A 102,263-nucleotide genomic window follows, 5' to 3' on the forward strand; every position below is an offset into this window, starting at 1 on the left:
GTTCTCTCAATACACTACTGCTGCAGCCACTCAAGCTGCCCATTTCAGAGTCATAATGCCTCTCAACAAGATGAGTTATGCATTCATAAATGGACACTGGCACTACCAGAAGCCCTAGTTTCATTTTCTCCCAATCCACGTGTAGTAGAAATGATAAATCATGGCCCAAATCAGTGATGGAGCACCTGGTGGGAAGGTAGGAGCAGCCCAGGGGAGCCCAGTTACATGCACCTGAGTGACCAGAAGGGGTGGATCCTGTCTCTATTTAAGGGTGTTTTGCTGGATATCCCTGCCTACCTGAGGCCTTTTGAAGGTAAGAAGTTTCTTTCTTTTATTTCCATGCCTATGGCTTTTTTGTTTGAGCAAATCCTCCCTTGCTGCAGCCTGGGAGCTTGTTGCTCAGCTGTCATTGCTGCTCTTTCCATCACATTGTATCACAGCAGTTTACAGCATTGTGATTGAAGTCCTGGGCAGCATACTGAGTATGCATGTTTTTGGGATGGGGAGTTAAATCACATGAAGGCTTCTTTCATGGAATTAGACATACCTTGGGATGCCATTTGGAACAATTATTTATTACTTGCATAAGTTAGAGTGATGCGAAGATGTCTGCCAGTGAAGTTTGACACACTCTTGTTTCTTTTGTAACAAATCCAGCCTGAGAAAGAGATTATTTCTTAGTTTTTTTTGTTTTGTCGTGTTTTTGTTTTTAAAATGCTGTATACTCCAAGAATATTAATAACTGTGATTTACTCATGAAATTCTAGAGCAGGAAGAAGTTATGCTTGAGTCTTCCTGCTATGAAGGGAGATAGAGTGCCCTAATAAGTTTAGCTAAAGAAGCTATAACCCATAGAAGAACAGACTGAGTAAGGCTGGAAAGATGTACACAAGCTGGTATGGATAATACTGAGCCAGAGAATAGACTGTTTAGATAGAGGCCCTTATGGGCACTCCGCACCAGCAAATGAATTACTGAGAGCATAACTGGCTGTTTCTAGTTTCTTTTGGCTTTTACCCTTGAGAAGTATATATGAAGCACTACATATAAGCCCCTGAAATATCCAAGTGCCCTTGTCTTGGCTGGGCAAGGGGGCCCACATATACATATGTATAGTAGTTCATTCTCCCAGCATTATGTCCTCAGGGGGGTGAGAGGGGGGATGGATGGGGGGTGCTCACCCCCTGTGGTGCTGCTGTACCCTTGCTCCTGTGCTTCTCTCCAGCTCCTCCATAGGAATAAGTATTGCATCTTCTGATACTCCAGTTATTGCTCTGGGCAAAATCTGCCTTCAGCGTTAAGGATCACAACTTAATCCAATAATTCAGTTCAGTGATGGAAACCAATAGGTAACACAATATTTGTTTTTATCATTATCATCAGTGTTTGGAAGTAATGGGCTGTAAACCCTACATGATTTGAGGTAGCGTTGCATTAACAGTTATATAAGAAAAGCAAGGATGGCTCCAATAACAACGCTTAACAATTTTCTCTATCACTTTGATGACTGTTCACCTCGAATGGAAAGTGCTTTTATGCACCACTTAAGCACAGCTCCAGGCACTCAGAAATGCTGAGATACTGCAAGACGAAAGGATTGTGAGTGCAGCCACTCTCCAGCACGTGCTGCCTGGGACCGGGCCTGGTGCAACTCATTGCCTCTAACACCTCTCCATTACACACAGATCGTGCAAAATCTGCTCTGTGGCACAAAGTGTGGAGCTGAGCCCTTGCAGCTGTCTTCCGGTTTTGCATGATTACCAAACAGATCTTACACTAAAATCCTTGTGTGAAATTGGTGGTAAAATATACGCAGGCCTAAGCTTGTTCTGTAAGCTTCTATGGGATCCCAGAGCGTGCGCTCATCTTGTGGTGGGGATGCAGAGGTTGTAAATTGAGAGGTGATGCTCAAATCCAGCAGATCAGCATAAAGCCCTCAGGGTGTTATTCTTGCTGCAATTACAAGTAAAGGCTACCAGGGGCAATAGGCTGCCGCGCATGGAATAGAAATGTTTCTCCTCAGTTGTTTGTGCAGGTACTGCAGACAGGGATAAATTGCTGTTGCTGCAAAGCTCCTGGTGACAAATTGATCCCCATCTATGTCTCCAGCTGCCTGGAGCATTTCTTTGTGGGAGACAGTGGTGGGGTTCCACTGTGGTCATTTTAAGCTGATTTAAGTCTCCTCGTGTGACCTTATCTTATACTCCTAGGCACTGCTCACACACAGCCTCACTGATGCCAGTACCAATAAGTGGATGGCTGGGACGATCTCACTGTCTGTCAGAGGCTGGAGACAGGGAACAAAAACTCCTTTCTGAGCGCTTCCCATCCAGCTCAAATACTGTGACTCACTTCACCTCATGTGGAACCGGCTGCTTAGAAAAACCAACACTGCCATCCTTTTACCACATTTACGAGATCACAGCCTTCAGATACACAAAGCATTACTCACTGAAGCTGATTCCATTAATGCTGAAGACACAGCTTGTCCTTACTCTGTACGAACTGCAGAAAAGTCTTCTTTATGAGAAGATTGTGGCTGCGGTTCAAATGCATAACATTTCCTAGTAAAAATATTTCACAATGAGGCAATAGTATTATTAAGAGTTTGCATGACATTACCATATGCTTTATTTCTTCTGCTAGATCCTCCCTAGAATAGATATTTTGTACAGCTATGAAGAATATAAAAACCAATTGTTGCTGCTATTGATTTCTGCAAAACCAGTTACTTAGGAAATAGAGAAGAAATCCCATGCTGAGTTGCACAACCCGATCACATTATCAATGCAAAATGACAACACAACACCCCAAGTCAATCCAAAGTGAAAGCTGAACAGATTTTCCTCCAACAAGTTTCTGTCTGAACCTGCTTCTATGCAAACAGAAGCTCAGTCTGGACTAAACTAAATTAGTTATATTATCTTGCAACAAGATATTATCCCAGTTCTTTGTGTTCCCAAAGATATAAACTAAACTGGAATTGTTTAGTCTGGAGAGGAAGAGTCTCAGGGAAGGTATTATCCTGAAAGGAGGTTGCAGGGAGATGGAGGTCAGCCTATTCTCCCAAGTAACAGCAATAGGATGAGAGGTAATGGATTTAAGTTGCACCAGGGTAAGTTCAGGTTAGGTATATAGAAAAAACTATTCTTAGAAAGAATGGTGAGGTATTGGCACAGGCTGCTCAGGGAGGTGTTCAAGAACTATGGAGATGTGGCACTGAGGGGTGTGGTCATGGTGGATATGGGTTGGGGTTGGACTAGATGATCTTAGTGGTCTTTTCCAACCTTAATGATTCTACAAATCTATATCAAGTTCTTAGGTATCTATTTATACTTCCCTGAGCATAAGTAACATGCTTCTCACAGCTGAATCAGATTTATCAGGTCTTCTCCTATTTAAATAGTGTATGTTGCTGGATAGTTCAGTAGATAGACAAAGTACTCCTCCAGGTGGTGTCCATTTTGTGGTACAAGTGGTTTGGCAGATCCAACACAAGCCCTTCAAACCGCAGATTGTTTTATTACTGGGTATGCACTCTCCCTCTCCAGTGACCTTGCTGTCCTAAGCGGGTTCTTATGACATCACCTTAATGCCGTGGCTTAAAAACAGCTTAATTAATTTAGTGTCTATGCATCGCTGTCTGCTGCCATTGTAACCTTCACATAAATAAAGATAAGGCACCAGCTGCCTCCCATGCAGAGCCCTCTGGGTCCCAACCACAGCCCCCAAGGACCCCCTCTGCGGAACATGAAGTCCATCCCCGAGGAGCCGGCCCTGGCAGACCACAGCGGAGCACCAGACTTCTGTGCAGGTTGCTCATTTCTTTCATTACTCCACATTGCCAGTGACATGAGGATTACCTTGTGTTTTATAACAGCTGGGATCTTACCTCCATCTACAGAGTAATTAATTTTCCTTAAGTGTGATGGTGCCTTGGTGTTAAGCAGTAAGTAGATAGGGTTACTGTAATGATGTTTTCTGCGGTCTGGGTGTGATACTATAGGATAACATCTGTTTCTGTATTGTCCTATTTTAAATATACTTGTGGCAAGAAAAAAATTTTTCTGACTTAATACTGAGATCTGAGTTCATTGTCTTGTTTCTTTTAGGTATAATGCATTCACAATGATTGTTTTAGTGTGAATGTAGAACAGAAAATGGCTTTCCTTTTGCTTCAGTGCAATCTGGAATGCAGACAGGTGGCAGTAACACAAAAACACAACTAAACCAACTGTAATGCCATTAATGGTTTAACTTAACTTTAATAAGAAGGGATTTGTTGCTTACCAGCTTGAGATTATAAATAACTACTTTCCTTCAGTAAGGAGAAAAACAAGATATGTAATCAAATGCCTGATTTTAAATTCACTTAATTTTCCCAAGTAGGAGGCTTTCAGGCCTTCTTTTTATGTTACTCATCAGCTAATAAAAGAAATCTCCATCTAGAGATCTAGCCAAGAAAATCCAGGATTGGAGCTCCAGCCAACATTAATCCATGCAGTTTAAATAGCTGTATTGTCCTTCTGCTGCGTTACACAGTTTGGCGCATACTCCAAAAACAAAAACAGATTTTAAATAGAAGAATGCATTTTATTTCTACCCAGACTTCCGCAGAAACCCCAGATTTCCTCTCCTAGCAGTGCCCAAGGCTGCTGCTTGCACATGGTGTTGGCTTTGGGGTCCACGGTGTGGTCCTGGGAAGTGCTTTTGGTTCTTCCAGCACCCTGCCAAATGCCTTCAGCAGCCATTCAGAAAGCTGCCTCAGCTTGGCAATTGGTATCACAGCAGCAAATAGTGTCATCTGAATCATGCGGGTTTGAAGCCTAGACTTTGCAGAGCAAAAACAGGTACAAGAATTTCCTCTGACAGCCCTGTTGCTGTGTCAGACATTGCGCAACTTATTAAATGGGAGCAGCTGAGACAGCCCAGTTAGGTAAGAAGCAGTTGGAGCTGGCTGCTTTGGTCAGAAGGAGCTTTGCAAATGTGTTCTTTGTTCTCATGGTACAGGGTGAAGATGGAGGATAGCTGTCATGGAACTGTGGTGCAAGACAAGTGTAGGGCTGCGGCAGACATCCAGGGGCTGATAGAAAGATAGAAGTACAGTGAGATTTCTGATACCATCTGAAAGTATCCAACTAAGAGGCTGAATACCAGTGCTTGTTGAACAGTGGATATTTTCTCCATTATTTAAATTGAGTTTGAAATGCTCCTGGTCCGTGTGTTGCCCATGGTGTCTAATAGATTCAGTGAGGAGCAAACCCATCCTCATGGGCTCCTTTTGATTCAGAACAGATGGCTATTACTTTTAATCATAGTGCTGGAATCCCGGTTGCCCAGCATGTGTAGGAAGGGAACCCCCAGTGTGCCAGACACTTGAGAGGTGGGGACATGGCCCTGAGTGGATACCACAAGCTGTGAAGGGAGCAGTCACTCTGGGTTCATCCTGCGTGTGTTTTGGTATTGGCATTGCGTCCTGTGGGTGCTGCACACTTCTCTGGCTTTTACTGCATGTTGATCTTCACTCTCTCCACTCCCCTTCCCCCCCCCACCCGGCCATGTCATCCTCAAATGTTTTTCTGTCTTCTAAAATCAGATTAACCAGCTGCTCATGCTCTTGGACACTGACTCTGGGAGATGTACTTCAGATCTTAAGGTCTATCTCAGCTTTGTATTTACCCCTTTGATAGCTCTGTGTTCAGAATGAAGGGATTTTATCAACTCAGCTTGCTGGGACATATATTCTGTTTTTGCAAGAGGGGTCCTGTTTATCTCCTCAGGCATGCGGTGCTGCACCTCTTCTGTGTAACATAGGGCTGGAATTGTTGCTGTGATGGGAAGATGCAGGGCATGTCTATGCCAATGCTTTTGACCTGTACCATCCTCCAGGGTGTCACTGGGCGCTGTAGGATGACAGCAGGTTGGTGGGTTGGAACCTCTGAAAATGGCAAACTGCACCACAGTCAGAGCTCCCACTTCTTACAATGGACAAAGTGAGGAGCTGATCTGTTCCTAATTTGATGTAAATATGAGGTAAAACGTGTATGTGAAAGTGACCCTGAAGATACGTACTTGCATTCTGAGTCTTAGTGCAGGACAAGCCTCGAGTGAGGTGAGCTAACCTCTCCCATATGCAGTGCTAAAAGTGCAACAAGTACACAACTGAATAAATACATCCATTATTGTGTTTGCAGTGCAGTAAAAAGAACTCGGCAAACCTCTGAATAGCATCAAATGTATCCAAACTAGATGATAAAGAGATTGTCCATGGCTATGTGCATTTCAGAATGCCTGTTAAGCTGGTTTTAAAGCACACAGCTAGAACTGATTGCTGATGAAATCAGCAGCCCCTTTAAGAATCGGATGATCAGTGAACAGCTGAAGTATCATGGGCAGAACAAAGCCTGGGCTTCACCACCACTGCTTTTCTTGCTGTTCCCCAAGTTCCTGCAGTTTTAGGGCAACTGGACTTGTAGAGCAGCAATTACTTTAAATTCACATGTCTTCCCTCATAAATTATTTCTGAAATGCATATTTTAAGTAGGACAATGAAGATATATGGACTAGAGAGGCTGTTGTAAGTGTTGGTGGGGATTGTCTTGGATTTGAATGTCAGGTATTTTTATGAGGCTACTCACTACAGCACCACCCATTTGCCCAAATCAGTAGTGATAAGCCTGATCTACTGTTTACAAGGAAAACTCATATTAAGGTAGCTGAAAAAAAACTTTCTATATTTAGGAGGGATCAGAATTTTCTTTTTTTGCCTGGAAATTATAGTGTTCAGTATAACAGGAAATTGCTAAGGGAAGCATATTTTTTTATCATTTCTTCTCTAATGGCTGAGTATGGTTGTGAGAAATGAGCAGTGAGAAACATTTTCGATTTATAGCCTGGAAACAGTCTTGCGTTGGAGCATTTCTCAGAATATTTCCTTAGATCCATGTGCCAAAGTAAGATACTAAAACCGACTTTCTTTTATCTTTTTATATATTATGGGCCTAACTTGACTGCTTTTTCTTAACCACATTTCCTGTTGTTTTCGTTGTCCTTCTGCAACACGGATAATGCCATGTAGGAACACTCCCTGGTACATTTATTTACTATTTTTGGCTGATGAAATCCACATCACAGTTTCTAGGCTGATGAGTACTTGTATGTAGAAGTACCACCATTGTATTTCTGCTGCTGTCTTATCCTACTTCATCTTTTGCACTCAAGTGACACTTTCAGAATTCAAGTTTCTTAAATACACTATAGTCTGACATTTGCTCCATGTCACTTTTTAGCATCCTTTGTTAGTAGTTTAATCCAACAGCATTTCATTAAGTTACTAATAGGGCTCAGCCAGTTTGGGAGTTCAAGCTGGAAAGCCCTGCGCTGCAAAGTTTGGGTCTGGGCTCCTGTGCAGGGGTGCACATCTACGTGCCCCTTAGCGAATGGGGCCACACTGTCAGCCTACATGAGCCACCTGCCTTCAACTCCTCCATCACTAAAATGAGGAGAGAAGGGTTAATTTAGCAAAGAACACCCTCTTCTAGGACTCAAGTCATTTCACTGATATTACAAAATCTTGGCCACGAAACTCTGATTCAGGCAGAACTATGGATGGGAAGACCTCTGTTACAGCTAGAATACTTTCTCTCTCAGTAACTGAAAAATCTGCTACACATTCCATTTTGAAAGCAGCCTTCTATGCAGTAAGGTTTTAATGATCTCGCTGTTGCCAAAATTTACTTTCGAAACCACAGTGGAACAATTTTATCATGCCTATTAGGTAATGCACGTGATTTTGGGGCACAAATTCCCAATTCAGTGCCCCCAGACTGGACCTTACCAATGTCACAGACGTTCATTTTCTATAAATTCCATTAACAGTGCTCTGGAAGCCAAAGTTTTGTTCAGTGCATCCTTGCTTTGTATGCGTTTGTCATATCTGGTCATTACTTTTTAACAGAAAACTTTCTGTCTTATTAATTGTTCTCTAAAACAAAATTTCAGAGCCAAATTGAAGAAAGATCATCCTCTGTTAACGAGTTTTTGCTCTTTCATGTTGAGGTACTTAATAATTATTCCTAATGAGATAGTTCACATTTAGTCTGGTCAAACTAGGGAATTTTAAAGTTTATGAGTCTTTCAAGTGCTGCTTGATCTATAAATCGTTAATCATTTCATATTTTCCAAGGACCAGGAAAATTATTAATACAGGCCCATAGTAAATACATAAAATCAGCTTCACGAAAGCCTTGCCCTTACCAAAGACACAAAACCAATGGATGACTGAAGTCTAGGCTGACTGTCATTCAGTCCTCAAACAAATGATTCCAATGAGGCACATTCCTGTTGGGATGGGATCCGGAGGGAGGGGGCCAATGGTCACATCAGAGCTGCAGTTGCTATTTCGGGCTCCCATTGCCAAGTAATAGCCAATTCTCCTCTTTTAGTGACTCCTTCAGTCAATTGTGTTCACCTGCCGTTTTTCACAGAATTGCCTAAGAAACAACCCTGAGCAAACCGGAAGATTAATGACATGGCCTAATTGGTTTTGCCATCCTTAGAGATGATGGGCCAAATTAATCTCCGTTAGAGCTCCATTAATCTTTATGGATTTATACCCGACATTAATTTGTCCCCATGATACTCATCGCTCGCTGTGTGGGCTGTGGAAAATTACTCACCTATGCATGTGGATTTTCTCTTCCAGCTGGAAAACATGGGCAATAACTCTGAGTTCAGGGAATATAAATGTTTCAAGTACGGCTAGAATTTGTTAAAATGGATGACACTTTTAAATAAAATGCACATTTTATTTCTGAATGTTAGTTTCAGTTTGTGCTTGTTCTCTTGCCTCTTGGTGAATCTTGGATAGAAACATTTTCCCCATGGGGTGCAGACATGCATAGTGTTTATTCTGAGTGATGTCTTGGCACAGTCCTGCTGGGTGGGAGTTTATGTGCTGATTATCCTGGGCCCAGGGTGTCACCCTTCGAGTTTTAAGGATTCACTCGTGCACACACGGGGGCAGGACTTGGCCTTCTGCAGTTCTACTTTGTTCAGGCCAATTTCCACAGCTGTTCCTCAGTGTGAAGCTCGCTGAAGATAGCAAGAGTTTTGCTTAAGTCAGGATTACAGGATTAATCCCTCTATCTCCGCTCATGTTTATTTTGGCAGCCACTTAGGTGGGAGATCTCCAGAGCTTCCTAGCTCAGGTTCTCTCCCTTCTGCTCAGAGAAACACATTGAAATGTGTCTCTTATAGATTAAAGCAGCAATTGCATTTGGCTCCTGTGTTTGCAGAAAAATGTCCTGGTAATGTCACCAATTAGATAAAACCGGGACTTCACACAGATAATAGAAAAGAATCTGCAGATAAGGATTGCAGCAATTTATTATAGTGGAGACCCATGCTAGAGGTGAATAACAAGCAATCCATCAGGTAGACGATAAAAAGTACACTTGAATTTTACAACCCGTTCTTCCCTTATAATAACCCCAGGCAACATTACTCCGGCAGAAAAATATATATGTTGAAATCTGTACTTCACCATTAATGCATACTTAATGTGTTCAATTGGCTATATTAGCAAATATACGTATAATAAAGTTGAAGGATTGATTGTTGTGTTTTTTTTCTAGCAGGAAATTATGCAATCAGATTTAATGATATTTGCAAAAAAAAAAAAATGTACAGTGTGTTCAGCAGGAGATAATTACAGGGTTTTGACGTTACTGTGTTACAGCTTCTTTGAATGATTTACACATTGCTGTGTATGTGGAGATATTTTTCACTTATGCATTTTATTTTACAGATGGTATTAGTTATTTCTTCTTAATTCTAGATATATAAAGACTGTTTTACCTACTTACTGGAATTCCACTGGACACACTAAATATACACTGAAATCATCGTCCTAATTATTTATTTGAATTGGCAAGGGAAAATATTTTTAAAGTTTAATGAAGCCAGCAGTGATACACAGCTTCATGTCGCTGAGCAACAGTGCTGGTGGCCAATGAATTTAAGGGAATCGCCATGTTGATGCCTCAGGGCTCCGTTGTACCTCACAGCAAAGCTCAGGGATGCAGGATCAAAGAGTCCACGGTCTGCATTTCTCATAAGGAAGTGGCAGCTTGCAGGTTGGGAAGGAAAGTTTGGAGGACAGCATCCAAATTCAATAGGTCCCCAAACCCACAGAATAGGCAGTTCTCACTTTTCTCACTTCCTTCAGGATGTAAAAGGTGGAGCAATTTGGGTAGGCAGAAGGGGAAGCTTGAGAGGAATGTGGAAAAAAAAAAAAAAGAAAAAAAGGGAAGGTCAGCATGGCACTTCTCAGAGACATTAAGTGAGGTAAAAGAACATCAATTTGATTAAAAGAAAAGCTTTTACATAACTCATAATTGATCTATAGAGATAACTACTTCAGAGTATTACTGGGGCCAAAAGCACAAAGGATTCAGAGAACAGCTGACAATAAGAGAGGCCATGCAATCATTAGCTGCAGGAGGTAGAATTTATTTACACAAGGAAAAAACCATGTATAATTCTTACTCGTGCTGCTAATGAAGATATGTATGTATATATATTCAATCTTCCAGGGACTAAATAGCAATACTGGAGGTACAATTCTGCTGAGGACAAGCTATCTTATAAATGCCCACTGTGTCACTTCAATCCCACTAGCACTGGGCTAGCCAGGCTGCAGGTGTGCATTCACTGGGGTGATGCTCTGTAGGAAGCAACATGTTCTCTCCTGTGTTGTGGCTCCTGACTGTATCTGGCCCAAATTCCAGCTCTGTGGGAGCTGAGAAATAAGCATCCATATAGTATTCAGCCTCAGTGTCCTCACAGTGGGATGGAGAAGCCATTTCCAGTGGAAGGGAGGCAGAAGACCACGCTGACCTTACTGTGCCTGCCCAGCTCTGTCTCACGGCGGAAGGGAGCGAAAGCACAGTGCAGAGCCTCAGCTTCCTCTGCTGCTGCTTCCCTGATCATGCAGAGGACAGAGCTGCACAGCACAGTGACCCCTTTATGCTCCCCCCAAAACACAGCTGTACCAAACGGTCATCCTCTGTTTGTGCCTATTTTTGAAAAGCCTACTCTGTGCCTGCTGAGAGTTATGTTTTCGAATGTCCTGTACTCTCTGAGTCATATTCCCATCATTCCTATACCTCACAATATTTTCCCATTGCCATAGTGACTGCTTGTGAGGAAAGCACAGCTGAGTAACTTCAGGTTTTTCCTGAACCCAAAACTGCCTGCCAGACTGGACCTCTGCTTCAGTCTGAGTTACAGTAAGCAAGCAGTGCAAACCAAGTGGTGCATTTTGTTTGTAAGAGAGTCGTAATTCCCCTCTAACACAGAGATGAGAAGGCTACCTGTCAGGTCTAATAGTCCTCCCACCAAATGATGCTGGTTATTCCGATCCTAAATCTTCTCTGGAAGCAGGCAGAACCTCCCTAGCTGAATTTTATGAGAGTAGCCAAAATAATATTAATGCAATGGTAAATTATGTACTATTCCTTTGCTTATTTTTCCCCCTCCCTGAAGCTGAATTCTGTAAAATTAGAATGAGTCTGGAGCACCTCTGTGTTTCTGAACACCTCCCTCTGTCGGACACAGATCCAAATGTCACAGCTTTCTCAAATGTCACATTGGTGTGTCTGAGTAGAGCAGCAACCCTGTATTCCAGAAATGGGACAGTATCATTTTAAGCACTATGGCTTAGGTTCTGGAATAAAGCATCCATACATAAATATGCAATATATAAAATTGCACATTCAAATTCATATAATCTCACCGTCCTTTATTAAAAAAACCCACTTATATTAAATGTATATATGTAAAATTATGTTTCAGGTAATGTAAAAATCAAATTGCACTCCAAGAAGCTACCTCTGTTAACACTGTGAAGGTAAGTTCAGAAAAATATGTGCCCAAGGCTAATAATCATTTCAATACCTGTTTAGGAAAACAGTGCCTCCAAGAAATAAATCATATTTGAATATTACAGTTTTACGAGGGGAAGGGAGGACAGTTTGTACAGAATGCTTTTGGATGTAGTTCTCTGCATACTGGGAAAAGAGTGGCATAAGTGCTTTTCATCTCATACAAGGGAGTATTGTAAACACACCCAAACGTTCGATGCTGTTCACAGCAGTACTTTGTGATGTGAGGCCAAACACTGAGTGCGCTCCAAAACGCTTTCAGATGTGCTGGTTACAGATGCAAGAAGCATCAAACACAGAGCTCTCCTCTCTGTAGCAATGTGTCTGCCTGCTGAACAGCGACGAGGAGTTGTTAACTGAAAGCAATACTGTGGTCAGTGTGAATAGCCTTCATATTTCATTGGCTTGGCCTATGGCATTGGCATTGTAGGATTGGATCCAAAAAAGGGAATGGAGTAGAAAAATCAAATCCCAGCTGTCCCATGTATTGTTTTGGAAGCTGACAAGACTGAGGTGTCCTCAGAAATGCTTTCCCAGTCCTTTGGTATTCCACTACAGTAACTGACACGACTTTTTGCCAAGTTCTGGGTCTGCTCTGTGTCTCTGTAGGGAAAGGGGCATGAGCTCACTTTATAATGAGCACTGCTGGATTGTTACTGCTTAGCCCTGACCTGATGTGCTGTGAAAAGGAAGACTGATTCTCTATCACCAGGCCCCATTTACATGGTAGAACCATATACTGGGAGGCAAGATTTAAATTCCTTAGGGAAGAAAACAGAGCAGTGAACCCCTACTTGATGTTTAAGCAGGCAGTCAGCCTTTTAGGGCTGGAGTCCTCATTTTATTATCCCAGATTGACAGCAGCTGTGAGAGAGTCTGTAAGTACAGCAGGATTATTTGAGGTATTCCTGCTTCCATCATGTGAACCAAGCAAAATAAATGAGAGAAGAGCAACAGAACAGTGTTCGTGGAATTGGACCTGTTGTTTCCATTTCCCCGAATGCTTTAAGGGCTGAACAATAACAGAGTGAGGCTGAGAAGTTTTTGTGGGTTCACCTAGTCCATCTGACTCAATGTAGCATCAACTGCATCCTGTTAAACAGGGCAGGTATTTGTCTAACGTGTTCTTAAAGGCTTTCCATCTGTATTCTGTAACTTTCCTAGGCAGCTTGTTCTGGTGCTCCGCTGCCCTTACAAGAGAGAAGGTTGGAGGTTTTTTTTTGCTAGTGTCTAATCTGAATAAGAAACCTTCTTGCTACAATTTAAACCCTATTTAAACTTATTCTAACTGCCTTGGCTTTTTCTTTCTGATATGATTATATGCTCAGGGAATTGTATCACACCCTTTCCCACCTTCTTTCTGGGTGTGACAAACCCAAATTTACTCAGGCAGCCCCTCTGCCCCCAGGCTGTGCTTTCGAGCTCTCCCTAATGATTCTGGTTGTCTTGGGAATTCTGTCCTTGTGGCAGCCTGTGTTTACTTATAATATGGTATTCAGAACTGATCTCTGTGTTCCAGATAAGATGTTATCAATACTGAGTATGGTGAAAGAATTACATCATACTTCTGATGGATTATTTATCCATATCTGTTTGCTGTGTGCCTTTCCCACTCTGCGTAGCATGGCTAACTAAATGTTCAGTCTAGCCTTGGTAAAACTATTTCTCAATCAGTTATTACTCACCCTCCAGCAGATAATACCTGTCTAAATGCAGTCTCTTGTGGCAGACCTCAATACCTTTTATCTTGCTTTTACAGACAGTTCCTTCAAGCTGCCAAGATCTCTTTTTAAATTTTAATCTGCCTATTGACTGGGGTGCAAGCTGTGACCTGCCCATTTAAATAAGCATCTTCTCTACTCCCTTTTTCCTTCACTAAAGAAAATGTTGTATATAATAGTACTAAGGACAAAGCCATGCAGGATTGTATTTCATTCATTCCTCCACTTTGTGTCATTTCTAAGGTATAATTTACCTGTACGGTTTTGCACCTGTTAGAACAGGTGTAGCAGGGTCACCAGGGCTGTGCTTCCTCATTTGTTTATGAGAGTTCTATAAAGCATTGCTGAAGAGAAATTATATGGCAACAACAGCTTTCCCCCTATCCACAACACAATGCAGTCATAGAAAGAGCTAGGCTCATTTGACAAGTTTTGTTTTTACAACTGCAGCTGAATCTGCAGCTCCTATGAATTTGCAAATGCAAAGGCCTGTTGAACTGTAGGTTTAATGAAGACAGTTAGAAAAAGTAGTCATTAATCACTTGTACCTTGGTGTCATCTGTCAGTAGCCATCCCGCAGCCAAATAGTGAGCCAGAATTCCCCTGTTCTTCTTCACGCATGTTTGTAGCATGGCATCTTGTTATTCCTCTGTCTCTGCATTTTATTTCATGCTTTTGTCTTTGATTTTGCTTCAATGCACTTTTACCATTCATCCATAACTATCCTGAACAATCTGATCACTTTCCATGTACTTTCGTCTGGCCAGGTCAGAAAGGGTCTTGTACATAGCCATGAACTTAATTACTCCTCTTTTACTGCATTTTCTCTGTTTTTCCCTGCACCGGGATAATGTGAGTTTTCGAGATCCAAGGAAAAATATGCAGAGATGGAAAAACCCTGGGTTTCAAGCATCATATGCCATATTTTCTAGCTTCACATGGGAGGAAATCATAGTTGACTGAGAAAACAAAGGGTCTTCCTCTGACAAAAGGAAAAAGTTCAAAATGCTAAACTATATCTAGGCTTTCCTCTAGTTCTGTTGTGTGAATTGGATGCAACTCAAAGCACATGGTCCATTGAGAATACAAGCAAGAGAGAAAAGGACATTTTTCCTGCGGTCCTGATCTGCTCAGATATTTTACTCTGCTTTTAATCTCTAATTGCACAATTTTCCACAAACGTACGTCTACAACTGTTGAAGATCATTAGTCATATGTATTCTTTTTCAGCATAAAGTATTTACTTCTTATTCTAGGATGGTCTCCAAATGGCATTTATAACAGTGAGGCTGGCAAAATACCCTTTTGCAGAGTATTTACAGGTTTTCTTCAAAACAGCTTACTGAAATGAAGCTAATGCTGTGAACTTCCTTTAGAGATGTTATCCTCTTAATTGGTCAGATGAAGCTAAATGGCACCAGGATTCTATTCTGCCAAAATGATTGTTTGTAACTGCTGATGTGTTGACATAAATGATATCATGAAGGAATGGGGGAGATGTTCTAGAAATGTAAACCTGACCATTTTGGATCCAGATTTCCACTTTCGCCAAAAAACTCTTTGCTGAATGAAGTATCTGATGAACATGAGACAGCGGGTTAAATTATCTGTACTTATTTCTGTATATAGCATCATAAAGCAAAATAAGCTTTATATAGCTTTTTAAATTTTTCCAATAAAAAGTCATGAATTCAAAACTTCAGCAGAAGTTTCGTTCTCTGCAAGGCTGCAGTAGCTGAAGGCTGGGCCCCTTCTAACTGTGCTTCGGTCTGGGTGGGCACACTCACATCTGTGTGGGAATATTCATCTGAAGCAGTTCTTTTGTGAAAAAAAGCAAAATTCATTGTCACAAGATATCTCAGACAACTGCAAAACATATCTTGAGCTGTTTATGGCCCGAATACTCATTAAGCAGCTCATGATGTGCAGAAGAGCTGTGTAAGAGGATGAATGTAAGGAGCAGGCAGTGAGTGCGGCGTTCCAGAGCTGTGTTGTGACGTGCAGAGCGAGGTCCCAGCTTGGCAGCCCTGTGGTCACACAGCGTCCCTTGGCAGCCACCAGCTCTCTGCCAGCCAGTGCACACTGCGGGGGTTTTGTGTTCTTCATTCTTTCATTCATGGCTGCATCTGCTTGTGTAATTTATGGAGCACAATACATATTTTTCTTCTGAGAGTCATTCTGTTCTTTATTCCAGTATTTATTCTGTCAGAGAATGGTGGGAGAAGGAGGGGTTGTCAGGCATCAAAGAGTTGAAAAGAACTTGTCTTCCTGCTCTTTTTCCCTTGAATTATGACTGCAGTAATGACAAAATACTTTTAGCTTCTCTCCTTTCCCTTAACCGTAGCTGTGATTTTTCTCTTACTCCCCTGAACGTTTGAGAGAGAAATGTCAGGTGGTGAAGTACTTAAGAATCAAAATGCTGCATCAGGAAATGTTTTTATAATTATTAAACTCTGTAAGAAACAAATGGCAGATTGTTCCCTATGCTGCAGTGCTGGCAGTCAGGAGCAGGACCTGGGCAGCTTCTCAGGGCTTCACTTGGGCACTGTCACTACTGCCCCCCATTCTTTCTCTGTTCCTCACCCTCCAGATGCCGCCACCAAGAGCAGAATGTCATGCCTGGCTCCCCAGGGCTGATCAGTAATCCTACATCTTGCACTGCCTCACAGAGGATCTGAAGAACAGCCGCATTCTTTCCTCAAAAGCCAAACATTTCATGACTGTGAGCCTGATCCCAAAACTATGACTGCTCATGTTCCTGGGCAACTTAGTGAAAGCTTCTTTGGTCCAATCACTGGTTTCATTTTGTCTTATTTATATTTTATGTATCAAAAGAAGATGAAAATTGTAATTTCAAAGTTTCTGGATATGCTGTCTGGGAATCCTTAGGAAGAAGTTACTTTAAAAAAACACATGTAACACAAAATTGCTTTGATTGCATTGCAGGCCTTGCAGTAATTGCTAAGACCAGAAAAGAAAAGTTTCTTTCAAGCCAGGTTTTGTTCCAAAGTAATTTTAAAAAGTTTAATTCCAAACAAAACTATACTTACCCACAAAAACAAAAGTTACATCCCATGCTGGATGTTAATGTAAAGCGATGCTGGAAACAGTAGGAAAGGATTGTTCCCTATTGCTTTTTACTCAAGCCAGCCAAGTTTATACTAGCTGATGATTTAACTGCTTTCTTCCATCCCTAGGTTGTGCCGAGGGATCTTGTAATGGGAAAGCAGAAATGGGCTGAGGCAGCAAAATCACTGCAGGGGTGTGAGGTTTCAAAGTAGGTGGTCCTGGGCTCTGATAGATATTGAAGGAATCTCTGAGTGTAGTGGCTGAATTTTCCACATATCCTTCGTAGGTCATCTTCTCTAGCAGCTCTCTCCTCCGACAGCTCAGGAAAAGCTCATTAGTTCAAGGAGTTGGAACCAGGAGCCTTGCTGTTGTGCTGTGCAGAGCTAACCCACGTGGCATGAACAGGGCACTGTCTGCCTGCTCTCTTTGCCTCTTTTTGTGTACTTAATATTGCATTTGATGAAAGATACTGGAGATGCATAAGCAAAGCCTTAAGCAAGATTAATTGAGGTGGTACAGGGGCATGGGTGATGGAAGGAGCTAAGATCACAGGTAAACACTTTTACTCTCTATGGTTTTTTTTACTAGCACAAATTAGCTTTTCCAACAGATACCCAATGAAAGGCCAGCACAAAATAAAATCAGTAAGGGAAATGCAGCAGTTTTACTGGCTGTCTCTCAGAAGATACTTGTCTCTATTTGTTCTTCACAGATCCCTGGTACATTTTCAGTAACATAAATTATCAATTTTAGCTCTTATTGCAAATATAAAAAATGACATGAGTAAGATTGGTGAGTCCTTCATAGCATTAGCATGTTGAACTGATGTGGTGCTTCATCTTATACATAGATTTTTATGTGTGCTTTATTGTTTACATGGCTGACAGTAAATTTTCCTAATAAGTATCAGTTCATACAATGCCTTAACTGTGCTGGATCCTGAATCAGTGAATAGTGACACAGGAAGGTTTGAAATTATGAATATTCTGTGATAAGTCACAAGTTAAAACAATCCTTCTCTGACTAAGGAATGAGCTGAATAGTGCCGTGATACATTTCTCTGTTCCAGAGTGCTGTAGGTATATGTTTGCAGACAAAATCTTTTCTCTTAGCATGTACCCAGCCAATATGCTTTGTTCCTTTCTGCTTTCTATTTCTGCATTTTATGCCTTCTTATAAATTCTCACTATCAAGTTAAAATTCTTATTCTAAAAACACAACAGATTGAGTATTTTATTACGACTTTGTTAAAAAGAGGTAAACTGTGTATGTCTTAAACGATCTATTTCCTATGTTTTTTTTTTCTTTTTTTTAAAAATATATCTATTAACCTCTAGTCTTGTTTTTCTGTGATACAACTCAGAAGGCATTAATTTATATTGCTATGGCTTTGTATAAACCAGATTTTATATTGCAACAAAACATGATTTAAGTAAACAAGTAAGATAGGCCTCTGGATTATTTATTGTCACTGTGATCTCAGCCATGTGCAGGAGGGATGTCTATGCTGTGCTAGACACAAAAGCATTCCTTTCTGACATTTGCTAGAAGTGTTTCCAAATAACCCAATGTTGGGGCACCCTGGCGTTTCTATGGGTGCAGGAAACACCATCTGCTGGGAGGGAATTCCCCTGGGAGTGATGCAGCTGTGTGGGGACAACTCTGCTGGATCCTTTGTGTTGAACTGCTCTGGGTGCAACCTGTGTCAAAGTGACAGCACCACAAACCAGATGATGTTTTAAAGAGCTAAAGTTTCAGCCTCTACTTAGGACTGAAGCCACTTGATGCAGAGCTGCAAAGCTGGGCTGGAACAGAAAAAAGTAATTTTGAAGAGTGAACGGGTAATTACTTTATGCGCTGCTATCCATCTTGCTCCTTTTCACTTCTCTCAGAGTATTAATATCTCAAAAATGCTGTACTCATCAGCACGTATTGCACAGAAGTGGGAATGGAATTGCATCCCTATGCATCTGTAGTGCACATTGCTTCTCATTGGTTTAGTATCACAATGCTATATCTGTGGTTGTAACAAGTCTGCAGTTGACCATTGCAAACACTGAAGTGCATTGAACCTGAGTTGTTCCGGGGCCTTTTGAAAATAAGGATGTTTCTACACAGATACTATGCTTGAAAGCATTTCATAATGTGCTGCATAAGTAATACCTTCAGTGTTTGCAGGCAGGATATTCTAATAGTTAGTGCACCCAGGTGGTGGTTACTCTGGTTTTATTCTGCCTCTGACCTCTCTGTGTGACTTTGGCTGTGTTGTGTTTTCCCTCTCATTTTCTGAATGTGTAGAATAAAGGTAGTATTTAGTTTACAAAGGTGGTGCAAGCCTGAAAGCATCGCTGTGTGTTGAGCAGTTCCCCTTCTTTGGATGGGAAGAATCATAGATGTGCAAAGCATTATTCTTTTCATCTTCAAAGTGTTCTTTTCATATTTACAAATTAATTGATTTACAAACCACTATTATTTTGTCTGAGCAGTGTGACTGAGAACGCTCTTACTGGAACTGTGTAATTTTCTCTATAATTAATGTATGTCACTCTGACCAACACGATGTGTACAGACTTACTGTAACACATTTTCATTTGGATAGTAAAACATGCACACCTTTGATGGTTTCAACCCACATTTGTTATACTGTATTTTTAATGTGCTCAGACTGTGCTTGTCTGATGGTGATTCTCCCCTTACATCCCGTCTTCCCCACATGTAAGAAGTGCGCTTTGTAGTGACATTCATTCAGACCCCTGCTGTGGCTGAAGCAGTGGAGTCCTGCTATTCAGATGAACGATTATTCCAGCAGCTGAAGTGTTTTCATAAAGGGGACCGGGAGGCAAGTCTGCTGGAGAGCAGTAGGAAAGGAAATCCTTATTTGAGCCTATGATAGGACCCTGACAGCGAGCCCCACTCTAATACCTGGAGATTGTCTATTGGTGAGGAAAAAGCTCTTCTGAAGAATAAAAGCAATTTATTCACCTCACAGAATTGTCTTCAAAAAAAAAAAAAAAGCAAAAAAAAAAAAAAAAAAAAGAAACTTTTCACTTTGTGCTGCTGCTCACTGATAAAGAAAGGCAAAACAGGAAAAAAAAGAAAAAAGTCTAAATGAGGATTTAGGCAGACTGCAGGCAGCTAATTCCAGAATATAAAGAAAGAAAGGGACAGACTGTTTTGCAGGGTCTGTTGTGATAGGACAAGGGAAAATGGTTGCAAACTAAAAGAAAGGAGATTTAGATTGGATGTAAGAAGATTTTTACTATAAGGGCAGTGAGGCACTGGTACAAACTGCCAGAGAGGTGATGGATGCTCCCACCCTGGGGTGGGAGGATGTCCCTGGGGACACCCAGGGTCAGGCTGGACGGGGCTCTGAGCACCTGATGGAGCTGCAGGTGTCCCTGTTCATTGCATGGAGGTTAGACCAGGTGGCCTTTAAGCATCCCTTCCAACTCAAACAATCCTATAATTCTATAAACTTAACCCCAGAGCCCTCTCCTGTGTGCCCATTTAATCCAACAGTGCCACAGCCCTGGAGCTCATTCTCCCTCCCTCCACAGGCTCCCGCACTGTACTGCTGCTTCTGCACAGTGTCCATCAAAATTCAGGCAGAGCACCATGCCAGCAACATGGGGCCTGTACTGCTGCATTACCTTTGTCCTGGGAGATGTACAACTGGGAGAGGATGAACACTGTGATTCGAGGAGCCCCCACACTTGCACAAGCATGCAGTTTGAGGGCTTCCAGGCTAGAGCAGAGATGGACTGCTACATTAGGTAAGACTGTAGATGGTGAAACAGACACTTGTCTCAAATTGAAGCAAAATGAATTACGGAACCAACTCACACGGCAGTGAGCATGGCCTAGAATCAGATGATTTCCAGCAAGCTCGAGGGACTCATCAGAAGTTAGTCACAGTAAAATAGATGCTATAATTATATCCACTGATAAATTTTAGTGAAACCATCACATCTGCTGACAGTGCTAGATGCTTTGCATGTTGAAGTTTTCTCTGGTTACAAAATAGGCCCTGTGTGTGCAACAGCTGTTCAAACTTTTCTGATCTGTTCTGTGTATATGTGTTACAGTGACCTGAAACAAAAACCTTTCATCCTCTGTGTTGAACTGAGGCTTCAACTCTTCTAAATTCTGCAAAGAAGGGCTGGGAGTGCCTAAGCCCATCGGCAGATCTGCACAGCAGGTTTTGCTGTGAGGACCCAAACTCTAGTGTCCGTTCCTTACCAAATGCCACTGAATATACTCACTGAATGCAGTGGTGTCCTGCACAGATCAAGATGTCAGAGGATGAAAGGTAGCCTGTCAAAGCAATCACCAAAAAGGCAAAAACATCCCGACGCTGTTGTATGACAGAGCCAAATAAATGACCTGGAAAGAAAAGTCACTTTTGAAAAATTCTTCGTTACTGGTCAGTTGGAATGTGTTTGGATTCAGATTTTTTTTCTCCCAACATTCTTGCTAAGTGTAGATACTATAGGAATAAGATTTAGAACCAGTGCTATTGTTTTAGTGGACTTTAAAATGATACTGTAACTTGGGTTTTTTTTCTTAGTATTGGCATTGTGATGGAAACGGCTTGCTGTAATGTTACCTGCTACATCATATCAGAATGCTATACAACTCTATCCTGTTGAGAGTTATGAATTGTTACACTTCTCATATGAAAATGCTACAGGATATTTTACATATTTATTAGTAATGCAAAGAAATAGAAAAAAAAGAAACAGAAATATATATAACATCAAAATTATTTGATGCCAGCATGTAAATGGGGAGTGTAAGCAAGGTTTCCTTCTCTTAAAATTGAAGTATGACCTCCTGAGAATTCTGCTAAGGATATATGAAAGCTCTTTTGCTTTCATGCATCAAACAGTTATTTATATTACCCCACTCAATGCAAATGATACAAAATAAAATGTCATACAGAGTTTTTAACACTGTCAGCAGTAATTTTCACAAATGTACCACAAAACCCCTCAAAATACATCATTCCTACTATATTGCTCAGGATGCTACATTCACATTTCTGTCATTTACCTTGGACATGTACAAATGATTAAAGCTACAGCTCACTGAAGAATAGACTGTAGAAGAAGTGTTTGCATTGTTTAGCTCCACCACCAGAATGCCTGCTGAAATATTAGTGAATTCTTCAGATCCATTGTTCCATTGTTCATGCAGCCAGATAGAATTTTTCATTTTGTGCCCCGTAGTGCAGGTTAGTGTAATAAGATTGTGAGAGGTCTAAAAATCATTGTAATTAAATTGTGTTTTAAATAGTGCTTTCCTTTTCCAGCACTTGCCCTCTGAATATAACAGCATCATAACTGCATCTAGAAATCCGAGCTGAGATCATCTTTTATCATTTCACTGAGATGATTTTCAGTGTAGTGAGCAGAAAGGCTTCACTGCCGGCTTCACAACACCTTCACAGCTAATTTCAGTAGGCAATCCATTGTGAGGATCAGGTATTTTCACTTTCTTCAAGGATGCTGTGCTCAGATCAGGTTTAGGTCCTATTTTCTAAGTGAATTTTAATTTGCTCTCTCTGAAATGGAGCTGTATTGCCCCTTTTTGTTCTTTCTTTGGCAGCAAAACACACTGTAGAAGTTGCCAGGTGTTTACTTCTCTGATTTTTCTAACACTCCAACATCATTTTTTGCTACATGTATAGTACTTCTGATATCCTTTACCATGTGATTCATTCATCTGATGCTGCAATTGCTACAGAACTGTACAGAAAGTGTTTGATATTAAAATCATGCACCGCAGTTCAGATTTCAGAGATTTATTTTCCAAAATGTGCACATCTTAAGGAGGTATGGATGAAGCTAACGTTGACAGCTCCTGGAGAGCATGCTGCTTGTGTTAAAACTATCTCTACCAATTAGAAAATCAGTGCATTAGAACATGCCTCAGCCTCAGAATGAGGAACTTATGACAGTAATGATGCTTTAAAATGAACTTCTTAATTAGTACTAAAAATGAGCTTCATTTCTCTAGTACTGTACCTTATCTGGAAAAAAAATCCCATGCATATGTACGTATTTGTGTGTATATTGTTTTAGAAAAATATGATGTTTTGGAAAAGTTTGATGGATTATGCCTGAGAAGGCCATGAGAAAACCTAAGGGACCTATGTTAATTTTAAAGACTAGAAAGAATTATGGCTGACTTTAAACATTGTATTTTTGAAGTCATTTTCATTTTTATTATAATTTATTTTTAGCTACACAACTACAAATTTCCTTTCTTTTATAGCCTGCAGCTATAACACACTGTGGTCTCTGTCAGACTCAAGCACCATCATGCTGGTTTGGAGATCTCTTCAATTCTACCAATATTGGCAATGGCAATTCAGAAGGGAGCAGTTTTCACTCTGCTTTAATATGGAACTGATATCCTAGCCTAATTTTACAGCATATTTTTGTGTTAGCACTACTATGGCTCAGTGGTTGGTGCAAAGACTTGTATATACAGAACTCAGGCCTGTAGCTGGATCCGCATGATGGAACTGTCATGCAAAAAAAGCTCCTTAAAAGACTGAGACATAGAGGCACACTTTAAGTGTTCTGGCATTTCTGAAGAGGAAAGGTGCTATAGAAATGCAACGTGTTGTTTTTGTCATGTCTGCAGAGGAGCTTGAAATAAAAATGGCTTTTGTTCACTGAATGCGTCAGCATTTCTAGCACGGAAACTGAAGCCAACTTTTACACGGCCTAATAGTAATAGAACAAGGGGGAATTGCTTTAAACTAAGAGAGGGGAAATTTAGGTTAGACGTTAGGAAAATATTCTTTACTCAGAGGGCAGTGAAGCACCGCTGCCCGGAGAGCTGCGGATGCCCCGTTCCTGGAGGTTCCCAAGGCCGGGCTGGATGGGGCAGCCTGAGCTGGTTGGGCAGTCAGCCCTCGGCAGAGGGTTGGGACTGTGCGGACTTTGAGGTCCAGCGCATATCTTCACCTTGTTAGTCTAAGAGAGAGTCAGTCACAGCACTACGGTGACAGCTCTATCCTATGGCCAGAGGAGCCGCCTCCGAAACGAAGAGGCCGCAGGGCCAGTCCTGCGCAGCGGTTGCTCCAGGGGAAGCAAGGGGAGCTGTTAAGCTGGCAGAAGGGGAACGCTGAGGCGGCACCGAGCAGACAGGCTACCCCAGTCCGACCGCCAAACTCCTGCCGAACGCATGCCGACTTGTAATTCCCCGCATCCCAAACTTCACCCTCTTCCCGCCGACTTCAGCCTTCGGATCGCTTCGGGGCACCTTCCCAGGGAGCTCCCCACCCCGCTCTCTCTCGGGCACCGCTCAGCAGGGCTCACCCGGAGGTGCCCGTGCTGCGGGCTGCCGCCGAGGAGAAGCGGCCGCAAGACGCCGCTCTCCGCTCGGCTTTCTCCCCGCGGTCTCCTTCGCCGGCCGCCCTCTGACGGTGGAGCGGAGATCCCGGGCCGCGGCGGCTCCGGCCGCGCAGCACCCGGCAGCGGGGAGCGCCCCGCCCCGCCCCGCCCCGCGGCCGCCCCCTCCCGCAGCCCCGGCGCGGCCGCCGCCCCATCCGCGGCGGAGTGAATGGGTTGCCATGGCAACTGAGTGAGGCAGGCAGCAGGCCGCCGCGGCCCCCGCCGCCTCCGCTCCTCAGCGCGCGGACGAAGCGGCCGCCGGGACGGGCGAGGGGAGGCCGGCGGCGCGGCGGCAGGATGGAGGACGGCTTCTCCAGCTACAGCAGTCTTTACGACACCTCCTCGCTGCTCCAGTTCTGCAACGGTGAGAGCGGGGCGGCCGCGGGGAGCGACGAGGTGCCGGCGTCCCGGCGGGGCGGGGGCGAAGGCGGAGGCCGGCGGCGGGGAGAGGAGGGCCTGCGGGCAGGCCTGACCGCACGGCCCCGGCTGAGCCGCGGGGAGAACGGGAGGGAGGAAACTTCGCCCCTCGGCCTCCCCGTTACGCAGCTCCGGAGCCGCGGGGAACTTCTGCACCTGGCCCGTAGGAATTCGCGTACACGCGTGCGTGCGTGGATGTGCGTGCGTGTATCCGCTTCGAGCAGCCGGCAGCGAGCGGTCGCGCACCGCCGTGCGGCTCTGCGGAGTGCCTCAGCCCGGCGGACGCCCCTCGTGTACGGCCGCGCTGTGTCACACCGAGAGCAGTGAGCGCGCAGCGTCCCGCCGGCCTGGGCAGGTGGCCCTGGGATCCCTGAGCTGCAACCTTCCGAGCAGTGCTGGGGCAGCTGTCTGCTGTCACCTGGTTCTCCTTTTTTTTTTTTTTTTTTTTTTTTTTTTTTTTTTTTTTTTTAACGTTTATGTCACTTAAGAGGCTGCCTGGTGTGATGTGTGTGGTGGCCTGGAAGGCGAGCTGCTTGGCCCGCCGTGACAGCTTGTGGAAAAGACAGAAGGAAGTGAGGAATTTGTCGGTGTTATCAGAGGAAATACTTGTGAGGCTGGCCTGCGTGGCGCTGGGGATTATGGAGCTGGCTGGTGTTTGCTGTTATGGGGTGAAAATACATCGTGTGTGCTAAACACTGCTGGGAGTTGCTCCTGGAAAACTTAAGAATTGAAAATCGCATATTTGGAGATTGGTTACCACTTTTCAGCAGCAAAATAAGGAGCTTTCCTAATCTCAAATGTCAGTAAAAACTGACCTGTTAATCTCTAGTTCCTCCAGGTTTTAACAGTGCTCTGGCTTTCTGCTGTCTGAGCAGCTGGAGCCAGGTTAGTATTAAATCGCTTTATGGCAACAACTGCATCAAAAAGCTTGCATCAAACAGCTCTTCTCATATCTTCATTTTTTCCACATCTCGCAGGATTCTTTTTGTGGTGTGCTGTATGACAGGGGTAGGATTACAGAAAACACTACTTTGTGCGGACCTTGATGTTGTGGGAGTCATTTTTTAGAATGTGAAGAATTGAGCTATGCATTGTGTGGGGCTGCAGTATTCTCCGAGCTCTTCCAGAGGGAAAACCATGACTATGTACGGGTGTTGTGTGCTAATAACAGATGCCTGTTTTGCCTCAACTTAGTAAATATTTCACTGCAAGTATTTTTTAACAAGAAAATATGCATTGCATTGATTCATTTCAAACTCTGTACTCTAATCCATTTGTAAGCGAGCTGGCTTCCTACCAAAATCCTTGGGCTCTGCTTTTGCTGTATTCATGGCAGTAGCATACATGTGGGAATAGTAGGAGTAAAAGCACTTTCTGAGCAGTTTGAATAAGTGGAGTATCTTATTTCTGAGAACTCACAGTTCTGTTGATTTTGTAACCCTGAGCACATAGTATGTGAGATGAAAATACACCGTATATACTCATGTTGCATATAGGTTTGAAAACCGTAGTTAATCCGTAAGTTTTATCCTCTTGAATGAGTTGCTGAAGAGATTATTTGCCCATTTGTCATGCAGTTGTCAATGCAGAGCTCAGAAACTGTTGTTAACTTGAATTATTCTGTGTTTATAAAAGAAAGTGGTTTGATTCAAAGTCTTTCCTTCAACGAGTTAACGTTCAGTGAGACTTCATTATACGAGATGAAGCAGAACAAGAGAATGGGGTCTTTGAATAGTGCCTTGAGATGATCAGATATTTCATACTGACACACATGACCCATAAGGGGAAAAATGCAGATGAAAAATACCAGTGAAGGTTTTAAGGTTGAAAGTGGAAAAGAAAACTGCTTTGGAAGGAAGTGAAAAGCTCTTTCAAGTATAAGGGGTACTGTGAAAGGTGATATGGGCCGTGAGTAGGGCAGGAATAAAGAAGAATCAAACAGTATGAGCAGGTGATAGGCATTTGAAGAAAAATATGACTTAGGTGTTGGGCAAAGCAAAATAAAGCAATAGTCGGTAAGTACTTGATTTGGCCATTGTTGTAGGTTGAGAAGTTTTTCCTTCCGAAGAGAGGAAATAAAGATTAATTCTAGCTTTACAAGTTGTAGTGGAAATACTCAGTCACAGCCTGAAGTAGTGATTGAGCACCTGGTGGGTGGGCAGGGCCAACCCAGGGGAGCTCAGGTGCACGCAATGTACCTGAGTGACCCAAGGGTTGGAACCAGGATCCACCCCTTCCCAGCACTTATGTAAGTGTTGGCAGTGTAGGTGAGGGCACCTCTTGCTGGAGTGCCCTGCCTACCCGAGGTCTTCTGAAGGTAAGCTGTTCTTTTCCTTCATTTCTGCATCCGTGGCTGCTGTGTTCAGGCTCGTTCTCATTTGCTGCAGCCAAGGACTTTGCCACCCTGATATCATTGTCCTTTTATAGCATTACACAAGTACAGACATAATGGGAATTATTGGTTGTCTGAAGATGAAGAAACAAGAGACTGTCTATGTGAAAAGATCAGAATACAAAGCCAGCGCTCCTATAAGAATAATGCAGATAACCTGTGGGCAGCACAGGTGGCCTGGGCAGTGGGAACATCTCCACTTGGCACAAGGACAGCTGTGTTTTCTCCAGTGTTCCAGTTCTTTCCCTGCTAGGGACAGGTGGTGGCTGCCGAGGGTATGCAGAAGCTTCCCTGCAAGGGGAGGAAGGAGTGAAGTGCTGGGAGGTTGTGATGGGGTAAGGGAAACAGGGTCTTGGTTGTTGGAGGACCTGGTTAGAGAGGGAAGAGGTAATAGGAGGGCAAATTGGCAAGTTTACCCTGAGCCTTCCTTTTTCTCTAGAAATGGTTCGGAGTTCAGGAGAAGGATTTTTTTTTTTTTTTGATACTATACGGGCCTGGTCCATGTGATTGTGTAGTAATGTGTTCTTGTAGCTTACAGAGTATACAAATATTGTAAATGGAGACAGGAGAGAAGAAAGAGGCAAAGAAAACATGTTCATTTGGAGCTGCATGTCTAAAATCTAGGACAAATATTTAGCACATCTAGTTCAAAGACACCTACTTCCTTCAGCGCTTTTACAGAGCAGTGGGATAGAGTTGGCATTTGAGAACCACTATGTTAATGGATTCAGATGTCAGTTGGAGATGGCATCAAAGCAAGAAATATGAACTTGCAACATGCTTTTTAATCAAGTTATTTCATTCTTCTTCCCTTAGCTGTAGACCCAGAGGAAACAGTATGTGCCTACCTCACTGATATTTATCATACTATCTAGAAATCTCCCCCTGTGTTTTCAGAGGATGAGCTCTTCAGGGCAAAATTTTTGCCTATTCTTTATTTTTTCTTTAAACCAAAGACGCCAAAATAACTTGCTAGTGCCTATCTAAGGATGGTTCTTAACCGACATGTCACTTTCTAGGTAATGAATGCTTTGTTTATTTTGCATCACATAAATGATAACAAATAATCACCCAAGCTTCATTTGGATTAACTGTGCCAGGTTGTAGATACCCTCTCTGATGTAACTTTTCTGTAGTTTTTAGTTTGAAAGCTGTAATGTTCATTCACAGTCAACCAATATTTTACTAAAGCGTTTGTCAAACTGAAGAGTAGAGCACTGGTAAGGCAGTTCAGTGTCAAGCTTTTTAGTAGCTGTGTAAGAAGTAATAAAGAGAACCACACTGCAGATGAAATTCTGCAGAACAAGGCACATCCTGGCATTATGTACAGTGCTTATCTTGCCTCCTAATCACTCTTGCAGCTCAGAAATTCACCTGTTATGATTACAAACGTGTCAAGTGGGGTTTGGGCACTGGTGTATGGATCCTCTGACCACGATTCCCTCTCCAGTCACAGCTGTAACTATGGTCTAAGAAATGTGGCCTGCACTGCACTGGTAGCTGTGGGCATCGTATTTGGGGAGTCAAATATGAAAGGTAAAACTTGTGCTTCCTGCGTTCTGCAAGACGCCTGTGTGATCTTTGAGGAGGAAGGGAGAATTTATCCTTGGTTCATTTACAACTAACTCATAGTATTCTTCACTTGGCTAGTGGGGAAACAGTAGCTGTCAAATGGTCACTTCTGCAAACAGCTGCCTTGCTCAACAGAAACATCAAATTTAGAGTATTTGGGAGAAGCAGTAAAGAAATGTAGAACAAATTCTTTCTAAGTGGAATTGATTTATCTCTAAAGGGTTCTATAATGTTAATTATTTCTTTTAAAGCGCTTACCATCAAAATGGTTAGTACAGTTGTCAGTAGAAAAGTATGGATTTCATGGAAATTTTGAAGTGATTTTTAACTGTACCAACATCTATTTTAAAAAGTCAATCAAATAAACCCTCAACTTTTAAAAGTAGCACCTTACAAAGCTGCTGCATCATATTATTAAGGTTTTTGCTAGGTAACAGTTCTGACAACTGTCAGTTTCTTTCCTTTCTCATTCACCCCAAAGTTATGAGAAGTAGACTGTGTGACTCTGCTCGTGTATTTGGTGTTGGTTGGTTGATTTCCAAGTTACCTGAAAATTATCTGCTGCTTCTCCCAAATGAATTGAATATATGTACATTTTTTCTCTGACTCATCTGTCTACAAGCATAGGGATGCCCTAATGGTGAGGAAATGAACCCCACAAACAGGAAACCTCTATGGATAGTATTATTTTGGCGGTTTTCTTTGACATCTGACTCCTGCACTTCCTCTCCCTGACTTTCCAAAATACATCCAGTTACTCTCTTCCTACAGCTGGACCTAAATTGCACAGCAGTATGTAGATTAGGGCATCAACAATGCTAATCAGAGTCTTGCAGTTTTCAGGTCACTAGCTCAAAGCCATCAAGGCTAGAAGGGGTTGTAATTTGTTTCACTGTCGCCACTTTCAGGAATAATGCAAAGAGAAAATGGATTTGTCTCCTTGGACAAATTAATGTACTGCATGTAGAAAAGGATGTTGCAAGCGTGTTCAAAGTGGTGCTGCAAAACATGTTAATCACTTTACTCATGTTTATTTATTTTGTTTCTCAATAGCAAATAACATGTTGAGGGAGGAAGGCATACCAGGCTTTCTTGTGTTTCATCTCTAGACTTGTTCTCTGCAGGACCGTGGCACGTTTTGGACTTGTGGAGATGACCTATATGAAGCTTCTGTCAGTTTGGTAGGACAGCAGAAGATTTTATTAGCAAGAACTGCTTGGAGAACACTTTATCATTGCAATTTCTTCTGGCTCTTACCAGTTGGACCCTTAAATGTACTGCAGAATTGGGCTCTGTTAGATGTTTGCTTCATGTTTCAAACTATACAGCACGTAAGATGAGCTTCTATCAAGTTGCTTCTAGGCTTGCTTCTGTTCTGAGATTGAGGAGAAGGGTGGCATACAGAAACGTGTATCACGTGTCTAGTAATTGAATGCAAAATGAACCATTCACTATGAAATAAAATTAACTTGCTGTAATGGATACTTTCACAATATATATTGTTAGACTACTAAAGCTCAAACTCTTACTATTAAGATGCCATATAAGTAAAATGAATTTGTTGCTCTATAATTAGCTATGTATTTCCAAATAATGAATTACTAAAAGCTCTTTTTCATCATGAATAGCATTAATTGTAGTTACTAAAATTGGCAGGAGGGAGGAAGGGTGGCTTTTTAATTTTTTAAAATAAGCTTTTAAAAACAAATGAAAATATCGACCAGTCGTGAGAGAGTCTTACTGTGTTAGTCTAACCTCAATAGAGAATCTGTGTCAGTGTTAGCAGGATGGGGAGAAACTGCAAGTATCAAGTATTTTTTCATGAATAAAACAACATAGAGAATTGTAAATTAAAGCATTGGGCTCTCAGCAGCAAAACATGCTTTATCTGATCTTCAAGCTTTTTAAAAAATTTAATAGTACTTTGCACAACTGAAGTGCGTGTTTTAAGTTCTAATTAAGAATACCCAAACTCACATTCTTTTATTGAAGCTTAAACCACGTGCAAACAATTCAGATAAGGATTAAAATTATATTAGAAGTACATTATTGAAAAGAGAATACATGAGGAGGAAGAGAATGAGTACTGCAGTCAGTGACATACATTTTAATAGGCTTTATTCTGACTTTCTTTTTTCCTTTCCTTGGAAATTCAAGCTGAAATTTTTAAAGTTTGATGCTGAAGCTTGTTGGTCAAGAGAAGTAATGAAGAACCTGTCATTAGGTAATTAAAATCATGAGAGAGATGTGAGAGAATAAGTAGGAGTATTGCATGAAACAGTACGATGACTGTATTTTAGTGGAGTGTTTGCTGTTTGCAGATGCCACTAATTGGGCGGCTGTAAGGTATTGCCAAAGCTTAGAGGGAGCATGGAGGGGACTGTGCGTGATGCTGCTCTTCCATGAAACAAAATGAATGTTCATCCATTATATAATTAAAATGTGGAAGTAGCTCCCTGAGGTTTTTTAAGGGAGATGGGGTGGGATAATGATATGTTAACATGATTTCACTAAATTAATTCTTTGGAAAGTAATTAAGTAAGATTGTCCACACTCCATTACTTCCAAAGACTAAAATCTGACATGGTCCATCATTTTCTTGTCTTGCTTCGAAATGACTGCTTGTTGAATAAATATAACATACCAATTTGAAAACCAGTAAGTGAGGTTTCAAACACTGCCTTTAGATGTTGTGGGACATGAAATTACGTTTTTGGATCTTAAATCTGAAATAAATACCTCATAGTAATAGAACAATTTGCGTTTTTTAGTAGCATAGATGCTGTATTTGATCGTAAACGTGGAAACTTCCTACAGGCAGAAAAGAACAATTTTCTTTCCTGGTTTGTATATGAAACATTATTTGTAATCTACTTGTTTGTAGTCAACTGAGTGTTAGGAGCCCTTTCAGTGCATCGGCCTGAGTGAAGCCATAAAGTTTGAAGTTTGTAAGAAGCAGAGTAGGTGAGTGTGTTTCAATGTGTAAATAGGAAAAAGAATCATTGTTTCAAGCTAATAATGGCATTTTTTAAATGAAGACTGGGTGAAAGATCTGTATTTCACGAATGCTTTGCTTCTTTTCCATAGAACTGTGGTTAAAAACAACAACAACAACAACAACAAAACAAACACAAAAAGTCCAATGCAAAACAAGCAGAAATAGCTCTGGTGATTTGCAGCTCCCACACACCCAGATGGGGGCAGCTGGGCAGTGGTGCACTGATGCCTGGCATTTCCCTGGAGGTATGGGAAAGTTTCTGTACCCTGAAGGCAGCAGAATTAGGAGCAGCTCCCCCCTCCTGGGGGGCAAATTGTCCTGAAACCTGAGAAAGATGCTGACAGGCCATCAGTTTTATACTTAGTGTATGTTTTCTAGAAACAAATACCATTCTATTGTTCTTTTCCCTGTCCAGCATTTTGCAAACCTATGAGTCTCTAGGAAGAATTTTTCCAGCTCCCAAGTGACAATGCTGCTTGAAATAGCTTGTCGGGTCTGGCAGGTGGGTCTTCCCTCTGACTCTGAAGTGTGGTTTGTGTAATACGCTGCTTGGCGTGGTCCTAAAGGTCAGCTTACGCTGAGTCTGTTGGCCAGGGATGGCTTCTTGGGCGTGAGTGAGCTCTGCTAGATGGGTGGTCTGGCCAGCTTGGTTGGGTCACAGGGGGCAATGGGGTCTTTATCTAAACTGTTAAAAACCTTACAGGCATTAGCATGTCCTGAGACTCTGGCCGATCTTTATTGGATTTGATGTCTGCATTTACATGTTAAAGAATATCTGTCTTCTTGCTGTACAACTTTGAAATATAGGCCAAAATAATAGGTCAGTGACAGCCAGGACTTTGCTCAGCTAATGTGAAAAATGAGGCCATCTTTTTTAGGTTCCTAACCATGAGCAGAGAAAATTGAATTGTATTTTAAAATGGAATGTGAGGAGTCTGTGTCTGTGGATTATCTGAGGCCTGGATATTAAAGCGTATTTAAAATAGCTGAGAGCATAACAAGGTGAACAATGGCTGATGTGTTTTGAGGTGGGAAGTGAAATGCTGCTGCTGTACAGAACATAGGAGTTTGGCTGTGGAATTCAACAGAACGGTGGTTTCCAGCTCTGAAAACGCACGTGACCAAACTCCAGTGGAGTCAGAGCATGAAGATTCTTAGAAATGCTGTCCCTCACAGGAGGAAAATGAAATTACACCACGACAATTTAGAGATCTCTCTGTAATTCCACGTGTGAGACAAATTAGTTGTTTTTTCTTTTTCCCTTTTTTGCTAGATGGATTTTGTGTCATCCCTGTGGCAGCTGCTTTTCAGTTTGGAAGTTCATGATTTCCTCCGGGTTCAGATATTTTAATGAACTAATTAGGGATCCTCTGGGACAAAAGGTTTTATACATACAACTTTTAAGTTAAGCATTTATATGTTTTGTCTGGCTCAAGGCCTTGCTGCGCTAAGAATTGAAAAGAAGTCTCTTTTAAAAACTTGCTCTTTTTGTCTGCTGTGGCAGATGGGTAGGTGGGGTCAGCTACCAGTGGCATGCAGATAAATCTTTGTGTGAATGGTGTGCTGCAGGACCTGAAGCTGAAGGGCAGAAAACTTTAAAAGAGATTTTGTAAGATGCCCTAGCTCTGGTATGCTGTATTTTAGCTCTCTGTGTAAATTAGCATAAAATGTGTTGTGATAGGAAACAATCTGTAAAGCATATCCCCTGATGCCTGTCCATGGAGGTGTTCAAGGCCAGATTGGATGGGGCCCTGGGCAACCTGGTCTAGTATTTAATGAGGAGGTTGGTGGCCCTGCCTGTGGTGGGGGGGTTGGAGATCCATGATGCTTGAGGTCCCTTCCAACCCAGGCCATTCTGTGATTCTGTGACTTGGTTATCTGTCCCTCTCTGCTGCTCAGTGCCAGGACCAGCAGAGGCACAAATGGCCTCAGGATGTTCTGTCTGACCATCAGGCAGCACTTCTGTGCTGCAGGTGTCAGAGAACTGGCTGCCCAGAGGCTGCAGCGTCTCCTTCTTGGAGGATTTCAAGAGCCACCAAGGCATGATCCTGGGCACCGTGCTAGCTGCTATTCACTACTGAATATTAAAGACTCTCGACTCCTTTGAGGAAATATTAATGGATAGGGCAGAACTAAAATCGAGGCTCTAAATTTACAGCTGTTCTGCTTCATTGAATGATCTAAGAACGGTTATTTCAAACACGGTAGGTATGCATGCAGCAGACTACCTGGCTATTTTATTATTTAATAGCTCCATGTTTCCACTTCTGCTTTAAATAAACACAATCCAAATGTTAGTGTTTATTTGAGGGGTGGTTTTTTTTCTATTTGATTATTTACTGTATGCTGTGTTTTGCTTAGACTTTTTTTAGTGATTATCTGAAAGAACAGGTGTGTTATCAGCACAAGTTCTGAAAGACTTTCTTTCCTCCAAACTAATCTTTCAGCTCAGCTGTAAATCTGTTATCTGAACTGTATTTCAGTGGTCTTCTGTGACCTCGATGATTGGTCTTGGATTCTGTAAGCAGTAAACAGAGACATGGGGTTAAATATTTGGAGGTGAAGTTGAAAAATGTTTACTGTTCTGTTAAGAAAATGCTTAATAACTTTCCAAGTGCAATGAACTTCAGCATTTATGGTCTCCAAGGAGCGATACATTTATATTTTTTTATTTTTTATGGAGTTCAATGGTAAAATGTAAAGGTGAAACTTTAAAACAATGAACAGAACAGAATGGTTTGTTTTCATGTTGTCTCATGTGAGTTATTTGAGAGATGCCATTCTGTAGCTGTGATTCCTAGATAGGATGTTGTTGCCAAGACCGTAACCTCGTACACGAAGTCATACTTCTGAGTGAATAATAGGCTTGCTTCTAAAATTTGTTTAAACAGGGAGATTAAATACCAGGGCAACCTACCTTTTTTTTTTTTTTTTTTTTTTTCTCCCCTTTCTCTTTTTTTTTTTTTTTTTTTCCACCCTAGGGCAAAGCTGTATAAAAGGAGAAATGATTCTTTGAATTAAGCTGCTACACTTGGTGAATTTATCTGGTTTCTGATGTGTATGTATGCATTAAGAGAATCATTCTAACTACTAACTTTGAAGATGAATTTGGATATGTTGCTGCAACTTTTTCAAGTAAATAATTCAACATAACATAGACTAGGGGGAGTCTATGAGGGATATGAAAGGTGCCAGGCTTGACTCTTCAGGTATTATCAGGCAAGGTGTATAAGGGTTGCTCAGGAGTGAAGGTTAAGAGGCCAGAGCTGGGGAAGCTGGCCTGTGGTCGGATAATACTCAGGAGGCTGAGGTTCCTATTTTCAGCCAACAGCACCTCAGGCAGATAAGCTAACGTGAGCTGTGATCAAGTTCTTGCTTCCTCTCCTGCTCTGTGTGGTTTTACCCAGTGAACACTTGACAGACTAATTTGTCAGTTAATTTAACATGCTAACCCAACAGCAAAATCTGTGCTGTGTTTGTGTGTGGTATTTTGTTTTTGCTGGGTTAGTTTTCTGCCAGGTCAGAGAATTAAATCAGCTTTGGGAGGCAGCGGGAGATAAATTATGGGAATAATGGGTGCTGCAGACTAAATGGGGGCTCCTCGATGGGCTCATCTCATCTTGCAGAACTGAACCCGTGTTTTGTCCTTGCAGCTGCTCATCACACCATGTGTTGAATGGCATCAATAAATTAATTCCAGTTACAAAGAGAGATGGGTATCATTTCTACTGCGGCAGATAGAAGTGATACCCTGCCCCCTCCTTCCCTCTTTTAAATCTTGTGCCAGGTCTGGTGGTGGAAGGTGAAGCTGTAAAACCACATGCAAGCCAAGACAGGGGAGAGGCAGGCAGCCCCTGCAAGACTGTAATACGGACAAAGCTCGATTTGTAGTTTAATTAGAAGTTTGTATAGGTGGAAAGCTACGTGTGGATTGCAAATACAATTTTTGTTTCGTTACCCACTCAAAGCACAGTGGACTAATGCAATTTTTTTTTTTTTTTTTTTTTTTTAACAACTGGTATTTCTGCATTTCAATATGGAATGCTTAGCTTCCGTGTGTGTGTGTGTGTGGTTCTGGTCCCTGGAAGCCATAGATCTCAATATTTTGTAGTTATTATGTTGTTTGCAGAAGATGACATTTTAAAAAATCAAATAGGCTCAGGCACATAGGGATGCACTCAATATTTTTATATGCAGAAATTTTCATTCTTAATTGCATACTGTTTTTATTCTTGTATTTTCCAACTTTGTGTTCCTTAAAACTTCCTTTTGTACTTTTGCCATAAAAACAAAGAAAGAGAATGAGTGATCTCTTCTTTATGTTGCCTTTCTTGAGAACGTACTGTTTTGGGGGGCACACAGGTCAGATTATTCCATAGCTTTGCAGGAAAAAGCGTGCCATCAAGACAGTGTGAATTGATCAGTAACAAATAATCTGTGTGCTGCTGCTCTGTTCTCAGAATCAACCCTGGGTGGTTGCGACTGAAGCATTTCTCTTGATAACAGCAGGATCAGTCAAAGGGAAGAGGGAGATCTGCCAGATTTGTGCTTTGAGTCCTTTAAACCAAAATGCTCTTGCAGGATCTACCAGGCATCTTTATTGGTGCTGTGTAGGAAGGGCTGGATTAGTACTTTGAACAGTTGTGTCTCCTGTTTGTTTACTCTCATTAGGTTCCAAGAGTTTGAAGTAAACCTAAAGCAGCTTCAATGATTCTTGCAAGGCTCTGTAGGATTTTCTTGAAGCTCAGACACCGGGTGCCTGATACTGGGTCATTAACCTTGGTGGCTGTGACTTGGAAGGTTATGAGAGACTTGTGCGCATGTTGTTCCAGAAGGGCTTAAGTTCAGGTGTTTTTGTTTTTGTAGTTCTTATTTAAAAAAAAAAAAAAAAAAAAAAAAGTTTAGCCTCAGGGAGGCCCCTAAATCTAAGCCTTTTCCTGCCTCCTGAATTTGGCACTTGCTTCTCTTGGTTTCAGTCTCTGGGTGTGTGCAGTGTAAGCTTTGAAGTAGCTGCTGCCTGACTGAAGCCTCTCTGAAGGCAGGCAGTTAGGTGAGTCAGTTTGTGTGTTTGACTGTTATTTCTTTCCAGCACATAGGTATTTCACACAATACACAAGAATAAGTGATGCCTATTTTTAGTGAAAACCACAGCATTTGAGAATTGCAAAGACTGTATCTTTTCTGGTTTGATTTTAATTTTGAATAATGATTAAAATCAACTGTGGTGAAAAACTTTTTTTTCCGGAGTTTTAATAGTTAGCGTTGAGAATGGTTAATCCATTTAGGAAGTGGATGGAATGACATTCAAGGAGTAGGTATTTTGTCACAGCCCAGTTCTCTTGCACGATGCCCTGTGGGCCACTGACAAGAACTAGGAGAGGCGAGGGAAGATCCATGGGAAAAGCGACTCAAGCTTTTGGATGTCTATCGGTGTGGATCTACACGTTGTCTGCCAATCTGATACTCAGCACAGTGAACATTTGCATCACATCAAACATTTGCAAAGTCTGTGGCAGTGTGCGTATCCCAAACAGCAAACGTGGATGCATTTCACTTCTCCTAGTGGGGCTCTTCAGATGCTATCTCAGCACTGCATGTGTATGTTTCCTAAGAAATAAAATATGCATAGGTCACTTTGGCTATTCCTTATTTCCCAATCTGACTTCCTTTTAAAGAGTTGTCTTGAGGAATCATGGAATCGTAGAATGGTTTGGGTTGGAAGGGACCTTTAAGATCATCTAGTTCCAACCTGTGCTATAGGCAGGGATGCCTCCATCTAGTCCAAGTTGCTCAAAGCCCCATCCAGCCTGGAGGAGTGTATTAAGAGAAGAACGAATATATTGGGGTGAAATAAAACTATTCCAAACATTGTATATTGGAAATGCAGGACAAAGTAAATCCAGTGCCCAAGTGTGCTTTGTGGTGCTGGGACGGCTCATATGCTCTGCCTGAGTCTGGGCTGACTGGGAGTCTGTGTCAGAACTGTTTAACAGCCCTTTCTGACCTCTGAGGTGAACAGCGGAAACTGTTTCTGTAAGCCAATGAAACAAAAAAGCCTTTGTTTTCCTTCTGTGCATTAAGATTTATCATTACTGCAAAAGTAATTGTAGTTTTCTTAGTAGAAACTTCACTTGTTTTATGCAGTAGTGCTTATTTGCAGTTAGTTAGTATTTAGTTATTTAGTATTGCTTTTTATTTGCAGTTTATTGCACTACCCTTTCTTCTGCTACATATTTATTCAGTTTTGCTCAGTATAGAATCATTTGTAATACTAAAATGTTACACCTCTATAACAAACTACAAACATTCTATGCTGAAAATAGGAATTCTGTGCTTCTCTTGACAAATTGTATGGAAGAACTGTTCCTCTTTTGTCCAGTTATTGCTGGGGGAAATTGATTTGTTGGTTGCATGAGTCCCTGTTACTTATCCTTTAGTGTCTTGTGTTTGAGAGATGTATGCCATGCTGAAATGTTTATTGCTCATCTGGAGGTAACAGAAGTTGCATCTTCTCTGAAATAAAGAATGCAGATGATTCCAGTAGCCAGCCCCAAATATCTCCCCAATCTCAGTAGCATCTTGCAATTTGCATCAGTAGAATTCCTACTTCCGTGGCTGCAGGAGCAGAAACACGAGGCAGCGAAGTGAGCACAAGCCTTTGAGACTCCTCCTGGCGTAGCATTGAATGTGGTGATGTTGATGGGCTTCTGTAGGCAGAAAGCTCCGGAAACAAATGGGTGTTGATAAAATGACTGCCTTTTGCAGATAGTTTTTTTTTTTTTTTTTTTCTCCACATTTTTGACAGACTTCCATACCTTAATTAGCTGGTGAAAAGGTGTGGGCTGGAGAGGCATTGGGTATGAATGATACACAGTTTCACAGCTTGCATTTTTCTTTAAAGCAACATTGTTGCACTGAAGCTACAACTCCCTGAACTGTTGTGCGGAGCTGGGAGGAGCTGCATCCATTTGAAATAATCCAGGACTAGCTGCAGAAGCTTCTGGCACCTCCATTTCTTTCAGAGTAACTCTCTTGTTCAGGTAAATTCTTAATATGGCATATTATGCATATAATCTTAGAGAACAGTGTGCATTAGCTTCCAGTTCAGTCCAGTGCCTTATTCACATTCAAATTTCTAGAATAATCATCTTTTTATTGTGCTGTATACTCTGAACATTATCTTTCCTGCCCTTTGTGTCTTATTGAGAGGACAGGAAAGATCAGCTGAAGGAGGAGATGTTTTTGTAGTTTCTGTCAAGGACAAGGACGAAAGATGAAGGCAGGTCTTGAATGCAGTGTATGAATCTTAAATGGAGTGTATGCCGGGTGCTGTGCCTGCTGTGAGCCTAATCTCATACTTTCTACCTGCAGACCGGTTCTCAGCTCCTTCGTGAAACAACCGGGGACCCAGTCTTTGCTCTGCAGCTGCTCTGAGCTCACTGCCTGCAGGATCTGCTGCAGGATGCACTTGCCCGCGATGCGGGTCGGTGACTCCTAAACGCACCTCGTGGAGGTAATTACATCAGCGTGTGCTGACTTGAGACATGGGGTGAGCTCTTCCATAAGGAAAGTCAGTAGCAGAAGCAGCTGCCTTCCCTGCAGGGACTTGTCCAGTGGCATCTCCATCAACAGTTAGGAGCTTGCTGTGAGTGCCTGGCAGTATTTTGGTTGTTGGTGTTGAGTACCAGCTGTATCTCTACTCTCATGCACAGGATGTGTTTCTGTAGGTCTGCTCAATAGAAGGTTTCAAACAGCTCAGCCCTTTTTTCTAAAACAAGGGAAGGGGAAGAACGATCTGTGTTACCATTTCTGACCTCCTATTTTCTCTTCAAATTTCTAACACCGTTTTGATTTCTGGAAAGAATGGGCCTTTGCCATTGTGCTGCTGGCCCCTCCTGATTGCTGAGCCGCCAGCTTTCAGCAGTTCAAGCTTTGCAGCAGAGACAGGCAGCTGCCAAGGCAGTAGGTTTGTCTATTGTGCACATTGTGATCTCCCTCAGCGTTGATGATGATCAGGCTTCATCTCAGCAGTACAACCCTGATACAGGGCAGTAGGGATAGAACTGGACGGATGTTACCTTCCAGTTGTGATGGATGCAGGGAATATATTTTCTGCTCTTCTCCAGCCCTTTTGCAGCTCCCGGGCTGTGTTCACAAGAAACTGGAGGTGAAAAGGTTGGATATTAGGAAACATTTTTCCTTCAGAAGAGTGCTAGTGCATCAGAACAGGCTGCCCATGGAGGTGGTGGAATAACTGTCCCAGGGAGTGTTCAGGAAAAGGAGCAGAGGTGGCACTTAGCCATCATGGCTTGGAAGATGTAGTGGTGATGGGTTGGCATTTGGACTAAATGATCTTAGAGATATTTTTCCAACCTTAACGATTCTATGATTCTGAAAGCTGAACTGGAGGAAGAGCAGCATCCTGGGACAGGGAGCTCTGTGTGTTGTGCAGGGGCTGTTTGGTTTGGTGAGAGCCAGCAAATGCTGAGCAGGTTGTGAATGTGCTGAAGAGCAGAAGCCCCCAGAACCTTTTCCATGGAAACATGGTCCTTGCTGATATTGCAAGGAAATGCAGGTGTCTTGGGTCTTGCTTTGCTCTGTTGTAGGCAGTTATCTGTGGGGGAAAAAAAAGCGTTGTATTACCTTCTGATGTGGAGCCATAGCTAATGCTGCCTTGTTGCTGTCAGCTGCTTCTGAGGCTGAAGTAGTAAGCAGATAGAAAGCTTAACATCTACGGAAAAAACTAGAAAAAATTGGTGAACTTTTTAAGCTCTCAAAAGTTAGACAATGTTAGAACTAGAGATGTGTAATGTAGCTTAAAATACAACTCTTATTCATGTTTAATTACATCAGCACTCTTTGTAGTTTTTTTAGGAAGTGTGCATCATTTTATACGGTAGACTTTTCTGGAATCCAGTAAATCCAGTAAATGTACTTATGGTCAATTTTAAATTTGGGAAATACAAAGCCTGTAAATTTGACAACTCTTTCAAAAGCCTCTTTTCCTGTCAAGGAGAGATAGAAAGGCATTGAGGTGCTTGCAATACAATAACAACATACAAAAATTAATAACATTTTTGATTAATTCTTTTAATGAACCACTGAGAACTGGGAACTGTCACAGAATAACTGCTCAAAACGTTGTTTTGTCAAATACTTTTTTCTTTTTTTTACTTAATAGTGTGCTTGTGAAGTTGTCTTGCTTCCCCCTTTTTTTTTCTTTTAAATGGAAATAGTGTAGTGACCTGGGGGAGTGAATGCCTTAGTGATGCCTCTTGTTACAGCCCTTCGTTGCTTGATAGTAGCTGCGGATGCAGCCTGATCAACTAGGTTGGTTTTGAGAAAATGCTTAATAAAAACAGTGAGGAGTTGTGTCACTGGGGCCCATGGAAATGTACCTTTGGGTTGAGCCTTTTCTCCTGCAGATAGAGCCTGACACCTGGGATGTTTTACTAAAAGCTAATGTTAAGTGTGGTAATGCAACATCTGCGTAGGTTACCAGGAGATTGTTTACTATATTTTTGTATCTAGCATAACTTTAAGTATTTTCTGGCTGAGCCTTTTCTTTTCTGGGCTTTATTCTTATCTGTCTTCTGCCAAAATGAAGGATTTTTTTTTTTTTTTTTAAGCATTTTCTACTTGCTTTTTCTGCCTTAGGAAACTGATGTCCTGCAAGCAGAAAATGTTTTCTGTATTATCTATTCAGTGCATTTGGGAGAAGCGTTTTTTGGTGTATTTCAGCCTTTTTCCTACCTCTCATAAATCCATCAATTTCCAAGTTCAGCACATTGCTCACCTTACTGCCTCAAATTCAGTTCCGTGTTGCATTGAGGCAGCTTACTGTACCTGGGTCTCAACTTGGGTGATTCTGAAGCTGAAATAAACTTCACGTATTTGGAGACAGCTGTAATCAATACTGCTTTAAAATAAAAGTTCCTATTTGAATCATAAGTAAAGGCTGTAATATTAAGTAGTGCCCTGTCATGTTTTGAATTTGCCTCCTGAGGTCACAGACTTCAGGAAAAAGAAGAGGGAAGAATTGTGTATTTCCATGTTCATGCAAGAACCATCAAAGTGTTCAATGAGCTTAATTCAAGTGGCCATACCTGCCCTAGCTTGTGTCTGTGCAACTGAGTACAGAGGTCCAACTGCAGAGCTGAGAAAGCAAAGGAGAACTTTTGTCCTAAGAATGTTGGACTTTTTGCCTTTGCTGGTAGGTTCTAGCTTACCACGGAACTTGGAGATCAGAGGCTTTGGTAACTGCAAAGTGATGAGCTTTATAGGCCAGGATCTCTGTACTTCTCATTGGCACTGGTGTTTAAGTTTAGTGCCGTTGGAAGAATTTGCTCAGCACACCTTCAGCCCATCTAATCTCTCAAGTGGAACTCTTAGGGCACGAGCTCTGACTGCCACCAGGAAGAAAGCAGTCCCAGAGAGCCCTCGAGGCAGAGGATGACTGTGTGCCAGGCATAGGGCCTGCTCTTAGCAAAGGGCTCATGTTAGGTTCTCATGCTAACAGATCCAGCTTTGAAGAAAACAAGAATCCTCTTTGATATCTGTCGGAAGTAAATGGAAGGAAGACTGAACACCAGCTGAAGATGAAGAATATAGAAAAAATTCCAGTCTGTTGTGGGCTTCCTGGCACTTTGCCTCAGTCCAAGCAAGAGTGCCACAAGTTCATGCAAGTGCTTCTCAAAAACTTTAGGCTAACTGGCCATAGTGGGGAAAAAACTCCTACATTACTGTGAAAGGCAATACTGAAAAAGATGGGATTTTAATTAAATCTGAAAATAACTTCCTAAAACTAGAAGATTTTTTGCTTTAATATTTAAATTGTTATTTGTCTTAGTGACAGCCTATGATGAAACCTAATGTTATACTCCATTAATTTCAGAAACTAAAATATTCAATAAGCTCAGAGTTCTGAAGAGTAGTCAGACCAGTTCTTGAAGTGAAGCCATTAGCTGAAAACAAGTAAGCAGAGTTTGCAAAAATGATAAATCTGCCTTTGAATTCCATTCGGTTACCCTTTCTGCAGGTGTAGGAAGAATGTTTTATTCTTTTCATGTTATGTTGCTTGGTCTGAGTCCACAGAAAACAATTTGAAAAGATGGCAAGTCTTCAAGAAAAGTAAAAGCAGAATGTTTGACGGAGGGTTGTATTTTATGAATAAAAGCTATTGATTAGAGGCTGACATCTTCCAATTCTTAATTCTCAAAGAGCTCAGTTATGAAACATGATAAAACACAAACCATTTCAAATTGGTAACAGTGGATTTCTAACTATTGATGTTGTCTCAGTTTTGATAGGTCTGGAGGCTTGGCAGCTGGGGGAGGGATGAGCAGCACGATGAGGAAGGCTCCCCTTGGAAAAGCCTGTAGATGTGTTTTATTTGCTAATTTCTGAACTTCAACAATGCTTTAATTTTTTTTTTTTTTTTATTACAAATTTTAGCATATAATCTTATAATTTTCAATAAAATGCAGATAATAGAAGTTACAGGTAAAGCCGTCAATTGCCTGAGTAAGTTTAAGTGTCTGCTGCAGTTCTAATATGGAAGTTAGGAAAATGAAGGAATGTATGCTAATAGTAGTTGCTTAGATGCTTATGTGCTGCCACTTCGAATGCAGTGTGAAGGCTGCGTTTAATTGCAAATCAGCCAGTGGCTGATGTGTCTCAGTGGTTTCCTGCTAGTGATGATGATTGTCTCTTTAAGAAAATAAGCACACAAAATCCAAAATAAGATTGGTCTGTAGTGAGCGGTGACAGGTTGACATCAGTAACTTTTAAAAGTTTTAGAAGATGTTTTAAGTGAGCTTGCTTTCCTTCTGATCTGTCTGGATTGCAAGTATAAGTGTATCTTTCCAATTTATTTACCCAGGAATTAGTTGGAGAATCTGGTAGAGGCATTCAGTTTTCCTAAAGACAGTGAAAATGTATTGAAGTGTTGGTTGATAAAGTTTCTAAGAAAATGTATTGCATGTACTGATGCATGAAGTTTAATTGCACATGGTTGAAAACCCATTCAGCAGAAGCAAATCTTGCGTCTAGTTTGGTTTTTTTTCTTTGCCCAACAGTGCTAAAGTCTCACTAGCGTACACTGGGTGTACTAGGATGAATCTGAATTCATCCTTTGCTAGGTTTTGTAAGGTGACTTGTTTAGTAGGAGACTGTGTGGCATGTATGACAGAGGCACTGTAGGTGCTCTCACACATTTCACAGTGTGCTTTTGTTCTCCTTGGGTTGCGATAGAGGCACACCAACCATCACCCAGGATGTAAAATAGTAAAACATAGCTATGCTCTGCCTGGCTCTTCCTGAGGTGCCTTTACAGTTACCATACCCATTCCTTTCTTTGAGTTCTTGTTATGCTGTGGCTTTGGCTTGGTAACTCTAGACTGATCATGTGGGATCATTTTCCTCAAACTACTAACCTTGTTTTAGTATTACTCTATGGAAGACTGTATTTTATTTATTTTCTTTCTTTATTGTGCAGACTGCTCCACCACATCATGGAGCAATGACAATTTGTTCAAGCTTTTCCTATTGAAGTGCACGTTTAACAGGGCCAGCACAGCAAGTCTGATCTGTAAAAACGTTTCATGGATAAACCTCATCTGAGGAAAGCCCCTCTAATTTCTTGTCAGGCCAAATATTTCTTCTGCTTTTTCACTTGAGTGCTATTAACTGGTTGAGTTCCAAATAGCATCTCATCTACCATCTGCTGGGGAGAAACCAGTGAGCTGCTCGTTACAGCTTGTCACCTAGAGGCAGGTCAAAGGCACGTGCTGGTAATTTAGCTGTAGCGGTTGCTGACTTTTTAGCCACGAGGAACTTATGGAGAATTTTCTGTTAAGATAATTTTTTCTCTCATTTTGCTAATGAATGCGGTGCACCCAGCTGTGAGGTGGTTCTCAATTATGACTGCTGTTGTGGATTACCTTTCTTTCTCATTCAGCTTCTAATTTTAGGAGGTTGAATTCCTTTTCTTTAGCTTTCTAGTGATAAAGCTGTAAAAGGACGAGCTATTCCTCAATGAATGTTTGGAAATACGGTGATATGCTTTTACAGATATTGGAACTACAGTTATTAGCTGTGTCAGAGAAAACACTGTTCACAAAAATAACCATCTGTAGTCCATATAGAGTATACACATTTGAATTGCAGTTTTGACAGTGTGGCTTAGATATGGTCTGTTCTGCCATAATGATGATTTCAGTTATTTTTACTTGGATCACTTTTCTCATGGATTCCCAGAGCAATTCAGGGCACAGCATTAGGCAGGTGTGTGGGACAGTGTTGTCTTCCTCCCTTCCTACACATAAATAACTTCTGAGGACATGGAGCAACTAATCTGGTTTGTTCAGATTACTTGCTGTGAGATGTACCTGACTGTACCCAACCAGGACATCTCCTTGTGATGTTAATCACTCGTAAGTACATTCATTTGAATAGAGATAGAACTGATAAGTTGTCCTACCTGTTCAGAATATATGCACATGTATGTATAGGAAACTTTATAGATGGCATGGCATTGTGTCTATAGCTATCAGGTTTGAAGATGAGATACAATTTCATGTTCCTTTGAATCAGTTTTTCCATCTTAAAAAAAAAAAAAAAAAAAAAAAAGTTGTTTTCTCTCATCTTTTTATATGTTTAAAATGCAATTAGAGAATCTGATGTAAAGTGCATTCCTGCCCAAAGTATGTAAAGATGTAAAGTCCATTCTGCTGGCAGCAGTTCTGTTTTCCAAGGTTACATGTAGCAACATAATTTTACAACTTCAAGTGTAATTTGTCCATTTTTTTTTTTCCTTTAACCACACCAAATAACAAGATTAGACAGGATAACATTATTTCAGGCTTTAAATCCACTTGCTTCTCACAGCGGAAAGCTCTAATCTGGTCAAATCAGGGTCTAGCAGAGCAGTCTGGTATGTACCAAGCTTTGGGATAAGCTGTTGCACATATGTGTTGTCATTGTCCTTCAGAGACAAGCCTGGAGAGCTGCTGCTGTGTTTCAGGTAGGTATAATGTTTTGCATTAGAAAATTGGATAGAGGGAAGATGTGATACTGTGTGGTACTGTCAACAGTGATCCTTTAAGCAAAGGAGCTGTGATGTTGTGTTGTCAAAGGAAACTGAACTGCTGTTTTATTTTGCATTGTTCTCCTGCACAGTAAGCCCTTTGGTCTGCAAATAACTGCTGACATTATGCCACAAAAGCAGCCACCAGAATGTTAGGGACTTCCCAGATCCTGAATCTAAGCCTAGCAACTCTGTTGCTGCATTCCACTGTTCAAGTGCCGCAATGATTTGCTCATTTTATTTTACAAGTTGTTTTCATTTTAATCCTTGGATTTTGGTGTTTTTTTTTTTTTTTTCTTCTTAATTCTCCTTCTAGCTCTCTGGTGTTGTCAGTTCAGCCAGACTGTATTGATCAAATATGTTGTATGGCTGATGCTTGTGCCCCAGACTTAAAGAAGAATTGAATGAACCAAAAAGGGAGGGCAGGATTTTGAAAGAAGCAGAAGATGCTGACCTTATAGGGATCTTTCTCTGTAGTGTTAGTTTCAAGAAAAACAGGGTGCATTGAAGGGGGTGAAGTGGAGAGAGATCATTGAAAGTCAGTGTTAGTGTGACTCAAGGAGCCTGCAGAAAACAGTTCCAGTAATTTGGCTGGCATGCGAGATCTCAGTGCTGGTGGGGCAGGAAAAGGGGAGGTTGCCAAATGTATAGCCCAGTGACATGTGCAGCATCTGACACTTGTGGAGTTGGTGAGGTCTGCAAACAGAAAATTTGTCAAGAATTGCAATATCTTCAGTATCCCTTACTGCTGTACTTGATCCAAATCAGCCCGCAGTTCTCTCTGCACTGAGCAGCTGGATGTGCACTGATATCTTGGCAGCTCCTGCCTTCTCACACATGCTTGGCTGCATGTCAGGGGAGGGCTCTTCCCCGTGCTTGTTTCATAAGGCTATAGTGGAACTGAAGTTATTAGTGATTTCCAAGCAATGTAAACAGCTGGATCGATTAATTTAGAAGTAAAGACAGTGATGTGCTTGCTGGTATTTCAGAGAACTTAACTACCGGCTAAGCTCGTTTCAGACTTGCTGGCATGGGCTACATTTTTGTGCTAGAAAGGCATCCTTATGGGAGATGCTGCCTTTTCTCTGCCATCCTTTGCCACAGTTTCCATTGTTTGGGTTTTCTTTTAACTTTTGCAGAAGGCCTATGCTGGAAATCGCTGCCCCTGGAAGGCTCGGATTTTCTTTTCTAATATTCTGCAGTGAGTCTAAATTCAAGGACAACCTTGGTCAGAAGCACGAGATGCTGCTTTTAGTGAGTGCTTTTAGTGAGTTGGGCAACCACACCTATATTATGCTAGGTTCTTTGGAAATATACAGTGAGCAAAATAGGTCCTGAAAAGTTTTGCAAGTATCTCATATACAACTTGATCCTGTTAATTGGTACTCTGAAGAGACAGCATAAATTGAATAAACCCAAATCTGTTTGCCAGTCACTCAGTATCTAGTGTTTCCATTACTTAATCAGCTGTTATAGTCTGAGCTGGACAAGATAGTCTCAGAATTAGTGTCTACATGAGGCAAAGGTGAAACATGTTTGTTTAATTAAGTAGTTCTTATGGGAAAAAATGCCAATATTTCTGTTTAACAACGTGTGGAAAATAAATGAATACATACATAGCTTAGTCATCTCAAAAATCCATGGACGTTCAACAGTGAAAAAATAGATATTCAGGTTTTATTTATTGTTTTTCTGATGTTATTGGTGGTGTTATCATTGCTGTTTTTATTTTTCCTCTCCCTCCTCCCCCGCCCCCCCCCAAAAAACCACCCTAAAAAACAAAATGCTATTAATTCTGTGAGATCCTTTATTTCCTACATCACTAATTTACAATTCAGATTTAGGTTTTCCATCAGAAAACAGCCTGCATTTTAGTATGCTTGCCTCCAACTATCAGTGTAAGTATGCCATTCTGCTTTACCTTATATACAGTTAAGAAATCTTTTAAATCATTCCTACTTATGAACAGTGTGCACATCCTTTTGTTGGCTGTACTTCAGATGTTTCTTCACATTTGGCAAAGTAATAAATTGCTGAAAAACTGGAAGATACTCTGGAAGCAGATTATTCGTCTGACCCAGTATTGTCTTTTATTTTGCCACAAGAAATCTTTCCAATCTATGAGATCATGGATTAGCTGGTTGGAAAATTTAAAGAGCAGCACAAAGAACATTGCCTCTTTCTTTCTTTCTTTTTTTTTCCTGTATTCACTTTGAAACCTGCAGAATCTCAGCAAAGCATAAATGATGAATGATTGTTATTTCCAAATATTAATGCAAATGTGTATTATGGATGATAACCAAGCATCTGAATTGATATCTCCTTCTTTTGTTTAATTTTGGACGTTATGTATGGCATTAATCTGATGAGCTAGTGATCTAGACTTGCTTTACAATCTACAAAAATACTGAATAATAAAATAATGAATACTGGTAAAATGTGATTTCACTTCAGATTTCTAATTCAAGGGATATAAATTTAACTTTAAACACGTTTTTCTTCTTTCTATTCCTATTTTTCTACCATTTCTTTTAATTTTCCTCCTTTTAAAAAAAGCGCTGATGAATTCTAGCATGCTTTCATAGAATTGTTAAGGTTAGAAAACACCTGTGTTAGGCCAACCCTTGATCCTTTACCACCATATCCACTTAAATCAATGCTACCCACTTGGGTGTGATGTTTGTGTGTGGCTGAAAATGGTGATGGTGAACGTTGGCTCCATCATAATGTGTCAGCAGGAACATTTAGGGTTATGGCCTCCTTCATGCACCTCTCAAGATAGTGAACAGCTGTGGGTTTTATGAAGGATGAGGGAAGGGCGTTAAATATGCTGACACTGTTTAAAAAAACAAAAGTTGCTAAATTTACTGAATTTATGGTGACAAAAAATAGCATGTTGATACAACTGTGTTCTTACACTATTGTAAAACTACACAGTAAAACTGCAAGTTCCTACTGCGTATCTCTGTCTATCTGGATATTTTTAAAATGCTTTGTATTTCCTTGGAGCCACATGAATTGTTTTGAAGATCTTTTAATCATTGCAACAAAGTGCCTTTCTCTTGGTGGCTGTAACTGAGCTGTAAAATCAAACATGCATAACCCAGCATTAGGACAACACACATGGATGCTGAGTGGAAGGTGGCCTCCAGCTGAAGCATCCCAGGGCCGACCCACTTGCTGCCTGTTGGCACTGAACATTTCTCAGCCTCCTTCTGTTTCTGTCACAGCCTCTTTGGGGACAGCTACTTCAGAAAGTGTGTTTTACGCAGGAGAAAATGTGGAATAAGGTTCTGTGGAGCTTGTAGCTGCTTTACATTTAATACTGGCTTTGGAATGATAATCATAAAAACATGGAATGGATTAGGTTGGAAAGGACCTTACAGCTCATCTATTTCCAACCCCTGGATGTCGGCGGGCTGCTGCTCACCAGCTCAGACTGCCCAGGGCGCCATCCAACCCAGCCTTGGGCACCTCCAGAGCTGGGGAATCCTCTGGGCAGCAGAGCCAGGGCCTCACTGCCTTCTGAGGAAAGAAGGTCCTACTCAGTGTGTACCACGTGACAAATGTTTGTTACAAAATTGTCACATTCCCCTGCTCTTTGCTATGAAAATTAGTTTATATGCTGCAGAGGCAAATCACAAAGTAGGCCAACAATACAGCTTTTGCTTAGTGAGCAGAGGAGAAAACATCTGTTATGACCTCTGTGGTGGTTGTTTGGTTGGGTAATATGAATTAGTATTTCCTCTTGTTTTGGTACCACAGCACGTTGCTTATCTGCTTGCGTTTCAATTGCAACTCTATTGCTCAACATTCCCTGATCTGGAGATCTCAACTGCGGGGGCATTCCAGCTTCTCCTTGCAGAATTAGGAGCACATGCTTGTGAGCACTGTGGTGCTTTTCTTTCTTCAGGAACGTAGCTCTGTTATATCCCTTGCATCTCCTGTAGCTTACTGGTATACATATGCGGAGAGAAAGCAAGGTCAAATGTGGCCAGGCTCTCAGACATTTTGTCTTCAGCTGTGATCTTACTGAAACTTGCTAGAGGTTCTGTTCTTTCCTGCATATTTGGAAGAGATCTGGATCCTGTGAAGTAGCGGATACAAAAAAAGGCAAGTTGAAGCTGCAGCAGGAATGAGAGTTCCATTTCTGAGGAGAGGGAGGAATGGTGATGGGGAGGCACAGATAAGCTGTGTCCTGAGGAAGGAGTTGATTGGTGTTTTTTGTTAGCAAGGATGCATGGAGAAGAGTCACAGTGACAGCTGGGAGAGGGGAAAGAAGAAACAGATGTAGGTTGCAGTAATTATCAGTGGGAGTGATTTTTTTTTTTTAAGGATCTGTAAATAAAAATGCTGCTGATTTACTGTTTGAAGATTTATGGTTATGCAAAATTATTGTTTCTTTACAATTTGAAATGAATCTAACTGATACTTCAGTGAGAATGCTTCTTCTGTAACACCAGGGGCAGACCATTTCATCACCAGCAGATTTCTCCTCAAGTTCTCATCTTGAAAACTTGCTATTTTTTACTGACTGAATTCAGAAGAAGATATACCATGCCATATTGAATTTGGCAGAATGGTTGAAGTTTGATTTTTGGCTTGTATTGCCAATGAAATAAATGAAGTTTTCAATTCGGTTGCCTATTGTCCAGTATGCTAATCCATGTTATTTCCAGCTGAGTTAAAGTGTAAAGTCATTAGAGCAGCATGGGCCTTTTGTTTGTACAAGGAAAGGTTAAGTTCTACAGGCAGCTCATACTGCTGCCAGCATGTCTGCTAATCTTATTTTTGGGATTAATTACCTGCAACAGCTGCAGCGCAGAGTTCTGCATCGAGCAGGATTGTGACTATGCCAAAATTTGGAAAGCGTTTAGGCTGTCTCAGAGGGAAACTTTTCCAGTATTTTTCAGGAGTTCCCTTGTAGTTTGTCTGAACAGAGTGCTTACATTTAGACTGTGAACACAATGCTAAAAGCTCTAATAGCCTAATGCTGATATTTACCGTATGCTCTGAAGGTTCTGTAAAGAATTAACAAGCAACTTAAGCTATGTTTGTCTGTAACTATTAATGGATGGTCCGTATTGTTATAGCATTTAAGTTGTTTCCAAGACGCTTTGGTAACTACAGATAACTGCTGAGGGTGTGAGAAGTACGTGAGCCAAAAAGCAACAGTAAGGAACTGACATGTATTTGATTGGATTGGAGATGAACAGAGCTTTTCATTTTAAATACATTTTTCCCCAGTTTTTTTTGATTAACAGTTTGTATGTATAAACTTCTTTGGACACGCCTTGAAATGCATTCAGAAGTTGAAACTCTTATTTTCCTGTTTGAAGGATTTGTTTTAAAATTCAACACTAGTTATTATGCACAAACCATTGAACTTTCGTTTTATGCCTTCGTACTTTTGGAGTGGAAACATCTGATCTGGAAAGGAGGAAAATCAAGTACACAAGAAATGAAAGCATATAGTACCTTCTTCATAAAGAGCTTGGCTTCAACAACTGAGCAGAACAAATGTATGTAGTAGATACTCGTGAGGCAGAGAAAAGTGAATGATTGTAGGTGGCAATTTAAATACCATTTTTAAAAATAAAATATAACTTACTAAATACTCAAATGAAAGCTGCAATCCCATAATCACTAGACTATTATTACTGAGAATTATGAAGTAAGTTAATACTAATTCCTTTTAGTTTTCAAATCTAGCTAGTTAAATAAACCTTATGGTCCTCTTTTTAAAAAATACTTTTTCTTTTTTCCCCTAGTAGACATTAACTTGGACATATTCGGCATTGCTTTTTCTCTTCTTTTTTTCTTTTTTCCTAATTGAATACTGTAAGAAATTACAGTGTTTCTATTTGATATGAAATGTAGCGGAACAAAAGTACTCATTTAGGAAAAATATTCTTATTGCTAGTTTGGAGTGGAAAGAATGTGTGGCCCTCATCAGTGAGCTGCAAGCTTTAAGCTTATGTGGGTTTGCTTCCAAATAATGGGTGAATTGTATACAAAGTAATGACCCTTTCTGAAACGTGGAGATTAAGAGTACGGTTCTTGAATAATTCTGAATGTATTTAATGTTTCTATTTAGGCCAGAGGGAATGTTTTCATAATATGGCTTGTGTAAATTGGGTTTTATGATACAGGATTAATGTGTTTTCTCAATCAAATGGAAGGTGCTTGTAAAATTGAGTCTGTGTGTTGCTTATGTGTCTAATAGATAGGTTCTATCACATATGGGAAATAAAAATGTAGAAGGGTATAGAGAATATAAAGAGTTGTAACTCTTTACCTAAATGACTGCCAACACTTGAAAGTCCTATGAAGTAGGTTATTGAATAGTTATTGCTCCAAACTCCAGTTCAGAACACATGGATAACTGATAGTGGGATTAAGAGAAAGTAATCCGGAAACCAACCTTACTTATCTCATCGTACTTCTTTCTGATTGTTATTGGAGAATTCATATCTCTACTTTTTGGTCACGTAAAAGCTTTCTTCCTCAAGAGATCATCAGATCTGAGTAAACACCTTACCACCAGGCATTTGTCCGAGCTATTCTTTTATGGTTATGCAATGTAGGTAATATAGGTTTTTTTCTGCTCCTTTGCATAGATGACAGTGCCTCTGCTGCAAGCAGTATGGAGGTAACGGATCGCATTGCCTCTCTGGAGCAACGCGTCCAGATGCAAGAAGATGACATCCAGCTGCTAAAATCTGCCCTTGCTGATGTGGTTCGACGCTTGAATATTACAGAGGAACAACAGGCCATGCAAAACAAGAAAGGACCTACCAAAGGTTTGCATTTCAGATATACGTAAAATGGGTAGTTCAGTTCAAAGAATGTTTTATGTGTACTAGTTTATCTTTAGATTTTTGAAGGGTCAAAGTCAACAACTTGAAACTCAAAAAGTTGGAAATCTGACCTATCAAAAAGAACATGTACAAGTCTAAATTGTTAAACCTGTAAGTCTTCTAAAGTCCTCATGAACTGGTGAAGTGTTTCTGTATTGCTATAACTTCCTGACTAAAATTAATTTATAAAGTCTTTGGTGAATGTTTCGTAATAGCTAGTATTGAATGTTGCATGTTCTATTTGTAAAATTCTTAAGTTTTTTTTGATTGGGGGGAAAAAAACAATTTAAATTTAAAGAAAATATAGTTTTACTTCAGTTAAAAATTGTGTGGGCATACCCCAAATCAGAACTTTGAGTTAGCTCAATGGTGATCTGACTGGCGAGATGTTGCCCAGGTTCATAGGAAAAGTACAGCCACCTTTAGTGCCTGAATCAGTTACGGAATAACAGATCTAGATTCCAGATAAGATAGACATTGCCACTCTGCAATATACTGTGTTATGCAAATGTTGCAGAGTGCTCTCACCTGGTCCTTTTCCTACAAGAACAGGTTGATGTGTGTGCAACAGAAAAGCTTGAGTGGGTTATCCAGCACTTCAGTATAGCAAAGGATTACTAGAACCCCACTGATGTTATGTTTTGTTATCTGTGTGTGTGTAAAAGCATAGGAAAAAACTCATTTGAAGCTTAGTGGGAAATTTTAGCAAATATTTTTGGATTGTCCTGGGAATAAAAGTGATGACAATCTAGATGTGGGAAGTCTGTGTATAACAGACTTCATAGAATAATAGAATGGCTTGAGTTGGAGTGGACCTTAAAGATCACCTAGTTTCAACCCCCATCATGTGTAGAGTTGCCTCCCACCAAATCAGGCTGCTTAGGGCCACATTCAACTGGCCTTTGAATGCCTCCAAGGATGTAACATCTACAGCCTCTCTGGGCAGCCTGGCCCAGCACCTCGTGCACTTGGAGTAAAAAATTTCTTCTGAACTTCACAATCAAACTCTCCCTCTTTTAGATTCAAGCTGTTCCTTCTTGTTCTTTTACTATCAAACTATGTTGGTTCCCCTTGTGTTTGCAAGCTCCCTTCAAGTACTGGAAGGCTGCAATGGAGTCTCCTTGATGCCTTCTCTTCTCCAGGCTAAACAAGCCCGACTCCCTCAGCCTTTCTTCATAGAAGAGGTTCTCCAGCCCTAGTGTCATCTTTGTGGCCCTCCTCTGCTCCCGCATCCTTCCAGTACTGGGGACCCTAGGCCTGGACACGGCACTCCAAGTGGGGCCTCACAAGGGCAGAGTAGAGGGAGGGAAAAAAGAGAGAACACCATTTAGATTGCTTCAAGGAATTTTAACCCAATATTCTTGCTGAAAACCTCACAGAATCACCAAGTCCTGGATGTCAGCAGACCTGCAGGGCCTGCTGCCCAAGGTACATTTACAAACCCTTTGTATAAATGGATCCGCAGAGCTCTTCCCCTTTCGATAAAAGGTAGCAGCTTACCACATCATTAGGAATGCAGGTCTGGAACCTCATGGGATCCCATCCGTGTCCCACTGTCCCTGTGGCCTTTCTGTAGCAAAACAGCCAGTGCACAAACAGGTTTGCATGTGAATCTTTGGTCCACGTCAGAGCAAAGCATGCTACACAAACTCATATTCCCTTATGAATCAAAGTTTTTTGGTATCCTTTAGCAGGAGATGCTCATGGTCTCTCTACTGTTTAAATTATGAAATCTGCTTCTTTTGAGGGGTCCTGACATGTGTTAATACAAATTAAACTTTTAATTTATGTTGAAGGGTCTTGTTTAATTATGTGTTCATACCTTTTTGGAAGGGGCTGGAAATTGTTTGACCTTTGCTATATATTTGTGATGGATATTTACTTTTAGTCATTGATTTAACAGAATATGTAAAAACTACTTGGTTTTCTGAACTGAGATCTTGAGTTTGTTTAATGGAAATGGGGAAGGAGGAAATATACAGAATTCCAGAACCAGAATAGTTCATTGTAGATGATGCTGTTTGTTGGATAGAATATACAGTAAATGTCCTTAATCTTGTTCTCCCATTCTCTTCTCTTTGTGTTGTATTCTCCTCATTTTTAATTTGTTTGTCTTATTGAAAAAGAAAGTCGAATGTTTCTGATGATAATTCCTACTAGAACAAAATGTTCCACAAAATGTGGTAGTACAAGAGATGAAGTGGCTTTATGTTGCTTTCAAAATAGATCTTATCTGGCATGTGAAGGAAATAAAGTTTAATTACTATTTCTGAATTGTAACCAATCAGTTCTTGCCTGCTGACTTTGCTTAGTAAAATACAGAACCAGATTTTCATGGATTTTGTGAACAATTGAGTTCTAAATCAGGAAATGTTTTCTTACTTATGGCAGAAAGTCAAAGCCATACTTAATGTACCTTCAAAAGAAACTTCTATAAGCTGATATTTCTGCCCTTCTATGGCTTATTTTTTTTATGTTTGTGGTGTAAATACTTCTCTGGATGTGAAATTACACTATAACAAGCCTTACATGTGGTAATGTAAATATGGCTCTATAAAAGCCATCATACAAATTACTGAAATGAATCTTGATAATTGCTAACTAAATCCACTCAATTTCTTTAATTTTATTATACACCAGTTGTGCCATCATTGTATGGTCAGCCTTATTTAACATATTTTATTATATGAAGTATCCTGATTGTTTCTTCCAGCTGCTATGTCAAGTATGATGCATTTCCTATTTTTTCTGTGGTAGGCACAGCTACTTCATAAAAGACAGCCCAGAAGACCAAGTTCAGTTTCAATACTGTAATTCAGAAAAGCATTTCAGTGGCCTCTTGTGGAGCCTGTTTGGGCATGGTGAAACTGGGACTGTGGCTTCTTGTGCCATTACGTGGGCTGAGTGGCACTTGATCTACTTTCTTTTTATTGATTATTTAATGACTGATTCTATATTTACAATTTTGAAAAGTAGAAATTGATCTCAGTGTCATCAAAATCTCATCCACTGTTGTTTGAAACATACCGTATGATCTTTCTTTTGTTTCCTCTGTGGCCTTTGATTAAAGTGTGTGTGAACTGTGGGAAGGCTCTTACCCTTGAAACAGAAATTGGATCCCAGTGTTCTGTTTAAAGTCTGAAATAAAGTGCATGAGAACTCAATTTTCTGAATACATCTTAAGTGAAATTGGCTAAAAGATTTTAAGTGGAAGGCTAGCAAATAGTAATGCAGAGAAACTTGAGCTTGTTTTCAGTCTCTGTGCACCTTCTTGTTCTAGACTTGAGCTAGGCAGCTTAAAAGCAGCATATGTTACAGACACAGAGCTGCTTATCTTTTGTTTGTGAAGCTCCTTCACCAGTGTGGCTTTTTTCTTCCTTATTTTATTCAGCTACTTTGTGGAGTTCAGTATGCTTCCTGCTTTTGTTCTACTCTTATTTGTTGTTCTTTCCTTTTGTAATTATTGGTTTGTTTGTAAACTTAATGGCCCTATTAATCCATAGATCAGAGTATGATTAAAAAAGCTGCTGCTGAGGCTGGTAAACATGTCAGTGCTGCTACCACAGGTAAGACCTTGAAGCAACAGAACTTCCCAAATAAATGTTACTGACAAAGCATAGTAATCTGAGTGTGTTTGAGTTACTGACATCCACTGCTTCTAACAGTTAATGATGTGTTTGTAGTTGTTTGACTGTTGCGTTAATTACCACTGGTGTGAAATAGCTTTGTAAATAAAACCAAATAGCTCCAGAATAAATAGTGGAATAAGTGAATAATCTGTAGTTTTTCTGTGTGCTATATAAGAATTTTGTGTTGTTGCTTTCAATGGTACTTGCTCATGGGGCTCAATCTTTAAATCTCCAGCTTTAGAAATGTGGAGTCTCGGTTTGCTTTGGATTTAGAGCAAAGACCTTTGACTATCAAAGTTAGAAGGGTTGTTGCTGGCTCCTGCTAGTTTCAGTTTCATGGGGTCAAAAGAATAAACCAATGCCAGTTGGAACTCGCTTCATCTTCCCTTTAGCAAGTATTTTTATATAACAATAAAGAAAAAAAATATTTTAATCATTTGTTTAACTTTCGTTATTATTCTAACTTGTGATCTCAAAGCTTCACAAAAGTTTTGTGAGCTACAGAGATTGTGTCAGGAAACAAGTGTACAACTGCTGAACTGTAGCCATCTGATTCTGTAATGAACAACAGAATCTGTTTTGTAAGTAAGTTATTATGCATTAATGCATGTTCATTATATTAGTACATTTCAGCAATTGGCTAGGAAACAGAGTGAAATACTGTAGAAGTAAATAGGATCATAATATCTGTTTCCTTAGCTATGAGAAGCTGAGGTACAGTAGGTTTCAACTATTTTGTTGTGCCTCTTGTTGTGGGTTGACCCTGGCAGGCAGTGGAGTTCCCCACAGCTGCTTACTCCTCCCCAGTGGGATGGGAGAGAACTGGAAAAGTGAAAGCTGGAAATCTCCTGGGCTGAGATAAGGACAGTTTGGTCGGAGAAGCAAAGCTATGCATGCCAACAAAGCGAAACAAGCAATGGATTCACTACTTTCCGCTGGCAGGCAGATGTTCATCTGTTGGGAAAACAGAGCTCATCATGCATAATGATGGCTTGGGAAGACAAAAGCCAATGTTTGGGATGTTCTTCCCTTCCTTCTTCTCTCCTTCGGCTCTTATTGCTGAGCATGATGCCATATGATATGGAGTACCTCTTTGGCCTGTCTGGGTCAGCTCTCCTGGCTGTGTTCTCTTCCGCTCCTGGTGCAGCCCCAGCTCATGGCTGGGAGGGCAGTGTGAAAAGCTGAAATGTACTTGGCTTAGTGTAAGTACTGCTCTGCAGCAACTTAAATATCAGTGTGCTGTCAACACTGTTTTCGTCACAAATCCAAAACACAGAGCTATAGAAGTGGCTATAAACAAAATTAACTCTAGCACAGTGAAAAATCAATGCAGTTCTAAAGGCAGCATTAGCATGTTAAAATAGGTCATGGAAATGGGGCTGGAAGGCACCATGAGTTCATTCAAGTCTTGTTTCACCTTTTCTTAAAGCTGCCCATAATATTAGAGTGCTCTTGTTCTTTTTAACCTTGGTAGGAGTGGTACTGTTGAAACTCATCAATCCCAGCTTCTCTTATCTTCAGGGAGCCTAGAGTTTTTCTTTATTTCTTTGTTGACTTGTTTTCATGTCATCCTTCAGTCATCTAAGCCAAACAAGCCTTATTTCTTCACTGTTTCCTGATGGGAAGTATATAATAAATAAATGGTGAACGTGTAACAAACAGCTATCTATCAAAATGCAGTTAACTGCTTCAGTACATGTCAAACAAGAAGAGCTCATCTTGAAACTTGCATTCATGAGTAAATCTTATTTACTGATGCAATCTCCTCAAGTCATAGGCTTTCATTCTTTTTTCTTCAGTATATAAGAACTATATGAACAAGTCAATACGTGCTTAAATCTGTGCTACGATAAGATGCAAGCATATTGCATCTTTGTCTACGTCTAAATGCAATTGTTAGGGATTTTTTTTTTTTTTAGATTATTTATCCAGAGCTTTTTTTTTTTTCTGGAGTATTTCACAGCTGTTTTCCCTGGGCTTTGAGATGATGCCAGATTTTTCTCTTGTGTTTCTTAAGTGACTTATGGGCTTCTACTTTCTTTTGAGTATTCTGAACCTAGAGACTTCTGGCATCTTCACAAAGATGGCTTGTAATGTGAAGTGATGTCAAACTTCAGGTGATATATAGAGGTTTAGTTTTCTTCCCTGCTGTGCAGAGAACACTGACGTGCTTGTGTCTATGTTTCCAAGGTTTGCTTTGTAATGTAACTTCTCATGTAAGTACTCACTGCTTGCAGTTTTAACCGCTTTTTGTTTTTGCAACTAATTTCTAATGCACTGGAATGGAACTTTTCGGTTATTCTACTAGTAATTAGAGTTTACATATGCATAAAACTTTTTTTTTTTGAGCCAACGTGATCAGACTGCAGTTAGATAATGTCAGCTGATGAGATCCACTGTTTTGATGATTTCAATAGCTTTGTCTGATTGATGAATAAAGTCCCTCTTTTAAGAGGAGCCTACAGTCTTTAAAAGAAGTCAGATGTGTGTAGCTGGAGAGTAAGGATTTATTAACAGATTATTTGCTTCTGGAAAGCTTGCAAGAATGTTGAATCATAAAGACCAGGAGTTTCTGGAATTGTGGCTTACCTTTATTTCTAGCACTCTCAGAATGTCATCCAGGTGGGCAATAGCAGGATTGCTTATGGTGGCAGCTGCTGCCTTTGTGCCTACCTGTAAGCTCACTGAGCTAGAACAGAATTTTACAGGTGGCACAGGCTATGGAATTGCATTCTTAAGCCATGTGCAGATAGTTTGATATGATTATGAATAAGAAAATATTTAAAAATCATCTTAAAAACCCATATCCACATACATAACTTCGGTAATAATGGAGGGAAAGAAGGGTATGCTACAAGTATTTAAAGATATTTTTTTGGCTTGCTGGAGAAAAAAAGAAGAATATGTAAACAATGATTTAATCCTCTGCTTGTTTTGCAGCAAGACCGCTGGTACAAACCCTGCCTTTAAGGACTACTGTTAATAATGGAACTGTGTTACCAAAGAAACCAAGTGGCTCTTTACCTTCTCCATCAGGAACCAGGAAAGAAACTGTATCACCAGCAGCAAAAAGGTACGTATGCCTTGGAAACATTGTAATTGTTAAATTGAGGAAATATTTAGAAGCTTGAAGAAGACCCATTATGTGGTTTTTCTTACTTTCAAGGCAATAGTCTAAATACTTAGTTCAGAATGAAAAGAGATGGAGTTCATTATAGGAGATTTTAAACTCATTAGGTCTAATTAATCATAATTAAGGTTATTATTCTGAATACTGAAAGAACACACAATGCTTCATCTACCAGTTTCTGTTACTTTCTTGTTGCTGCAGTCTAACGAAGAATAAAGCTTTTCTACTCTGTTGTTTAGTCACGTGGCACGAAAAGTAATGCAAGGAGTTTCTAATAGTAAGAAGAAAACAGTCTGTAGAGAAACTGTTATCGTTACAAATCAGTGTGTTACCTTTGGTGATTTTGTAAGTTATCTTAAAAATGTTACAAGAATCTCAAGGAGAAAAATTGGATCTATCACATTTATGCAAATAAATCTAGCTTTAGGTACTGACTATTGCTGTTAGATGATTAGAATATGTCTCAATTTCAATTGTGTATTTTGTAGGTTACATATATGCTGATTATACACCTAGATTATAAGAAATGCAACTGACTTGCTTGAGCCAAGTTCAAGTTAAATGTGACAGATCTTGTGCTGCTGCTCTGTTGTGATGTTTGCCTGTTGAAATATACACATGTATTAGATGTCATGGGATTATTTTTTTTTTTTTTAACGTTTCTTTGGTTGCGTGTCATCGTCAGCTTTTTGTAGAGACAATGCTGTAAGGTCTGAGGAAGGCAAGTTGTGGAGATGAGAGGTTTGAAGTGAAAACCTTCTTTTGTGAAAGGTCTCTTCTTAAGGAGAGATGTTAACTAAGTATGCTCTGCTCTGTTACTGATTCGAGGACCACTGGTTTTCAGACAACTCCAAATTTTGTTAATGTAGAGAAGCTATTCTATGCAGAATTAAGATTAGAAAGCGCTTTTTGTTTCAGTGTCACACAACTAGAACTGGGCTCCTATGAAATGGGCCTTACTGCAGCTGCAGGCTTTGGCAAGTTTGCCATAGATAAGAGAAGGAAGGTAAATACAATATGAATGTATCCATTATCAGAAATATGTTATCAGAATTTTTGCAAGTGGATGGAAGAATGTGACTTTTAAAGAGAAAATTGATTTGTATTTTAAAAGGAGCGCTATTGTGTGTATCGTGAATTTTAAGGAAATGCACAGATTACTTTTTCTTAATTCTCCTAGATTTATTCTTGTGAATTGAATGCAGAGTTTTAAGTGGTATTCAGTTTAAAACAAACAACAACAACAAAAAAACACAAAACAAAATAAAAAAAAAAAAGTGAGCCCAAGTATTGGCAGGCTTCCCTTGTGTACATAGGGTGGGACTCACGATTCTGCGCACTTGTTATCCAGGGTTCAGCATGGGACTTCCTGCTTCAGCACAGAGTCAGATGCAGGTGAAGATCATTCTGTGGCTTGTGGGGCAATGTCATGGCTCCATGCATCCTTGCAATGTATGGGAATGATATTCTGCAGCCTTCTCATCTCACTCACTTACTGTCTGGATACCCTCAGTGCTTGTGGGAAAGTCCTTATGGAGAATCCTTGGGGAGTGAGTGCTGTATAACAGCCTTGGCTCATCTGTGAGTGAAGTCTTCCATGGGATAAGGATTTTAACATCATTTTATTGTGCTTTATCCTTTCCTTTTGTTAAAGGAACTAGGCTGAAGGTGCTTTAAGTATACAGTATGAAAATGTATATGCAGTTTTAGGAAAGAAATACATATGGGCAGTCTTGCTGTTATAGTCAGAAGCTTGTTACAGATTCCTTACGTTTTAGAAATGCGAGATTATTTCAGTCCTGAGAAAAGTCCAGGTCTGTGGAATTCCTATTCCCTTTAACACTCTAGTATGCTGTACTGATTCAATTTAGCGTGCAAAATTACTTCAAGGCATTTTTGTCTTGCCTGCATGATATATACTTTGAGGGGGAGGGAGTAGAGTCTTAAACTCCTTACCAATGAATTACTATAGAAACCTCTTAGTAAATTATTCTCTACTGTTTTTAAAAATGAACTTTAAAATAACTTAAGGGATTTTGTGTTTTCACAGGATAGCATGCACAAAATATTCAGTGTTCAAAGGTGGTATTTTAACTGCTCTAAGAAGCTGACTTGCCAATAGTCAAGTAGATAAGCTCATTAATATGAATTCATTCATCCTTTGCATTTATAATGGACCATTTTACATTTGAGAGCTGTGAGTATGAGTAAAAGTAGAATTGTAGAATGGCTTAGGTTGCAAGGGACCTAAAAGATCATCCAGTTCCAAATCCCAGTGAGAATAGGGGGGTGCAACATGGGAAGTGTAGCAGCAAGGTCAAATAGCTTTCTTTCCTCGGGAGATAGAAGTTGTCTGTGGTAAGAAGCTTTAATGAGCATTGAACAGTTCATAAATGGTGTGTAGTTTTAAATAACTTTTAAGAACTTTTTAAATTCTGGTTTCTGATAAACAGTCGTGTTTTAACAGTAAATATTAAGTGATGTTTTCAAAGCTTATTTTCAGCTTGAATTATATTGTGTATATATATTTGTATATATATGCAATATAGGTGCAGAAAGAAAAATAATATTTCAAAATTTGAAAAGTGAAAGAAAATTAGTAATATTAAAAAGAAATAGCACCTTTCTATTGGAGTCTTATTTTAAACCTGCAGTTTGCTGCTGTAAATTACAAACATCTGCTAGGACTACTATAACAGGAAAATAGCTTTTTTCTTGTGAACGCATTTTCAAAAGAGGCAAACATCAAGGTTAATGGAGTCTTTCCCAGATGTTTCACTCAACACTGCTATGAAAGGGGGATTAAAAAGAAGTAAATTCTGGTTTGAAATATTTGGTTAGGAAGTATATCATAGCCATTTAAAACAGCGTGTAGTGCCTGTCTGTATAAACATACACAAATGATCTCTGCAGGGATCAAATGTGCATCCATACGTTCTATTGCTTAGAAATAGATGTACTTATTGACATGTCTACAAATACAACCTCATTTGTATGTGTTAGTTAACTCATTTGAACCCACAGATTGGCATGGTGCTCCTCCTTGCTGGATTACCAAGGAGATGCAGTTCAGAGTTCACTACGTTTCTCTGATTTCCCTTTTAATATTTGAAATGAAAATGACTGCTTGTGCCGGAATACAACACTGGGGCTGATGAAAAAAATTGAGGCTGAAAGGGTGGAACTAGCAGACTTTTATTCAAATTCTGCCACGTTCTCTGAATGACCTTATGCAAATCATTTAACCTTTGTGCATATTGGTTTTCCATATGTAAAGTGTGTATCTCTGGATATCAGTAGGCTGTTATGGCCTAACGTGTTAATTAGAACCAGATCTGTTAAGGCGTTGAGTAACCTCAACTGACTCTGACTTCAATTTAGAATTGAGGGCACCAGCTCCCTTTTGGCATTTAGATGTCATATAGCCAAAATTCGACTGTCTAAGCTAAGGAAGGAATGAAATAACCTGAATAGAGCAAAGGCACAAGTACAACACACAGGTCAATCAGGCGATAAAAATGAGGTAATAATTAACGCAATGCAAGACTTAAAATAAAAATGGAAATGATGATGCTGGTGATATTAGAACCAAAAAGTTCTTATCCAGTACCAGCATGTGATGCACAGCTACACAGCTACCAGGTGCAAGCTGGCTGATGTGAAACTGAGTGAGTTACAGATGGGCTGGGTAATCACCTGAAACAGATAATCAGGAATTGCTTGTCTTTGTAAAGTGTCTGCAAGTCTTCCTTGTCCCCTTGTCTCAGGGACTTTTTTTTTTTTTTTTAATTTAATGTGTTTAATACTTTTAATCCGTGGAAGTCAGAAATTAAGCTATTCTGATTACTAGGTTTTTTTTTTTTTTTTTGTGTACTGATCTTTATTCTGAACTTCATACATAGAGTAATCATTTGAAAGTTTTGTTCAGCATAAGATGAGCTTTTTCTATCATGAACAGAACTTTCCCTTCCCCCAGCACTCTTCCTTTCAGAAGCAGTGTGGCTTGAAGTTCATTGCTTAACACTAAATTTGCCTCTGGAATGTGTCCAGCACACAGTAGTAATGTTTTGAGTTCCCTATTAAAGTCTAGGTTTTTGTGACTCATCTAGGATAGCTTTGTTTCCAATAGTTGAAGGGGAAAAGAAAATATAAGGGAGGAGAATGCAGTCGGTACCTTTCCCAGTAGGGATGCTGCTGCAGACTGTAGGCTAGCATATACTTTCTCTTTTAGAAAGAGCCAATCAGTCATTCTTTGTTCTTGAGCAGATTGTAAAGTACTACAATGCTGCAAAACTCTGACAACCGAGATCAAAAGGAAGAAGTTGGAACAAAGAAAACATAAAAAGCTTTGTTTGTAGGGAGAATAAAATACTTTAATAAGATGAATTCCTGTTCTTCTAAACTCTAAACACATGGCCCCTAGGAAATTGTTCGGTCTCCTGGAATTAATGTTCTACATTCTGTTCTGAGGGCAACAATGGTTTGCAACTGGCACACGCAAACTCTGTGTCAAACCTTCAATTTAGACTCCTATTTAATGCTTGACTCTCAAAAAAAACTGTTTTTAAATAAAAAGAATATAAATATAAAATTCCTATCCACTGAGCTTCAAGTGGCAAAGCCATTACACTACTTCACTATCTCTAACAATTAAAGTTATTAGTGTGCTTTGCTCAAAGGCGTAATGAAATTAAAGTCATATATTCTCAAATTCATTCTAATTGATTCAAATGAGTCAGGAGTGCTAGACAAGTCTCAAAGTATTAGTATTATTAGTTTCACTACTGTACACTTTTAAAATGTATTTTATTGTAAGAGCTTTCATGTGCTTTCCCCCCAAAAATTTGATCATATATATATTTTTATTCTGATTTGCTCACTGCAATTCAATGATGCAAGCATGTAAAACATACATGCTATGCAGTGATGTGTGTATATATGTATGAAGATTTATTTTCTTGTGTTTATTGTTGCTTTCTCAACAGTCTTCTGTCTCCTAGCTGGATCATCTGTCTGTTTCCTTAGCCTCTTTCATTTTCTTTTTCTGTGTTTTTCTCAATAGCTTTAGAAACATTTAGTGTATTTGGAGCCTTGCTAAGATTTTGTCATTCAAAGATACATTGGTGTTCTTAGGTGGTTTGAAATGATCAGACACTGGAGCCAATAATTTGCTGTTGTTTATTCTTGCACGTGACCTCATATCTTAAATGCATGCATTGATGTCTTTTAATGGAAGCTTGTTTTAAATGTGTTTTCCATGTTTTATTGTTGCATTCACTTTTTATTCTGCTTTGTTTACGCACCTCTCAATGTGGATTAAGCAGGTCTGTGAATCTTCTCAATGCATGCAAACTGAAAAAGCCTGCTCTAAGGTGAGGGATTCTTAATAGCTTTGTAGTGTTGAAGCTCAATTGCTTTTCATTCCTATTCTGATTCAACACATAGAAAGTGGCTGTTTTAGTGGCAGCATTAACACTGTAGAACTGTAATTATTATTCCGATTTTGAACACTCTCATAAGTGCATTTAAAACTTATTGCCGATAAACGCATTGCTTTACTTATCCAGTAATGATTTCTGATATGTTATCTCCATTCTCTTATGCTAACATCACTTTTACTGTATTTCATTAACTCACGTTCCCATCTTAAGCTTAAAAATGGTGCTAACAAATATTACCTTTTAATTAAAAAATTGAAGATGTTCTCCTTTCATATCACTAATGTGGAAGCCAAATTCTGGAATCCAGTCGTGTTCTTACAGTCTTGTAAGTTAAATGAATATTTCCTATCATTTTAAATTCTTCCTCAGGTGTCCGTACGTCTGCTGTAGCCATACTGATGTTAAACACTGGAGAAACCAAAATGCGTATTTGCCAAAATTGAGTTAATGCAATGGAATTAAAATATCTTGCTGTGATCATCTTTTTCTGATCATTCTCTAATATATCTCGCTGGGCTTTTGCTGTTGGTGGAAGTTTAAAATTTGTCAGAAGATAGTTTGGCTAGTTAGCTTAAACACTAATGGACCTAAAATAACTTAAAAGAGTTCTGTTCTTCTCTTGTGGTAAAAGAAGTTTCTATACTGATATAAGGCTTCATCAGTAAAAAGATATCATTGCACTTCTAAGCTTTAGGCCTGTTCATTTTTTTTATCCATCTATTCATCTTTTGAAAGTCGATAACTGTAAAAATAAAACCCCAAGCAATATTAAATTAGTTTAAAACTGCTTCCATAACTGCTACAGTTTTTCTAACGTTAGCACAATTTGGTGATTTCCTTCATTTAATTTCAGTGTTGGCCAATACTGTATCATCTTTTTCTGTTTAAAGAGATGATGTCAAAATAAGAGTTTGATATTACAAAATCACACAGTGCTGATGTTTTGTGGTAGTAAAATTTAGTGAAAGGGCACAAGCTGACAAAGGTACTTTATGTGGAGTAAAACTTTTCAGTACCATGGCTGCTTTATGTTAGCCTAGAGTAATATTATGGAATGGTGTTAATAAGACAGAGACCTGTTAAATGTTTGTAATATATTATCAAATATGTGGAAGGGATGTTTTTTTTCCCCCATGCATTTGGCATTGAGAAGACTTGGGGAGTGTATGGCTGGCTTAGGAAACAGTGATGCCATATGTGACAACAGAATTGAATTTTCACTGCCTTTTTGCTTCTCCCATGCATTATTTCAGTCTGTCCCTGTGTGCAACTTAGCATTCTGCTTGCTCTCTTACATCACTCTCTCCACAGAAACATGTTTGTTTCAGCTTAATCCTTTGAATGGTGCTTGTTCTTAATACAAAAACACAGCACTGAGTATCTGCACTACCACTGCACATTCTGGAAAGATTTTTGTCAAGCCACCTGAGATGCATCACATGATGTATCTGCTCTGCCCTGAATGCATGGAGCTTCCTCTCAGAAAAATGTCTTTGCAGTGACTTGAGCTCAGATCTGTCCATTGTATTGTACAGTTTTGTGTTTTGATCACACAGAAAAGTCTACTTTTCTTCCTTTACTTATGAAGAGTCTATGCTTCTATTTTTTACTATTTACTTCACTATGTGTGAAGTGAGGCAGTCTGAGAAGCTGACTGAGGTAATACGATAGGGATGGTTTTTAGAAGTTGATGAGGAGACCTGGAATAGTCCATGGTGATGCCTGAACTGAACCTTATGGTAAGCAGAACACCCTGGAGTTTAAAAGGTAACAGGGCTGGGGTTGGCAAAGGAACTGACTGGAATGAGACTGGGACCTGGAGGGCAGGAGCAGAAAAAGCCAAAATGTTTATATGGACAGACACAACATAGGATGTGGGGAAAGGTGCATAAATGTCCCTGCTCTTTTCTTTGGAGAGTGTAAAGCAAACAGAAGGCAGAGTTGGGAGAAAGGAGGTGCCAGCATCAAATTCTGTCCAGCTGGTGGTGTGGAAATGATTCCTGCCTCATCCCAAGCACTGCTGCCAGCCCTTCTCTGCATCCCAGGGAAAGTAGTAAAGCGAGGGACCTAGCCTAGCTCACTTGTCACCTTCTCCCCTTGCCCCTAGGAAGCATTGCTTTAGAGAAAAGTGGTTTGAACTAATGGAAAACCATAGTAGTTTGTCACCGATGTTGTATGCTCTGTTATACTGCTCCTGTTGTGCCTTGTGGTTCTGTTGGAGAGAGCTGGCTGTCTGGAAGTCATGCAGGAGCTTCCTTACAGCCATCTTTGCCAAAGGGACAGTTGAAGAGTGGTAGAAACTTAAGCCTCTGAGATACTCCTTATCAGGGGCAGGGAATGTAATCTATTTGTACGTGCAGTGTAGAAGAATGTTTTTTTGATGAATGAATGGAGAGCTAGCTTACATTTTCATAGTTTTTCTTTGGAGTGTGTTAAAACTAACTTTGAACCACAGTGTAACTGATTTTGAATGAAGATGCTGGCTAGCTTGCTAGCGCTCAAATTTTGACCTATTTTTGATGTTTTCTGTTGTCTGCTGGTGTTGTATAATGTGCTTTCTTTGAGTTCCTTTCTTTTTGAGAGAATTTTAAAGTGTAGGATGGTATTCAAAGATTTGGGAGGTGATATGGAAAGTAGGTGTTACAGATGTCTGATGTTAGTGTGGCCCCTTTTTTTTTTTTTTATAACCGGGCCAAAAAAAGTATGTTAATCTCTGTTGCAACAGGTGCTCAGCAGAACTGTTACATAAGATCTTTAACAAGTTGTTTTCTGATTAAAAAATAATGTTGCTATTTTTATGGCCAGCTTTTTATTTGATACATTTCTCAGGAATGTTTGTCATTAGGTGTGTACTTCTACAAGTTCTACTGTTAAGCTTAATCCCTTTTTCTCATTAGTACTGTGAAGAGAACCAGCTCTGCTGAGCGTGTGTCCCCAGGAGGCCGGAGGGAAAGCTATGGAGATTCCAAAGGAAGTCGCAACCGCACTGGATCCACCAGCAGCTCATCCAGTGGTAAAAAGAACAGTGAAAGGTAGTGTTTCTTGAATGGCCATCTTCGTTCTTTTTTGCTTTCTGCTCTAACAGTGAAATTTGTTTCTTCAATTCAGCAAATATTAGAATTTGTTTGTGTTTAAAAAAAAAAAAAACAAACAAACAAACACAAAACCTCTACCAGTTGGTCAAAAATACGTATTTTAGGAGACTTCAAATCTTTCTTTTGAATTTTTCTTTCTGAAAAGATCTTTTTTTGAATTATTTCTGCTCTCTAGATGAGGCTTAAAGCAGAATGCGTGTCAGAAATCTAAAAAGGCAATATTGAATGCTCACCACCTCACACATGTGGAATGATACCTAGTTGATTTATGAGTAATAACTGTCTCAGTTTAAGTCAGATGAATGCGAAATGGAGAAATAGACTTATGTGCAGGCACTATCCAAAGAAGCAGAATAAAGTGATTTGCATCTCTGTGCATTTTGATGGTGCTTCTCGTATTGTATTGACAGTAACAAAAGGAAAATGTCTTTTCCAAGAGTTTCAGAATAGGATGTCTTGAAGATATAGGTGATTTATTGTTTGTGGTGAGATCAATGTTTTGACCAATTGATTCTTTCCCGTATTTCCTAGACAGATTTTGGCCATTGGCCCATGGCCATTACACCTGATCTCTGTCCTGCTACAGTTCCTAATGTACAAAGAGGTGTTAATAGTAGTTTTGAGATTCTCAGATGTGGCAAGAGAAACAGTGTTGATGAAGATTACAGAATAATGTAATTCACCTGTTCTGTCTGTGCATGAATGCCTTTATGAGAGTCAGTGGATTGCTGAGACAATGGTAGGGCACAAAACTTCTTGTTGAACTCAACGATGCTTATGGCTCCCTTCCTACTTGGGATATTCTATGATTCTAAAACTTCTTATTTAAATCTCTTTGGCATCTTCCCTCAATGTGGAGACTGACTGAGGCTCTTGTGAACTAATAGGCAACAGCCTAAATGCAGGAGATGAAATTACTACTAGTTTTGGTTTGAAGCTATCCGTCTCTACTTGATACCTGCATAAAGTGCAATTTATCTGAGATTAGTTTTATATGAAAGCTACTAAAGAAACCAGATGAGAATATTAAATAAATTCTTGATTACTTAAAAGAAGAAAAGATACAACTTCTAGCAGCTACATAGTGGTCCCATAAACAAGTGATGTTAATAATGTATGGAATGCATTATTTAAATGAAATTTCCTAAGGATCTAATTGGGAGCCCATGTTAGATAGCATAAGGTGGAGCTAGTGTGGCTGATGTTGCTGTTAGAGCAATAATTGTGTGATTAGAGAGTTTTCCCAGGAGATAAAAGGCCTGATTTCTTATATCACATGCAGCCTGTGGATGTTCAGAGCCACAGCTCTTACCTCATTGAAGAGTGTCTTTATCCTGTGGAAGAGTCTGGGTAAAGTCTTCCTCATAATTGCTGCTGAAGGCAGGCAACTGTGCAGAACATGGAGCAAGAGTCATGGGACTAGAAGAAAAATAAGCATGATTCTGTACGCCAGGAGCTAAAGCTGTCCTCCTAAAGCTAACTATATGTGTGTAAGAATGAAGAAGAGAGCATTACTGAACTACTCGCAGCCTTTTTCATTTCTCGTGTTATTTCTGCTCTCTAGATGAGGCTTAAAGCAGAATGCGTGTCAGAAATCTAAAGAGGCAATATTGAAATTACTATTTTTCAACATACTTCTACGTGCAGTTGTAGCCCATTATGCAATGTCATATTGCTTTAGAAAGGTATTTTAAGAAGCTTTAATAATGAAGGATGAGGAAGTGAGGACTGTAGGCTGAGGTTTCCCAGTTCCCTATCACTCTGAGCAAGAGGTAAGTCTTTGTTAAAATTTAGGTAAGTAGGAAATGATTCAAGATCATGAAAAAAGAAAAGGAGCAGTCAAAGTTCTGTCTGGTTACGATTTTTTATAATTAGAAAGTACACATGGCTTGCTTTATTACTGTAATGAATCAGCCCTTTGCATTAACTTGTATAAGTCAGCATGGACAATTCAGAACTGGGAGGTCTTGTCTCTAGAAATGTAGCATTTCTGACTAATGCTGCATCTCATAAAGATCTTATTTACTATAAATATCTTCACTCATAAGAATTTAATTTAATGTTGGTGTTAAAAATGGTAACACATCATGGTACTTATTTAGATTGGCTTTGCGGGCCAGATTGGTGCAAGAATTTTGTTGCATGATTAATATTCAGGCTGGTATTATTAGAAGCTGCTGTACCAGGTGGGCCCCAAATAATTCATTTGTTGGTTGGTTTGATTATTAGATAAATATATTATTTTAACACAGCAGAATCAAATCAAAGGAAGTTGAAAAATATTCAGATGGTTTGTTGTGGCTTCAGTTTCATTTGTAGAGAGGGGGGAATCTTGCTTCGAAAAAATCCTGTGCAAGTATGCAACCAGTTTAGTTTATCTTCCAACTCATCTTTTCTGTCTCTTCCTTATCCACATGTATTTACGTATTTTTCCCTCACTTTTTCCCAGATAGTTTTCTCAAGACAAAAAGGCAAGCTGATTTAACTTGTCTTCTGCATGGTGCACTGGGAAAGAAGGTGCTTTAATAATGATAGATACGTGTTTCCTGGGTTTTACTGGATACCACAGTTCATCAGGAACCAATTGGGCAGTTCCATATTTTATGTAAACTCTTTGGGAAAGCACCATTCAAGTTTTATTTTATCCTTAAGTTCAGAGAGAGCAAAGTCATGAAGCAAATAGCTACATGTACTGTAGCTCTCTCTGCGTATACAAAGAGATGTTGTATTTAAGAATATATTCCTAAGTTTTAATGATATCTGTAGGTCTTTTTAGGATGATAAATTTATCTGACTGCAAACCAAAACTTGAGGCATATGCTCTAGGCCAATTTCCATGTTCTCCTACTAATGCTGCAGGAGGGGAGGATCTGGTAATAGTAGAAAATCTGTATTTGTAAGAATACAAAAAGAAATGTTTAAAAACAAAACAAAACAAAAAAGTGTTGATATTTGTCATTAAGGAACCATCATGAACTCTGTTTATAATTTTGTCTGCTTTGAGATTTACACTGTAAATAATTGAATTCTATCATTACTTATATAGAAATATATTTAATTTTATATTGCCTCAACAGCTTTATGTGTGGATACTTTGCATGGGCTTTTTAAAATAGAAATTTCTTCATTATTTTTGCAGCAAACCCAAGGAGCCAATGTTCAGTGCAGGTAGGAACTTTTTAGCATTTTAAAACATTTAAAAATTGTGATAATTTTATTTGTGAATATTCAGGAACTGGTGTTGGGATTCTAAGCATGACACTTATTGGGTATATCAATAATGTATATAGATGTAGTTTAAAAAGAAAAAAAAGAGCAGTTTTGCTCTACTTTTTATTGGCCTAGCAGGTTTATTTAATTTGGATTCTTTGTAAGAAGACAAAGAAGAAAAAGGCAATGTCTTCTTACCTCAAATGTGTCTTCATTTTGGAGCAATATTAAAGTTCTGTTAATTGAAGTATTACTACATTACAGTTACGATGCATTAATTTAGTCAAGCTGTACTTGATTGCTCCCTTTAAAGAATTCCATATCTATCCCAATGCCTTGTAATACAATTTGTCAGATTACAAATGAAGGTGTATTGAAGCTATGGTTTTGGAGATCTAGAATTTAAGTCATATTTTTTTTTTCCTTGTGTATTATCTTTATTACGAGATTGCAAGAGCCAGTCCTTGTCCTTGATGAAGATAAGAAACTGAATACGATGTCTAAGTAATATTTGTCCTGGAAAAACACAGGTTTAAAATAAATCCTTCACTACAATAGAATAAGTAATGGAGAAAATGGCTCATTTATCAATTTTTTTTTTTCATATTCTTGTTGTTTATAGTTGTGTAACAGTAAGCTTACATTAAGCTGAACAAGAAAATCCCTAGTTTACCGAATGGAACGATCAGCATCCAACAAAGCTCTTATGCCATTCTTCAAGAGTTAGTATGTTAACTGGTTTTGAACTTGGAAATATGTAGAATTGAGTATTTAAATACATTGTGACAATACTATCTACATTCCTTTCCTGAAAACATTGTTTCAGAAAAAGAAGTCTTGAGGATTCACACAGAGTTTGCAGTTCTTGCATAGCGTTGCTTACGTGGTACAAGAGAAGGAAAGGTGTTTGGAATAGTTTTTGTTGTAGCGCTTCCCTAGATAAATGTTGGTAACTAAACACATTATACTGTTTCTATCCTCCTTTGCCCTCCTGGGCAAAATTCTTACTGAAATTATTATTTCTAAGAATGTTATACCCGATATTTTAGTTACTGTTAGCATGTAGTTGCATAGTAAAGCTTAAATACTTTTGAAAGAGAAAGGGACTGAACAGTGCTTCTAAGTGAAAGAAAGGAGACGTTTGTCTGTAATGGTTTTGTCAGGAAGCAAGGTAGCTTCCAGCAGAGTGCCCCTGGACAGCCCGTAGAGCAGGTGTATAGTGAGGCTGTTATACTGGAACACATCTTTATCTAGCCCTTCTGTCTCTGTCTCTGTAACCACAAGGGAAGCGCCGTGTGACACACTGCAAAGGTAGGCTTCACTTCCAAAACCTCATAGCTCTCGAAGCAAAATGGTGCCAGCGTGATAAAAGCTTTATGTATAAACTGCAGTTTTGTTACTTGCATGCATTTTGCAGCGTTAAAACTTTTCTGGTTCTTTTGAGTAGAACAAAAATATTATTCCATCCATTATACAATCTACTGAATTATAACCTGCAGGTGCACTGTAAAAATAGTAATGGGTTATAATTGAGTCACGGATTTTTCAGAAGAATTTGAAATAGAAAAAAATATGTTGAGAGAGCTATATGGCAACATGTGGATGTTCACTGTGTTTGAAATGGTGTTCTGCACTTTTGCTGAAATTCATATAGATTTGCCTCTCTGGCTGTTTTGCTGGTAGTCTAACACAATGATAGAAGCCTTGTTTTTTTTCCCTTTGCTTTTTCATATTGAGTAGAACTTAGTTAGATTTTTCTGAATGCTAAGTAAGCAGATTTAGGCCTCCAACTAATTTCTCAGTGCTTTTTGCTCAATGTCATAATGCGGAGTTATATTTGGTAAACATGCCATAGTGTTTTCTAAAGTTGCAGCTAAATTGCAGTGTAAATATGCACATTTTGGATGCATGTTTATGTCTGTGATACAATCACAGATTTGTCTTGCTTTTAGAGATAGCTTATTCCTAACGGTTTTTCCACTAATCAGCATCTTTCACCTTTGCAACAAATGTAAAATTTCATTTAAAAAATGCTTATTCCCAAGGCAAAGTCTTTTACAGGGTTTCTACTTCTGTGTAGTCATACAGTTTTATGCAATCAGTAGTGATCATCTTCGCTGATCGTACTAGCATTCACGTCTTCTAATTTTGATTCAATAGCTATTAATTTTTATAGTTATTTTCAACAGCAGTTCTAAATTAACAATATTGCAGATGTAAAAGATACATTTGTTTAGAAGTTTCACCACTGATCTGTCTTTGTAGTTTTATTGTCTGTCTTTACAACTATCTTTGCATACAGAGCTGAGCTGTCTTAAAGATTTAGTTAAGAAAAATAGAAGGGGACTAAGTAGATAATGCGCTTGTATTACTAACAAAAATCAGTACCTGTAAAATTAACGTTAGCAAAACTTCTAAATAAAAATATAGTTCTGTGCCTTGCCTAGTCATCCTAAATTCCTGTTTACAGTTAGAGAAAGAGAGGCATGCTAGAGACTTAATATATATACTTTGGCCTTGGACGCATGCTTTAAAGTGTGATTAATTCTTCTAAAAGTACCTGCTTCTTCCTATTTACTCTAAAAAGCAGTTTTGAATGACCAGGTCAAATGCGGACAGTTCCACTGTAGATGCTTAAATGCAAGTTTTGTGAGTCCCGTGATGTTTTAAGTGAGAAAATCAGCTCGATGAATTAAACTATCATCCATTCACAGCCTTTGATAAGCACAATCCAGACTTGTCACTGCTGAAAATCTATTAAATTCCAGTGCACTAGTATCAGTAGCATTGGCTTGTGTTTGAAGCTCATTAAATAGATGCTGCATGCGCATACAAATAGTGCTGTAATGCTCTGCTATTTAATGCTCTATCCTCTTTATTTTCCCATACAGATCTATCAGAGTAGATTTTTAATATCAATTCCAGTATTCTGGCACTTCTTAACAGGCTTCATGAACTCCAGCCATCTGTCACTTTTATTATTCTCTTGTTTTGGTGTTTTGTTTTAATATTGTTTTGTTGTTCTCATTATATGTCGTTGTTTTCATTATATCTGTGAACTCTATACACTAGGGGATTTTAGAGAGCCCTAGCTGTAACTTTACTGTGATCTCTCCCAAATGAATCGGCCTAAAAGCAAAATACACATGTATGTAGGTAATATAACATAGCTATAAGATTACTTTGTTCAACCTATAATTTTTATTCATTTAATCGAAATTTCTGATGTATGCATTTCCAATTAAAATAAAGCCTTAATTTTCAAACTAAAACATAGTATACTTGTAATGATACTTAGCAATTCATAGCGTAATTTTAAGAGTCCTAAAGTGTTAATTTTTTTTCTATTTACATGATTTTGTTACTTTTGCCCTTCCACTTCCTCTGTGCCCACGATTATTCTGTCTAGTAACTCTACAGATGTCACTGACTCCAAAACTGCTTGATTCGCATGAGAACAAGGCTGAATTCCTTGATCTGCCGATGGAGCAGCAAGAGCCAGCACGTTCTGAATGTGGACAAACTTCACCAGAAGTTCACAGGACACCCACTTTGGCCTTGCCTGTTCCCAAAAGTCCTAGTCAGACCTTCATGGCATTTGCCAGATCTCCTAGTTTTATAAGCCCCATGAAGTCCCCAAGTCAGTACTTCCAGATCTGTTATTAATCCCTCCTTCTCCTCCCCAAAAATATTTCTTCTGAATTCAACAAATTATTTTTAGTATTTTCTTTTAGAAATTGTTTACTTGTCAGCCAATTCAGTTTTTGTAGCTTCTCTCCTCTGTCATTTTCCTTTCTATAATGTGCTTTCAGTGTTGTCACTCCTTCTCAATGTTTAGTGATTCTTAAAACATCTTTTCTTGCATGTACATCAGCATGATTTCTTTTACTAACTGTTCATGTTCCTTATTTCAAATGTATCTCTAACACTGTATCAAGTGTAAAGCGTGTCTTTACACTGATATGCAAAGAATGCGACTGAGTGTTGGAAAATACTTCAGATGCTGATGCTCCATTGTAAATATTGATTAAAAAATAAAATTAATTTTAAGTGACGTTTCTGTGTTAATTGTAATCTTTGACGTTTTCCCCTTTTGAAACATTTAAAAAAAAAATGTAATATGTAATTTTCTTTAATTGCAGTCCTTAGACCTTTTTTTAGTTCTTCATGACATTGTTTAATTCTAATTCTTTTCAAAATATTTAGAGGAAAAAGGGACTTTACTTTAAAAAAAATATATAATAATAATAATCCTGTATAGTAAACATGATTTAGGGGAAAAGAAAGCTGCTTATTTTATATGTTTGTGATTGCATGTCATCCTGTAATTGTAACGCACCAAAGTATTAAGTGGGAAGGGATTGAGGAGCACTGGAGTTCTCCACTGATGTTTTTTTTGGTGTAACTCTAAACATTTCTGACCTTTTGTAGAGGAAGGATATGTAAAAATGTTTCTTCGTGGACGTCCTGTTACCATGTACATGCCCAAAGAGCAAGTGGAATCTTACAATTTGGAAGCAAAAGTAGAACTACCAGCCAAGAGGCTTAAACTGGAATGGGTGTATCCTTTCTGTGTTGGAGAACTACTTTAAGTCAATGATTTCTTTATGATGTGTTTTAAATAAATTTTAGAGCTGAATATAGCAAATGTAAGATCTTCTTTAATGAGGTATGCTTCATTAGTGAAGTGCAAGGTGACGTTCCATTTGAATAGGTGCTCATTTCTCAAGGCCTGCTGTTCTGCACTCAGTGAATTACAGGGTGGCAGCTGAAGACTTTGCTTAAACTTTGCCTGAAGGTTGAGTTTGAAGTATGCTAATGAGCTGAAGATTAAAGTAGGCATGCTGTATGACTGTAGCGAACAGTGATTATTAATTATGGTATGCATAAAACAATCTAAGGTATATTTTTGCTGACTCTCAGCAATAATTTATCATTTTGAACTGTCTTGTATAAAAAGTGCACCATTTGTTACAGCAACTTCTTACAAGGACAGCTGCAGTATTTGGATAATACTAGAACTGAACAGTGTCTTGCAATTGCTAGGAGCCAGCAATAAAGTCCACAAGATATCAAATAAAATAATACTTGCATTTAGATTTCAGCTGTGCTTAAGCAGCGTAAATGTCAAATGACCAGAATTTTCCACTGATATCTCTAAGTGGATACAATTACAGAATTCTGACTTGGAAAAAAAATCTGGTGTTTCATCACATAGGGAAATTGTCACCTTTCAGTTTTGTTAGTAATAAGAAACGTCTACCCTTAGAAAAAAACAAAATTACATTTGTGTATTAAAAAAAATAGGTGATTTATGATAAAATATAATCACAAACATCTGTTTGTAAGATCCACTACCTTTAGAGAGATTAAGCCTTTGTAAGGACCTCTATTTTAAGAAAAGACTTTTTTGGTCCTGAGCAGTACAAATAGGATGTTGCTTTGTCTTCATAAAAAAAAAGAAAAGCTGCAAATATTCTTTTTCTAAGTTGTATAAATAGAACTCCATGTGGTTTCAGATTGCACACAGAATCTCCAAGAGTCCCATTGTATTCACTGGAGATTAATGACAGATTTAGTAACCATTCTTGCTATTCCTTTTGCAGCTGAGCTTTTGTGGGTCCTACCCAACTCTGCTGGAACTGCATAGATAATGCATACAGAAATAACTGAGGGTCAATTAAAAACCAAAAATATCTGGGCACCACAGATTAATAAAATAGTTGATAATAGAGTAATAAATTCTGCTTGCAGCGTTCTGCCATTGAATCATTGTACGTATATCAAAACAACCGAATGATGTCTTTTTAAGTTTGCACAGTCTCCCCCTTAAGGAAGGGGCAAAAGAATGACATGGGGAGTGATAAGAAGCAAACAAATCCCACAAAAACCAAAATCAAAGTAGACTGCCCTTAGCACTGTATACAGGGAAGCTGATGCTAATATTACAGACTTGCAACAAATGATAATTAGAGTCACGGTTTCAGTCTCATTAATTTCTCACCTAAGCTTACCTAAATGACTATTTCCTGGATGGACTGTTGTTGTTGTTTGAATATTCACATGTCCTCCCAGCTGTGTATCTGTATATCCAGCATAATCCCACATTAATGTTTAGTATTAATAGAAAAGGTATGAATTTAGAAATAGGAAGGGTATGAAGTGCTCCAACTAACCCTAAGTGGTTATGGAGGAGAAAAAGTATTATGCTGTTTTTTTCAGATTTTTTCTGTACAGTTAAGCCCAATAATGCCTTCCATGCTTCAAAGTTACGTCAATGACTAGGTGTCTACAGGACTCAAAGAGGAACAGACTAGGGAATAAAATAATGCTTGATTTAGAGACTGTAATGGAGAAAAGATACACTCCTGCTCACGTTTTAAGATAATTTGAGGAGAAAGGCAAAAAGGGGGAAAAAAAAGACAACAACTACAGATTCAGATACAGTCAGATGTGAAGAAATAGAAATGCTGAATGATAAAGTGTGCGGGAGGGCTGGAGCAGAGGTGGCAGTGCCAAGCAGGACATCAGCACTGGGTAGATCAGGGAGAGGGCAGCAATTTGCAGATTGAGAGCAGCTCGTTTGGTAAGCGGGAGGTCTGAAACAAAGGCTGCAGGCCAAGAGAAAAGAAAAGGTCAAGATAACATTTGCTGAAGTGCCAGCTCACCAAATCAAAGTTGACGGCACGAAATCTGAGTGTGGGAAATTGTGAGGAGGAGAGATCAACCCCAGGAGTTTAAATCTGAGGAAAAAGGATGGCTAGAAAGAAATTGAATGTTTGACAACGGCAGTCATGCGGTTGAATGCAGCATTGTTCCCAACAGGAAGAATGGTAAAGAAAGGAGATTTTTCCTAAAGAATGCAATCTTTTCCATGTAATAGCTTTTTCTAGGCACAGTGATTTCTTCCTCATGAAGGTCTATAAAATGTTTTTACCTTTTTAAAAAATTCTATTTCTTACACTAACATGAGCTGCTAATTTGTTATCAACTTGATTATGTTTTGCTGAACTCAGTGAATGTTGTTGACTTCAATTGGTTGTGGCTTTACAGAGAACAATAAGTTTAAGCAAATTGAGTAATGTCTGTGATCTAGAGTAGTATCTTATCTTTACAGACATGTTAGGAATTGATAATAAGTGCTTCGTAACTTAAAAATATTTGTTACTTTTTTTGTTGTTAATTTTTATTTCTTCAGATTTAAGTATCTTAAATTTAAAGGAACTTTGGCTAAAAAATGCCAAATTGGGAATTTAAATGTTGTATTTTTTAATTTTTTTAAATATATTTTTAATGTTTGTGCATGCAGTTCATTACATATATTAAAAACAAACATAAGAAAACAGCAGTCAGCTGTTTTTGTTTTTAGGAGTAAAATAACTGTAGTCCTTACATCCTGTAGTCCTGTGCTAACATGGATCTTTTAGTTTGGCTGTGTTATCACTGATTGTGGAGGGAATAGTGCACAAATATATTTATAGTATCAGGTGATGGAGGGTTTCAGCAGTACCTTTCTATATATCCATTGTGGCCAGATTCTCCATAATGATTGAATTACAGTGCTCTTCTGTTTTGCCAGGATTCTGCTAATATTGTTCCTCTTTTTTACCATAAAAAGGGAAAGCCAAAATAGTTGTAGTCCCTGATGACTCTTCATAAAAATAAAACTACGTAATTTGACTGAATTCACATTCAGTCTAAATGAGATTATTTCTGGATTAATTCCAGTTAGTTTATTGAATTAATTTTAAATTAGTGCTGATATGATGAGCATCAGAATCTGGGCCGCTGCCTTTTAAATGCTACAAAAATAAATCAGAATGTATGATGTAACTGTTCTATGTTTTTTTTATCCATCTGGTTGGTAATGACCAGGATAATGAAATCAATCAACCTGAACAAAGGATAATGCAGTCCCCCCTAATGTAATGCAGGGAGATGTACTGAATGGCTTACCAGTGTTTCCATCAAGTCCAAGTTTTTATTTTGTCAACCCGTATAAACGGTAAACACACTTGGGACAGCATTGGAATTGCTGTGCTGTCTTAGTCTCGCATTTAGAAAATTTTGGAGGATGCTGAAGGGGTGCTATGGCTACAAAATGCTGCCTTTGTCTTTTCTACTGTGTATTTTTTTTTGTGTGATATGTAGATTTTCAAACTCGAGCAATGAAATGCTTTGGCTCTCTCTACTGTTCTGGAGGTTTTTAAGTGATAAAGCTGTGCTCAAGCGAGGAGAGGCCAACTATCAGGAATTTTGTTTCATTTTTCCTTATTTTTAACATTCTTAATTCATAAATAACGTTACTGCAGCTTGACAAACATGCTAGCTATGGATATCGGGGCCGGGACTGTCGCAGTAACCTGTATCTTCTTCCAACGGGTGAAACTGTGTATTTCATCGCATCTGTAGTCGTGTTATTCAACGTTGAAGAACAACTTCAGAGACATTACACTGGTCATAATGATGACGTGAAGTGGTGAGTTACCTATTACACTTCAGATTTCTTTTCTCTCAAAACAATATCTATCCTGTAATACTTCATTATCTGTTAAGGTAGTTTTGAAAATTCAAATGATGTAACCTCTCAAGTCAGGCATATGTTGGTTCTGTATGCCTAACAGTGTACTTGGACAATAACGTAAAGGACTGGCACCCATTATAAAGGTGTATTTACTTGAGAAAACTTATTTGCTGTAACTTGCTCTTTTTGCATCAAAAATACAAACATGAAGAAATCTGATCATAAATCTAATTTTAATTGCTCTGTTTTTGGACTAATTAATTATTGACTAATTTAGGTTCCCCTTGCTTCCTTTTTCAAGTAGGATAGAATTATTAATCTTCATATACGTTCTTTCCTATTTTCCTCAGCAGTTTTTGAGCATGTCTGTACCATGGCAGATATCCTATGCACTGCTTCAGAGCTATCCGGTCTGTCTGCCATGCAGGCATGCCAGCTTGGGCTTCAGTGATTTCTGTTTTCAAGCTTACGGGTGCTAGATATCAGGAAATACCAATATCATTGAATTGGCATGTAAATACATGGTTTATCTTGACTGTATTCATCTAATTGCTGAGAAAGAGCACCCAGATTATCTGATGAGCCTTAATGTATGAACTGAGCTTGACATCCCTTCTTTAAATTTAACTTTATGAAACAGCTGTTATCCATGAATCCCCAAAATAGACCTGATAATCAAATCTGTGTTGTGTGTTTCATAAAACTGAATTATTTGTATAATCGAACAGTTTTACAAGGAGATTTTAACTTGGACTTGTTCCATCTCATTTTTTAATTTTTCTAACTCTTCAGAAGTTTCAAATCTTTCTTCTTTATGAGAAAGAGGGATACAGTTCTCTGTTAAAAAGCTGGATGAATTATTGTCACCATTCATTTCTCAGGGTATTTCATGTGTAGAACGGTATGCAGAGCAGCTGAAGTGAAAAAAGAGTTAAGATAAAAATTTAGGTGCAAGTGGACTCTGCTCTTCCCTCTAGGCTGTGCTTTAGTACAGAATTTAGTACAGACTGCTTTTTCTTAGAGAGTTTCTTCGCTGAGTACAGTGTTAACAATTTTAATTTTAGAAAACAGTCTGATTCTTAATTTCAGCATTACTATCTCTCAGTAACTACAGGACTTTTTTTCTTTTTTCCTAACCTTTTGAAGAAGAATTTGGTGTCACCCCATAAGAGCTGCTGAATATCTGGTCAACACATTCCGTTAAGCGATTTGTTGTATGTTTGAGTAAGTGTTTGATCTGAAGGACTGTCTCTAGAATGTGCTTACCTTACTGACCAGACCATCATATTTTTAATAATAAGCATAAAAATAATTTAGCCAGTTCTGGTTTTATGCTTTTAAAATGTTGATATATATGTTTGTCTAACTAAAATAAGGCTTTTCGCTTCAGTGTCTGGTAAAAATTTGATTTAATGTATAATAAATGGATTTAATGGCTGTTTCACTTCCCTTTTCAGCCTGGCTGTCCATCCTGACAAGATCACTATTGCAACAGGTCAAGTTGCAGGTACATCCAAGGATGGAAAAGTGAGTAACCCCTTTGTTGACATACCACTGTGTTTATTTCGCAAGTATGTACAACTGAGAAGATACATGTTATATTCTTTTCGTGTTGCATTTGTACTGGTTTTAAATGGTGGAGTTGAACAGAATTAAAATTTAATTTGAGAATGCCTCTTGCACAATATCAAGTTTAATTCTATTGCATTATCAAGATCAGTCAGTTATTTCTGGTTCCATTACTTATACAGAGAAAGGAAATTTGGGAGCTGGTCTCTAAAAGAGATAGAAAAGGATACAAGGGAAACCTGAGAATGAAGACGGAAGTGGGGAAAAAGAAGAGAAGCAGGAGGGATTTCATTGAACATTATAGCACTTCATTCCTGACCACAGCTACCAAGACAAAGTATAAATAAAATGGACACCTTTTTCCTAGGGAAAAAATTTTCATTATCAAGACGAAAATGATTTCCTTATTATTGTCTCTACTGTGAAGCTCACTTACAAGCTATAAAATTATTCAATTTGTTACTTATCCTTGCTTTTAAGACCTAAGACAAAATGAGAATGAATGAATACAAGCGGAGGTAGGAAAAGGGTGAATAAAAAGTTTCTTTGTAATATGCAGCTGATTCATAGTGCAGCAAAGTTTTTGACAGACATCAAAGAGGAATTGTAAGGGAAGTTTTAAAAATCATGCTTATATTGAGGATTTAAGTAACCGAGAAAAACAACACCCACTATGATATTTATCTAAATATAATATTATCTAAATTATCTAAATGCAATATTCTGTTACTCACTTGGCTTCATTTCTGTTGTGTGTTGGAGAAATCTCTGGTATTTCTGTTTTTGAACTTCATAGATGCTTATGTTTATGACTGTATTTGTGAAATAAAATCTAAAATTTTGATGTATATGGGTAATCCTATGTAAAAGTCATTTCTATAAGAAAAACCCACAGAATTAAATATAGCTTTTTTCCTTTTTCATTAAGAGGAGGGCAAAAAAAAGGTTCTGTGTTAAATTGCTAGCTGTTTTGAAGATGAAACTTACTCAGTGTGTGCTTACAGGGGTTGCCCTCTAGTGGCTTTGGGATACATTTTCTTCTAGTCATTGTGTATGCATTGGGGCTCCTTCTGTGTTACCGATGTCTGCAACTGGGGGGAGGGAAGCGCATAGTTTTCATGGATGAGCAGGTGTTCTTGGGCCATTATAGGTACATTAATTTGGTTAGTAGGAAGAAAAACAAGCAAACAACTTAGTAATTATAATTGTGAAGAACGATCCCAAATATATAATTCTCTCCTATGGCTATTTTTATGACATTGGCATTAATTAGTTTGGAATTTCTTAACCTTTTTGCACTTGCTCTTTGATGTAGATTGATCTAGTGGTTGACAAAACCCTGCTCATGTCACAGGGGTTGGAGCTTGATGATCTTCAAGGTCCTTTCCAGCCTAAGCCATTCTATGATATGAATTATTATGTTTGATGATCCTGGACCTGCTAGTAGGTCCTGTGTTGCAATGCTATCAACAAGTTTTCCCTTTACAGACACTTGAATATTCTTCATTAACTTCTGTGATCTAGCAGAGATGGATGAGATTTGACATGCTGTACTCTCTGGATGGTCAATCCTAGATATTGGCTCTAGGCATAGTAATGAGCAAATAATTTACAGTGTATGTGGTCAACTCTAGACAAGTTCCAGTAGCTTTCATAACTTGTATTAAAATGTTTTTTGGATGCACTCACAATTTTATTTTTAATCCCAATGTTTTTGTCCAAAATTGTTTCAACAGTTATGTCTGTGTCTATTTTTACAGCAATTACCACCACACGTACGTGTTTGGGATTCTGTAACTCTGAACACGCTGCATGTCATTGGAATGGGTTTTTTTGACCGAGCTGTCACTTGCATTGCTTTTTCTAAATCTGTAAGTAGAGTAAAACAATATTCATATTGAGAATGTTTGCTAAACAGGTCTATGGAGCCTTGCAAATTTTAGCTTCCTTAGCAAAACCGATGTCCAAACTTTCTTTTAGTCTCTTTTCTTAAGCTGCTTATTTAGAGGAAGAGAGCTTACAGTTGTTTCCAGCAATTTCTGCCATTATTAAAGTTAGCAGTATTTCAGCAGTCTTAGAGGTCTACCTTGTGCATACCCTAACATGGAGTCAATTTCTTCAGGGACAGATGTTTGTAGAAGAACTTATGTTTTTTCTTTAATCATCTAATTGAGATTCTCCCTCTGTTAAATAAAATTAAGTTACTTTCTTAGTGTTGTTTTTTCTCCCAGAAAGACTAATGAAAGACCTTTATATTGGCCTGTGCCTCAGATTGTGGACTTAGAAAGTGGGAGTACCATGGGAGAGGCAAAATCTTTCACTTGAAAGCAGCAAAGGCATATGGTAAAGGGCATTAAAGAGTTGTAATCAAGTGGTTAGCCTCATGGCAACATACTTTAAATTCTTGTCCACCAAGGTGAAAAAAAAGATGACATACGTGGTATCTAAGTCCTGTATGAAAACATGAGTTTGTAAACTGTCACACAAGTTTAGAAAAGAGTGTATATATTGCTGTCCAATTGTCTCATTGTCTCATTGACATTTCAGAAAAAGAGAGGATTAAATTATGTATTTCATAGGCAAAATGTACATCAGTGAAAGTTTCCACAAGTACATGAAACTTATTGGTGGCAATATTTTATAGGAATTAGAGTGTGGAGTAAATTGGGAGAGCTGAAGGTGAAAGAATGCAGATCAAGATCAGCTTTGGAGGATAATGTTTGCTTTATAGTAGAGTATTGTTATTGGCAGATGTCACAAGAAAGTGAGTGTTTAATGTGTTTATGCTGTGATTTCACAGTCATAGCATTGTTTCAAGCATTACTTCCCATTCTATAGCAGTGTTGCTTTTCTCATTTCAGACAGCCCTGTCTTCAGGCTGCTAATTCCTGTCTGTCTCCTTTTGGTTTGTGTTGGCACAATTATTTCTGTAGCAGTGTCTGAGATACGTACTAGGGAGCTAATCCATCACAAAAGCAACCAAGCAAACTTTTATGATACAAAATGAAGTAGTTTGTTTGGGCCTCTTTCGTTCTTTTTCCTCCAAAACCAATCTGTTCCCTAAACAGGGAACAGCTCTGTTGATAGCCCAAACTTTTGTGCTGGCAGCAACAAGTGGCTGTGCTATGCGTGGCAGATACAAAACTCTCAGAATTGCTGCCAAAGGAATGCTTGTGTAACCATAGGCTTGTTCTGTTCCAGCAAGCTCAGGTGCAGTCAAAGCTAGTGTGGTTAATACCACCAACAATGCGATAAATATGCACGTCTTACTGCTTTCCAACCTATTCAAATATCTCTTGATTATTTATTCTACTATAGCCAGAAAACTAGGAATTAATCCCTCAAGATAAGAAAAAATGGTCTGAACGCTACCTTTCTGTATAGCTGCCACTTGGAAAAAGATGTCAGTGGTTATACAATTGTTACTACTGAGACCTGTGATGTCATCATCTCCCCTCAGTTACGCTGAGTATCAGTTGGATCTTCATCAAGTAATCAAGAAAAATGGGTGTGGAGAAGATCTAGCTAATCTGGTACATGAAGAAAGGCTAAACTGATTAGGGCTGTTAAGATTAGAAAGGCTGACAGAAGACCTAATTATGAAAAAGATGTCTGTCAGAAATAAGTCATTTATTTTCTATTTTGTTCCCTAATTTTGATCCATTATTCATATATAATGAGTAAAATCATTCCCTGTATCCACAGCAGATCTGGTAAGAAGTAATTGGCCAAGAAACAAACTCAGTATAATCATCAGGAAAAACATCAAAGGTGCAGATGATGATGTGTAGTTTGCTTTGGGAAGATCTGTCACTGAATTTTTAAAAAGAGACACCTCATTCCTTATGAAAACTGATTTTCTGCACTTTGCAAGTGTTCCTCTTCTAGATCCCTTTTAAAAGTCCAGTGAATAATTACATTTCAGGAAGTTCTTTAGGATAATTAGAATTGCAGCAAACTGGTAAATAAGTCATATTCATCTATATGTATTTAATTATTTTGAATGTTTTCCTATATGTTTCTAATGTTTATTGGTTGCTACGTTGATGTTTTCCATGTTTTGCAACAGAATGGAGGAAGCAGCCTTTGCTCAGTGGATGACTCAAATGACCACGTGCTTTCTGTGTGGGACTGGCAGAAGGAAGAAAAGCTGGCAGATGTGAAGGTGTTGCTATAAGATATTTGTACCAAGTTCTTAAGTGTAGATCAGAATTTTTTTTATCATAAAATGTCTTTTATAAAGACGTTGTGCCTTTTTAGCACTTTCCATTTTATAAAATCAAAGAACATGAGGAAAGGGAATGCTTCTTTTCACTATTGATTTCCCAAATAGCTTTTTTATTAAAAATAAAAATAAAAATGCTTTGTTCAATCTTGAATTTAGTAGAAAGGCCTATGCCTCGATGAGAGGACAAAGTGCCAAAAAGAAACATCTTAAACTAAGTTTTATAAAGAGCTATGCACTAGCTGACATAGTTTTGAAGGATAACCTTAGATACTAACTTAAAAACACAATGTCTTTTGGCTGTCTTTCTTCAGAATATTCTATTAAAACACCTTAATCTACTCTGACAAATAAGAGGCTTAAAAATTTTTCTTGTACGAGGAGTTGATCAATTTATCTAACTAGAGAATAATTACATCTTTGTTTTTTTTTGAGTTTTAAATTTTGATACGCTGTTTTTCTTTTTCCTTTCAAGTGCTCTAATGAGGCTGTATTTGCTGCAGATTTTCACCCTACTGATACAAATATAATAGTTACTTGTGGAAAATCACATCTTTATTTTTGGACACTAGAAGGGAATTCCCTTATTAAAAAGCAAGGATTATTTGAGGTACAATTTATTTAATTGTGTTTATACTAATTGTACAATCATATGGAGGTAAGGTTTGAAGAAATCAAAGCAGTATGATCATGATTAAACTTGAAACTTTATAGAACTTTAGACTGCACTTGTGTTATCATCAGTTATGATGAATAAGTCTTTGGAGTGCAATGTAAAAGCAGCTTGAGCTTCTTTTCAGGGCTGGTAAGTGCTGAAATAATTTCTTTGCCCACTGGATGTTTGCATGGATTGTCATTACAACGAAATTTAGAAATGCAGTTGTATTCCTTTTCATATATTCTTTATAGTACCTAAAAATAAAATAGTACCTGTAAAATAAGATTACTTTAAAACTCCTTATGCTTACCTCAAGTTAAAAGAGAAATAGAGATGTCTTTTTTAATTATTTTTTAAATTATTTGAATGGAGGGAAGACAATCTCCCTCCTAGTGCAGTTATAAATTCTGTGAATATCTTCTGATTTACTTCTGTTCTGCTCAGATACGTAGGTATACGTAATAAAATCTAGATTGAGCTGGATGCTATTTGATAAATATTTTCATTTCAAGGTCTTGATAAGGCTTTGTTCTTAAATACAGACTAAGCTTCACAGCAGTGGCATGCACAAAGGAGCAATGTTTGCAGTGACTGTAGGTAACTACAGTAGGGCCCAGTTAACTGCTTGTGGAGTTGTTAATTGCAAGTATAGTAAAAAAAAAAAAAAAAAAAAAAAAAAAAAAAAAAAAAAAACAACCCCACAGCTGTTTAGCTATGTATGACCATGCAAACTAGCAGTCAATAAACTTTGTAAATAATATCTTGAAACATTATTAGCTTGTAAAATTTGTCCTCTTATACATTTTTTGCTATTTGTTGCTGCCAGCACTTTAAATTCAGGGTCTCAAAACAAAATTTCTGTTATCAAACCTTAGGATTCTTTCAAGAGATGATTTCTTAAGCTTTATATTGCAGCCAAACATTCTCATAATACTTGTTGTTAAAAATACTCGTAACAAAGCTTGCATTCATCTTTGGCCATTTCTAAATGCTTTAAGAGTTTGAGATATGGAAGTAATTCTGTTCATATTTGAACATTCCAGGTCTTGGTTCAGGCAACCTCACTGGATGCATCCATAACTTGTAGCTGAACGGTGTCATTTTAGGACTCCATCCTCAAGTGATGTCTTTGCTCATATTGACTGTTTAGACTGTAGGAATGTTCTTAACTCCATCTGATTAATAGTAGAATTATATAAGACTAAACTAAATGACTCAAATGCATACAGTTAAGATGAACGGGTTGTGTGGTGCTGTGAGTGTGTATTTTTCATAACCATACAGAAACAAGAGAAGCCAAAGTTTGTCCTGTGTGTGACCTTTTCTGAAAATGGTGATACTATTACAGGAGACTCGAGTGGAAACATTTTGATTTGGGGGAAAGGTAAGAAAAGATTGAAGTTAATAGTGAAAATTTATTATAAACTACTCTGAATTTTATATTACACTTCAGTGTATTCTCATTTTAAGAAGAATAAATTCTGTTTATCTTGTTCTTTGTAAAAGCCATTCCAGTCTGAATTCTCCAGCTCTTAAAAAACTTACACCTGACTGCCACAACACAAAGTTGTGTAGAAATGTTCCTTGTGATCAAATGTTGAATCACAAAGCTTTACTGGTAAATAAGAATTTTAATGACAGTAAGAAATGTCAGGAAAAATTAATTTCCTTTATCAAGATGATAATAAGAAACACTGTTAAACATAATCGATGATCTCAAACTCTTACTTATGTCACCACTCTGTATTGTGTTTGCAAAAATTATGCCTGTTGATGTATCCTTTAAAGGAGAACAAATAGGTTTGTTTCCTTAGGATGCCAGGTTACAATATATGCATGTGGAGTTGAATTCTGCAGCTTTATTTCAAAAGAACAGATGAATAGGACAAACTTCTTAAGATACATTTTCTAGTAAGAGAAGACTATTTTAAGCAGCAGAAGGCAAATTCTGCTGGAAGACAAACAGTAGCGATATCCTAAACATTTACTTAGTATGTGAGATGCAGTGCATAGAAATAAGGAGAATTCCCTAAAGGAAGCTTATTAGTAAAAGAGTAAGGAATATGGATGACAGCGGCTCCTTGTTTACTTTGTGCCTTTTCCCAAAGTACATAAAGTGAGCGACAGACAACCTGGAAGCAACACGGTGAATCAGTTACACGGTTGGACCTTACTCATTTGTTTTTTGTAGACTTTTGCCATCTGAGGACTATTAGCTAAGAAGCTATTAGTTTTCTGTTTGTGCTTTTGGGCAGTTGGTATATTATGGCACTGTTGTGGATGGAGCTGAGTGGTGTTTTTGAACCTTAGTTTCTTTTTTTTATTCTCCTTGTCTTTTTCCTTTAAACCAAGACATTTGAACACTGCAATGAAATTAAGAAACTGTGTATTCCCTCCCCTTCCTGCTCTTGGTTATTTTGGACTGACAACAAACAAGGGAGATAGTGGCAGCTGCGTGGCAGGGTCAGTGCCGTGCTCAGGTGCCAATTTGCTTCATGCCAGTGCTCTTTTCTACTTTGGCTGCAGGTGATCTGTCCTGACCCCATCCCAGAAACAAAAGGGAATTACTTTCTATCTCCTCACCTCTGTTGTTTTTTGGAGTTGAAAAAAAACAAAAACAAACAAACAAAAAAAACAAAAACAAAAAAAAACCAAACACCACCACCTTTGTTCTTAATTTCTTACTTTAGTACAGCTTAGTGCAACTAATTTTCTATGTTTTTGCTGTTTTTCCCTCAGAGCTTTATGTTCAGGGCTGGACTGATCCCACCAGTACAGAGTAGCTCTAGGGAGAAGTTCCCTCATTTGAAAGCATTTGTAGCTGACACGTTGTGTCCGTAGGTGTGGCTAGAAGGAAATGTGATTCTGTGGCTGACAAAACAATTCTTTCTTCCTAACTTGCACCCATCCCTCACTTGGGCTACATTTAAGTACATTTTTAAGTAACAGAACCACAAATAATTTATTTATATTTCATAACTGTAATAATTCTCAAGTTAGATATGTTTAATGTAGTTGTTTTAGAGGTGTATTGATGCTAAATAGGTACTTGAAAATACTACGTTCATCAATAAAGAGGTACCGGCTCTCTTGGGATGTGATTCAACACCTTATGCTAGACCAGAAGAGACTTGTCACCTTGTCTTCAGTACAAGCAAGGTTGCTGATGGTTTCTGATGACTGTGAGGTGTCCTTGGATGATAAAAAGTGATTGGGTTATTGTTTCGTTGTTAATAATGTGTGTAGTGCTACTTGAGATCAAACATGAAGTCAACTTCCCAAGAAAAGTGTTAAGGAAACCTGTTGAGCTTTATTTGTGTTTGGCTAGGAGCATGAATACTTCTCATTTTTGCCATGCAGGAGAATATATTCTTAGGACTCATGTTGTCTCTTTCGTGGATACGAGTGTTTTGGCACAACACTCCATTCCCACCATTAGCATTCTTTAGGTGCAATCCTTGGCAGGTAGAGAAATGGAGAAAGAAATAAAGCCCGGGGAAAAAAGAGCTATTAAGCTGAGTGCTTCACTAGCAGTGTTTCTTCTCCTTATATCCAGGCACCAACAGAATAAGCCATGCGGTTCAAGGGGCACATGAGGGTGGAATATTTGCACTCTGCATGCTGCGAGATGGCACGCTAGTGTCAGGAGGAGGAAAAGACCGAAAGTTAATATCTTGGAATGGAAATTACCAAAAACTTCACAAAACTGAGGTGAAATCACCTATCTTTAAATTTGCTCTGTTACTCAAACTGAAATTCAAACTGCCTTTTGAAATCATTTTCTTTCCTTTCGGATACGCATTCTGTGAAGAAACAAATCCACAGTAAAATGTGATATCCTCTGATAATAAGCCTGTGGTACCTAATAACCTGTTCACCCTTTTTGGTATTCCTTGATATTTTAAAATTTACACTTTTCTCTTGCATTTTATATTGGAGACTAGTAGTGAATCTTTCAGAACCTATGCTGCAATTAAAGGCACATACCTTGCAGGTGTACTGTATACAAGTGATATAAAGCCTGATAATATCTCTGAATGAAAACGCTTAATCTGATATCATAGTTGCACTTAAAACATGATCAAGTTAACGCTGCGTGAAAGAACCTTTTCTCTTTGAAATTATTGGCTTATCTTTACAAATATAATGTTCTATAGATAAGAATTGTTTGATGCAAGCTGTTACAAACTTCTGGAAATCAAGAATGTATATTCCATCCATTTTGTTTCTTCGCTGTGCAGCACTTTAAACTGCATTTGCTAGGCCATATGCCTTTAAGAAAAAAAAGTCATACTTGACAAATCATCTTATAGTCTCACCACTATGTTGTCTGTTCTGAACACAGATTCCAGAGCAATTTGGTCCAATAAGAACAGTGGCTGAAGGAAAAGGTGATGTTGTGCTAATAGGAACTACCAGAAATTTTGTCCTACAGGGGACACTGTCAGGAGACTTTTTCCCTATAACCCAGGTAAGCTGTTGCCTTTCAAGTCTTTAGGTATGTAGTAGCTACGAAAGTATGGAGTCAACCATAAGTTTCCTAAATATGAATCTATTTCATTTGTGATTACAGTACTTTTGGCAAGAAATGTAACTTAATAGTTATTAACATCTGTCCAAAGCAATATAGTTTTCTAATGTGTTAATACGTAATTTACTCACCTTAAACTTCTTTAAACATGCTTAGCTTTATTGTTATTGTCCTCATTTAAAAATGTGTTTGTTTGTATAGGGTCACACTGATGAGCTGTGGGGACTTGCAGTCCATTCCTCTAAACCTCAGTTCTTCACTTGTGGACATGACAAACACATTACCCTCTGGGATGCTACGACTCACCGTCCTATCTGGAACAAGATTATAGAGGTACAAGTTTTTAAACGCAAGTTGACTCCTACAGCGCTTCTCAGTTTGAGTTTTTAATACAATTATTGATGTGAAGTATCTTAGTATTAGCTATAAGAATCAAAAGTGGGTGTAAAAATTTTTCTGAAAATGGAAGACTATTAAAACCAAAGTTTTTATGCCCTGGGTTGTGTGGATGTTTGTGCTGCATCACGTTGAGGTGTGTTACTGACTCTCAAAACTTTTTTTTTTTACTAGGAAATGTTAGGAAGGATTTATAATTTAAAAGTATTTCTGATCTGGTTTGCACTTGCTGGTAATAGTGAAAATCAAAGAAGAAAAGAATCCTTTGGTGTCTTTTTTAGTTTTTATCTGTGTTCTATATTTTATTGGGATTTTAATACATTGTATCCACAAAAGAAAACACATTTTTTGAAACGTATTGTCGTGTCTCTGATATCAGTTTCATGTCTAGGTACAGAATACAGAGTATAGACTTGGTTTTTTGTGGTACTTAGGCACTCATCTGCTCATATGCACACTCCTATTGGCTACGTGATAACATGATCTGAATTTTTCCATGGATCTTCAAGAACAGATTTTTTTGAACAAATTTTTTGACACCAATTCTATCTCTAAATATTTATCCAAAAGACGACATTATTTTCTCCCAGAGACTGAAGTGATGCTTTTGTTTCTGATTTGAGATGCCACTGTTGCTTTTTTTCTTTTCCTCTAATCAGTCTTCTATTCACATCTTGTTATAGGTGCATTCTTTGGAGATGAGTATACTGAACAGTATAATCCAAGCTTTTTTTCTTTGTGTTTCTTATCTGTCTTCTGTATAGTGGAAAAATTGTTTCACGAAAAAAAAAAAAGAGCCAGAAAATGGCATGCGTATATATATGAAATACTCAGGTCTACAAATAAAGCTGTAGCCATTAACTTACAGATGAACCTCATATTGCTTTCTGTGCAATGTAATAAATAATTATTAGTTCACATGAGGTTTCAAAACTCTTAACTATGCAACTTTTTTCATGAGAAATTTGCTCATTATTCAGGCCCCCATAACATTTAAAGTTAAAGCTAGTACTGATAATAGTAAATACAGTATGTGTGTTAATGCAAGAAGATCGAAAGTCTTAACAGAGTGCTATTTGCTATACTGTCTTTTGTGGTATCCTGTACCAATTGTATGCGTTTGTTAAATCACTCTTGGGGATGCAGATAAAGGTGTTTATTCTGTCCAAACAAGGTCGTATGTTCTAGGACCTGTATTTTTGTTGATGTGAAAAGCTGCTGAATTAAATTGATTGAAGAGTCCGAATCAAAAGTTCTGCTGCTCTAGAAATTAAGCAGCACTTTCATAGGTCAGTGCCTAGGTTATAAAGACAGTTAGGTGCAAAGAAATTAAAGAAATAATAGTAGTTTTCTTGTTAAAATGGGAATCAGAAATACTAAGAGTTTGGCTTGAGTGGCAGACAGGTAATTATATTTTCTTACCTCCTGATCACTTTAGGATTTAAGATGTGATAATGTGATTTAGATTTAAAAATAAATTACCTTGCTTTAGTCCATAGGAATAGTGCAGGCTCATTAAATCATGAGACTTGCTAAAATCTCAATGTGTTTGCAAATCACATTATTACCAAGATGCCAAATGCAACATGAAATTATTACTAGCACCCTTAGATTATGAAAATCATTGATAAGTTAAACCAAATTGCCTAGGGCCCATTCTGGTAGGCTCCCTAGATGTAAAGGTATGGTTTTATGCATACAGCCTCTATAAAGCTTAAGGAATAATAGATCAGTATTTCTGATATATTTGTTGTGACAGGAATGTTTTCTCAGGCCTGTAATCAGAAGAGAAGTGCAAAATTTGGCACTTTGCTCTCCTGTATTCTAAAGAGGAGAGCACTTACAAGTAATTATCTCATTACTTGAAGATGAGAATTTGAACGGATCTATTAGCCAGATAAGCAGCTGTTTCAGGAACAAAGCAGTCATCAGCTCAAAAAGGTCAAAGTTTCTACTGGCTTATCCATGGTGTCCTCTGAAAAACAAGACTGGAGTGCAGCTGATTATGGCTTCCCATGAGCTTTGATGAATATATAGCTGTAGTTTTGCAAATATAAAGCAATCTCCAAGAAAATGTTTAAGAATTGCTTTGCTCACCTTTATTTATTCTTTTGAGAAAGGCTGATGGCAACAGCGGTGGGTCCATTACATCGGAGTTGTTTTTTCTTCTCTAAGTGCATACGGTTTGAATAAGAAAAGAGTTATTTATCTATCTTGACAATAATCTCCTTTTTAGAATTGCATATAAAAATAAGAAACTCAGTTTGTATCCTAATCTGCAACTAAGCTGTAAGAGATGCATACTTTTGAGCCATATTCTTGCTTGTTCATTAAGGCATCAGGTAAACTGCAGCTTTGGTAATTAGTTCTCAGGTCAACTCTAATTTAACAAGCTATTTTTGTCTCTTACTTGTTTGTGATTTGTTGAGAAGTTGCCAATGCCAGTGTTGTTACTATGAAATCTTTTGACAAGTTACTTTTGGATTAGATAGTGAAGAAAGCAGTAGCCTTGTATAGAGAGAAAAATCTATTGGGTAATATTTCAGTCAGCTAAAAATGGTATTTTTTTCTTCTCAAATTTCTACTTAAAGAAAAAATGAGAAAGAGAAGCTTACTCTGTTCCTGCAGAAGATAACTAATTTTGTTCTTTGTTATTACTTGGACTGCTAAAAACAAATGTTTCCTTGTGCAACATTTTAGGATCCAGCACAGTCTTCAGGTTTTCATCCTTCAGCAGCTGTTGTTGCAGTAGGGACGCTAACTGGAAGGTAAGATGCACAGATATATGCCTTGGGCACTAACAAACAGCATGATTTTTCCAGCTCACTGCATCCAAGTTCGTGTTCTTGACTTGCAGATGTATGCCTGATATATGTTCATCCCCCACTGATTTGAATTGGATTTGATAATGAAATTTATTTGTGCTTCTTTAGTGATGAGAAATTCTAGTCTTGGAGTAGTGCACTGTTTGCAGAGTATTGCATGAACATGGAATGAAGAAATGGTGTCTGTCCTGAGAGTGTGAGTCTCAGATCAGTGCCAGGAGGCAGATTTTGGCAGAACTGGCAGTCTGGGTCAGCATCAGATGGTGGATGGGAGGTGCTCTCATGGTACCAGTGACCTACGTGTTAAATCTGTGTCGATCACGGCAAAGGAGAGTTGAATGGAGGAGTCTGAGATAAGCAATTACATTTGCTGGTGTGTACAGAGAGCTTGTCTGAGGCTTAGAAGGCAGCATGAAGGAAATCCCTCAGAAAAGAAATGTTCATTTGAAGATTTAATAAGTGGTTTATTATTTCTGATGCACTAATGTCAAAAAGCTTTAACAAAATTTCAGCAAATGTCTCGCTGTGCTAGATGTAGTGTTAAAATGCATATGAAGAGGCTTCTTCTGCCTGAAGAGTGTAATCTGTAGACAAGACAGACAAAAAGCAGGGTGAAAAATAGTACCTCTGTTTTATACAAGGGATTGAGCCACTGGTCACATCCTGGATCTGTGGCAGACCCCTGGTTTAACTGGGATTGTCCAAGTCATAACAGAGTGCCTTTGCCGTAATTTCAGCCTCTACTTTAATGTCACTTGAGGGCAGACTTTGCCATTAGTACTGAGAGCAGTTGTGCTTAAGTGAAAACATACAGAATGCTTATAGATTGTGAGCCAAGAGTATTTGATTATTTGTCCCCAAAATTATGTTAGAAGCCTTGTGAGGATTCTTTACATTAGATTATCATCAGCACTATATTTTGTCATTAATGCTTTGATGCAAGTATTGAAATGCAATTTTTATATTTGTCCCTTGTACATAATACCAAAATCAAATTTTAATTAAAAGTAAATTAATAAAGCTGATCATCATGTCAAAAGAGAATGGTCTAGATCCTTTTGTTCTATGAGTTAATGTACTCATCAATTGAATTGTTAATATAGCATAGAGGAGTCTTAAAGGAAAAGGGTCATTAAATATAATTTTTTTTTCTTTATTCTAATGAAGAGTATAACAATAAAATCTGAGGATTGCTATCTGGATCAATGTCAGATAGTTATTCTGGTTAACAAACATTGGAAAGGAACTGTCCTGGTATAGTAATAATTAAGCAAAATGAGTGGGAGTTGCTGTTTTTCTTTCACCGGTGTGAAACTTATGCTTTTTTGACAGAACAAAAGTTGGTTAACGTTGTAGTAAATTTAAATTTCTTATGGAATGGCTTATTAGTCTCTTTCTGTATTTACAACAGGTGGTTTGTGTTTGACACAGAAACAAAAGACTTGGTCACTGTACACACAGATGGAAACGAACAGCTGTCAGTAATGCGTTACTCACCAGGTTTGAGAGCATTTATTTACTACTTTTTAATTCTTTGCATTTATTTATTTTAAGATTGTTTCCCACTTGAAATACTTCAATTGAAAATAAATATGCAGTGTAACACTGGCCCTGTATGGTTGATGTCTTACTCTCTGGAGCCCGCTGCCTCCACTCTATTCACTGCATTTGTTCTGGCTTCACTGGGAATGGGAAAACAAATGCAACTGAACTGTGCAGGTTGTTGCAATCAAGTTAACTCTAAGTGGGCTGTCGCTGTTTCCAGAAGTGTCATATATTTCTAATAGCAATATTTTCTATATGAACTTGCAGTGTTATAATAGCCTTGACACACACACATCAAACACAACTTAAAAACTAAAAGTTTTCAAGACCATCCTTTTTCAAGATCACAGCCTTTATGTACAGTTCCTATAGTATAACTTTTCCTACTGGAATAATTAGTTGTATGTTGTGTTTTTAGATGGGAATTTCCTGGCAATAGGTTCCCATGACAACTCTATTTATATATATGGTGTGAATGAAAATGGAAGAAAGTACACAAGAATTGGCAAATGTTCGGTAAGTAACCTTTCTTTTTCCTCCTGGTTCAGTGACACCATAAGTATGTTTTGTAGCACTATTAGTGTGGTTGTCGTTATATCAAGAGAGAGATACTGTTCAGTTAATGCTGTATTTTTCTCTTGTAGGGTCATTCCAGCTTCATTACTCATCTGGATTGGTCTGTTAACTCACAATATCTTGTGTCTAATTCAGGGGACTATGAAATCCTGTATTGTAAGTAAAAAATCATACTTAATCATTTTGTATACAGTTCATGCAGTCTAATTCAGATTTAAAATTTAAATGAAACATATAGCTGCCAAGATAGACCATATGTTTTAATTCATCTGCTGCAATCAAAATCTATCTGATTTGAAAATTAAGTGTTCATCATACCTTCTTGTTTTTTTCTCTTTTTTTTTTTTTTTTTTTTTTTGTAGGGATCCCTTCTGCTTGTAAACAAGTAGTGAGTGTTGAAACAACAAGAGATATAGAATGGGCCACGTACACCTGTACTTTAGGATTCCATGTTTTTGGTAAGTATCTTTCCTCTCAGAAGCTTTAATCATTCCTGTTATTCACAAATATTGTGGATGCCAATTTTCTCTTGTGAAACATGACTATTCATACTTCAGGGGTAAATACAGAACTTCTGTTATGCCATTCTTTTTGCAATCTGTCGTTGTCTTTCAACCCAGAAAGGCCGTGATTTAATATTCTTGCTAGCTACAAGTATAAATATTAAATTAAGACACAAGTGAGAGGAAAAGGAAGAAACTGCACTCTGCCCTTTCTGTCACACTAGTGCTGCCTTCTCATCTCTTTCAATTTCAGGTTCCATTTCTATTGAGTTGTCAGTCATTTATGTGGCCACTGGGCCAAATCTCATCAGACCGGTTTCCTTGTGCTGGTTACTTTGCAAACACAAAAGGGATGGCAGACCTATCATTATGTAGTTCAGTGTAATTTGATGCCAATTTGATAGAATATGCAACATTTAAATGACATGAAAGAAGTAAAAGTGTAATAAAATCATGGTGAATTGTTTCTAAGAGTTTTCTACTGCTTTTGAAGGAGCTGTGTCCTATTGCGTGCAGTATTTTTATTTATTTATTCCACAGTACGTGCAGAACTAAACAGATCATCATTAAAGCTGAATGCAAGAGCCATAGGAAGCCATAAAATATGTTCAAAGATGAGTCTGTTTTAGTATAAGCAGTAAGCAGAGAAGATTTTTGCCTTTGTTTCAGGCAGAATAAATGCACTGATGTGTTTGAAACCAGCCAGAAAGGACATGTTTTTACAGCCTAAAAGATGGGATGGCAGTAACAATATGCCAGGAAGAAATATTCAGATTTGGTAATGTTTAACTGACAGGCACTGCTTGGGTATTGCAACAACACACAGCCTTAGTAAGAGGAGCAAGGCTGCATGTTAACATCATGCTTTTCTCACACGAGGGATGGAAGCCTTCATAAAACTGTTAATGTATTCAAGTCCACAGTGCTTGGGGTTGGATTACATCTGACAGAAAGTTACAAAGTCTTTGCATTTAATGTCAAAGATTCACGTGTGGGGAACCTACGGAAACATTGCATACGTTTTTATTCTTAGCCTTCTATGCAGAACAGGTTTATTTTAAACTACATATTGCTGTTAAAGCAACAAGTATGAGGAATAAGTAAGGGTAGATGTTAACATGAGTAATTATCACAATTATTATTTTATTAATGTAATAGAAATTGTGAGGAAGTTAATCAATAAATAAAATTTTAAAGTGGAAGAGTGTAAATTATTCAAAAAGGGTATGTGATATAGAAGTAAAGAACCCAGTGCTGTATGTATTGATGATTCATAAATACAGTGTTAGGTTCAGACTGGAGAGGTACGAAGATAACTTAATAATTATAGGTGAAGAAAAAGAATTTTAGTGAGGACAAGGCTGCCCATCCTCACAGAAGCATAAATGATTTGAATTTTTCTAATACGTAGCAGATCAGTCAAAGCACAGGAGCTGCTTTAAGCACAGGAACTGGATGTGAAATTTTAACAATTTCAGTGTCTTTGGGGAAAAGAAGTGCAGTACAGTGGCTACCCAGCAAGGTCTCCAAACTATTTTCATAGGGAAAATAGATGAGGAACTAGAGGGGAGTTTACTCCAGGCAGAATTCAATTGAGGTGGAATGAACTTACTGAGTGTGTGAACACATCCTGTGTAGGAATTACTGGAATCAGGGAGGTCATACAGGATGGAAAATAAAGTAACAAAATGAAATTAATGGACTTCAGAGAGGCAAAATGCATTAATCCAAAGTTCTATTTGGGAATATCTGAAGTTGGAAAACAGGAGTTGGGGAAGTGTAGTAGTTTTTAACTAATCTGGTGATTGGAAACACTGCTAGAACAGAGGAAAGATAGAAATGGCTGCAAGACAGCAACTTGGTTAAACTGTTAAACTGGTTAAACCTAAAAGGAAGAGGAATACTGAGAGTAGAATCTGTTGGAGGACGAACCAAATGTCATGTACAGTTGTGGCATGTACAGTAATAATTGAACAGTGAGTATTGAGATGCTGCATGGAGAGGAGGAGGAGGAGAGTTGATACTGTGAAAGCTGAGGTGTTAGGACTTTTTTTTTTTCTTGTATGTGTCTTAACTAGGAGACCTATAACCTGAGGCTACCCCAGTTAGTATCAGTAAGGCCTGTACTTTGGGTAGGGAGGAATTAATTTCAAATTTAGGTATTTTTCAAAGTATCAGACTGTGACAAACATTGTTATATCTGTAGAAACAACTGATAAAAATAATCTCAAGACCATCAGTATTTATTTTCAGGACCTTACCGAGAAGCAGAAAGGTACTGGAAACATGGAAAAGGGTGGAATTAATATCTGTCAATTCATGTACTTCAGAGCCCATGTGGAGAGGATAAAGTGCAAAGTTAGTGGCTTTAAAAATAAACTGAAGAATCTTATAAATTGGAAGCAAGTCTAGTAATGTTGAAAGTCACTCTGTCCTTCAGTACATTGTGGCCTCTGAGCAGTCAATATGAGCAGTTTTAAAATGTTTGCCAGGATTGCCCCACTGGCCGTACAAGATGCAACCATGTCATCTAGGACAAGAGATATTTAGGATACTGGTAGTTCAGTAACTGCTGGCTGACTTGAAGTAGGGATATTTTCTCACTCAAGTAGAACCGTGTTAAAAATCACAGATAAACATGCATAGCATTTGCAGTTCATCATAATCAAGGCTAGATGGAGAATGAACACTGGTCTGTTGAACACCTGTCTTCAGGTATGGAAACAAGACAGTCAGCCTAGAACTACTTGAAATTCAGCACCATGTAAGGAAATGTGTTCAGTGTGGGATATATTAGTGATACAAACACGTGCACAGGACAAAAGAAAAGGTTTCCTGATCTGTAGGCTCTTGCAAAGAGCACCTTGGGCTGCTGGATACAGAACCAAAGGCCTGAGGTCATATTGCGTGTTTGTTTTGTCTCTATTTTAGAAAAATCAGTTTTTGAGGATGAAGAACAGGAATAGAAGAAATGTTAGGGCTTTGAAAAACATCAAAGCATTGCAAGCAAAGCAGAGATGAGGCTGGCTGGTTGAAAAGTGTCTAGGAGGCTGTACCATGAATTTTATTTTAGACTCTGAATAGCATGGATGATAAGTGAATATAATTTGTAGGTGGCACAAAGCTGCAGGATTAGTAAGCTGACAAACAGAAGAATGGTATGAAAAAACAAGGTAATTCTATGGGAGACATAAGAAGGTTGTAAGCCTTGAACAGCAGAACCCAGTTGTACAAATAGAGAATAGAGGCTAACAGGCAAGAGAGCAGCTCTGTGCAGAAAGATCAGATTACTCTTGCATGTGAACTGAAAATGACTCAACACTATTATGCTGTTATTAAAAAAGGCAGATGCATTAGAGGGGCATGTAATGAAAAGGATGCCATGCAAAATGTGAAATAATTGTCCATTTATCAGCATCTGCTTCAGTAACAGCTGGAATACTGCTTCTGGCTTTTATGCATGGGACCAACAGATAACATAGCCCAAGTGCTGACAAACAAGAATAATTACACATCTATATATTGTTCTGTGAGAGGAGATGGAATGAATGAATTTACAAAAAGAGAAGAGCATGGCATCATTCTTCAAACGAGAGAAAATGGAAGTGGTCTGTTATTATTTCTGCAGAGAATGGGGGAGAAAAACTGGGCTAATTTTTCAGCAAATGAGATTAACTTATGTACTAAGAAAAACAGTGTGGCACTGAAGTCATTTTGAAAGAGCACAGCATTCCCAAAGTAAAACAAACAAAACTGATATAATTCTTTCCCTGTTTTGAAATAACAATTCTGTTCTTCAAACCACTTCTTTTGGGGGTTCTCAGCTTATCATCAAAACATCTTGAGAAAGCTCCTGTCTGCTTTTCAGCCTGTTTTCTCTCAAGGCAGTTATTTAAAACAGCTTTTCTGTGTCTCTTCATTCTATGTAGCATTCACCAGTAGCAGTTATTGCATTTCTTCTTTGCGCATTCCTTCTCTTTCTTCCCTGCCTTTTATTTTGGTATCCCTTATGTAGCAAAGAGATGTTCCCACACAGGTCAGAATAGCGAGTAACTGGCAGTCTGGCAAATCAATACAGTTTCATTGTATTTGCAATAATGTGCAACTTCTTAAAGATCACTTGCATAAAGACATGATGAAATAACTTCCTCTTAGTGGTTTTTTTTTTTTTTTTTTTTTTTTTTTTCTGTGGAGGGATGCAAAGATTTATATTTGGGAAGAACTGCATGGAAATCCAAACTAGTTTGTTTAGCTACTGTTCCACAGTAGGGATAGATTCCCATTCTGATGGGAAAGGGGTAAGGGAAACTGAGTGTGCCTGCCCTGCCATGGGTGTCCTTAAGGAAAAGGGTAGGAAAAGCAGCAGGGAGCAGCAAATGCCTCATCCTGAAGCATAATGGCAGAGAAGGGAGAGCATGCACTCAAGTGGAATTTGAAAGTGTTAAAGATTTCTTCCTTGTATGGTGGTGTCCACAGTTGAATCTTAGAGCAACAGTTTTTGCAAGGGCAGCAAGGAGTAGAGTATGTGAGGAAGAGTTACTTATGTAAGTAATTGTATTTCAAGAAAAGCATTTACAATTTTAGAGCAGTCTGTTTCTTTTTGAGGGATTAATTATTAAATAACATTTAAAACCATATAATTTGTTGAGCCATAAGTCAAGAAGTAAACAATACACACAAAGTACATTGAGTCGTACGTGGATAGTTACTAAGGCTGCAGTAATGTGAAGAAATGTTTATCACTTCTGTTAATAAACAGAAGAGAAAACAAAAGCAGTGATGTGTTATTTGGGACATAAACATACCAAGATTCTTTTAGGCTCTGAGACATGTCTGTGATTCAGCACAGTTTCTTCCTTTTTTTTTCCTTGTAGAGTAAATAGCACTTTGCTGACTGGAGAAATTGAAATATTTGTGTACTTGATTTCCTGTTGTTAGGACCTGCTCTTCTGCTGCTTCTGAAGGATGCGTACTAACTCAACTGCAGTTACTTTTATAGTTTTTTAAACAAGTAACAATATTTAAACAAACACTTCAGCCACTTCTGTTTCCATTATAGAAGCACTTAATTAGTCCTCCATGTTTCAGGTGTGTGGCCTGAAGGTTCAGATGGAACAGATATCAATGCTGTTTGCCGTTCACATGGGAGAAAACTGCTGTCAACTGGGGATGATTTTGGCAAAGTGCATCTCTTCTCATATCCGTGTTCACAGTTTAGGGTAAGGAATTTCAAAACAATTCACTTTTGTAAGTTAGAGAAATGTATTAAGTGTTGTTTTCCTATTTACACATGAAAAAGTATGGTTAAGTATCCTCCAAAGGAATTTATTTAAGCGTAATGTTAAATTTTAATTTAATATTGGAGTATTTTAAGAGTGATAGGAAGCTTTGGTTTCATTGTAGCTTGAATGTTATGATGGTGTGTTTTCAGGACACTTTACATTCTCACTTATGTGGTGTTTTCTAGGCTCCCAGCCATGTGTATGGTGGACACAGTAGTCATGTAACTAACGTAGACTTTCTCTGTGAAGATACCCATCTCATCTCCACAGGTGGAAAAGATACAAGTATTATGCAGTGGCGAGTCATATAGAAGAAACATCTTTGTGAACGTGCACAGTTGAGTCGACCATGCACAGAACTTCTGTATAAACTGTATATTTAAAACTTAACAGTATGTTTGCAGTTTAGCCTGGTCACTGTGATTTTTGTTTAAAAAATTCTTACAAACCTCAGGAAAATTAAGCCCTGTGCTGGTTACTTTACTCAGTTTAGTGATTTTTTTCATTGTTGTCACACCTTAAGAATGATTGTTTTTCTTTTGTGTACAATATACAATGCAGTACAAGTTTAATATTGAAATGTGGCTTGACAGTTTGCAATGCAGTGGTATCAGCGGAATGTGACTATCTTAAATGTTATCTATAAACACTGCTAAAA

At 38.7% G+C, this 102,263-nt stretch overlaps 1 protein-coding gene across 3 annotated transcripts; it reads left to right on the forward strand.

The window, feature by feature from the left end:
- Nucleotides 1–24,438: 24,438 nt before the first annotated feature.
- Nucleotides 24,439–101,916, forward strand: EML1 (EMAP like 1; the record flags this gene model as incomplete). Of its 3 annotated transcripts, XM_079536786.1 has the most annotated exons (23): nucleotides 24,439–24,505; nucleotides 52,227–52,409; nucleotides 59,036–59,168; nucleotides 64,550–64,597; nucleotides 67,564–67,698; nucleotides 70,901–70,929; nucleotides 75,403–75,532; nucleotides 79,301–79,450; nucleotides 80,953–81,022; nucleotides 82,825–82,935; nucleotides 85,134–85,229; nucleotides 85,765–85,899; nucleotides 87,232–87,331; nucleotides 89,504–89,658; nucleotides 90,293–90,418; nucleotides 90,680–90,811; nucleotides 93,575–93,642; nucleotides 95,111–95,199; nucleotides 95,663–95,760; nucleotides 95,889–95,976; nucleotides 96,183–96,278; nucleotides 101,412–101,542; nucleotides 101,791–101,916. In XM_079536786.1, the coding sequence occupies 23 exons, from the start codon at nucleotides 24,439–24,441 to the stop codon at nucleotides 101,914–101,916; spliced, it is 2,496 nt and encodes an 831-aa protein (XP_079392912.1). The 3 variants fall into 3 exon arrangements, with proteins under 3 accessions (XP_079392912.1, XP_079392913.1, XP_079392914.1); XM_079536787.1 differs by lacking the exon at nucleotides 64,550–64,597; XM_079536788.1 differs by lacking the exons at nucleotides 64,550–64,597; nucleotides 90,680–90,811.
- Between the last annotated feature and the right edge of the window lie 347 nt (nucleotides 101,917–102,263).

This window comes from Tetrao urogallus (genome assembly GCF_951394365.1).
Source record: "Tetrao urogallus genome assembly, chromosome: 6".
NCBI classification, from domain to species: domain Eukaryota; kingdom Metazoa; phylum Chordata; class Aves; order Galliformes; family Phasianidae; genus Tetrao; species Tetrao urogallus.